At 42.7% G+C, this 121,896-nt stretch overlaps 4 protein-coding genes across 4 annotated transcripts in view; 2 read left to right on the top strand and 2 right to left on the bottom strand.

Moving 5' to 3' along the window:
* Nucleotides 1-17,594: 17,594 nt before the first annotated feature.
* On the bottom strand, nt 17,595-34,618 carry pccb (propionyl-CoA carboxylase subunit beta). Its single transcript, XM_076975863.1, has 15 exons — nt 34,179-34,618; nt 33,373-33,492; nt 32,299-32,367; nt 32,143-32,199; nt 31,773-31,886; nt 31,575-31,685; nt 31,103-31,211; nt 29,351-29,471; nt 26,427-26,508; nt 26,214-26,337; nt 25,952-26,059; nt 25,682-25,782; nt 25,415-25,513; nt 21,007-21,106; nt 17,595-17,904 (listed from the first exon to the last, which is right to left on the bottom strand). Exons 1-15 carry the CDS (start codon nt 34,416-34,418, stop codon nt 17,783-17,785), a joined length of 1,677 nt encoding a protein of 558 aa, XP_076831978.1. The 5' UTR covers nt 34,419-34,618; the 3' UTR covers nt 17,595-17,782.
* Nucleotides 34,619-34,844: 226 nt separating this feature from the next.
* On the top strand, nt 34,845-39,273 carry msl2a (MSL complex subunit 2a). The gene is made up of 2 exons (XM_076975864.1): nt 34,845-35,593; nt 35,717-39,273. The coding sequence occupies exons 1-2, from the start codon at nt 35,452-35,454 to the stop codon at nt 37,189-37,191; spliced, it is 1,617 nt and encodes a 538-aa protein (XP_076831979.1). The 5' UTR covers nt 34,845-35,451; the 3' UTR covers nt 37,192-39,273.
* A 715-nt stretch (nt 39,274-39,988) lies between these two features.
* Nucleotides 39,989-46,746, bottom strand: nceh1a (neutral cholesterol ester hydrolase 1a). Its single transcript, XM_076976937.1, has 5 exons — nt 46,513-46,746; nt 45,435-45,663; nt 45,211-45,280; nt 44,946-45,117; nt 39,989-44,612 (listed from the first exon to the last, which is right to left on the bottom strand). Exons 1-5 carry the CDS (start codon nt 46,687-46,689, stop codon nt 43,995-43,997), a joined length of 1,266 nt encoding a protein of 421 aa, XP_076833052.1. The 5' UTR covers nt 46,690-46,746; the 3' UTR covers nt 39,989-43,994.
* A 62,896-nt stretch (nt 46,747-109,642) lies between these two features.
* The window catches only part of ppp2r3a (protein phosphatase 2, regulatory subunit B'', alpha), a 128,131-nt gene continuing 115,877 nt past the window's right edge, over nt 109,643-121,896 (top strand). The window contains exon 1 of the mRNA XM_076977285.1: nt 109,643-109,885. The gene's annotated coding sequence lies outside the window, so the exon portion shown is untranslated. The remainder of the gene's footprint in view (nt 109,886-121,896) is intronic.

Raw genomic sequence — 121,896 nt, 5'->3', positions numbered from 1 at the left:
ATCGCTATCAGTTTGTAGAGCTCAATAATATTCCATCCAAACGTACAATAGTTAAAATAGTAAAATATGGGGTCCCGCAAGGCTCCATCTTAGGACCACTATTATTTACATTATATATGCTACCATTGGGCACAGTTATAAACAAACATGGTGTCAATTTTCACTGCTATGCAGATGACACTCAACTTTACATATCAGTCAAACCTGATGACAAACTCAGTTTAGGAAAAATTGAGGCCCCTGTAAGAGATATTAAATGCTGGATGTCTCTAAACTTCCTCCAACTAAATGAGGACAAAACAGAAGTTCTCCTTGTGGGCCCTAAAGCCGCAAGACAAAAAATGTTTAATCTTGCAGACTATCCCATTACACCTGGCACAGTAGCCAAAAACCTAGGCGTCATACTCGACTCCGACCTATCATTTGATAAATACATAGATAATACTAGGATAGTACTAGGATAGCTTTTCTACATCTCCGCAACATTGCCAAATTAAGAAATGCATTATCACAGGATGATGCAGAAAAATTGGTGCACGCCTTTGTTAGCTCTAGATTAGACTACTGCAATTCACTACTGTCAGGATGTTCAAATAGGAATCTAAATAAACTTCAAATTTCAGCATATTAGACCAGTCCTATCAGCCCTGCATTGGCTCCCAGTTAAATTTTGTATTGATTTTAAAATTCTATTATTAACATATAAAGCACTACACGGGCTTGCTCCTGAATACCTCCAGGAACTTATTTCCTACTATGAACCCCCACGTCAACTAAGATCACAGGGTGCTGGTCTTTTATTAGTTCCACAAATTAATAAGGTAACAGCAGGGGGAAGAGCCTTTTCTTATAAGGCCCCCCAGCTTTGGAACAACCTCCCAAAATGCGTACGGGACTCTGACACAGTCACAATCTTTAAGTCTAGGTTGAAAACCCACCTATTTGATTTAGCGTTTGATAATTAACATCCCCCCTTAGATAAAGGTACAGATCCAGGGGTTCATAGACGAAGGGTTTTATGGTTGACTGGGGTGCTGGTGCTGTCGTCCTGTCACTGCTCATGGTCACTCAAGTTTGTTGACAGTGCAGTGGATGGATGCCATTGTCTCAGATGCCTCCAAGCCTATGTTACCTTCTGGTTCAGCCTTTTTAGCTAGGCTGTAATAGTTTAACTTAATGCCGGAGTTGCTGCCACACTCCAGAAATGTGTTTAATTTCATCTGTCCTGTATATGTCCTCATAAAGAGCTAATTTTCCCTGTTTTATTTTCTCCACATGGCTGCCCGCCTGCTCGAGGAAAAATGAGATGAGGAGAGACAAGCGATTTATTTTCCAGCACGTTCAACTTAATTAAGTTAAATATTTATACATATACTCGAAATGATTCGAAATAGTTCGCATTTTATCACATTATTTAATGGTTGTTTATTTTCAAAACGCCCAATCTTAACGTCTTCATGAGAACTGTTCAGTCAGACAGCTATTTGTTGTGAAACAATTTCAAGCATTTTCAAGTACTTTAGCCTAAATTCCAGCACTTTTCAAACCTGGAACACAATGCAACTTTAAAATTCGTCAGGTAAATGTTTTCCTTTCTTTTCTGCGCTCCAGATTTCTGTATTTACTTTAACTATCCACCACTGTATTTCCCACTTTTGGGCAGGTACCAGCCGGGTACGGTCGGTGCTGGATCAAACCATTTTCTAGTGGGAGGCGGGGGTGTATGCACTTAATGGAAAATATGCAGATAGGTAAAAAACATATATATTTTAGCCATTGAGCTTATTTTGAGTACAGAATTTTATATTAATGAAAGATTTCAAGATTATTTTAAAATTATAGACTTTAAATAAAAAATAAATTGCTGGGCTTTTTGATGGGCCCCCCTGGCCCTGGGGCCCGGGACAACAGACCTGGTTGTCCCCCCCTGTCGACGGGGCTGTCCGGACCCAATCTCATTCCTGATTAACTGGATACGGACCAAAAAAAAAACCGGAGCATTTATTTTAAGGCTATTGAAAAAACACTCCGTCACAAGTGTTACGTTTGCCACCACCGCTCAACAACTTATGTTCGCCACCCCACCCAAGTGCCCAGAGTGGTGGGCAGCCCTATCCCGGCGCCCGGGGAGCAGTTGGGGTTAGGTGCCTTGCTCAAGGGCACCTCAGTCATGGCCTCAGGTCTGGGAATCAAACCCACGACCCTCCGGTCACAAGACCAATTCCCTACCACCAGGCCATGACTGCCCCACATATGATGTGGCAGTGGCAGCCATTAGATTAGTCACAATTCTCAAACAATACTACTGCTGACTGCAAAAGAGAGGAAGACTCAGATTGATGACAAGAACAAGCTCACTGAGCATTTCATCATAGCTCTTCCAATGCTACTATCAAAGGTATGTACTGTCTTAAGATCATATCCTATCTCTGGTCTCTGGTTCACACTAGCTACACTCTGGTGTTGTGAGATTTGACTGACACTTGTGTGTGTTGGGATAGTACCAGTGTGACTCTGAGAAGGTGGCCAACCTGCTGCTGATTCCCGAGTTCTTTGATCTGGCCGTTTATAGTGCTGGGAGGATAGAGAAGGTCAGAAAAGTGTTCATTCAGAAGACCTGACACAATTAGTGACAATAACACTAGACAAACGCTAACATGGGGCAATTGTCATCATATCACCAACAACTTGTGTGTGTGTGTGTGTGTGGGTTCATGCAGCACCTGGACTCTCTGCTATAGCAGGTTAGGCTTGTGGTGGAGAAGCACACAGAATCAGATGTGTTGGAGGCCTGTAGTAAGATCTACAGCATCCTGTGCAGTGAGGAGTTCACAATCATGAACCACGTGGACACGTAGCTCATCGACGACATGGCCGACCATTTCAGTCATGCAGTGGAGGACCTGTTGCAGGAGGTTACACACACACACGTGCACATGCGCGCGCGCACACACACACACATACACACAGGTACATATTCTTACACATACACACATATAACCACATAATTTGCTCTGGCAGCAAATATGCTTAAATAACTGAAATAAGAAGAGTCAAAGTCAAGTTTATTTATATAGTGCTTTTCACAACACATGTCACAAAGCAGCTTTACAATCATATGGGTCCCTAATGAGCAAGCCAAAGGTGACAGTGGCAAGAAAAAACTCCCTATGATGGTGGGGATTAGGAAGAAACCTCGGGAAGACCAAGACTCAAAAGGCAACCCATCCTCCATTGGGCGGCCCGTTAGCACAAGTCTGTATTTGTGGACAAAAGGTGGTTCTACGGTTATATAAGGTTCTTGTTCTCCGGCCAAGTAGTCAGTCCCTTCGGTGTCGATGGTAAGCCTCAGGTAGGAGCATTAGCATGTCCTCTTGTGGTAATGGCACATCCAACCCCGGCATCAGTACATCCACTGGCAAGCCAGACCATCTCCTAGGTGCTTCTAGGTGCTTGCATGCAATTGTCTTGGGTAGAAGCATGCAAAAAGATAGATAATACAGACTGAGTGTGTGGACATCAATTTAAACCACCATTGATTTAAACGTACATAGCTCATGTGCCAGTGATTAGCATGTGGCTCTGGCAGGCTAATCTATAGCAGCATAACTAAAGCGAGGGGTTCAGGGGTGACCACAGTCATGAGGGCTTTCCAGTCAAGTCATTGTCACAACTGAGTGATGACATGACACAGCTGGATGACAGCATCAACATCTCAGATCACCAGAAGTCTCAACGAATCACCAGTAGATTACTGTTTGAAGACCTGAAAGACCTGATTGGAACATATCTAACTATCTATCATATCAAATCAAATTTTATTTATATAGCGCTTTTTACAACAGTTGTTGTCACAAAGCAGCTTTACAAGTGTCCGAGTCCAAGCCCCCAGTGAGCAAGCCAAGGGCGACAGTGGCAAGGACTCCCTAGTTTTTTGCATGAGGAAGAAACCTTGAGAGGAACCAAGACTCGGGGGGGTCCATCCTCCTCTGGCCGACGCCGATCACCATATCTATTATCACCATATCTATCTTGGGCCCAAAGCTGCTAGAAGCAGTTGGGCTGATATCTACCATTTCACTGAGGTAAAGAGGAGCAAGACCATGAAGACATTTAAAAACCATCACTAGAACCTTAAAATCTATTCTAAAGCTGACAGGTAACCAGTGCAGTGAGTGGAGTGCAGGTGTAATATGATCTCTCTTTCTCCTGCGGGTCAGAACCCTTGCAGCAGTGTTCTGAACTCGCTGTAGGTGAGAAATAGAGCTCTTTGGAAGATCAGATACAACAATGTTACAATAATCTAGCCCTGATGTGATAAATGCATGGAAAAAATTTTCACTGTCAGCAAGAGAGAGCATACAGTGGGGAAAATTTAGTCAGTCACCAATTGTGCAAGTTCTCCCACTTAAAAAGATGAGAGAGGCCGGTAATTGACATCATAGGTAGACTTCAACTATGAGAGACAAAATGTGAAAAAAAATTGAGAAAATCATTTTGTCTGACTTTTAAAGAATTTATTTGCAAATAATGGTGGAAAATAAGTATTTGGTCAATAACAAAAGTTCATCTCAATACTTTGTTGTATATCCTCTGTTGGCAATGACAGAGGTCAAACGTTTTCTGTAAGTCTTCACAAGGTTGGCACACACTGTTGCTGGTATGTTGGCCCATTCCTCCATGCAGATCTCCTCTAGAGCAGTGATGTTTTGGGGCTGTCGGCGGGCAACACGGACTTTTAACTCCCTCCAAAGGTTTTCGATGAGGTTGAGATCGGGAGACTGGCTAGGCCACTCCAGGACTTTGAAATGTTTCTTACGAAGCCACTCCTTTGTTGCCCTGGCAGTGTGCTTGGGATCATTGTCATGCTAAAAGACCCAGCCACTTTTCATCTTCATTGCCCTTGCTGATGGAAGGAAGTTTGCACCCAAAATCTCACAATACATGGCCCCATTCATTCTTTCATGTACACGGACCAGTCGTCCTGGTCCCTTTGCAGAGAAACAGCCCCAAAGCATGATGTTGCCACCCCCATGCTTCACAGTTGGTATGGTGTTCTTTGGATGCAACTCAGCATTCACTGTCCTCCAAACACGACGAGTTGTGTTTTTACCAAATAGTTCTACTTTGGTTTCATCTGACCATATAACATTCTCCCAATACTCTTCTGGAACATCCAAATGCTCTCTAGCAAACTTCAGACGTGCCTGGATATGGACTGGCAGGGGGACACGTCTGGCACTGCAAGATCTGAGTCCCTGGCGTCGTAGTGTGTTGCTGATGGTAGCCTTTGTAACGAAAGTTGTTGAGCGGGGGGTGTCGAACGTAAAATGGACACAGATTCAGTGTTATATCGCCGGTGGATGGCGCCAGAGCTAGCGAACTAGTAACGTATTGAATCATATATGTGGATCTGAGGTAAATAAACTGGATATTTTTTTTCGGCGTGAGATATCGGAAGTGTGGCGTGAGAGCGTGTGAAAACGATCAAATGCGTGTGTCTCACGCTCAATGCGTGAGAGTTGGCAACCCTGGCATTGCAGATTCAGTCTTCCCAGCCTGGTGCAAGTCTACAATTCGGTTTCTGGTGTCCTCCGACAGCTCTTTCGTCTTCACCATAGTGGAGTTTGGAGTGTGACTGTTTGAGGTTGTGGGCAGGTGTCTTTTATACTGTTAACGACTTCAAACAGGTGCCATTAATACAGGTAATGAGTGGGGGAAAGAGGAGCCTCTTAAAAAAGAAGTTACAGGTCTGTGACAGCCAGAAATCTTGCTTGTTTGTAGGTGACTGTGACGCCGGGGGCGTCGGGACAGAGGCAGCCGGAGACGTGGGTTGGACAGAAGGTGGTTTATTATCCATGGCAACCAGTAACACTCGTAGCGCATACACAGCAAGTAATGCACGGTAAAGCTCGTAGCGCACACACTGTAGATGCAAGGTAAAGCTCGTAGCGCACACACTGTGGATGCAAGGTGAAGCTCGTTGCGTACACACACGGTAGGGAACGCAGTGACGGACTCGCTATCAACCAGAGACGCTCGTGTAGCGGCAATGTGCAGCACTGGACCAGACGACCTGCGGGCTTAAGAAGTGAAAAGTAAACAAGAAACAGGTGCTCAGTATGATGGTGATTGCGACTGTGGGAGTGGCTGCGTGCGCGGGGGTGTGTGCTGGGATCGGCTGCTGGCCGGGTTGCGCGCCCTCTGGTGGCGACCCGGCCCCCTCACCGTGACAGAGACCAAATACTTATTTTCCACCATTATTTGTAAATAAATTCTTTAAAAGTCAGACAAAATGATTTTTTCTCAATCTAAAAAACTAAATTCATTTGGTCATGAATTTAGTTTTTTGGTCAATGAAAAAAAATTTGTGTGATTGATTAATTCAGTTTTATTATATTGAGCCAATGCTTTATTTTTTTCAGTGTAAATTCCAGCACTTTCAAACCTGGAACACAATGCAACATTAAAATTCATCAGGTAAATGTTCATTCCCCCTGTTTTTGAGGGTTCTTTATACATATAGTTTCGGACAACACTGTAAAGATTGTGACGTGTCAAGTTTAAACGCCTCCGCCGTTGTGTGTGGAGTCGCGCTATGATCACTCGCGAAAGTATCCAGCCTTAACTGATACACGGCTGAACAGTTCATGTTTCAGTTTAGTTCACGGCCTCATGGACCAGGAGACGAGAGTGTTGTAGAACATTTAGGAATAAAAAAAATAACAACTAAATGTTGGGTTATAAATTATAAATTGTTATATATATATATAAATTACAATACAAATTATATATAAATTACAAATATAAATTACATTACAAATACAGTAATCCTGCCTTTATCGCATTCTGGAGATTCCAGACCTACCTGCAATAACCGAAAATAGAAATGGTATTTAAGTATTTATACACTATATTAGGGCTTTATAAACCCTCCCCACACCTTTACATAAACCTTTCCCATTCACTTAATAACCATCCCCACACTGTTCTGTGCATGTGTGCTTGTCCAGCGAGCAACCAGTCGTGTTGTTTACAATCTCTTGTAGGCGAGTAGCGTCTCAGGCAAGCAATGCTGGTTCTCGTTTCCGAGAGTAAATATGCACTATTTACTGTCATTTATTTATTATTTATAACACTCCTTGTTAATTGTTAGAATTAATACTTATAATATATTTTTATACATTTTGGGATTTTGTCATGTAAAAAAATCATAAAATATATAATTTTTCCGCCGATCGAATTCCGCAGACAACCGGCAAAAAAGTGATGACCCGCGAATTATTTTTCCCATTAATATCTTATAAAAACCCGTGAATTCACAAAAGCTGAAGCACGAACTGGCGCAGGATCACTGTAACATAATACAAAAAATAAGTATTAACTAACCTACATGAAGCCGGGTCAATGTAACACACAAGACTTCAAATACGAAAAGGGGTTCTTTATTCTCATCAAACACTTCAGTTCTCCGAGCTCATAAAATAAAGAATTAGCAAATAACAGGCAACTCGTGCTCTATCTACCTACGGTCTCGAAATGGCACGCTAGCGTGCAGCGGCACGTTTGCATTAAAAAAATTAAATGAAATGAACATCAGAAAACAAAACGGCAGTGGCCTCTCTACAAGAGGACAAAGGAAAAAATAACATTAACATCTTTATACCGCAGGGTAAATCATTGATTACACAAACATTTCTTACCGAGTTTCTGGGACATTGGTTAAGGTAGCCTAACTCTCTCACACCAACCGTCTCGGATTGAAATTACGTGCTCGTCACGTCTGTCCCAAAAGTGCGTAAAAGGATTTTGTACTTTCTGACACCGATTACCCCTGCACCTGGGGATGGCGCCACCCTCTGACCTACGCAGGTACTTCAACCAGCATGTGGATAATACAATGGATTTACAGTGAACACTTTACAGTTAACCACTTTTTTCCACCTGGTTACATTCTCCCCTGCTTAACAGTCAACGTCCTCTGTGACAAAGTAACTATTTTTAACTTCTTTTAGAGCTTCTCTGAAAAACACAGAACCTAAGCTTGCAGTGATCTGGGAGACCATTGATGGACTCAGTTCTGGCTCCAACACTGACCTAGGTTCATTGTAGGGGTTTGGATGTTTCCCTGCAGTTGCATGCTTAGTCCTGCGAGGAGCAGGTACAGGAGCTTTCCTAACACAAGGAGTAGATGCTTGCACCTCACATGGTTGGTCAGTAGTGCATGTTTCAATCTCAACATGTTCAGCCTCTGCCTGTTCTAATAGGGGTTCACTGTCTGAAATCAAATCAGAGTCCTCTAGCTGCTGAACACAATCATCAACTAAAACTGTTTAAAAATGCTGATCACAGGATCTTGACACTGAAAGGTCTGCAGTTGTTCCTTGGAATAGCCTGGAAGGGTTGGTGTTGCCTTTTTAGAATGGGACCCACACTGATCAGCTTCTGTAGCCCTAATCTGGTTTAGCTGACAACATTTGACTCCTGCTGTCACCAACTCAGGGTCAAGAGTGGTACATCTACAGATCGGGTTACAAATTGCGATGCAATCATCAAACTCCTCATCATCATGTGGCTCTGGCTCCCCTGCTAACGGGTGCCGTGACAGTGCATCAGCTGCAGGGTTGCACCGACCTGGGTGGTACTGCACATCAAAGTCAAAAGCAGCTAACTGCGCTACCCATCTTTGTTCAATAGCTCCAAGTTTTGCATTTTTGAGATGACATAAGGGGTTATTATCTGTAATAACCATGAATTTTGAGCCTAGCAAATAACCTCGAAACTTTTCCACTATTGCCCACTTAAGGGCAAGCAGCTCCAGTTTCATGCTGCTGTAGTTTTTGTCATTTCTCTCTGCATTTCTTAGCCGTCTACTTGCATATGCTATGACACGTTTCTTGTCACCTTGCTGCTGACATAGGATAGCTCCTAAGCCCTGATCACTTGCATCAGTCTCCAAGATGAATGGGCCAGTGAAATCTGCATATCCCAGAACAGGTGCAGTAACAAGCTTTTCTTTCAGTGTGTCAAATGCATCCTGGCTGTTAGCATCCCACAGTGCACTCAGTTTTTGACTAGACTTGGCTGTACTAACAGCACCATGACATTGATTTACAAGGTCATGCAGTGGGGCTGCTATCTTAGAAAACCCTTCAACATACCTTCTGTAGTAGCTCCATAAGCCTAGAAACGACTGAAGCTCTTTAACAGCGGTGGACCACTCCTTGACTGCAGCTATCTTAGAAGGATCAGTTGCAATGCCCTCTGCAGAAATTTGGTGCCTTCTGCAAAAAGTGACATTTTTCACACTTCACTTTTAGTCCTGTGTATCTCAAACGTTTAAGGACAATGTCTAGCTTTTCCAAGTGAGACTCAAATGATGGTGAATACACCAGTAAATAATCAAGATAGACCAACATGATGTCAAATATCAAATCGTTTATGGTTGCCTGCATCAGTCTTTGAAACGGCGCAGGGCCATTACACACTCCCATGGGCATGCAAACATACTCAAACAGCCCAAAAGGCGTGGTGAAGGCAGTCTTATGCCTATCTCTCTCATCCATGGCCACTTGATGATACCCACTTGCTAAATCTACTGTGGAGAAGTATTTTGCGCCTTATAAGGCATCAAAACTCTCATCGATGCGAGGCAACGGAAATCCATCTTTCTTAGTCTTAAGATTCAGTTTACGATAGTCTACGCATAAACGTATGCTACCATCACTCTTGCGGACTACCACAATGGGTGAGGCGTAAGCACTTTCACTTTGCTGTATGATCCCTTTCCTCAAAAGTTTAGAGATGTGTTCTTGTACTTCTTGGTACTGATTAGGAGGTATGCGACGATACGGTTGTGTGACAGGGACGTCATCAACCAACTTAATCTCGTGCTTCTCCTTTTCTGTGTGGCCAAGATTTTCCTCATCGTCTGTAAACACATCTATATAACAAGAAAGTAATGCACAGAGAGCGACTCGCTCTTCCTCAGTACCTCCTATGTCAAGTTTGTCCAACATGGTTTGCACCTTACTGACAGTTGGATCTGTGTTGGAATCCACTAAAACCTGTTCAACATCTGCAGAGATGCGCTTAAACTTTACTTGGCATGTCTGCTCACTTTCAACACAATCAACGTTGGAGATAATGCCTAGCCTTGTTCTAGGGCACAACCACACATCCTCTGAGGAAAAGTTAACAACCTGGAGGGGATGAAAGTGGCTGGCATTTGTAACAAGTGTTGGGAGAACTACCAGACCAGGGGGTCGAGGTGTGGTCACTGGTTCAATGATAATCTGAGAGGATGCACCTGAGGTTTTGGTGTGGCCTCTAACAAGTACCGTGGACACTGAGGCCGCCAGGATACGTACTTTCTCTCTGCCTGCAACCCTGGCTGTCACCTTCTTCTCAATGCTACAGACTTGTATCTTTTGGAAAGCTGTCCTCCACCTCCAGTTCCACATAACCCTGATAAGAAATGCCAAGTCCATTTGCAGCAACTATCTTGAGCCAGCCAGTTGTAGCAAGTATGTTCTCACTCTCACCAATGTGGTCTTTGAAAAACTTGTCTGTTATGGTACTAACTTGACTGCCAGTGTCAAGTAAACAATGGGCTGGTACACCACTAAGTTTTAGGTCAACTATTGGGCATTGGCCTATAGCACGCTCAATGATTTGCTCACGTGTTATCTCAGGTTGAGGTGAGTCTACGACGTTACCCTGCCTTGCCCGACTCACTGCAACCAGGGTCTCGCGTTTTCCAACTGACTGCAAACCAAGGGCTGGTCAGAGTTTTGGTGTTTTCTCTGTGGACATTGTTTAGCAACATGACCAGCGACTTGACATTTGAAGCATATAGGCTTGCCATCTGGGGTAAATCTGGGAACCATTTTGGTCTTACTTTGTGTAGGACTACTGGGGTTCTTGCTCTGGGTAGTCAGCTCTTTCACCGCTTTAGTGAGTTCAGTTATCGCCTTCCCTTGCTCAGCCAGTACTTGTAGAACATCATTAACTGAAACTGACTTCTCACTAGGCTTAACCACATTTGTGACTTTGCCTTGCTCTTTAAGAGTTTTCATTACATCCTCAAGACACACTGGATTTTCAATAGCTGTAGCTGCACAGCACTGTGCTTCTGCTGTAACATGACTGCAGGCATTAACTTTACTCCTAACTACCTTTGTGCTAGGGACTTCTGAGGACCACAGGTAAGCTTCCTCCCTCACCTCAATCAAAGTGGATGTAGGTTTTCCTCGTACATATTTTTTGAGTTCTCATCTTAGGGAGGGATCACTGACACCCTGAACAAACTGATCTCTTAACACAACTTTCTCATTAGCTACAGAGCTGGGATATTGTTTTACCACACAACTAAAGGCTTGTGCCAGAGCATGTGAAAAGTCACGAATGTCCTCCCCTTCTTTCTGTTTACAGTTATAAAAGTTTTGCAATAGCTGGGAAGCACTACGTTTATCTCCAAAAGCATCTCTTAGGTAGACAAACAGATCTTTTACAACGTCACCATCAGCTTTGCGTAAACATACCTCATCTAAGGCTGAGCCCCTCAAGAGTGACATCACAAAATCAAATTGCTCAGGTGCAGATTGGTTTCTAGCAGAAATAACTCTTTCTACTTCCTCAATAAACTCATCTACACTCCTCCCGTCATTTTCAATGTCTCCACTAAAAGGTGAGATGTGTCTTTCTCTGGGAACATACACATAAGACCTGGTAGGCTCAGTATTTAGTGATGATATGACTGTCATGACTTCTTGTTTTCTAGCTAACTCACTTATTTGTGACATCAGCTTGTTCGTTTCCATTGTCATGTTCATAGTCATGTTCATGGCGATCCTCATCCACTAGTAAATGTCCATCAAACATCTCAACATTTCCTGATTCAGACATTTTTTTTACCAGTTTACTTAAAAGTCAATACAAAATCAAATAAAGGATAAACTCGTCGAAGATCCAGAGCTCCCGCGAGGCTCCTGGACGATGCTCTCTCAACCTGGAATCCTTCCCAGTCTGATGGTCACCTCGCTGGAATCCCTCACAGCCACGCCAGTACAGCCACTCGAGCCCCGGTCGCCACTCGTCTGGTCTCCGGACAGCGACGCCACAAAAAGAAAAATCCTTGCCTCTGTCCGCACTGGTTAGGCCACTTCTTGTGTCCTCATACAGAGCTAATTTTCCCTGTTTCATTTCTCCACATGGCTGCCCGCCTGCTTGAGGAATAATGAGATGAGGAGCCAGCCACCTCCTGCCTAACCGGATGCATACATCATGATGGACATTATTACATATTTTTCCTTTTCTTTCTCTTCTTTCTGTCTAAAATGTTGTTGTTGTTGTCATGGTGACCGGTGTCGGCCAGAGGAGGATGGGTTCCCCCCCTGAGTCTTGGTTCCTCTCAAGGTTTCTTCCTCATGCAAAAAAACTAGGGAGTTTTTCCTTGCCACTGTCGCCCTTGGCTTGCTCACTGGGGGCTAGGACTCGGCACTTGTAAAGCTGCTTTGTGACAACAACTGTTGTAAAAAGCGCTATATAAATAAAATTTGATTGATTGATTGATTCTTCACCACTGCCGTTATCATACAAAGCTAGCGCTACGCCGTGATGTACGCACTTTACGCGCAGAAGAAAAAATGAGAAACCCCACTCCTGGTACCAAGATTTGAAGCCGGGTCAATGTAACACACAAGACTTCAAATACGAAAAGGGGTTCTTTATTCTCATCAAACACTTCAGTTTTCCGAGCTCGTAAAATAAAGAATTAGCAAAAAACAGGCAACTCGTGCTCTATCTACCTACGGTCTCGAAATGGCGCGCTAGCGTGCAGCGGCACGTTTGCATAAAAAAAATGAAATGAAACAGAAAACAAAACGGCAGTGGCCTCTCTACAAGAGGACAAAGGAAAAAATAACATTAACATCTTTATACCGCAGGGTAAATCATTGATTACACAAACATTTCTTACCGAGTTTCTGGAACATTGGTTAAGATAGCCTAACTCTCTCACACCAACCGTCTCTGATTGAAATTACGTGCTCGTCACGTCTGTCCCAAAAGTGCGTAAAAGGATTTTGTACTTTCTGACACCGATTACCCCTGCACCTGGGGATGGCGCCACCCTCTGACCTACGCAGGTACTTCAACCAGCATGTGGATAATACAATGGATTTACAGTGAACACTTTACAGTTAACCACTTTTTTCCACCTGGTTACATACAAAAGTGCAAAATAAATATTAAATTAAGAGCAACATTAAGATAAAAACTGTACATTCAGATGAAAATATCAACTTAAATGTGCAATCAAAAAGAAAATGTGAGTGAGTGGCAGCGCAAACGTGAATCACGTCCTTAACAACAGTTCTCTGGGTGACATTACGTTCAGTGAACAAATCAGAAATTGAACGAGAGCTTTCAGTTCATGAACGAATCAGTGAGTGAACGAGAGCTTTCAGTTCATGAACGAATCAGTGAGTGAACAAGAGCTTTCAGTTCATGAACGAATCAGTGAGTGAACGAGAGCTTTCAGTTCATGAACGAATCAGAGAATGAACGAGAACTTTCAGTTCATGAACGAATCACTGAACGAATCACGGAGCATGCGCAGTTCCCTCGGTGATTCGGTGACGGCCTGCACGGTCGCTGCTGAGCTCAATTACTGAACTGAAAAAGGAACGAATCATCTGAGGAAGTGATTCGATTCAGTTCGTTCACTCAAATGTTTCGTTCATTTGAACGAATCGTTCGCAAACGACACAACACAGACATCCCAAGTCTCCCGGAAGCTGCGGGAGTCTCCCGCATTTCGGTAGTGTCTCCCTGATACCCGCAAGTCACATATAATCTCCCGGAATTCAGAACAAGTGACCCACACAAACGCGCACACAGGCGAAACTTTTTTTTCTCTAATCGCGAGTGGGAAGGAGAGAGAGGGGGAGAGATATAACTTACTTATATTCCCCCCCCCCCCCCCCCCCCACTCAACAACTTTCACTCACCACCCCCCCCCCCCCCCCCCCCCTCCTTGAAATCAACTTTTGCAACTTGGGATGCCTGACAACACTACTCATGAAATTAAACTCAAAGTTAACTCGACAATGTCAGCAGGGAGAAAGATAAGACGCGATATATGGACACATTTCTCCTTTGACTTTGAGAAAAAGACGGTGTGTAAACCATGTGGGACGATGATGTCGGGAAAAATACGACAAATGAAACGACATCTGCGGTATGGCGTCAAATTACTATCTTTAATATGAGAGCGCAAAGATAATGTTAAATCGAGCAAGTCAGACACATTGAGCACGCAAAATCAAGGAAACCGAGCAAAAACTGACAACGAGAGCAGAGAATCAAGAATTGCGCGGTTCACTGTTTTCAGCGCGCGTTTGTTTTTTGCTCGCTTCTAAAATTTCTGCTCGCTTCGTAATTACAAGCTGAAATACGTCACAGATTGGCGATGATCCAGGCAGTGTTGCCAACTTAGCGACTTAGTCGCTATATTTAGCGACTTTTCAGACCCTCTAGCAACTTTTTGTAGTAAAAAGCGACTAGCGACAAATCTAGCGACTTTTTGTGGTGTTATTGGAGACTTTTGGCGACTCTGAACAAACACGCTCTTTAGTTGCTGTCCTCTGGGCCGTGAGCCCCAGCGGGTGCTGCCGTGAGCCCCACAACACTCAGTGCAGTCTCACACTCAGAGCAGACCGTCACCGCTCCACGTCCACACTGCACATGAACTGCGCATGCCCAAAGCTGCCGCCGACGGGGGATGTAAATATAAATGGTTTAGTCTTCAGTGAGACACGAAAAGAAATCACTGCATTTAACTCACACAGTTTCAGTCATTCTTCACCTCATTCACCACGTAGCCAGTCACTCGACTCATCCACAGTGCATCTCTGTGAAAGCTTAACATCTAGCTTAAACATTTAGCTAACTCTCCACAGTGTGTGCGTCTGTGAAAGCTTAACATCTAGCTAACTTGCTCATCATGTCTCACTCTAAACTCTATTCTCAAAAATACAGGAAAGAGTGGGAATCAAATCCTGAATTTAAAGGCTGGCTGAAGCTATGTATTGGAGATAATACACGGGCATACTGCCTGTATTGTAAGGTTGATTTCTATGCCAACTAGTTCCTGCAAACTACTACTCGTATACTAACATTTAACAACACAGCAAAAAAACTATTTATGTAATTTACATAAAAAATTTTTATACAAAGCATTAAAGTCATGTAGTTCTTTTGAGAAGTGACTGCCTATTTCAAAGACAACAGATGTTGTTCATTTGTAGTTCTAACATATTTAAGATGTTTTTACTCACTTTTTTCTCTCCCAACATTATTCCTTTACAGCTTCAAAAACATGTATTATGCAAATTAGGTGATGACATCATTTAGCGACTTCTAGCGACTTTTAGGACAACCAATAGCGACTTTCCTTACTGAGGAGTTGGCAACAGTGCGCGAGGGTCCGCGCGCCGAAAATGTTACGTCAGTGGGAAGTAAAAAGCATACAGACAGGTGGAGAAAAGGTTGTCAAATGAAACACAAAAGAACATTACAAATAAAAGATTGTTCACAAGTCTCAAATCACGAGTTCAAGTCGAGTTGCAAGTCTTTTTAATGCAAGTCTAAGTCGAGTCTGAAGTCACTGTATATGCGACCTAAGTGCGACTCGAGTCCGAGTCCCAAACTCGAGTCCGGGCTCTGTTCGAAATAGACTACTACATACTGGATACTGCATACTGGACTCAGTATATACTGGATACTGCATACTTGTCCTCGTAGTAGTATGCAGTACAGTTTCCAGTATGCGACAACAGCAAAGCATACTATGGGGTCACGTGAACGTAGCGTTGCATGATGGGATGCAGTACACCATGAAGATAGCTCTGTTCGCGTACTAGAATATTTTGCGGAAGTAGTAGGTCATCCGGGTATGTTTCGCGTACTGGAAAATTTAATTTTGGTCACATACTGCATACGGCATACTGATTTGGGGCTCGATCAGTACGCCAGTAGTATGTAGTAGGCTATTTCGTACACAGCCCCCATCTCTGCTCAATTGTGAGGATTTAATGATGTCATCTTGTGGACAGCTGGGGGACATGAACGAAGGATTTGAGGACAGGATCACTGACCTGCTCTGTTCTACTCTAGTTTTTTTTTTAGATAGTCTGTAAAATTTAGCAGGTGTACTAAGGGTTATTTATGATTGACTGGTTGATATTCTGTAAATCCTTGGAAAATTGATTGTCTGATTTTCTGTGACTGGCTGGTTTTTTATCTGTGAATCATGGTCCCCGTTACCAGCCTCCATCTCGGAACCGGCGTGAGAGGCCTGAACTGAGATCTGACTTCTTCAACGCTGCCACCATGATAGAGGACGAATCAGTGAGACATTATGGAAACTTTTAGGCATTTTAGACCCTCACAGGGTCCATTCGCATGGAGTTGTGCAATATACAGTCAATGTAATTAAAAGTATCTTAACACAAAACTTTGTCTTTGTTATGAAAAACAACATTTTGTAATTAATGTATTTTTTTTACCAGGGTTTTACGATGCGCATGTTCTGAAATGCATTTTAACCGTGCTCTCCTGAAAAGGTTCTGGGACACAAGGACATACACACGAACAAACTTCAGTCTTAGTCAAAGCCCTGGTCTTCAGTCTTAGTCAAAGCCCTGGTCTTCAGTCTTAGTCAAAGCCCTGGTCTTCAGTCTTAGTCAAAGCCCTGGTCTTCAGTCTTAGTCAAAGCCCTGGTCTTCAGTGCCTGCTCTTCCTGCCCTGTCCAGTCAGACCCAGTTTTACTAAAATGCTGTAGTTTTCATGAGGTCCATTTAATTCATCTTCTTGGACAGTGTTTATGCTCCACTGTGGCTGGATGATCCTGTGATGTTTTTGGGGATCCAATCAGTTTAAATGCTAAATTTCCAACTGTGTATCTGTCCAGTCACATTGGGGATTGTTTACATTGTGGTTGCTTTCTTCATGGTGGAGTATAGGACTCCATCACACGTCTTCAGCTCTCCTCTAAGATTCCTAGTGCAAGGATGCCTTATTGTAGTCTGTTGTTGTCTGTTGCATTGCCAAACCTTTCTTCCATACAAAAGATTTAAATCAGTAGCATGTCACTTTATGAAGGGACCATTCAACATGTTTTAGTTTCCCACTGTAACCTAATCTTCAGAACATCCTGAGAAACAGAGTTGTATAACTGGGTAAATGTATTAAAAATTACATGATCATGTAAATGTTCAATATCAAAATGTATTTCTCTGTTTCTAATAACAAGATGCATTACATTGTTTAAAATAAATAAATAACTCAGGTTGTTGATGTAAATGGAATTTTTTGTCACAAGTTTATATAGGTTTGTCTGAACATCTATTTTTGTCAAATGGAGGAAGCAGTTCTATACTCCGTGATGTCAGTCCTTTTGGGTAGATACTTGTAAATTGTATATTTCAGTACTTATGATGTTGTTTTGTACAACCTAGAGCCGATTACTTTTCCTTTGAATAATGTTTTTACTCTTGCACACTTAAGAAAACTCACTTTAAAAACGTGCATCATGACTTAGGGAGTGTTTACTGCAGTAAGGATCATACTGTACATTACATGTGCACCCAACAATCACCTTATAATCATTGTGGATCATTTTCAGGATATTATGATTTTTTTTCTCTATACACGCCTGAACATTTACAAACATGTGTAGAGGTCAGTACAGTACAGTAAAGTACAGTAGAGTTGGGATTTATAAGGGAATGTTGGCATGCTTTTTCCAGGGATTAGTTTGTTTTTTGCTTGCCAGCACCTCCAGGTCTCGACAGATCCTCTTACGGGTGGTAGATGGCTGGATGATGTCATCCACAAAACCTGAGGGGGGGGAAGAGCTCAGATAGGTCACCTGCTGAAATTGCCCACACCCGCAGACAGTGTCCACAGCACCTGTACACTCACTCTGATGTGTGCATGAATCTCCTTCCCACTATCGTTTTATTATCATTCACTCTTCTTCTCTCTGTCACACTCCCTCACTCTCACACTTCCACTTACCCCTGCAGCTCATCAGCAAGTCAGGAGACACCCTGTGTGTGTGTGTGTGTGTGTGTGTGTGTGTGTGTGTGTGTGTGTGTGTGTGTGTGTCAATAGCGTCTGGCTGCAGAACTCCAGTGTGAGGCTCGCAGTAATCTGGGCCTCACCTGTGGGGACGGAAATGACGTTCACACTACGTATGCGTGTATACGGAAGCACAGGTGTGCGCTGCTTATGGAAAGAGGTGGCTCGGATGGCTTCACATGAGTTTGTTTTCTTCTGTCGAGTCACGGTAAGTTATACAAGATCAAGAAAGTTAGCTAAATAACAGGTGTAACTGTGGAAAAATAAAGATAACATAGATTGCCTTAGTGCATGGTGGGAAAATCACAAAAATTTTGATAAGGTTAGCTTTATTGTTTACTACGTCGTGAAACTATGTAGCCAGCTAAGCTAACAGTGTTTATCAATGTAGCTCTGGACCAGAATAAGGTTATGTTTTTGTTTTTAAGTTTGATGGTTTAGCTGGTTTACAAGCATAATATATGGAGGACCAAAATGACATACGTATAAATAAATTAATGTATAAATAAGTACATCTTGTTAATAACTGAAACAAAGGTTGCAAACATGCACAAATAATTTTTTTGTGTCCAGCTGTCCTATGTCCTGGACTCTGAAAGACCAGCAAATGAGCTCATAGTCAGGATTGGAAAAACCTGTTTGACAAGGGGAGACTTTCTGACCTTAGGCTTGTCCTAAGAAAGACATGGAGTCCACTGTATATATATTGGTTGTTTGTTTGCATGTTTTTTGAATTTGCATTCAATTTTTTAGGACCTTCTTTGTTTGGTGTTTTTAGTGGACTTGCAAACCATTTAGTTCCAGGACACTGGACCGAAAAAACTGGCTTCAATTTAAAGGTAAAGCTTAAAGTAATTTTCTTCATTATGTATTTAGTTGCAGGAGGCCATTTCTTGGCTCAGGTGTAGGCATGAGCTCTTCCAAGATGTTGTGCAATCTCCTGATGTCCTGCTCTTGAGAGAAGATGAATCTCAAGAGGCCCTGACAAGATTGAGCTCAATGGACAGTGTGTTCATTGATGAAGATGAGCGGGACGACATCCTGTCCCCATTTACTTTCACATTTGGAAATGGAATGGACATGGAGCTATTTATAAAAGAAATGGTTGATGCCAGGAAGCTGTCTATATTTACCATTTTGTTGGGTTAATAGTAATTAAGATTTCATGTAACAGTTTGTTTTGTTTAAAAAAAGATTTCCTTTTTGGCTCCTTACAGTTGCTGACAATTACTCATATATAGATGCTTGTCTTTTTTTAATAAATGAAAGCATAATATGTATAGAATACCACAAACTCAACAGTACAATCATCTATATCATCTATACATCTATAGCTATTTAACTGTTAAATTCGACAAAGCAAGCAAAGTTATGACTTGCAATTACGGCTACGATATAATGAGAATATTATATATAATAACTATAATATACAATAACTGGTTCTTTAGAGAAAAAGCGCTTTTAAGCACAGCAGCTGCTAATCGTGCTAAAGCTAAGTACGTTATTTACATACTGCAGTAGTAGCAGTGTTACGTGTACTGTGGTTTTTGGGGAGGTTGTTCCTTTTTTTTGTCTGGTTAATTTCCAACAGGTGGATTGCCTCATCAGGAGTGGAGTCTGTCGGCCAATCAGAGACCGCGATTTGGATGAGGGGGCGGTTCTTCGGCTTCATAATCTGCCTGCTGTGTTTGCTGGAAGTCGCTGGGAGGCGACACGAGCTTTACTGCCTTTACGGTTGTTGTGATAATCTTTATCATAATGTTATGAACTGAGTTGTATAGCAAACACCACCATGGATTGAGGGCATAGCAGCATGTGCGCACTCATATATGCACTCACGCAGTCCTGCATTTGTTAGAAACACCAGTATAGAGGCGGGCACCGTTTGTGTATTTTTGTTTGAGATTAGTTAGAGCAGTAGGTATGTTTTCTTTTCTGTAAGGGGTAAGTTTTGCTTTGTTACCGTAGTGTAGTGTGTTTTTGTTTGTTTCTTTTCTTTGGTGCCGTCTACTGCTCCTTTCCTTGGTTGGTTGGTTTATGGTTAATCGTGTGTGGTTGTACGTATGTGTCTGTTCAGTGTTTGCTGCGTAAAGGCTCTTTTTCTCATTACCACTCGGCAGTAAAGTGTTCTTTTAACGCATCCGACTGGTTTCTGCGTTCTTCTTTTATTACATCTCGTCCACAACCGGCATGTTGCCCCACACCCCAAACCTAGACCCATGACATTGTGGGGTCGTAACATATGGCATGCTACTGCCCCACACCCCAAACCTAGACCCATGACATCGTGGGGTCGTAACATATGGCATGCTACTGCCCCACACCCCAAACCTAGACCCATGACATCGTGGGGTCGTAACATATGGCATGCTACTGCCCCACACCCCAAACCTAGACCCATGACATCGTGGGGTCGTAACATATGGCATGCTACTGCCCCACACCCCAAACCTAGACCCATGACATCGTGGGGTCGTAACATATGGCATGCTACTGCCCCACACCCCAAACCTAGACCCATGACATCGTGGGGTCGTAACATATGGCATGCTACTGCCCCACACCCCAAACCTAGACCCATGACATCGTGGGGTCGTAACAAGCAGATAGTTAACACACTCCTTTATTAAACATACACAAGATATGTCATTCGTTTTGAGTACAACATACATTATGCCGTATCCAAGAGACATCTTCTCACGAGGAGAAGCGCACACCTGTGCTTCCGTATACACGCATACGTAGTGTGAACGTCAGTTCCGTCCTCACACGAGGTGAGTCCCAGAATGCTGCGAGCCTCACACTGGAGGTCTGCAGCCAGACCCTCCTCGTGTGTGTGCGTGTGTGTGTGTGTGGTACCTCTGACAGCAGCAGGGAAGGGGTTGGCAAACTTCTCCACATACTCCGCCTCCGCCTCTGCCTGGTTTTCTTTACCCCTGAAAATGATCTGCACAGCACCCTGGAAACAGAACCAGACACACCTGCTCAAAATATTTACAGAGTGGCCACACCACATTTCACCCCCTTCATTGAAGTTTTGGAATAATATATAAATATTGTTAAAGTTTCAAAACACATCATTCACTACCTCAGATGACCAAGTAAACATTATCATTGGGGTACATTGAAAAATACATCTGTTTTCATATGTATTCCCCATTTATCCACACTAAAACATTGTGCTGCAGCTAGAGTCCTAAGGCTAGAAAATTTGATCATATTAATACCACTGCATTAGTCGCTGCATTACACTGGCTTCCGATTACATATCGACTTGAATTAAAAATTCTTCAGTTAACCTATAAGGCGTTAAATGGTCTTGCCCACAATATCTGCCCACAATAAGGCGTTAAATGGTCTTGCCCACAATATCACAGTCATCCAGCTGTGTCATGGCATCACTCTAGTTGTGATAATGACATGGGTGTAAAGCAATGTCTCAGTGAGCCCTCATGACTGTGGTCACCTCTGAACCCCTCCCTTTAGTTATGCTGCTATAGATTAGCCTTCCCTAGATGGGTTCCTTTTTGAGTCTTGGTCCTCCCAAGGTTTCTTCCTAATCCCCACCATCATAGGGAGTTTTTTCTTGCCACTTTCGCCTTTGGCTTGCTCATTAGAAATCTGGACCCATACAATTGTAAACCTGCTTTGTACATGTGTTGTAAATAACCGCTATATAAATAAATTTGACTTTTCCATCACTGAGCATTTTTTTGTCAATTCCACTCTTCTTGAGTGGAACGCTCTCAGGATTTGGCACTAAAGAGAGTTTCAACGTTAAGCAGCTCAACCCCAGCACGACCTGTAAGTATTCATGCTATGTACTTTTTGTGTCCATACTTTTTGTGTCACATTATTGAGAAACATATTTACATGGAGATTCGTTTTATTGTCAGTGTTGTTCCTGTCAGAATAAATACATTCTGGCACCTTTAAATTGTGGAGGGAACAATAATTTAGAGCAGTGGTTCCCAAAGTGGGGGGCGCGCCCCCTACGTGGGGCGTGGAGCTATTGCAGGGGGGGCGTGGAGCTTGGAAGTAAAACATGTGCACATGTGTCAGTTAGGGATAAACCAATTCCGATATTAATATCTGAAAAAAATTCTAGATCGGGTATCGGTGACAATGTGACCGATCCATAAAAACAGATCTATTCAGTCTAATTCTATGCTTGTAACGCTTTTCGGAGTTAGTTCAACCTTAAATATCCACTCTGTCCTGGATAGAAGTGAACTTGGACAGTTAACAGCCGAGTGAAACACGAAGCACACAGAGGAGAGGTGAATCACTAGCCGGGTTTCCATCCAAACCTTTCGAAAAAATAATGCGCAATTTCCAAGTTTCGGCAGAAATAAATGCGAATTAAGCCTTGTTTCCATTCATTACAGTTATGCGAATAAACTTTAGATCACGTGAGAGGACGCCAAACAATAGTGGTTTTACGTCCATCTGGCAGTTACGCATTTTTGCACGTTGAGGTTTTGAAACATTTTTTTCTTTTTCTTTTCTATACATGGAGAAGTTAAATTAAATTTTTACTCTCTCCAGAACTGTTTTTGTATGTATTTGCCATCTTTACATCGCGATCATGTACAGAGCCACATGACTTGAGGCATGATACGTCATCGTTTATGCGAAAAACCCTTTTCCATCCAGTTTTTCCGAATTTTGGCGACGCGATAGTCTAACTTTTCCACCTCCTCCTAGCGTAAAAATCTTTTTGCAATATTTGGAGCTTTTTTCGAAATTTGGTCTTTTTCCATCCAGCTTTTTTCATGCGCATTTTCAAAATGCGCAAAAACTCGGTGGATGGAAAACCCTCTACTGACTCGTACTCGCGCTGGTAGTATTCCACTTAGTCTGTTTATTTGCTGTTTGACCAAAATAAACCTGGGCTCCAGCACTACTGTTCATACATGAATTGGTGAGTTGTCCAAAGCTCATTGAATGCATTACTTACAGAAATAAAATAAAGATAAAATAAAGAGCAGTGGTCTGAGTCGGTCTACAGCAGAAGGCTAAAAAAACAACAATATTCCATACGTGCACTCAACTCGCTCCCTTAAAGAGACAGTACACATATGGCGCATTTCCACTAGGGCCTGCTTGGCGCGGTACGGTTCGATACGGATCGATTCACAACGGAACGGTACGGTCGCGTTGTGTTTCCATTACAATGGTGAACCACCCCAATGTGGGTGGAGTCGCTGTTGGCGCACGGGTTGTAGTGTCGTGACATCATTTGTATGCGACCACAACACCGGTCGATGCCCCTTAACACATACCATTATTGTATCTTATTTATCTTTATCTTCATTATTGTATGTGGTTGCTCTAATTATTGACAATAATTTGGTATTACTCAAACAGGCTGAACACACCCTGCATAAAAAGCATCAGTCATACAATCAAATAAAATCAAACTTTATTATGAAATATAGATATTTAAAGTACAAAATATGTAAATAATATAGTTATAGTTAAAAAAAAGTGCAAAAGGCAAATTACCTAAAAATAACGTATAGCTTTATATGAAATAAATATTTATAATACTACAAGCAACATTTTGTGTGCTTTTACTGGCGTCTGTCTCGCATGGTGTTCACAAGTTCGCCAAGCACCCCGAGGAAAGCCCGGTTGAAGGAAACATTTTCCGCCAACTCCGCTCACCTCGTCAGTGGAAGGGAAATCTTGAACGTAAAAAATAACAAATATTAAACACAAGCATTCCCGTGAAAGCAACAATATAGCGTAACTGCACAAAATGTGTAGCACGTCATCCCTGCTCATGCTTTGTTTATGGCTACAGCTAACTAGCAACTAGCAAGGCTAAGAGCTAGCTATTGTACAGTAGTGACTGTGGTGGTAACATTAACTACAAACACAGCTCTAAATTCCTGCGTTTACAATAGATGCGTTCATATTACGTTCATATTACATCTTTTACGAGCCTAGTAAAACTGAAATCACAATACACTCACCATTCTCCGTGGCCTCCAGCACCGACGTTGTCGTGTCCAGCACATTTTCTCTTCCGTTACTGGCTGGCCGGTGACCGTATATGGCATCCATTTGCTGGAACCATTTCCAGTCTTTGCGGTTTGCTCCGCTGCATCCGTTATAATCCTTCACCGCCCGGTAATCGCTTTTAAGCTTTTTAAGCTTGGACCGACCGGCACTGCTGAACGGACCGCTGGTAGCCATGAGTGGCCATTAGCGCGGAAACCTCGCTAAAAACCTTTACATTTCTAGTGGCCCCGTCTAGTTCGCCCTGGATTTTTTGATCGCTGATTATTAACAGAAAGGTTTGTACCTTGGCGTTTGACCAGGGAACAGACTTCGCTCCTTGGGTTTTAAAAATGGCTGAGGAGTCCATAGCGGAGGAGTCGCTCTCCTGACGCAACCTGTGACGACACTCCCTGGCCAATCAGTGTCATGCTGTTCCTCCACGTCACAGAACTGTACCGCTTCGGAACGGTTAGAACCTCGAGCGAGTAGGTACGAAAATACTACCCGAAGGGACCGGCAAACTGGGACCTGGTACTAATGGAAACACTCACAAACCGTCGCGAATCGAACCGTACCGCGCCAAGCAGGCCCTAGTGGAAATGGGCCAATATTTCTGGCCGTTACATGCTTTGTGCTCTGCGTGATGTCTGCGCTAGCAAACTAGCCACATAGGTATTGCTGTTTCTCTTATTTCATCTCCTTATTTATTTTAAATTATATTTAGAATTCTTGAACCATTTCAAAGGTTTCTTGCAGTTTATTTTTTTCATGTTTGACCAAAGTTGTGAACCTATTGTTTTTGTAAGTTTCAGGTTCTTTGGTATTATTTATTTTACATTCAATGTTCTATTCATAATTGCACTGACTGAACAAATGCAAGTTGTCTTGTTTTTACATGTTTTTATGTGTGTTTAAGTGTGCTATACTGGTGCAGAGTTTTCAATAAACTTGTAATTCAGTATGTCTGTGTTTAAAAAAAATGTTTTATGTCGATTCAGCATTGTTTTACTCTGTCAGACCAGTATCGGATCAGTATCAGCCGATACTAAGCCTCAGATATCTGAATGGGTATCGGAAGTGAAAAACGTGAATCGGTGCATCCCTAGTCAATGGGGGGGGGGGGGGGGGGGGGGCGCAAAAATATTCTCATCTACTAAAGGGGGGCACGGCAGAAAAAGTTTGGGAACCACTGATTTAGAGGAAGCATTACTTTACAGGTGGAGGGAGCATTAATTCAGAGAGTATTAAACAGTGTTACCTTGGCCCCCATCACAGCCACTTCAGCTGACGTCCAGGCATAGTTCACATCTCCTCGCAAGTGTTTGGAGCTCATCACATCATACGCTCCACCATAAGCCTGCGGGGTAAACAGGATTCAGCCAACAACCTCATATATAAAGTGTGCATGCACACACATGCCCCGCCCCTGCCCCATCATGCTCACACGTGCCCCGCCCCTGCCCCATCATGCTCACACGTGCCCCGCACCTGCCCCATCTGCCCCTCCCACAGTAATGCCTCTTACCTTTCTTGTGATTACAGTAATTTTAGGAACTGTTGCCTCTGCAAAAGCAAAAAGCAGTTTTGCTCCATGCCTGATAATGCCTCCGTACTCTTGAGCAGTGCCTGCAGGGTCACAGACGTTTAATGAAAATGTGTAAACCAGCAATGTGATTTAGACCATTAGAAATGTGTCATTTAAAGAACCTCATGTAGAAGATCAACATGAAATATATTTTAAAATATTTTAATTGTTTACATTTTTTTTTCTTCAAGATTTTAAAATTTTCCTTACCTGGGAGGAATCCAGGAACATCCACAAATGTGATGATGGGAATGTTAAAAGCATCACAGAACCTAACGAAGCGTGCCCCTTTTATTGAAGAGTTGATGTCCAAGCAGCCTACAATAAGTGAAGACGTAGAGGCACAGGACAAAAACGGGGGAATTACCCCTGTATTACATAATGACCCCCGTATTACATAATGACCCCTGTATTACATTTTACATTATTAGTGATGCTGGAGTGAGTTGGATCAGCATAGAGGCATCTGTACCTGACGCTACTTTTGGTTGGTTTCCCACAATGCCAATAGTGCGACCATTCATCCGTGCAAAGCCCACCACAATATTCTTGGCATAGTTCGGCATTATTTCAAAGAAATCCCTCTCATCCACTATCTGTGGGACGGGTAGAGAGGGAGGAATGCAGCTCTACACTCAAATGTAAATCGTTTAAACACCATACCTGCACATTAAGGCAAACTTACAGCCTGAATGATGTCCAGCATGTCGTAGGCCTTGGTGCTCTCAAAGGGGACCAGGGTGTCAAGCCCAGGAACCAGACGATCGCTAAGGGCACAAAAGCAGACAACATGTCCTTCCTTAGCAGAGTAACAACCCCGCTCACACAGGAGTAACAGTACAAAGCCAGGTAACTCCCACCCCATGGGGAGATAGATACATGGGTCCACTGTCCCATGTGCCCACCCTCTGTGGGACAGGAAGTAGTGGCTGAAGGCGGGGGCCTTGGCGTTCTGATCCTCAGTTACTGAAGACATGAAATGTGACCTCTCTGGTTGGGAAGGAGCCTGAGCTGGTGTGTGAGGCTGAGAGATACCAACTAGATAAAGTTGGACTCACCTCAACATACAGTGTGAATTCTGAAACCAATCCTCTCAAGGGAGGCTGGACTTTATTCCATTCTGGAGTTTGGGTGGGGTGGGGTGGGGTGGGGTGGGTGGGTAGGTAGGTAGGTAGGTAGGTAGATCTTTATTGATCCCTTTGGGAGGTTTCCCTCAGGGAAATTACGATTTAACCAGCATCATAACAGTAATAGAAAATAGTGGATACAGATTAAAGAGATTAAACTAGTAATAATAATTATAAATATAAAAACTATAGAATATACGAGCCAAAGAGATATTACACATAGTTATTAGGGGTGTGTTTGAAAAATCGATTTTTCGATTCAAATTGATCTTCATTTGAATGATTCGATATCGATTATTAAACCTGAGATCGATCTTTAGAATTGGCCAATTTTCCACGCTTATGCGTACCGTTTTAACGTCTCGCGTTTTATCTCGCGTGACGTGCTTTAATTCCACATTGTTTAGGTGTATGAACCCTGCAAACATAACTTTGTTCATTGCGCTGAAGCGCGGCGCGCACAAAGTTACAAAATTCGAGAGGTGCATGACCTCGCGAAGCGTCGTTGATTACGTCGTTTTCGGTGCGCGGACCCTCACGCCGGTCGCGACGCGTAAAATATCAAATCAAATCAAATATATTTGTATAACGCTTTTCACAACATATATATAAAGCTGTGAAGTTTTCTCAACAGCGGGCAATATTGTTGCTGCACAAAGGAGCTGTCTCCTCAACATGTTGATCAGCTCATTTTCTTGCAGAAAAATTTGACAATCTCCAAGATGTCAGAAAGCAGTCATGAAGTTTTTGGACCTTAAATGGTTACAATATTCAGAACTATGTTCATAAATGTTTTTGTTACATGTAAAAAAAACTTAATTTGCACTTTAAAAGGCTGTTCAAAACTACTTTCAATGCCTTTTCTGGTAAAGGAGCTATGTGTGTGCATTAACTGATATAAAAAAAAAGAATGTAACTATTGTTCACAGTATAAACACTAATAACTTAATGCATTTTAATAAAGTTTGAGTGTTCCTTGTATCATTACAACATTTCACATTCAAACTACACTTTTTATAGTAACTGAAATTTCCCTACAAGAATCGATATTGAATCGGATCGAATCGAAAATCGAATTGAATCGGGACCTTGTGAATCAGAAGCGAATCAAACTGGGAAATCAGTAGTGATACCCACCCCTAATAGTTATTGCACTCTGTTTAAAATATTATTGCACTGGTTATTTTTAATGAGCCATTAAGTTATTGTATGTAGTCCGGTTAGTGTTTGATCAGTCTGTTTTCCTGTGAGTCCAATGGCATAAAGGACAAAGGAGTTTTTAAACCTGTTAGTCCTGCACTTGGGAAGGAGCAGTCGGTCACTGAACACACTCCTCTGGTTACTGATGACAGTGTTCAGAGGATGACTGACATCGTCCATAATGCCCAGCAGTTTGTCCAGGGTCTTCTTCTCTGCCACAGTCACCAGAGAGTCCAGCTTCATGCCGACCACTGAGTCAGCCCGTCTGATGAGTTTGTTCAGCCTGGATGTGTCCTTCTTGGATATGCTGCTCCCCCAGCACACCACAGTGTAGAACAGGACACTGGCAACCACAGACTGATAGAACATCCACAGTAGTTTCCGGTGATAAGATGGGGGTGGAGGAGGAGGAGGCTGCTGCAGTAAGTGATGGAAGGTGTGTTGAGGGAAGAGGGAGATATGGCTGCAGTGAGGGAGAGGGTGTGGGAGACATGGACTGATTGAAGAAGTTCTTCATCTCGTTGGCCTTCTAAACAGTCCGTCCTATGGCTCTGGTCTTTGTGTTGTGGCCAGTGATGGTCTTAACACCTTTCCAGACCTCCCTCATGTTGTTCTCTTCAAGCTTAAGCTCCACCTTTCTCCTGTAGCTGTCCTTAGCTTCCCTCACACAGCGATCACCTCCTGTGCTGCTTTCATCGCCCCCCTGTCCCTGCTCCAGAATGCGGCCTTCTTCCTGTTGAGGACAGCTTTGACTTCCCGCGTTACCCATGGCTTATTGTTAGGGTAACACCGTACAGTCTTCATGGGGGAAACCACGTCTACACAGAAGTTGAGATAATCCGTCAGACAGTGTGTCATCCCCTCTATGTCCTCACAGTGTGGGCTAAGCAGCACATCCCAGTCCGTGGTTCTTGTTCAGGAGTGGGGGAAGGAGCGGTGTGGCGTCTGCAGTGTTGCGGATGCTGTATTGTTGTGGTGGGGGAGCAAGGCAATGCTCTCAACTTACTGGTCAATCACTCACATATGGTCACGAGCTCTAGGTAGTGACCAAAAGAATGAGACAAGACCAAGGACATGCCGGAGAGATTATGTGTCTCGGCTGTTCTGGGAACGCCTCTGTATCCACCCAGAAGAGCTGAGAGAGGTGGCTAGGGAGAGAGAAACCTGTGGCTCCTTTACGCTACTGTCCCTGTGACCCGGAGCTGGATAAGCAGGATGTTAACACAAGGATGTTTACAGTTCTCCTAACAGTGTATGGTACACCAGTAGTCAGTTTCTTTACCTGGGATCATGACACTCAGTAACAGGTGCTGGGTCTTTGTTACTCAGTGGGAGGAAGTTGAAGAAGTTTCTCAGGTTCAGCAGGGCATCAACATCATTCTCAAAGGCCCTATGAGCCACACCTAACAGATACAGAGACAGGCATGTGTTCCTGTTGATAGTGATTACATGACATTTATTTGTATGGTTCCTTTTAAAAATCTTAAAAGGTAAAATCTAAATCTCATTGAGATTCATTTTAATAGTGCAAAGTTTGTCAGCAGGTCTCAAGCATGGGATCATTATAACTAAACTCTAAATAATCAGTGACTGGGCCTGTGCAAATGTACGGACACCCAGATATTTATTTATTTATTTAGGACCAGGCCTCAGATCTGGATGATCAAATCAGTGCTGAGGTCACAAACTGTACAGGATTAAGCAACTAAAAAACATCCAAGCTGTAGATATTCTGATATTCTCTATTCTTCTTCAATCTTTGTGTTCACACTCGGCAACCACAATGTCATCTAAGCAACTGTCTAAAGATCTACAGTAATCACTCCCCACATGGCAGAGGAACAGAGAAGAACGCAGTAATCACTCCCCACATGGCAGAGGAACAGAGAAGAATGCAGTAATCACTCCCCACATGGCAGAGGAACAGAGAAGAACGCAGTAATCACTCCCCACATGGCAGAGGAACCGTACGAGAAGAACGCTCAGGATTTTCAGGTTGCAGTTCCATTTTGCAGTTACAGTGCAAATGTTATTAAGAAATGTAATTTCAGGGGAACTGTGGAGATCAGAATACGATCTGGAAGACCAAGAAAACTCAAGAGAGACTTTCTTGTGTACTGGTAAGAAAGGCTAATAAAACCTGAAAACCTGGAGAAAGTGTTAGCAAAGTGATGGGCAATGGTGCACTCTGCAGCAGTGCTGCACAAACATCTGCACAAACATCACTCCTATGGAAGTGTCTTAAGAGGAAATCCTTACCATAACAAAACCAACCATTTGAAGTATTGCTACAGAACAACAAGAAAAGCATGATGTGTTTTGTAAGCATGTGCTGTATACTGAAGTCAAAATTAAACTAATGGCCAGAATTTGCTATGGTGGGATGAAAAAAGGATGGTGGGAGAAAAGCCTTAAATCATCCTGCCATCAGTGAAGCAGGGGGTGGATCTATCATGTTTGGGGTTCCATATCAGCAAATGTGGGTTCATGTCTAAAGAGGTTTTGGACGTGGCTGAATGACAATAGTTCTGACAATTCACACCTCACTGTTGAGACATTTCTATATTTTGAAAGACAAAGGAGCTGCATATTGTGCATGTTTAATTAGCTAGAATCACATACATTCACTCTATGATTTGCTTAAGGTAAAGAGAAACATGTCAAACAATACTTCTGTTTTTATTTAGAAAGTCTCTCAGTTGTAAATCATACTCTGGTATACATTATACAGGGCAGTCAAGGCCTGGTGGTAGGGAACTGGTCTTGTGACCGGAGGATCGTGGTTTTGATTCCCAGACCTGAGGCCATGACTGAGGTGCCCCTGAGCAAGGCCCTCAACCCTCAATTGCTCACTTGTATAAATTGAGAAAAATGTAAGTCGCTCTGGATAAGGGCATCTGCCAAATGCCATAAATGTAAATGTAAATGTATACAGATTTATTAAAAGATTCGTAAACAGCTGCCACTATGTTCATGAACTCACGCGGTCTCCTAGCAGGAGTCCTTCAATGAAGCTGGTGGCTAGAATACTTGCCAGAAACAGCAGTGTGTGTCTTTGCTCCACCCAGTTCCTCCTGGGTCACATCCTCATTAGTGACCGATTTCACCACATCTGGACCTGTGATGAAGAGGTATGATGTGTCCTGCCCAAAAATAAACAATAAATATATTATTTGTATATTTTGCCCAGTTGTCAAGCTGAAAAACCAAGACAGAAGAAAATATTCCCACTGATCCAAGGAATTTGTTGCTATTTAAAAAAATTCCTGACAAACATGAACTACAATTTGATCTGTATCTACCACCATTAATATTCTAAAAGCTTTGGTACGTGTTTATATGAAATTCTTTAAGGTTTAAGGCCAAATCCATTTACGCCTATAGAATGTCAGTGTATGGTTCTCCTTGTATTTCCAAAACAATTTTTTATCTTTGCCCTTGACAGGTTAATGAAGCCAGACTGCGCATGTGATGTCACCTAATGTCACCTTCTGTTTGACTCTTACCTTCACCATGAAGGTGAAATCTGTTAGAGCAGGTGAGTAGACAGCTCCACCTGCACATGGGCCCATGATGAGGGAGATCTGAGGGACCACGCCAGAAGACATCACGTTCCGCTGGGACACAAACAGGGAATTGAGAGGATAAAAAAAATCACCCCACACACATTTGTTAGGCTACACAGCCTCAGTCGTTCCACTTACTAAAAAGATGTCTGCATAACCTGCAAGAGACTCCACCCCTTCCTGAATACGGGCACCACCCGAGTCGTTGAGACCAATAACAGGCGCTCCCACCATCATCGCCTGGTCCATAATCTACCAATGAAAATGGAACTTTAGTGCAGCACATATAGAAACATGTGACTGATGAGGCTATACTAACTATGAACTAAAAGACTGACAGATTAAAAATAAATTAATTAAACACATTTAATCAGGACACAAACATGATTCATGAATCTTTTTTTGCCATATTAGTGACAGAATTGTGACACTGCAGATTGGCTGCAAAGTCACAAGTCAGAGAGGATTCAGTCTCTGAAATCAGGGCCTGCGATTGAGCAGAGGTCACCTTGCAAATCTTCTGAGCATGAGCTCCAGACAAACTGCCTCCAAACACAGTGAAGTCCTGATTGAAAGAGAGACATGTTTGCATATCAGTTCATGATGTTCTATCCTATAACATCAGTTCACTCAAAAGCAGAGTGATGTGTAAATGCATACACACCTGACTGAAAACGTACACGAGCCTGCCATTGATTCTGCCCTGTCCTGTTACCACGCTGTCACCTGGGAACTGGACCCATGTACAATGTAAAGAATATGCAAGTTTGACAGTCAGCATGTTAAAAGCTGTAAAATGTGTATCATGCCAATTATGGTCCTGCCCAGGGTATTTTTGGGTGTCACTTCATCCCCTTGCAATGTGTCTGAAATGAGGTGTGCATTTCTGAGCTCTTCTGAGTGCATAACACCCCTGTGCTAACACCTTTGAGTAAACAGATTTCTTTATTGTAAATACAGGATTTTTTCAATGTTTTGTGGACACTACATTTTTACATGCCATTATACATGTTTAGTAAACTTATCTTGATTCTATTATTTTGTAGTCAGTACTGAAGTTTAAAAGGCTAGTCTTACACTGACATTTTCTCATGTTATTGTGCCATAGTTGGTATGAGATGATAAACCACTGTTCATGGTTTCGTTATAATGGGTTGGATTACACAATTTCTTGACAGCAGTACTGTCTTTGCTCAAAATTTAAACCAATGAGTGCATGATCTCCTATCATGTGTTTTAATTTGTATATTCAAACAGGTATATGCCAATCATAGGTTTAGTATAAATAAAGTTTTATACCAAACCTATAGTTGGAATTTGATGCCAAAATATTATATCCCTGTCTAGGATGTTTACACTGACTGAACCTAATTTGACAGGAAAATAGGAATTTGATATTTTACAGCAAATGTCCTTCTGACCAATGCTGGATTGTTGGAAAGAAATGTGTTTATACGGACAACATTTACAGTTCTGAGTTGTTCATGAGTCTACACTGAAAAACTACAGGAACTTGTTCTAGCTTGTTCTGGGATCAGTGGTCTGAAACTTAGAAGTAATCAGACAATGCTACTTTAATACACCATCACTTTGATGATGTTACAGATACATTTTTTTAAGTTATCCTCCCATCTCTGTTGATACAACTGGAATACACAGCAACGCCAGTTAAACAATATACGTTAACACCTGAGCAAAAATATCCAGATGAAATGTTTGCGTCACACGTGATTTGTACCTTGTTGTGATCTGCCTCCATCCCAAAATCAGCACAGCGATGTTCGACAAACATGTCATATTCAACAAAGGAATCATTGTCCAATAACAGGTCAATTCTTTCTCGAGCAGTTAGTTTACCCTGCGAAGATTACATTATTAAAATGATTTCCGTGCTCAAATCTCATTGATATTGTGTAATGTTAAAAGTGTCAGTAGTGTGAGGGTGGTGTTGAGGTGGTGTGAGGGTGGTGTTGAGGTGGTGTGAGGGTGGTGTTGAGGTGGTGTGAGGGTGGTGTTGAGGTGTGAGGGTGGTGTTGAGGTGTGAGGGTGGTGTTGAGGTGGTGTGAGGGTGGTGTGAGGGTGGTGTTGAGGTGGTGTTGAGGTGGTGTGAGGGTGGTATTGAGGTGGTGTGAGGGTGGTGTTGAGGTGGTGTGAGGGTGGTGTTGAGGTGGTGTGAGGGTGGTGTTGAGGTGTGAAGGTGGTGTTGAGGTGGTGTGAGGGTGGTGTTGAGGTGTGAGGGTGGTGTTGAGGTGGTGTGAGGGTGGTGTTGAGGTGTGAGGGTGGTGTTGAGGTGGTGTGAGGGTGGTGTTGAGGTGTGAAGGTGGTGTTGAGGTGGTATTGAGGTGGTGTGAGGGTGGTGTTGAGGTGTGAGGGTGGTGTTGAGGTGGTGTGAGGGTGGTGTTGAGGTGGTGTGAGGGTGGTGTTGAGGTGTGAGGGTGGTTTGAGGGTGGTGTTGAGGTGGTGTGAGGGTGGTGTTGAGGAGGTGTGAGGGTGGTGTTGAGGTGGTGTTGAGGAGGTGTGAGGGTGGTGTTGAGGTGTAGTCACCCTGTGGTGTTGTGCCTCCACTCTCTTCTCTCCTCCACCCAGCAGCGCAGCGCTCCGCTTCAACTCTACTCTCTCCTGCACGGACAGCGGACTGATGTAACACCGCCGTGAGGTCCGCAGCGCTCCCGGTCCCGTCACCGCACCGGCCACACTTCCCTGCGTGACGCCGACTAACCAACTCAACGAGCGTCTTAGCCCAGTTAAAACCCCGCTGCTTCCTACACGAGTGTACGCCGCCATTACTGTGTACCGTAGAGGACACGCGGGCGGGACACAACTAAACCAATCAGTGGACTGGAATTTTACGACCAATCATTAATCGTTTTCTGTGTAGGCGTTACAGAGAGAACCAATCGGAGATGCGCTCGAGGCTGCGTTGTATGTATTTAACCTAAATACAACATACTGTGAGCTCGCTAGCTAGCTAATGTATGTGACTCCCAAGGCAGAATGAGCACAATTAGTTCGGCGTAAACGAATATAAGTTGTTATTAAATGGTGCGTTACCAACGTTTAAAGTGACTACGTGAACATTATCTACGCTAAATGTACATCTGGCTCTCCATTTGTAGATCTACGTGTTTGTGGTCGATGAGTCCTGGCGGCCACCAGGGGGCGGTAGCGGGCACGCGCCTCTCCTCACGCGCTCTTCTTCCTCTCGTCCGCGCGCGAGGTGGAAGTCAACAGTATGTGGAGTTAAGAGCGAAGCTGCCAGTTTAACCTCGCTGAACATCCGTAACACACGTTAACACAGAAGAGACGCCTGTCAGGTTCAAAACGTGAAACGTTTATCACTGTGGCTATATTAATAAGAAAAGATTGTTGCTAAGCTAAACCTTGTGCGACAGTACTGCTAGCTAACGAACGATAGTGCGCGCGGCGGCTCTGTTGATCCAGATCAGCGGATCCGTTAATGATCCGTAAATGATCATAAATGATCCGTAAATGATCATAAATGATCCGTTAATGATCATAAATGATCCGTTAATGATCATAAATGATCCGGTCGTGTTCAGGGTGGTGGTTGAGAGAAGAGCTCCCACTAGTTCACGGTATCACGTTACACGTCGGTATGTTGATCAAACGGTTCCGACTGTCTTTCCGACCCGTAAGTCATGTTGGGATTTCCTTGTGCACGTCGCTCGTGTGGAGTCCAGCCAGGTTGAATGCGTCTGTATCGCCGTACACTGGGAATCTCGCTGAACTCCAACATACACATCGGCGTTCGCTTTAACCACCAGACCTGCTCTTCCCATCTGTTTCACTGCGCAAAATGAACCCAGTAAACGCGACCGCGCTGTATGTGTCGGCGTGTCGTGCAATGCTCCAGTGTGACTCACAAGCCCCAGAGTCCTACGGAGAGCTCTTTAACGTCCTACCGTTCTTCAGAGACTCCCTCTCCTGTCTTGTCTGTGGTAGGTAACTTTAACAAAAATAACATTGCATGCTCTTGGAGTTATATAACCATTTTAATGTTTCCTAGATTTTACAATGGATTTATCTTAAAAGTGAATCTCTGGCATGCCTCTCAATAACAGGGAATCTGCTCCGGGATCCTGTATCACCACATACTTCTGCCTGCCAACACTTCGTCTGCAGAGGCTGTAAAGGCAAAATGGTAAAGCTGAAGCCACAATGCAGCTGCGGCAGAAACCAGCAACAGTTTGATGAGAACAAGCAGCTTCAGGTGCTGGTGGAGTGTTACAGGAGTCTGTGTGAATACATCGCAGCAGCTGAGAAGAGTGCAGCCCGGGTCCCGGGGTATGAAGAAGTGATGCGCATGGTGGAGGACGTGCTTGGAGTGAGAGATGAGCACATGGAGTCTGGTGTGTTGGAAGAGCCCAGGATGAATCTCCCACAGCAGACATATAATACTACTGACAGTCAGCCTAAAACAGTGGCAAACTGCTTAAGCCAGGCTGATTCCGGTGGTGTGTCTTCGGGTGAGCAGAGGAAATGTATGCCCTCCTCCAAGAACATAAAATCTGAACTAGACTCATGTAGTCCAGTGGCAGTCCCTGGCAATGGTGGTCTCACTGCACCACAGCAAACATCTACAAACATCTCAGACAGTGGTGGGAGACAGACTGCTTCCACCATACCTGTCCTCCTGAGTAAAATGGAGGTTCTTGGCAGCCTGGAGTCTGATTGTGCCAAGGCCGAGCCGCAAGTGTCAGCCTGTGTGAGCTGTAGCGAGGCTGAATTGTGTCAGCAGGTCTGCCAGAGTGCAACCAGTGGCGCTGTGTCCCCCGATCACCCCCAGCAGCCTCAGACGGGCATCACCTGCCTGGCCCCGGCCCACAGGAAGGTCCGGCTGTGCCGGAAGCGTTCGCGGTCGGAGAGTGACAGTGAGATGCTGCAGCCTCTGCCCCTCGCCTGCTTCATGCAGAAACCCCGTGTGGCTGCCACTGTGCCACCGCAAGCAGCATCTGTGCCAAGAGTGCACTGTGTGCCCATGTCAGTACCCAGGGGTGAAGCTCTGGATGCCAACAGAACCCTGCTGGACTCCACTAAGAATGTTCAGAAGAACAACGACTTTGGCCCTAAAAAGGTGCCTTCAAAGGCTAAAGTGGTAACCGCTAAGGCTAAGGCCAAGGACAGGGACAGGGTTCTGTCCGGAAACCCCACCAAAGTGGTGTACAAAAAGTCCCAGGAGAAGAAAGGCTGCAAGTGTGGCAGGGCCACTCAGAACCCAAGTGTCCTTACCTGCAGGGGGCAGCGTTGTCCGTGCTACTCCAACCGTAAAGCCTGCCTGGACTGCATCTGCCGCGGCTGCCAGAACTCCTACATGGCGAATGGCGAGAAGAAGCTGGAGGCGTTCGCCGTGCCGGAGAAGGCGCTGGAGCAGACACGGCTCACACTGGGTATCAACCTCACCAGCATCTCAGTGATGAGTGCAGGCAGTGGGGCAGGAGTGCTGGGCTTGTCTGCAGCCTCACCCATGGCCTCCTTCCTCTCCGGCAGCCCTGAGAAAGAGGCCACCTTTAAGGACCCCATTGAAATGCATTTTTAGTGATAAAGGCTGCCTCTGCTGAAAGAGTGTCTGTCTTATACAGGATGGTAGCAGTTAGGCAGCTATGGTCATGTCCTGATTCCGCTTAACTGAATATTCCTTTCACCTGTTGGGCTGTTGTAGCCCATAACTGTCATACTCACAGCTGTACTGTATTAAGTGTGTGAAGGTGGTTGTTAATTGCATTATTTTATTTGTTCTTTTTCATTTTGAAAGTGTGTAAAGCAATGAAAGTTTTTTTTTCTCAAGGTGGCAGTCTAAAAGTGAAGAAATCTGTGGTGGTTGTTGGGTCCATTATTAGACATTAATTCCCTTAATCTGTTTCAGTGATTTCTATTGATGATCAAACCAAGAGCCTCCCAACTATTTCCACAAATGCATACCTACTGCCTAGTATCTTTAGTCATAATGGCATTATAAGATTTAAATGAGTATTTTTATATGTATAATTTAATAATTCAATATTGCAAGACAGGTATTAAGGATATGTAGTTGGCAATTTTCTAAAAACAAACTTTTTGGAAAATATTTAATATGCACATCCTGAATACCTCAAGGTGTATTAGAATTTAAAGATAAAAAAAAAAAGTGGTTTTTTGTTTAATTAAAAGAAGAGATGACTGATTTTAATACAAACGGTCACTGGTTCTTCACTAATGTGTAAACTGTAAGATGAACTATTTGAATTCCAGCACTTGCACTCAGTTGTGTCAGGATGAGGATATTCACCATTCTGCTTTTGTAAAACTATTGGGTTAAAGTCAGAAAATGAAAACGATCAATACAATTTACATTAAAAACCAGTGGATTATTGGTGGATTATTGGTGAATTTTACAAGTTCTGAATTGTCCCTGTTCAGGTAAGCCTAGTCTGATTAGGGAGGGAATGAAGAGAAATTCATTCCTTCTGCAGAATGCAAGTTTGATCAGAAGGAGCATGGCCTAGTGTATCAGAGTTGTTGCATGAACGTAATCGAGAATGTGATCTTGTATAATCCTCCATTGTTAGCCTTATGTCTGTTCGTAGCAAATCAGACCATAAGCTGATACTGCAGGAATCCTTTCTGAGACATGGTAATTGAGCTGGTCTGAACTGATTCCCACCATGATGCCAACATAATGTCTCAGAAACTTTCCTAAAACACCTAAATGTAGGCAAAAGTAGGAGTGTGGACACACACTTTACGGTTGCAAGTACTGGAGTGTTTGCTATTTTGTTGCTGGTGAGAATTTCTAAGAAGCTTATTTGAAGCGATAGAATCATTTCAATGCTAGTGTGTTTTGTGCATATTGTTTTTGTTTTGTAATTCTGGTTTTGGACCTGCGCAGTGTGACCACCTACTGCACTGCAAACTGTTCATGTGTGCGCAGTTACAGTTCCTGTTCATGATTGTGTCTGCACAGTTACAGTTCCTGTTCATGATTGTGTCTGCGCAGTTACAGTTCCTGTTCATGATTGTGTCTGCGCAGTTACAGTTCCTGTTCATGATTGTGTCTGCGCAGGTCTTGCAGCTGCAGTTCCTGTTCAGTGAGCAGATGCTGAGCTATGAAGGAGGGCCAATGACATCTCACTGTTACACTGTGCTGTTCAGTATTGTATTTGAGCAGGGTGGTTAATTCTCAACTTTATATATGGAACACTATCAGTAGTGCTTTGACCAAATATTCAAATAATCTTAGGCCACCTTAAACGTGTTGTGTAGGAAACTATTATTGTTTCATTCTTCATTCTTTTATGGTTGGTCATTACTTGAACATTTTTTTAAATTACTGGGAACCTGATGTTGCTGGTTTATTCACTGCCACCTTTAATGAAAATTATGGAATGCTACAGAAATAAATTATAGTTTTTTATTTCTTGTTTTTCAAGTGTGTGTCTGATTCCTCTTTCTTACATTTAAGAGTAGTTTTTCTTAGGTATGTGCCAACACTTAATTTTACACAGCTGTAATCGCAATTATGACTGTACGGCATTGATGCTTAAATGTCTGGCCAATAATTGGTGCAATGTGACAATACAAATGAATATTTCAGCATTGTGGGGTTTATTTTTGTAATAAAATGTTTTATTTGGAGTGGTGATGGAGGTGATGTTCTTTGCTGTGTTTGAGAGAGTAAAAGATGAACTGAGTTAATTCTGGCCTAACCGTGTGTGTGAAATGGAAAGAGTGGTGTATGTCTAGGTTTTGATGCTTGGACACCTGAATCCTTTTGAATAGATTTTTAGACACATTAGGAGAAGGAAGGGATCAGAATAGCTGTACCCAACAGTAGCTGTCAGGAATAAGGAAGAGCTGTTGGAGATCCATCAGGGACACCAGTGTTCCTGGATAATGGGCCAGAGCGCTTTGTTTTCATCCAGATGTGCCTTTACCTCTCAGATAATCTACATTTAGGCTCTGAGTTCTTAGCACACCTGAACCAACCATCAAGAACACTGATTTATGTGCCCAGACATTGTTTACTGTGTAATAAGCACACTAATTTGAACAGATTTTTTTCAAGAACTAAATGAACATTTTGTTACCATCTGGCTCTTGAATAGAATGCCTTGGCATTTTGGCATTGTGTAAAAACTTCTACAGCATGAATATCTGGATTTTTGGATAATTATTTTGTCTCAGCAGTGAATCCCAAATGTTTTACACATTTCATACTATACACAAAAATGATGAGGGTAATGAAGCAACTAAAAGTCAAAATTTAAAAACATTTTATTAATAAGAAATTTAATTATTACTATTTATGGATACCTACAGGAATCATAAAAACACACCACTGCTGAGATAATGAGGTAATAATAATATGTTTATTACAAAGAAGGATACAGAGGTTTTGTAAATTTGCTCATAACTTGCCCAAGTTAATTACATAATGACTAATTACATTCATGAATATCATGTAAGACATGACTACTGCTTCGGGGTCTCATGTAAAACTGCGTGGACATGCAATGTTTCTACAGACTGATAAGTTATAAAACCAACATTATTCTCATTCGTTTTATTTTGTGTCATCATGACTTGGAAAGGATCCTGGAGCATTCTGGTCTCTTCTCTTGAACTCCTAACCACACTCATCAGTTTTCTGTTTATTTAAAAGTACTTGTTTTAGTCAAAGTCAAATTTATTTATATAGCGCTTTTCACAACACATGTCACAAAGCAGCTTTACAGGATTTACAAAGTTAGTAAATAACCTTGTAAAATATTTAGTAAATAAAAATGTTAATGCTGTCATGTTTCTTACATGTTCTTATAACATTTATTGTTTATTGGTATTGTTTATCATCACGTTATTGTGATTATTGTTTATCCTTTAAAAGTTCTTGGAATTGTCATGCTACAGCCGCTGACCCCTCCCCTTTGGGCGTGTGTTTATGTCGTCTACGTCTGGACGTCTTCGTGGGTGTGGTTGTGTCTGAACATCAGTCTCACCTGTGGCTCATCTCGTCATCACTCTGGGCTTATGTGGTTTGTCTATTTAATGTGCGTTCGCACAGTGTCCCATGCTTGTTTATAGTTATATATTATAAAATTAAGTATTATATCACGAACGATCGCCAAGTATAAACGCCTCCGCCGTTCACGGAGGTTCACGCGAGGTGTGCAGAGTCGCGTGCTACGGTCACTCGCGAAAGTATAATCCATTAATATAATAATTTATATTAATTTTAGTGGTGGGACTTTATCGCGTTAATTTCGATTAATTAATTACAGGAAAATTAACGCACTAAAAATATTAACGCATTTTAACGCATGAGACACTCTTGCACCGTGGAATGTTTCTCAGTGCACGAGTTCTAGACATACAGATTATATGGACGCACAATAAGATGAGCATGATAGAGATGACTGAAGAGGCTACGCTGGTGGATGGGAAATTTAAATATAAGAAACTTCCAGATGGAAGTACAAACAAAAATAGTGTTATTTGCACTTTATGTAGGAAAGAGTTCGCTTATCACAGGAGCACTTCCACCTTTCGTTACCACCTTAACGCAAAACATGTTGGGGCTAACGCGCAGGTCAGTAATGATAACTTATCTGATAAATGTATTCCTAGTGCGATAGGGTGAACAAACTTCCGTATTTCTGAAATAAATACTATTTCAGAAATTTCTGAAATAGTATTTCTGAAAATACTATTTCACATCCTGTCCCGGGCGTCGCGGGTTTTTTTAAGTGAGAAAATGTCCTGGGGTCAGTTTCCCAAAACGTTCTTAGCGTAACGTTCAAAGCGTTCTTACGTACGAGGTTAAGAAGTAGGCTACTTAGCGCTAAGAATGTTTTGGGAAACTCACCCCTGGATTTTAAATGAACTTCATTGGACCATTAAGACTGGATTAAACTTTCGCGAGTGACCGTAGCGCGCGACTCCGCACACGTTTATACATGACGCGTCACAATATTTGCAGTGTTGTTCGCTCTCTGTGGTCGAAGATAATGGCTTACAAGAAGCGCTGCACATTGCGTCAACTGATGCAAGTTACGAACTACCGTCCAGAAAGACAATGTCGAAGAAAATCCAGCAGCTGTATGATGAGGAAAGGGAAGTAAAACAGGTTATTGTGAAGAGCGCCACAAATGTGGCCCTGACTGGGGATCACTGGACCTCTGTTAGCAACAAGAATTATCTTGGTGTGACAGCTCATATTATAGATGATGAATCTATAGATGATGAAGATCCAGTCATTTGCTTTGAGCATGCAGAAGACCACTTCTAGGCACTATGGAGATCCCTGTGGCAGAGGCCTGGGAAATTAAAGAAAAATATACCATCTAAAATGGTATTAAAAAACATCTTCTGATTTACTTCAATTCATTCTTCCAATATCCTGAGCAAAACTCCCAAAATTAAACAACATTTTTGGTCAGAATTTCAAGTGTTCTGAACTGTTTTCTGCACTCATCTATTGGTCTATGTAGTAGACTGGTGGAAAAATAAACAAGATGTTGAAGTTTATGATTATGTTCATTGATTCATTCATCATTCAACCTTAAATTAATATTTCTCATGTTAAATACTGAAATGCGATTAAAATGCGATTAATTTCGATTAATTAATTACAAAGCTTCCGATTAATTCGATTAATATTTTTGATCGTGTTCCACCCCTAATTAATTTATAATTTTTTTAGCTGATGCTGGTCCAGCGTGGCACGTGCCTCGGCGTGCCAATGGTGGCACACGTGCCATAGGTTGCCGACCCCTGGTTTACCCTCTCACTCTACCCTCACACTCTACTATATTACTCTAACCTCAAACTCTACTATATTACTCTACCCTCACACTCTACTATATTACTCTACCCTCACACTCTATCCTCACACTCTACTATATTACTCTACCCTCACACTCTATCCTCACTCTACCCTCACACTCTACTATATTACTCTACCCTCACACTCTACTATATTACTCTACCCTCACACTCTATCCTCTCACTCTACCCTCACACTCTACTATATTACTCTACCCTCACACTCTACTATATTACTCTACCCTCTCACTACCCTCACACTCTACTCTCACACACACTAAGATGGCAGTCGCAGCGGCCTCTCCGGGAACAGAACACAGTTCTTTTTCGTTTGTTCGTTGCCATAAACCCGAACCGAACTCTCGACCATATGTTAGTTCGCTACAAGAAACGACCAGTACTCACTCCTACGACCGACAGAACCTACTAAACCAGGAAACCATCATGTCTTAATTGTCTCTGGCCTGTTGTATTTATTGTAATGTCTTGTTGTGAGATTGCCCCATGCTGCACATTTTGCACATTCTTGAACTGCTACCCTGCCACACTTTATGTTGTCTGTTGTACTATTGATTTGTGTTGCACCATGGTTCCGGAGGAACGAAATTTCGTTACACTGTGTACCTGTACTCAGATGTAATGACAATAAAAAGCCACATGACTTGACTATAATACTATAGTAGAACTATAATATGTGGATACACGAATTCTCTATACTCTATGCTCTATATCTCATCTGCACTACAACAGCACTTACAGCAGTGCTATAAATTCAATAGAAAATAAATGTAATTTTTATGACACATTTGAAACATTTTACTGATGCCACAGCAGCTTGACATCATCTGCGCAAACCTCAAAATCAGACTCAACAACAGTGTTAGATCAGACTCCTCAACAACAGTGTTAGATCAGATTCCTTAACAACAAGTGTTAGATCAGACTCCTCAACAAGTATTAGTACGACAACAGTGTTAGTACAACAATAGAGTTAGTACAACAACAGAGTTAGTGCAACAATAGAGGTTGTACGACAACAGTGTTAGTGCAACAACAGTGTTAGTGCAACAATAGAGGTTGTACGACAACAGTGTTAGTGCAACAACAGTGTTAGTGCAATAATAGAGGTTGTACGACAACAGTGTTAGTGCAACAACAGAGTTAGTGCAACAATAGAGGTTGTACGACAACAGTGTTAGTGCAACAACAGTGTTAGTGCAATAATAGAGGTTGTACGACAACAGTGTTAGTGCAACAACAGTGTTAGTGCAATAATAGAGGTTGTACGACAACAGTGTTAGTGCAACAACAGAGTTAGTGCAACAATAGAGGTTGTACGACAACAGTGTTAGTGCAACAACAGTGTTAGTGCAACAACAGAGTTAGTGCAACAACAGTGTTAGTGCTAGCATGGGGGGATGCCCCTAAACAACTGAGTGTTTGCATGTTTCTGAGTGTTTCTCTCTCCACGCCACAGAAACATCTTGTGACTCAGAACTACTTAGAATCCCACAACACAGACTGCAGAGGAAGATCACAAGCCTACAGATGTTCCTGCAGCCAGGCGATGTAGTCCCCCACCGCCCGCATTCCCACAGAGAAGTGCAAGGGCCAGAAAGCAAAGCTCACACAGCCATGGAAACCGTCTTCATAGTGCTGCAGGGTGACGGAGACGCCCGCCTGCTGCAGCCGCCGCCCGTACATGGTGCCGTCGTCTCTCAGGACATCGTGCTCACATGTCATGATGTAGGCAGGAGGGGCCGTGCGTAGCACCGCTTCCTCCGCCAGCAGTGGAGCGGCTCGGACGTCCAGCAGTGCTGGTACCTCCTGCAGGATAGACGGGGAGCCGACTACTGGAAGGACAGGTTTGTAATTCTTCTGCATATGTTTTGGGAGCAATGTCATCCAGTCAAGCTTGGTGCGGTGCGGATCTGCGTGGATCTGGTCCTGGGCTGTGTGATTGTTCAGCAGAAGGCTGTGGATGAGATTAGGGTCAGCACCCAGGTACTCCAGCCAGTAATGAGCCATCAGATGCGGGTACAAGATGGGAATGTTGAGGTTCTGTTGATAGGATGCTGTGTTGAAATCCATTGCCTGAAGCACAGGGTACATTAACACTTGGAGCTTAACATTCCCAGCAGTGCTGTTGTCCTTTCCAATCTGAAAAAAACAATCAAACAGAGAACATCACTGCACAGACCAGCACTGCAATCATACACTGAACACATGTACACACAGCACTGTGTTATAATACTAATCAATGGTGAGTGAGGTGTGACAGAAAAGTGGGGTGAGAGTGGGGTGAGAGTGGGGTGGAGGGTGGGGAGAGAGTGGGGTGAGAGTGGGGTGGAGGGTGGGGTGAGAGTGGGGTGTAAGTGGGGTGAGAGTGGGGTGAGAGTGGGGTGAGAGTGGGGTGGAGGGTGGGGTGAGAGTGGGGTGAGAGTGGGGTGGAGGGTGGGGTGAGAGTGGGGTGAGAGTGGGGTGGAGGGTGACCTGCTGGGCCACTGCGGCTGCCAGGTTGCCCCCGGCACTGTCTCCACACACAGCTACACGCCACGGATCCACAGAGTAGTGCGTCAGCACCGCAGGGCTCAGGAAGTGGAGTACAGCCTGTAGGCAATCCTCATACTGCACGGGGAAGCGCACGTCAGGGGCCATGCGGTAGCTGCAGCCGCAACACACAGTTTCACACTGACTGGCCAACACCAAACACAAGAATAAAAGTCCTGCTGAAATGGCTTCTGGAAAAGGGACTTACTCCACTGTCACCACAACCGCACTAAGTTCAGCAGCCATTTTCCTACAGAGCAAGTCATAAGATCCAAGTTCTCATGGTAAAAAAAGAGAACACATGTTTTACTAGACATTCAAAGCTTAACAAATCAAAATGTGTATGTGTAGTATATGTAAATCACACACACACACAAACCCACATCCATACAAACACATATGTGCACTTTCACACAGAATACTGGTACTTACTAGGAGCACCAATTGACCACCCTCCTCCATGGAAGAATACGACTGCTGTCCTCAGGGTATCCTGCTTCACCTCCGTGGGTTCATACACGCGTACCGGGACCCTGTTGAACTCAGTGTCATGGCTCTGGATACCCTCGAAGTCCACTGGAATCAGGCTCTCAAAGTTGGTCACAGCATAATTGATGATCCGGATGTGATGTCCCAGCCCGATGGACTGCATGATGTCTGCCTGAGGGATTGTCAGAGAGAACTGTCTTTTCAACGAACTTTCCCCTAACAGTAACAAACAATTTTGCAATAAAGTTCCAGCTCCTTTACGACATGGTTCATACTCTGGCACTGAACATTAGGCTTCACCCAGTCAGGATGAAGAGTGCAGGCAACACAGCATGAGTATGGAGCACCCAACAGGCATCTGTGTGTTTACTGACGCCAGGTTGGTCAAGGGTCACCAGTGCAGTCTGAACAAGAATTAATTACTTTTTATATATTCTAGAATATATAAGTTTCACAAACAAACTCATGAGGCATGGACGCTTTATATATATATATATATATATATATATATATATATATATATATATATATATATATATATATATATATATATGGAATTGTGAAATATTAGTATAACACTAACATAATTATAAATAATATAAGATTTGACCATTGACTTTTTGTTTTAATAAGCATGTGTTTATGATGATTAATATGCTCGCACAGGGAAAAGTTTAATGAATTAATAAAATGAATAATAAGGAATACATTTTTAACAGTGTAATCAAACAAGTATAAGTACAAATGGATGAAATTTAATGGATGAAATACTACAATTTACAGCATACTCTGTGACGAATGACGCTAATTGAACGTACTGACGTAAGACAGGTAAGAATCTATCATCGTTTATCTTACAGGTGCGTATACGTCATTGTCCTGTCTATTATTGATTTGTCTGTAAACACTACCATCTATTCCCTGTTTACCTTCACAGATCAATCGTGTCTTTACTTATATCACTGGGAGGTGAGCTTTAAGTGTAGCAATTAACCACCTCAAACAAAAAAAAACAACTTACCACCTGTGTGACGCTGCGAAAAGTTGCACCAACCAACATTAGTTTCCATGGTTCCGAGATCGTGCTGGGTAATGGAATATACACGTAATAGGCAACGGCAATGGTTAATAACAAGGTAAAACCACAGAACAGTTTCATGCTGAAATGGCTTCGCGGTGCGTGGTGCGTTTTAGCCATCTGAGAATAATACGCTGTCACACGGAGCAATTCTTTAAACTCGTTTTACTTGCTGGTATTGTGGTAAGCCAGCCAGTCAGATTGTAGAACTGTAGACCTCTGGGAAATATAGTCCTTTGACACGTTTACTAATAATTCTTCCAATTTGCAAGTATCTAATAGCCTACCACGATGCTTTTAATAATCAGTATATAAGCCATAGGTTATTTCACGCGTATTATATTATCTATCTCTAATATTCTCTATCATCATACGCCTATTTTATCAAATCACACGAAAAGTTTAATGTTGGATTAAATACGTATGAAATGTATGTCAGTAAATAAATCATCACTCGTTTGAATAATCCTAAACTGAATAGCTAGGCCTAAAATTTTTGATGTTTCACCTAAAAATGTCATTTATATTATTTTCCCTCATTCTGCAATGCTACAAACTACAAATGTTAAAACAGCATATAAAATTATAAATATGTCCTTTAAACATTATTATATTATTACTTGTACAATTGTAATTATGTCCGAGATATTCATAATTCCTAGGACAGGTACAGGTGGGATGTGGCATGTATTTATTTTATTTTGTTTATTGGTTTCATATTATGAACATTTTGGTTAGGTGGGTGTGATTCTTTTTTTTACTCTTTAGCTTGTTTACAGTTCATCATTTGTTTCTAATTAGTTTATCGATATTTTAATGATAAGACAACTTTACGTCCCCTTATGGAGACTTGCTCTTGGTCGTCATCACACTGTCAGTTTAACTGTAGGGTAAATAAATACACAAATGTATCCAGGTCATTCAGTCTAGCAAGGCAGATTTATTCAAACAATGTCAGGGACACTGTTAGCACACAGAGAAAATATATTTTACAAGCATGCCATGTCAGATAACAATAGATTCCAAAGCCCTGCGTCATGTCCTCAGAGTCACATAGCAAAGTCCTCCACGAGGAGGCAATATTGTTTCAGAAAAGACCTTCAAAGAGTGTTCATTCACTGAATATATTCAGAGTGTCATCTGTAAACTCCTAATAACAATATCAGCACATGTGGCTCTTCACATAAAAGAAACACAGCAATGTCGCCAGTAAACAAGTGACAGCATGTCAAATGTCAAATTTTAAATAGACACTTAAATATTCCCCTTCTAAGGTGTGAGGCTCGTGGACCCCCAGACGTTGAGATTTCTGGTAATCTGAGATGTTGATGCTGTCATCCAGCTGTGTCATGGCATCACTCTAGTTGTGACAATGACTTGGCTGGAAAGCAATGTCTCAGTGAGCCCTCATGCCTGTGGTCACCTCTGAACCCTTCCCTTTAGTTATGCTGTTATAGATTAGCCTGCCAGAGCCACATGCTAATCACTGGCATGTGAGCTATGTACGTTTAAATCAATGATGGTTTAAACTGATGTCCACACTCTCAGTCTGTATTATCTATCTTTTTGCATGCTTCTACCCAAGATGATTGCATGCAAGTGTGACGCTGGGCGGCGGTAGACGGACGAGACACAGAATCCGTACTTTAGTGGCAAACGTCACTTTAATGTCGCACTGAAGTTGCGCAATAGTGCACGAGAAACATACACAAGCACTCAACGGGTAGACTTTAGACAACGACGAGCACAGGACACTGCGCGAGCGCACATTAAATAGACAAACCACATTAACCCCAGGTGATTACGAGACGATTCACAGGTGAGATGGATTATGACATGACATAGCTATCACCACGAAATATCCACAGACGCAGACGATGCACGTAGACTACGTAAACACACGCCCAAAAGGGAGGGGCCGGGGTCCTCAACGTGACAGCAAGCACTTACAAGCACCTGAGAGATGGTCTGGCTTGCCAGTAGACATACTGATGCCAGGGTTGGATGTGCCGCAAGAGAACGTGCTGATGCTAGCTCCTACCTAAGGCTCACGATCTACACCAAAGGGACTGTGACTACATGTCCAGGGAACAAGGACCTTAACTTTATCTGTAGAACCATCCTGGCACCCCGGACTTGTGCTAACGGGCCGCCCAATGGAGGATGGATTCCCTTTTGAGTCTTGGACCTCCCGAGGTTTCTTCCTTGCCACTATCGCCTTTGGCTTGCTCATTAGGAATCTGGACCCATATGATTGTAAAGCTGCTTTGTGACAACATGTGTTGTGAAAAGCGCTACATAAATAAGTTTGACTTTGACATTTGACTTAGTCCAATCTTGATAAGACAAAAGCATGGACCAGCTTCTCTGCATCAGCTAATGAAAGTAAATGTCTTGGCGATATTACGTACATGGAAAAAGACAGCCTTAGTGACATTGCATATATGTGCGTCAAATGAAAGATCCGAATAGTGACACCTAAGCTTTTTGCGGTAGATTTAGGGGTTACTGAAAAACCATCTAGGATAAGGGGAATATCAGTTTAATTGCTTCTAGCAGCTTTGGGCCCAAGAATCAGCACCTCAGTCTTATCGGAATTTAGTTGAAGAAAATTAGATGGCATCCAGTTTTTAATATCCTGGAGGTAGTTCTCAATCTTGAGAGTAGTAGTGATATCATCCGGATTGGAAGATATATACAACTGAGTATCATCTGCGTAGCAATGGAAGATAATACCTAGTGGTAGCATATATAATGAGAATAATATGGGGCCCAGTACAGATCCTTGTGGGACACCATATTTTACCTTAGTACGCTCTGAGCATTCATTGTTTACTAGTACAAATTGGGTAATCTGTCAAGTAGGACCTGAAACAGGAAAGTGCTTGACCTGTCTCCAGTCTATTAAGTAGAATATTATGATCAATGGTGTCAAAAACAGCATGTGAAGGGCTTAGTAGATTCCACCAATGAAATAAGCTCCTCACGACCAATTGGGGAGAAGGACTCTAACAGGGCATCAGAGCTGATCAGACAGCTGTCAAGGTGCATTGGCATGTTGACAGGCTCTGAGATAGTATGACAATTTTTTTCCCTAATTTTATCAATCTTATCATTAAAGAATTTCATAAAATTGTTACTGCTACACTCTAATGGGATTAGTGAATTAATTTGTTCATGGCTCCACGTTAGGCTGGAAATAGTTTTAAATAGGAGTCCTGAATTGTTTTTTATGTTTTTCTATTAAGGCCGATAAGTATGAGGATTTTGCCATATGCAGGGCATGCTTATATTCAATAAGGCTGCTTTTTCACACTTCTATACAGTGTATACACTTTCGCCATTTACGTTCCAGGATCCGCGCGGCTCGTTTGAGGCTACGCGTGTGCTCATTGTACCATGGTGCTATTCTTCTCTCTGTGGCTCTCTTATATCGTAGTGGTGCAACTTTGTCTAAAGCTGTACGAAGAGAAGTCTCGACGTGCTCAGTAAAACGCTCTAGTCCTTCCAGAGCTACAGGTGGATCAATGTTTGTCAGACCTGGTATAATATCAGTGAGTGCAGCTATGGTACTAGATGTTATAATTTGTTTCATTTGGTAGTGGGGCAGATGAATACCGTAGTTCAAATGCAACTTGTACATTATAAGGCTATGGTCAGAAATGGCCTCACTCTGAGGAAGTACTGCTAAACTGGATATGTTAATACCAAATGACAATTATGAGTAGGACCCACTACATTTCTGAGTGATTCCCATTGAATAAAGAATTGCTTGAAAATTTATGCTAAAAGAGTCACATAGATTTTTTTAAATGGATGTTAAAATCACCAACTATAATCACCTTATAACATTACCAACCATCAAGACGTTTGGGACTATACAGGACTTACATAAAGAACTCATGTTTATAAATCTACACTAAGATGGACTTTATCCCTCACATCTTTTCCTTTTCCTTTTTTTCTGTCTCGCTCTCTAAATTGTTGTTGTTGTCATGGTGACTGGTGTCGGCCAGAGGAGGATGGGTTCCCCCCTTGAATCTTGGTTCCTCTCAAGGTTTCTTCCTCATGCCCTTAGGGAGTTTTTCTTTGCCACTGTTGCCCTTGGCTTGCTCACTGGGGGCTAGGACTCGGACACTTGTAAAGCTGCTTTGTGACAACAACTGTTGTAAAAAGCGCTATATAAATAAAATTTGATTGATTGACCTTATCGGCTGATAGCACTACATGAGACAGGAAGTCTCAAAACTCCTGCAAGAACTCAGAATATGAATCAGGTGGGCAGTAAATAGTAATTAACATAAACGACTGCAATGCTTTGTTGGTTGTTAAATTTGAAACATTAGATACAGTGAGGATGAGATGTTCAAAAGAATTAAACTTGAAGCCAAATTTTTGAGAAATGCCTATATCGAAGTCATATATTGTGGCGACCCCACCTCCTCAACCATTTGGACGGGGATTATGAATAGGTTGACCATATTTTTATTTGGGAAAACCAGGACACTTTGTGCTTTAAAATGTATTCTCCCGACTTTCCCGGATCCGGACCGTGGACGGCCAGTTGAGTACGATGAAGGTAATTTAAAAACCAGGACATTTCCTCATAAAAAAAAAAAACCCGGGACGCCGGACGTGAAATACGGACGTTTGGTCACCCTAATTATGAACATATCTATAGCCAGTGAAGCAAAGCATGCATAGATTATGATCTGTAATCATTTAACAAGCCATATATGACAGGGATCTATTATTTAGCAATCCTAGTTTCAGATTTAAATTATTCTCAGAGGGAGCGTAATTGAATAAGTAAACAAAAAACACTCCGCAGCAGCGTCAACAGGAAGCAGCGTCAGCCTAGTTTGGAGAGGCTGAAGTCTGAAGTCTTGTGCAGATTCCATGCAAAGCTTCGGTGTTGTCCCTATTGGGACCTCTGTTTGTTGTATTTTTTGTTTATTAAAGATATGCTGTTTATCAGATCTGCATATGGGTCCTTCTCAACCTTCTGGTGCACAACCGTTACAGAATACTTTGCCGCAACTGGATCCAGCAGAATTGTCGGCGCTCCAAGCTGCAGTAATGAATGAAGGACGCATGCTGGGAGGCCATGAACATTTACTCACCCAACTAGTGTCAGCCATTGATGGCCTGTCCTGCAAACTGCAGGAACCCTCCCTTTCCCCATCCCAGCCAGCAGCACCTCAGCTGCCATCTCCGCCTGCTCCCTTGCCGCCCATCCCGGACCCGAGTCTAGGTCACTCCGCCCCTGTGTGCCTGGCGATCCCTGATAAGTATGACGCTCCGGGTCTCTGTCAGGGGTTTTTACTGCAATGTTTGTTATATTTCAGCATGCTGCCTACAGCTTTTCCCTCCAAAGCAGCAAAGATTGCTGTCGTCATGTCGTTGCTTATGGGCAAAGCCCTCAAATGGGCTACGGCAGTTGGAGGCATTGCCACCGCAGGCCAGACGTTTGCGGAATTTGAGCTGAGATTTAAAGAGGTCGATCACTCGGAGACAGGTAGAGACCCAGGTGAGGAACTCCTTCGACTCGAGCAGGATAGGTTTTCCGCCACCGATCACTCCCTGCAGTTCCACACCCTCGCTGCAGTGTGTGGGACGAGAAGGGTTTGCTCACAGTATATCGTCAGAGCCTAAACTACACACTCCGGGCTGAACTGGGCTGTAAGGGTTTGTTTGCTCATCCTACGTATCCCGGATGAACCGCATTTAAACCTGAACCTGAATTTCGACCCGAACCTGAATTTCGACCCGAACCTGAATTACGACCCGAACCTGAATTACGACCCGAACCTGAATTACGACCCGAACCTGAATTGCGACCCGAACCTGAATTTCGACCTGAACCTGAATTTTAACTCGAATTTTTGCATACCTGCGAGGATTTTACAGACTGTTTTTTCAAGTAATAATGATTTCAGGTTCAGCTTCTGGTGACACTATAATAGCTCCATAGTTTCCATGCAGCATACCAAGCGTTTCCATTGCCTGTTCGATCTCCTGTGCTTTGACCCTTGCTTTCTCCTCAGACCTCGCCTCCTGTCTAGCCCTCCTGTACCTCCCGGATTCTGCCCTCTCGTTATGACCCTGGTCCGTCCTGACCATCCCAAGAAAACGCTATCGTTATTACTACTTCTAGCGCTAGTGATACTCGTGCCGTTTTCTGTAAACGTGACTCATTTGAATAAAAGCGGTACACTTCCGCAGTTGGATCCCTCTCTGTCTGGTCAATACGTTACAGAATACTTCGCCAACAACATGGATCCAGCAGAAGTTACCGTTACGACACTCACCAAGACGATCCACCAACTCGTGAAGATCATACAGGATCAAGGGGTAAACATCACTGCGCTCCAGGAAACTGTCCGTCTGGTCACCGCTGCTGCTTCTTCAACCATGAACGTCCCCGTAGCAGAACCTGAACATTACGATAGGTCTCCTGACCGCTTCCGTAATTTCCTCATGCAGTGTTCTATATACTTCACATATCACCCTGCTCGATTCCAAACCGATGGACTGACAAACAGCTCCTCCATATTCCAAGCATTCATGGATGAGATCTTCCGCGACATGATTGATAAATTTGTGTTTGTTTATATTGACGACATCCTGATTTACTCCCCTGCTGTCTTGGAACACGTCCGACACGTCTCTGCGGTACTACAACGCCTACGAGAACATAATCTCTATGTAAAGGCAGAGAAGTGCAAGTTTCATCGCTCCTCGATGACGTTCCTGGTGTTACGCCTCGCCGCCGATCTCGGCGGTGACGCGTTGGTTTAAACGTGGTGAGGACTCAAACGCGACCCGTAAAAACAAACGGCAAAAAACAGCCAAATGAATCCTCCGCGAATGCGGGGAAAAATGAAAACAAAAAACCCAGAGGGAAACAATAGAAGAACAACACGGAGAAGCTCGACGTGTGAAAAGACCAGGTAAGTAAAACAAACAAAAAACACGCGGAAAGAGATACAACGCGTCCACAAAAGAAAAATGGGAAAAAACGAAAAGTACACGGAGATAAACTCGACGTGTCAGAGAGGAAGGGAAAAAAATAAGAAACAAAAGATGAAGCTATGGTAACAAGACCTATAGCTTCTACCTGGTACCTGTCAGTCTGTTAACCAGAACACTGGAGAACAAACCAACTAAGAACAAAGAGGGAAAAGACGGAAGGAAACAAAAAACAACCTGAGAACGCTCAGGGTAGAAACAGGAGAACTAGAGAAATGAGGAGAAGTCCGGAGACGAGAGAAAACTGGCTTGGGCTGTGTGTGTACGGAACAACAAACAACTTCAGCAATGAGTTGCTGAAGTCGCTTGTCTTAAATAGGCTGCTTAACAGGTGTAACCTATCGGGCTTGATTGCCCCTGGTTCCAGCTCGCGGGCTCCGCCTAGTGGCAGCAGGAGGCACGTGCCTGGGTCGAACCCTGACACCTGGGGTGTATTCTTTCCCCTGGTCGGATCTCCATGGATTCAGCAAAGGTGGAGGCTGTCACAGAGTGGCCGACGCCCCGCTCCACGAAAGAACTACAGAGATTCCTAGGGTTTGCAAACTTCTGTCGCCGTTTCATCCGTGGTTTTGGTGAGTTAGCAGCCCCTCTAACTAATCTCTTGAAGGGTGGGGGAAATCGGCGCTTCACCTGGACAGCCGAAGAGGACCGAGCGTTCTCACTCCTCAAAAAAGCTTTCACGTCCGCTCCCATTCTGCATCTTCCCGACCCACAGCTCCAGTTCATCGTGGAGGTAGATGCCTCTGAAGTAGGAGTAGGCACTGCTCTCTCTCAACGGCAGGGGAACCCACCTAAGTTATACCCCTGCGCCTACTTTTCCAGGAAATTATCACCCGCTGAGATGAATTATGATGTTGGTAACCGAGAACTCCTGGTGATCAAACTCGCCCTCGAACAATGGCGTCACTGGTTAGAAGGAGAGGAACATCCCTTTATAGTTTATACTGACCACAAGAATCTTGAGTACTTGAAGTCGGCCAGACGCCTGAATCGACGACAGTTGGATCCCTCTCTGTCTGGTCAATACGTTACATGTATAAAGTATTAGAGACCCATTCTTGAGTAAAAGTACAAGTACTCTATCAAAAAATTGACTTGAGTAGAAGTTGAAGTGTTCTTTAAAAACGTTACTTAAGTAGAAATACAGAAGTATTCAGCATTTTTTGTACTTAAGTATTGCAATTAGTTTATTCTAAAATTTATTACTCAAGTACTGAAAGTAAAAAGTACAAGTATTGTGTTTTGAATTAATTAAAGAAAGCCATCAAAGAATTTATTAGAAATAGTTTTTATATATCACTTACAAATCAAAGTGTCACGGTGAGGGGGCCGGGTCGCCACCAGAGGGCGCGCATCCTGGCCAGCAGCCGATCCCAGCACACACCTCCGCGCACGCAACCACTCCCACAGTCACAATCACCAGTATACTGAACACCTGTTTCTCGTTACTTTGCTCTTTCTTAAGCCCGCAGGTCGTCTGGTCCAGTGCTGCACATTGCCGCTACATGAGCGTCTCTGGTTTCAGCGTGTCCGTCACTGCGTTCCCTACCTAACACTGCGCGTTAAGAGCTTTACTGGTGTGCGCTACGAGCTTTACCTTGCATCACTTGCAGTGTTCATTAAGAGCTTTACTGGTTTGGTTGCCATGGATAATAAACATCCTTCTGTTCAACCCCCGTCTCCGGCTGCCTCTGTCCCGACGTCCCCGGCGTCACACAAATATGTCAAAGACAACAAATACAAGTGTTCTGTATATACAAACAAGTAGCAACTTAAAAAACTGGGCTTAACACTTCGTACACAAAAAAACAGATAACCTATGTCCCACTACATCATAGGTTTGACGCAGAAGTACAAGTTCACCTTAATTTAGCTGAGAAAACGAAGTGTATTTTGGATGTAAAATCCGTCCATCGGATTCTAAGGGTGAGCCTACTGCCCTGCGTTTACCCTCAATAAATGCCCCCTATAAAAACACTACACCAGGGGTCGGGAACCTATGGCTCGCGAGCCAGATGTGGCTCTTTTGATGGCTGCATATGGCTCGGAGACTATTTTTTACTAAAACTAATAATGCTAAAATATAAACATATTTCAATCCATTAATTTCTTGCCGCTCACGTTTGCGGGTGGCAATCACTTCTGCATTCATTTAAAGCGCGCCTTGGAGATTTTCGTGTGTGTACCTGTCTTTTTAAATTTAATCACGTTTAACGGATGGAAGTCTCAACGCCTGCATGAAGCTTAATCTCACCACGTATCAACCAGACTACCAACCATCAGCAAAACCATTAGTCACATTAGTCGTTGTTAACAGCTTAACGTTATTTAAAAAAGAATTCCGAGACCTATTATACCTTAAAAGGGTTGGTCTTTTATTTTTTTTAAACATATTGCAGGGTTGCATTGAGCGTGCGACACACGCATTTGACCGTCTTCACACGCTCACACGCCACACATCCGATTTCTCACACCGAAACAAAATCTAGTTGATTTACCTCTGATCCACATCTATGATTCAATGAGTTACTAGTTCGCTCTGGCGCCACCCACTGGCGATCGATCGATCGCGATACGCGATATAATACTTAATTCGTGTGTGCCCCCGGTCAACAACTTATGTTCGCAAGTTGGCAACCCTGATATTTTATGGCTCTCATGGAATTACATTTTTAAATATGTGGCACAAATACACATATACTTGAAATTATTCCATATAATTCGCTTTTTATCTCATTAAAAGAGATGGTACCGTGTTTGGTGACAGCAGAAGAGCAGCATAAGTGCTGCATAATAAGCTTGTTGGCATTTTAAATGTACATATATTGGCACCTTCCACACCTTCAACATCGAGTGATCGTGGTGGTGAGGGTGAGTAGAGGTCTGCACTCCCACGGTAATCCCGCGGGACCCGACAGAATATCTTGCGGCGCGGGACAGAATTTAATTGTTATTGGTGGGAGCGAGAGTTGAATTAGTCCAGGCGATGCGGGAGCGGGACCACATACATGTAGAAAAATCCCGCAAATTAAGTCTAGAAAATTATAATAATAACGCAATGATTTCCATGCATAAGGAACAGGACGAAAACAACGAATCATTCAGTAAGTAAGCAATAAACTAATTCAAAATATTGGCTAAGCAACTGATCACGTGAACATGAAGTGTGCGTCATTTTGTCATTTTGATACAGAAATGGCAGAGACTGTAGACCAGGGGTCGGCAACCTTTGAGACATGGAGTGCCAACTTTAACATGTCCAGTCAATGAGTGTGCCACTATGGTGGAGAGTTTAAATTGTTGACCGAAGAGAGAGGGGGGGGGGGGGTGTAAATGGACACAAATTAAGTATTATATCGCGATCGATCGCTAAGTATAAATGCCTCCACCGTTCGCGCGAGGTGTGCGTGCGGAGTCGTGCGCTACGGTCACTCGCGAAAGTATAATCCATTAATATAATAATTTATATTAAATTATATATATTTTTGCTGATGCTGGTCCAGTGTGTCGTGTGCCAGTGACTATGCCTCGGTGTGCCAATGGTGGCACGCGTGCCATAGGTTGCCGACCCCTGCTGTAGATGGTCAACCAGTTTCAGCTGTGGAAAATTCTATTAAAACAGGCAAATACACCACAATTAAGCAAACTACAGGAAAGTCTGATGTATAGAAGTCATATTCCATTGTAATTAATGGAGATGGAAATCGGCTTGTTGTGATAAATGTCAGAAAGTGTTGGTGTACGTCACCTGACGGCATGTGTTTGGGAGCGGGACTAAAACAAGCAGGTGCGGGCGGGAGCGGGATTAAAACAAGCGATTTTTTGGCGGGAGTGGGTCTAAAACAAGCGGGAGCGGAATTAAAAAAGCAGTCCCGCGCAGACCTCTAAGGGTGAGGAAGGAGACACCACTGGCCCTACCTACAGACCAGAGGTGGGTAGGAACGCATTACATTTACTCCGTTACATTTACTCAAGTAGCTTTTTGGACAAAAATGTACTTGTAGGAGTAGTTTTAATATGAAAGGCTTCTACTTTTACTTGAGTAGATATGTGGTGAGAAAAACGCGACTTTTACTCCGTTACAATCGGATTTGCGCCGCGCGCTACCGTTACTTTCGTTTTGTAAATCATTCGTCTTTTCAGTGAGAAGACTGACCAACGTCTCGTCACCCGAGTATGAGTGACCAATCAAATGAAGCCGGTCAGTCACGTGATCACATACGCAAACTTTCTCCACCATAGCAAGAAAGTATGGTGACAGAAAAACCTACCGAGCATCCCTGGCCTCACAGCCAATGTTCACATTACAAACGTGTAAAAGGACAGCTATATAATGCGCTAGTCTTGTCACGATACTAAGAATTACAACTTCGATACGATACTTAAAAAAATATTAACCGCCAACGCCACCGCCAACGTCACAGAAGGACGAGCCGCAAAAGACAGCATGCCAGGTTATGCCACCCGGCCAAAGAAAGGCAAGCGCCCCAGCAAGCGGCACCACCGTGCCTCTTCCTCCCCCCCGCACCGCACGAGTCCAACGAGAGACTTTATGACTCTGACTCTGACAACGACGAGCACAGGACACTGCGCGAACGCACATTAAATAACAAACCACATTAACCCCACGTGATGACGATACGAGCAGGTGAGACGAATCAGCACAAGACACAACTGCACCCACGGAGATCCACAGATGCAGACTAGGAGACGCAGACAATGTAAACACACGCCCAAAAGGGAGTGGCCGGGGTCCTCAACGTGACATTATCTTTGCTTCCTTTTAATGTTTCTTTTTATTTATTCTGTGAAGCACTGTGAGTTGCATGTATGTATGAAATGTGCTATACAAATAAAGATTATTATTATTATTATTAGGGATCTGGAGCCATATGATTGTAAACTGCTTTGCGACGTGTGTTGTGAAAAGCGCTATATAAATAAATTTGACTGATTTTGACTGGTCCTAACATGGAGCCTTGCGGGACTCCATATTTCACTTTTGTGCATTTGGAGGGAATATTATTAAGCTCTATAAACTGATATCGATTCGTTAAAATTAAACCATAAAAGGGCTGTACCTGAGATTCCAACCCAGTTTTCTAACCATTATAGCAAGATCCTGTGGTCTATTGTGTCGAGGGCTGCACTAAGATCGAGAAGCACTAATAAAGATACATAGCCTTGATCTGAGGCAAGGAGGAGATCATTTGTTACTTTGACTAATGCTGTTTCAGTACTGTGATGGGGCCTAAATCCAGATTGGAATTTTTCAAATATGTGATTCCTGTGCAGATATAAGCACAATTGTTGGGCTACAGGGTTTTCTATGGTCTTGGAACTGAGTCTAATGTGTAAGTAGTAAAATTTAATGATGAAATTATTTTCTCAAATTCTGGTTGTGGGAGTGGATGAAAAGCTTCAAGCGTTTCTCCTAATGCAAAATTTAGTTCAGTATCAACCAAACCAGATGACAGACCAGTTGGATTACCTATAAAAAGGTTTTATATTTTGTCTAATATTCTCTATTTTATTATCAAAGAAATCCATAAAGACATTACTAGTTAGGTTTCCTGGAATCTGAGATTCAGTGCCTGCTTGATTTTTTGTAAGTTTAGAAACAGTACTAAAAAGAAATCTAGGATTGGTTTTATTCTCAATCAATGAGGCTAAGTATCCTGAGCGTGCTTTAATGAGTGCCCTTTTGTATTGAATAAGGCTATCCTTCCAGTTTCCAGTTAAAAACTAAGTTTTAATTTGTTTTTTAAGTTTTGAGTTTTCTCACATCATGGTTTACATTTCTCAAAACACACACTTCACTCAGAATTCTTTGTTAAAGCAAATATTTAGGTCAATCAATTTGTTAGTACCATCAGAGTATCTAGTCGGTGTGCCATTGCCTATGAACAAGGCAGTCAAAATACTTCTCATGTTGTGCAGACTGAGTATATTCTGATGGAAACTAGCTTTTGATTTCAATAATGTTTTTTTTTATTTATTCTGTGAAGCACTGTGAGTTGCATGTATGTATGAAAGGTGCTATACATATATGGCACATTTCATTTCATTTCATTTCAATGCTGCGGTATATGAAATGAAACAATACGTTACACAAAATACAAACTTACACAGAACACAAAGTTACACATGACTGTATGTGGGAGACTGATAGCAAGAAATTGGACTGGAATCAAATTCCAAAAAAGTTGGGACACTAAACAAATTGTGAATAAAAACTGAATGCAATGATGTGGAGATGGCAAATGTCAATATTTTATTCGCAATAGAACATAGATTTTAAAGGAAAAATATGTTGTTTAAAAATTTCACAGTGTCAACAAATGCCAAAAAAGTTGGGACAAGTAGCAATAAGTGGCTGGAAAAAGGAAAATGAGCATATAACGAACAGCTGGAAGAACAATTAATCTTATCCAGGCCCTTAAATGTCACTTCACCTCAAACAGGAATGCCACTGTCAAGGATCTGGGTACTGAAATGGCCAGCCAGGGGCCTCATGTAGGCCTACTAACGGTGCATACGTACAAGACTTAGACATTTGATACACCTGGTGGTGCAACCTGGACACATCTTCAGTGACTCTCCCGAGATCATTGGGTGTTTCGGGTCTTAGTCATACACCCTCACTCGGGCGACCCAGCCGGGGGTGATCAGTCCCCCAACTTGTGTCCAGGTAGCGCACTATGCCACGCCTACCCCCTCTTCAACCAGAGCCACCGTGAAGCCTTCTCAGCTGCTTCCAAGATGTTCTTGGTGGCTCTTCGCCTATGCAGTCCGCGAATCCCTAGGAGTCCAAGGACACAGTGTAGGGATCTGCCTGCAAAGCCTCGATTGGCTGGCAGCGGGCTTTCCACCCATTCCTCCGGCACTCGGCCACAAGGCCACATTTTCCTCTCTTCCTCTCCTGGGCTTCCTCCATTCTATCCTCCCAGGGAACTGAGAGGTGAGTGTGTTAGGCCCCAGGTAAACAGGTTAGCAGGGCTTGGGAGGATATCATATAGCGATTGGACAAGATACTTGAAATTATGTGGTTCTGCCTTCCACAGATCAGTCCATGTAATTTTCCGGCTTGTGACATTCTCCCACTTGGTCAAGGCCCCTGCTTGCTCATGCCCACCATTCTGCTGAAACGGGCCTCTTCCACCTCTGCCCAAACCTCCTCCTGTATGAGCTTCCGCCTTTCCTTTCCTTTAGCTCTGCTGAAGCAAAGCTTCTGGATGCTGCCCAGCCCTGCCCAAACAGTGCGATACTGCTCAGACTCCGTGGCAGGCCCAGCCACCTGCGCAGGTACTGGCTGACCTTTCTTTCAAAGCCCTCCACAGTTGTGACTGGGATTTCATACATCAGCAGTGGCCAAAGGAGACGGAGACGAGGCAGGATGTTGTGCTGATAGATCCAAACCTTAAACTTCCCAGGAAGTCCAGACTTGTCCACAGCTAAGAGCCACTGGTTGAGGTTGTCGCTGGTTGCTTGGCGAGCACTTGTGTCTTTCAGATCGCCAGTGAAGAGCTTTCCAAGCCTCTTCACTGGTTTTTCGGACACAGATGGAATGGTGATTTTTCCCAGACTGAATCGGAAGCGGTTTGTCACTTTCCCTTTCCTCAGGACCAAGGACCTGGACTTCCCCGGCTTGAAGCTCATTCTTGCCCACGTGATGAGTCGATCCAGACCTTGCAGGAGCCATCTGCATCCAGGCACTGATGTTGTGGTTACCGTGAGATCGTCCATGAAAGCTCTTATCGGTGGCTGACGGGTACCAGATCTGGACAATGGACCTCGGCACTCCACTTCTGCTGACTTAACCAGCATATTCATTGCAAGGGCAAACAGGGACACAGAGATTGTGCAGCCGGTGATGATGCCTTTTTCCAGACGATGCCAGTCTGATGTTAATGCCTCAGAGGACACCCTCAAGGTAAAATGGTTATAATAGTTGAGGATGAGATGGCGCACCTTCTCTGGAACATGGTATTTACTCAGGGACAATTCCACCAACTTATGTGAACCGTAAGCATTGGCAAGGTCCAGCCAAAGTACTGCCAGATCTCCCCTGCCCTCCCTAGCTTCATGGATCAGCTGGGTCACTACGCCAGTGTGCTCAATACAACCTGGGACTCCTTGGACTCCGCCTTTTTGCACAGAGGTGTCGATGTAGGAGTTCTTCAACAGAAATCTTGCGAGGCGGTTGGAGATGATCTTGAAGAAGGCCTTGCACTCTGCGCTGAGAAGGGAGATTGTTCTGAACTGCTCAATGCCCTTGGCGTTCTCCTCCTTGGTGATCCATACTCCCTCTGCATGCTTCCACTGCTGGGGTACTTTCCCTCTTTTCCAGACAACTGAAGATCTTCCATAGGCGTTCCAGCAGACGGGGGCACTGTTTGAAGACCTTGTATGGAACCCCACTTGGGCCTGGTGCAGATGCTGCTCTGGAAGCTTTGATGACGTCTTTCCCTTCCTTCAGGGTGGGTGCGCTAATGTAAAATGGGGTGCTAGGTTCAGGAGGGCATACAAGGCCTTCACAGTGGCCGAGATCTTGGTCTCTCATGCTGTCGCTATAGGTGTTGCTTAAGTAGCGGTTGATGTCTTCCTTCGGACATGAGAGCTGACCACTGTGTTTCTCCCCCAGCAGCTTCTTTGTAAAGCCAAATGGGTTTGCGATGAAGGCATTGCGTTTTCGAGCCCTCTTCTTGCCCCTCTTCCTGTGCCACTCGGCCCGACGGAGGGTGACCAGGGTACCCGCGGGTCCTTAAAAAGTCTTAAAATGTCTTAAATTTAGTTTTACATATTCAAGGTCTTAAAATGTCTGGAATTTTAGGAGGGGAGGCATTAAATAAGTGTGTTGCTCAGTTTTTCTGTTTTATTTTACCGATCTATATCCCACCATAATTATAATTTCCGCAACGGCCGTATACTCCGCCTAATGGCAGTAGTACGTCACCTAACAGGTGGAAACAGCAGACGATGCTTTAGCTGCCTAACAAGCTGCTTTTCTTATTTGAGGCCTGCGGCGGGAACAACAATTCAAGGCTCCGATGCAGACATGGGTAAATGTCCATTCAGTGAAGTGACTGGAGGATGAAAAATATTGTGGCTGGCTGAAACCTTCCAGTGATTATTATGAGGCGCAATGTGAACTTGCCGAAAAACATTCAAACTTGGTACAATGGGCTGTAAAGCGCTGGATTCTCATATGAAATCTGAAAAACACAAGCGATATGATGGCACCCGTAATAGTAATATGCATATCGAGTCATTCGCTGCTAACTGCAGTTTAACTGTAAGTGCCTAAAATGGTTTGTCTACTGTGTAGGGCGACCAAACGTCCGTATTTCCCGGGACGTATTTCACGTCCTGTCCCGGGTGTTTTTTTTTTAAGTGACCATTCCTCCAAATGGTCGAGGAGGTGGGGTCGCCACAATATATGACTCTGATATAGGCATTTCTCAAAAATTTGGCTTCAAGGTTAATTCTTTTGAACACCTCATCCTCACTGTATCAAATGTTTCAAATTTAACAAGCAACAAAGTGTCACAGTCGTTTATGTTAATTACTATTTACCGCCCCCCTGGTTCATACTCTGAGTTCTTGCAGGAGTTTTCAGACTTCCTGTCTCATGTAGTGCTATCAGCCGATAAGGTGATTATAGTGGGTGATTTTAATATCCATTTTGAAAATCGGTGTGACTCTTTTAGCATTCATTTTCAAGCCATTCAATTCATTCAATGGGTATCACTCAGAATGTGGTGGGTCCTACGCATAACTGTAGTCATACTTTAGACTTGGTCTTGTCATTTGGTATTGACATATCCAGTTTAGCAATTCTTCCTCAGAGTGAGGCTGTTTCTGACCACAGCCTCATAACATACGAGTTGTGTTTAACTGACTGTGTTCATCGGCCACCCCGCTATCAAATTAAACGAGCTATAACACCCAGCACCATAGCCGCGCTCACTGATATTTTACCGGGTCTGTCAAACACTGATCCACTTGTAGCTCCAGAAGGACTAGAGCGTTTCACCGAGCACGTCGAGACTTCCCTTCGTACAGCTTTAGACAAAGTTGCACCACTACGATATAAGAGAGCCACGGAGAGAAGAATAGCGCCATGGTACAATGAGCACACGCGTAGCCTCAAACGAGCCGCGCGGATCCTGGAACGTAAATGGCGAAATATGAAGTTAGAAGTGTATAGACTATCATGGAAAAGCAGCCTTATTGAATATAAGCATGCCCTCCATATGGCAAAGTCCTTATACTTATCGGCCTTAATAGAAAAACATAAAAACAATTCAGGACTCCTTTTTAAAACTGTTTCCAGCCTTACGAGGAGTCATGAACAAAACAATTCTCTTATTCCACTAGAGTGTAGCAGTAACAATTTTATGAAATTCTTTAATGATAAGATTGATAAAATTAGGGAAAACATTACTGGTGCTATCTCAGAGCCTGTCAACATGCCAATGCACCTTGACAGCTGTCTGGTCAGCTCTGATGCCCTGTTAGAGTCCTTCTCCCCAATTGGTTGTGAGGAGCTTATTTCACTGGTGAAATCTGCTAAACCCTCCACATGCATACTAGATGCTGTACCAACCCAACTACTTAAAGAATTACTGCACAGCAATGTAGAACCATTGCTTACTATAATAAATTATTCTCTGAGCCTGGGCTACGTTCCCAGTTCATTTAAACTTGCAGTCATCAAGCCGCTAATTAAAAAACCTGGACTTAACCCCCAAGAACTGTCCAACTATAGGCCAATTTCTAATCTGTCATTCATATCCAAAATTTTAGAGAAAGTAGTTTCTTCACAACTCTCTTCCTTCTTACAGACAGAACATGTCTTAGAGTTATTTCAGTCTGGATTTAGAGCTCATCACAGCACTGAAACAGCACTAACTAAAGTACTGAATGATCTCTTAATATCCTCTGATAAAGGACACATTTCGTTTCTCATACTGCTAGACCTCAGTGCTGCTTTTGACACCATTGATCATAATATTCTACTTAATAGACTGGAGACACTCATTGGCATAAGAGGTCAAGCTCTCTCCTGGTTCAGGTCCTACCTGACAGATCGTTACCAATTTGTGCTAGTAAATAACGAATGCTCTGAGCATTCTAAAGTAAAGTATGGTGTCCCACAAGGATCTGTACTGGGCCCCATATTATTCTCATTATATATGCTACCACTGGGCACTATCATTCGTAGGCATGGTATTAGCTTCCATTGCTACGCAGATGATACTCAGTTGTATATATCTTCTAATCCAGATGATACCACCACAACTCTCAAGATTGAGAACTGCGTCCAGGATATTACTGGATAACTGGATGGCGTCTAATTTTCTTAAACTAAATTCTGACAAGACTGAGGTACTGATTCTTGGGCCTAAAGCTGTTAGAAGCAATTGGGCTGATATTCCCCTTACCCTAGATGGTTTTACAGTAACACCAAAATCTACTGCAAAAAGTTTAGGTGTCACTATTGATTCTGATCTTTCATTTGACACACATGTATGCAATGTCACTAAGGCTGCCTTTTTCCATTTATGTAATATTGCCAAGCTGAGACACTTACTTTCATTAGCTGATGCAGAGAAGCTAGTTCATGCTTTTGTCTCGTCGAGATTGGACTACTGTAATAGTCTTCTAATTGGATGCTCTAAACAGTCCATAAAGAAGCTACAACTTGTACAAAATGCCGCAGCTAGAGTCCTAACCAAGGCTAGGAAATTCGATCATATTAGTCCCACTCTCGCCGCACTACACTGGCTGCCGATTAAATATCGCATTGAATTTAAAGTTCTCCTGTTAACCTATAAGGCGTTAAATGGTCTTGCCCCACAATATCTGAGTGAACTCATTGATTACTACAACCCATCTCGCCCTTTGCGCTCCCAAAATGCTGGATTTCTCGTAGTTCCAAAAATTAGTAAAACTACAGCCGGAGGCAGAGCTTTCTCTTTTAAAGCCCCTCAATTATGGAATAGCCTTCCAGCTCCAATCTGAGACTCTGACACAGTTCCAATTTTTTAATCTAGACTTAAGACTCACCTGTTTAGTCAAGCCTTCAGCTAAAATTCCCCTTGTAAGGTGTAGGGGCTTGGGGGCTCCCAGACGTTGAGATTTCTGGTGATCTGAGATGTTGATGCTGTCATCCAGCTGTGTCTTGGCATCACTCTATTTGTGACTATGACATGACTGGAAAGCAATGTCTCAGTGAGCCCTCATGCCTGTGGTCACCTCTGAACCCCTCCCTTTAGTTATGCTGCTATAGATTAGTCTGCCGGAGCCACATGCTGATCACTGGCACGTGAGCTACGTACATTTAAATCAACGGTGGTTTAAATTCATGTCCACTCAGTCTGTATTATCTATCTTCTTGCATGGCTCTACCCAAGACGATTGGATACAGGCACCTGCAGGCACCTGGGGGATGGTCTGGCTGCTGGTGGATGTGATGATACCGGGGTTCACCTGGGGAGTAACACTGCAGTCGGAGCCTACAATACCAGCATCACTGCTCCGACACGGAATGAAAGCCTGGCATTCATCAACAGACATTTACAGTGACCATATCAAAACCCAGAACTTTCAATTCTACCTTTTACCTAGTCTGATTGTGTGAATTATGTGTGACTTGTGTATTTGTGTGTTAACGGGCCGGCCAATGGAGGATGGGTTCCCTTTTGAGTCTTGGTTCTCCCGAGGTTTCTTCCTATTCCCCACCATCATAGGGAGTTTTTCCTCGCCACTGTCGCCTTTGGCTTGCTCATTAGGGTTCTGGACCCATAGTATTGTTAACCTTGTAAACCCTGTAAAGCTGCTTTGCGACAACTTGAGTTGTTAAAAGCGCTATACAAATAAACTTTGATTTGATTTGATTTGAAGTGAGGAAATGTCCTGGTTTTGAAATGACCTTCATTGGACCATTACAATGTAAATGTACAGGCACTAGGGCACTGCGCACGGCGCTGCATGTGCCGTAATCCCTGAGCCGCGTCAAGCTTGGTTTATACTTGAGGTACAATGACGTAATCGCGGTGGCGATTACTGTGCGGCCCTGCGCGAGGTCCCCGCGTGCTGTCGCTTCACCCCCCCCCCCCCCCCCCCCCCCCCCCAACAATTTACACTCGCCACCACCTCCAGGTTCAAATCTCACTCCAAGCGATCTTGAAAAGTTGGCAACCCTGGTATTATTTTTTCTTGTGAGAGGTATTAAAAAGGTCTTAAAAGTTATTGAATTTGAGATTAAAAAATGTGCAGATACCCTGTGTGAGTAGCCTCTCCCTCACCACACCCCTCAAGCCTTCCTTCTCCTCATCATTAGCCTTCTTATACTGGCTCCTTAATATCCTCAGTTCCTTGCTGAGTTGAGAAATCTTCTCACACCGGTTTGGAATTGGTGCTGTTGTAGACTTGGTGGGACGATGTTCCTTGATGCCAAACCTGTCTGATGCAATGCGTATTATGAATGTGCTCATAGTTCTGAGCCTCTGCTCTACATCACCCTTCGCTGCTGCTTCAAGGGCTGAATCAACATCTATATCAAACTCCTGCCACTCTGACTCCTTATTGGCAGTGGGCCACAAAATCCGACGATGTTCTGATGATCTGCTTTGGGGTGTTGCAGATAGTGCGTGGAGGCTCTGGGCACTGTGGGGTGTCTCCAGGCCTGGATCCTCCTCCGTTTCACCAGATGCCGTTGGGATTTGTTGATGCCATGAAATTTTGAAACAACATATTTTTCCCTTAAAATGATATTCTCTCAGTGTAAACTTTTGATCTGTGATTTGTTTTCTATTCTGAATAAAATATTAGACGTTAGCACCTCCACATCATTACATTCAGTTTTTATTCATAATTTGTCTCAACTGTTTTGGAATCCGGTTTGTACACCAATATTGTTTGACTGTATTGTTCACACTGCAAAAAACAAATCTGATTGAAATTCAGACAGACAACTGTTTGACTGGAAAACCTGAGCACATACAGCCTCCTCTTGTTGAGGTGTGAAAATGGGACCTGTCACCCCTATGAGCTGGTCTTGATATCCTGTATGGTATAAGAACGAAAAAATGCAAAACATCAAATTGAATAACATTTCAGAATTTATATCAGTGTGCAGTATTACTGCAGAGAGCACATTTCTGAATTACACACATTTTCTCTATGAAATGTTTGAACACAGTTGTTCTTCCAATCTGTACCCAGCGACCAGCTTCAGCCATTGTAAGACCATGACTTACATGTAAAACATGGTCCACAATTGTTGCCCTTATTTCACTTGGGATAAACCTCTTCCTGTTTTGTCCCCTCAGCCTTACACCACACAGTCTTACTCCTCTTCTTGGCTGTTCACCCTGTACATGGCCTTGTCTTTCCATTATGAGACTTTGTGATACTGCCGTGTTTAGCCAATTACATAAATGCCAATGAAATAAATGTTTGCCAATTACAGTAAAGGTTCATGAGATGCACCTCTGAACTACGGTTGAAACCATTGATTGATCTAAACCAGGGGTACTCAACTGGCGGACCGCGGTCCGGATCCGGACCCGAACGCAGTCCTGTCCGGACCCAATCTCATTCCTGATTAACTGGATACGGACCAAAACAAAACCGTAGCATTTATTTCAGGGCTATTGAAAAAACACTCCGTCACAAGTGTTACGTTCGCCACCCCCGCTCAATAACTTGCGTTCGCCCCCCCCCCCCCCCCCCCCCCCCCGCTCAACAACTTACTTTCAACAACAACTTAATGTACAAAAGCTTTGCAAAATGTGAAATACAATGAGAAATGCAATTATGCTTTGCACAAGTGACAAAGAAATGTGGAGACTGAATGAACAGCTTTGAGAATTTGAATTCTGATCTAAGAGATGAAACAAATTGACTGAGAAAACTGTAAATATTAGATGCTATTTGAGTATTGTTACTTAACATGTGCATCCGTTCATGGCCACAATTCACCCATTCTGGTGTTTTTACTTTCAGCATGATCATACGTCATGTTACAAAGCACAAATGATCTCAAACTATGACCATCCTGACCTCATTGTGCCTCAGTGTCTGCAGCCACCAGATCTGAACCCAGTAGAGATGTTGAATGTGGTGAAATGAGAGATTTACAGAATGAATGTGCAGTTCACAAATTGCAGCAATTATATGATGCAGTCATGTCAGTATGGACAAAATAAATATTTTCAACACTGTGAAATCATGCCTTGATGAGGCTATAAATGAGACTCTTACCCAGTACTAATATGGTGTTACTAATATGGTGTTTCTAATAATGTGAGTGGTGTGTGTGTGTGTGTGTGTGTGTGTGTGTGTGTGTGCGCGCGCACATGTTTTTGCACGCACATGTGTGGATATACATAATTCTAGAGTATCAGTGTGAAAAGTCTTTTGGTATTTAGTACAAGTCTGAGCTCTTAAAATGTAAGGAACACAGATCAGGGCCCATATTTATCAAACTTCTTAGAGTGGAATTTTGGACTTAAGTGCTGAAAAATTCTTAGATTTGCTCCTACTCACAGAGTTAAGTGTAAGTGCCAGTTATCAAAACTCTCAAGTATAAGAATCACTCTTACTCTCCCGAAAAGTTAAGACTGCTCCAGAGGACTCATAAGTCGTTAAGAGTTGCCACTAGGGGGCTGAGATGGCACTGAGAAGACAGAGACGCGTGTGAACCTTCATTTTAGGTACACATTTCAATTTTATAGATATATAAATATGCACACAAATATGCACAATGCACAAATATGCACAATAATTAGGCATTAAGATAAGCATGGGTTAATTTGTTTTTCTTTTTTTCGTGCAAGAGTGTAATATTCATGCTGCGATTTTCATACTTTAATTTTAAGCTTTGACTTCTGCCTTGTCAGTTATTGTATGTCATTTGGGAGTGAGTCCTCTGCCAGACTTCCTTCAGACGCTCACTTTTCCTCCGGCCATTCATGACTGGAGGTGTTTGGAAGCGCTGTCAGAGAGGGAGGGGCAGATGGAGAATCTGCGCTCAAGCCAGCAGGGTCGGGAGCTCGAGCTTTAATACTGACAGATGCAATTATTTTATTAGCATCACAGTGTTTGTGTGCAAATCTAAATAAATTTTAAAAACATTGTCTTTGAGATATACTTTAGAATTTCATTAATGCAGGATCCATTCCACATATCACCACAGTGTCTTCCCCCATGATACGCTGCACCACCTCACAAACTGCGCTAAGAGGCTTGCCCGGTGGTCCTCCGCCTGAATGTGATTCAGTTAGAATGTATGCAGTATCCAAAATAAATCAGAGAAAACATATGTATAACAAAAGAAAGAAGGAAACACATTTTTTATAAAGATTATTTATTAACTACGTAAATACGCTGTGTTATTTTACAAAAATCATGACTGCAACATTATTAAGTTAAATGTGAAGGTATTTCAACATTTTCTGAATTTTATCTTGACATTTCTCAGGAAATATTCTTGAACATGAAATCCGATCCAGTGATTGGTTCTTGCAGGGAGTTTTGAAACGACGTCATCCAGGATCAGCTTTGCGGTACAGCCAGGTGTCGTAAATCAGCTCTGAGACTGACACTTACGAATTGCTCCTACACTTCGCTTAAAGTGAGACTGAGAGGCTGGATAACTAACTTTTAGTCTCAGCTTTTAACTAAGAATTATTTTAGACATAAGTCAATTCTTAGCAGCATTCTTAGGAGTAATTCTAAGAAGTTTGATAAATACGGGCCCAGATTCATAATGAACTTTGACAGAGTGTGTTTCCTCTAAAAGAATCCCAGGGTCAGTGAGATCATAATGCCTTGGGAGACAGCAGTTCCAGAAACAGCACCATGACATACCTGCTGAAATTCTCTTTCATGTGCTGAATAGTTGCCTGAGATTTTTAGTTTGCTTTCACATTCTAGTTGACTAAATTGATTTGTATGTGGCCCCAAAAAAGCTAGCCAAATGCAAAAGTAACAGTAACATTAAATCATTAGATTATTATTATATAATTGTTGGGTTACATTGTTTCCATTTGATTAATATTGGAACAACCATCTAGTATAGTAGTATGATTCTTTACTTTTAAAGTGCTGCAGTGAGTTTTAGCACAAGTCTGTTTAGAAAGTTTTTAAATCACGCTGAACAGTGACCGCTTAGATCAGCTGCTCATGTTGATAGATCTGATAGATCATCTGATAATGACTTCAGAATTTTTTTCTGATCATTTTGTTTTATTAATCACATATATACTAGCAAACCCTCATGTAGCTTCATATGTTTTCTAATATTTTATGATGTGCTTTGGAAAAGGACATACAAAACAAGTCCAGGGAAACACCCTCGTAGTTGAGGGATAAAGTGAGTGGGTTAGATAATCCACTTCATATGGTCTTACACGGAGCAGCTGTAAGCAGCTTGAGGAGCGGATAGGAGAAAGTTAGCCTACATGGAAAATCTGGAGTTCCCCTTGCTCCTTGCTTCACTAAAATGACATCATCCTTTGTCATGTTCCTCAGTTCTGTTGGCCTTGATCGCCAAGGAAACCTCTCATCACCTAGCAAGTCTCTGATTAGCGTAGCTTCATCTTCAAATTTCAAAGTGCTTTTGACCTGCTTCACCGAGGCTGATCTAGTGTAGTCATTTTCATGAGTGATGAAGTCAGACTGCTGTGGTCCCATAATACATCAACTCCATACTGAGCCTTTTTTGTCCTTTGAAATATTCTAGATTATAGCTAGATTATACACCTGTGTTTGCTCTTCTGGATTCTTCAGGATTTAATTGTTTGGAAAGTGGTATTACTAGATGGCCATACGGTGCATATAATCCAATATGTATTAATTCCACAATGACATTGTGAAAGTGGTTGAAAGTTAACTGGATTACATATACTTTAATTAATTTACATATTTAAGTACTTTTCCAACTTTTTCTTTTTCCATGCTATGAAATTTTAACTGAAGGGGAAAATAATCTGAAGGATGTAAAGAAGAAAAAAAAAACATTGTGACGTTGTCAAGAAAGTATAAGTCACGGAGGGCTCCGAAACCTCTACTAGCTGTCACTCCTTGTCATCCTGTTGCCTTGTCAGTGTTAGTCCCACCTTGTTTTCTGTTGCCGTGGTTTCCTTCTGTCTGTCACACCCCTGTTGTCAGTGATCCCACCTGTGTCTAGTTAGTCTCTGTTAATTTAGTTAGTCTCTGTATTTAAACCCTGTTGTATTTCACCTCCGTGTCGGTCGTTTTTCTCTGTTCATGTTTCCTGCTCGGTCTTGCTCTCGGGTATTTTGTTCAAATCCCTCACCCCTATTCTGGTTTGTTTTGGTTATTCTTTGTTCCCTCCGCTAATTCTGCATCCTCATTCTAGGTTAAGTTATTAGGGTTCACACACATAGTGTGGGAACCCTATTGTAATTGCTCGAGTTTTTTTCTTCTTCTTATTATTATTTTTCAGGCTGTAAAACACATACTGCAGCCTAGACCGTAAGGCCCAGAAACACCAAACTTGGCAGACAGGTGCACCAGAGGTGCAATGAGGGAAACCCAGACAATGACCCACATTGGCCTGATGGTGGCGCTATAGCGCAGCATTTTGCCTTTTGATCCATATCTCCTACAACGTAGGTCCTAGAAACGAAATTCCACTTCTGATGGATTCCTTGGCTCAAACCAAACAAAAAAGCCTCAAGGACCCTTTGGCTCCGCCCACTTAGATTTCGAGTTAATTTGCATAATGTGCAAAATCGTGCACAAACTAGTCCCTGGATCTTTTACACACATGCACATATGTGGTATCAAAACGTTCAGAAGAGTCTGAACTTTAAAATCTATCCAGCAAAAATGCTAATTTCACCACTACCTAGTCAGTATAAGCCAATCAAATGAGAGAGTGTAAACTCAATAGTAAATTTTGCGCATATGAAGCTCTAACTGCAGAAAACTCGCATGCAATGAGATGACACTTCACAGACAGCTTCCCTCTGAGGGTCTGGGGCAGCTCGCCTAGGTTGCCATACCTCACCTGCTAGGGGGCGCTATAACATGCAAAGATTTGCCCGATGCACTCAGATTGGCCGATCCACATGAAACTTGGCAGACATCATCTATGGGCCTATGGGAACCAGGTCCTAAAGCAGACACGCCATACTTCCAAAATGGCTGACGTAATCGGCCAGTCAGTGATCAGCACAGGTTTGACAGGCTTACCATTGGTCGATCTGCATGAAACCTCTTGGGTGTGGGCAAGTGCACGCCCCCTATGACATACTCCAGCCGGGTGTCGATTGGCCACTGGGGGGCACTATTGCAAAAAAAGCAAGTATATCCCCTACATAATTCCACTTGGGAACATGCAATTGGACTCTTTTGATTCCTTGCAACTTTCCCATTACATGTACTATTAAAAAATGCAGTTTATTTACAGTTAATAATAGTTTGAAATAATCACTTTTCATACTCCTCCTAGGATTTTCATACTATAATGTCAAGCAAAGTCTTATAATACTCTACAGAGTGTGAAATAAAAAAAAACCAAAGATTTTGGATCTTAGGCCACTTATACTTGCTAAATATTTTTTAAATGGACAGCATCGATACATATAATATTCATATTCTTGAAGCTCTTTCATATTTTATCCAATTCTGACCAAAATGCACAAGTCATTTACACTGTCATCCTGAACAAATTTGCCAAGTTTCATCCAAATCGGTTATCGTATGGCTCTACAGTGCAGTATTATATACAATGCATAAAAATGCATGTAAAGTCCCTCTGTCACCTTCTCCTTCTCACACGCATGCAGGCTGAAACTCACACACTCAGTCTCTCTCACACTCTCACCCACATTCCCCCTCCCATCTCTGTGCCCTAAGTAAACATTGCTCTGGCTACCTAGATCTATCTGTGTCTATTAACCAGGCACACACACATACAGGCGCAAGCAGGCCTTCCTATAGCATTCACAATGACACTTCCCTAGCCATACCCACCCATATCTCAGTGACTAACACATGCTCATACAAACTGATATTTGGCTTCTTTTTTGTCTCTCTCTCACACAAACACACAGACACACAAACCTTTATACCTACATGTATGTATAGTTTCTATATATGCTTATGTATGTATGTATTAGTATGTTGTCATAGTTTGAGTACATACACTACCACACACACACACTTCTACCTATATGTATGTATAGTTTCTATGTATGCTTATGTATGTATATATATTAGTATATCTTGTCATAGTTTGAGTACATACACTACCACACACACATACACACACACACACACACACACACACACACACACTTCTACCTAAATGTATGTATAGTTTGTATGCATATCTATAGTATATGTATAGTATATGCAGTCATGCCAGTAATGTCAGTCGTATTGCCAGTCATGTCTGTCCAGTCATAACAGTCATGTCAGTCATATCAGTCATGTCATTACAGTCATGCCAGTCATGTCACTCATTCCAGTCATGCCAGTTATGTCAGTCATATCAGTCATGTTACTTTTGTTCATCATGCCAGTGATGTCATTCCAGTCATGCCAGTCATATCAGTTATGTCAGTCATGCCAGTCATGTCAGTCATGTAATGCCAGGCTTTGCAGACTACATTCATACTTTGAATACACAGACAGTCATGTTAGGCGTGCAAGGTGTGCAAGGAGTGAATTAACAAAGCATAGTCTCTGGCTCCCTGAATCTCTCTCTGTCGGTAATATACAGGCCCAATCATGTATGGACACATGCAGGCCTTCCTATACTGTTCACATAGATGCAGCCCTAGCCAGATGTGCTATTTCTGTGTCTCCCTTTCTGACACATGCAGATGTCATCACACACTATCTGTAGAGCACACACTAGCCAAACCCAAACAGCTTCTTTTCACTTTTAGGTCTAAATGACCTTTTGGGCTTCCTTTTGCTTATTGAGGCCAAAATGCCTATTTGTGTGTGAACCTGCCAATCGCCGCTTGCGGCTATATTTTTGTTAGTCTCTCGTTGTGTATGTACTTCATTACTCAGTTTTGTGTTAGTATTCAATAGTTTCAATAAACCTGCTTCTCCCGCATTTGCGTCTCACCTGCTTAATTTAAACGTTACAAATATAATGAAAATAAATGCAAAAAATAATAAAATTTAAAAATGCACAAAATAAGTAAACATAACATTAATGACAGATAGCCAGCCACACAAACACAAAGGAACAACATAGACAACAAAACTCAACACGCACCCATGTGTCACCACCACAACATACATGTGCAACCAGATGGTGACTGCTGGCAGGCATGATAAACACCACACCACCACAGGGCATGATAAACACCACACCACCCAGAACCTGGGGCTCAATAAGCCCTGTGCAAAGAGTCTGTTGTTGACTGACTTTCATTGACTGGACTACACCCCCAACATAGTCTGTTGTTGACTGACTTTCATTGACTGGACTACACCCCCAACACAACATAAACATGTAGTCATGTGGATGACACTGCAGACAGGATGGGGGGTGGGGATGGGCAGGTACTGTCACAACTACAAACTGACTGATTGCTATTTTATTAAATCTATTGGACAATTCCAATATGTTTCCTTATGTCACAATGTTTAAAAAAATTATTTGCTGTCTTGTTGTATTAATTGTAAATGATTATTGAACATATTTTTTGCTGGATCTTGTATTCCCATGTTTAAAGACAGCATGTTAAAGTGTGGAGTAATTGTAGTCAGGTCCCTCAGGCCAAAAAAAAAGCCACGCTAAAGTGCACCTGCCTATGGGTGTGCACACCACCAACGACCTGCTGGTACAAGTCACACAGTGTTTGCATACAGATGAGGGAAATTTATAGCTGAGATATTCAAGCCCGACATGCTGAAACCACCAAGGCCAAAAAATGAATGAAGTGGGAATCTGAATCATGAATGCATCACATATTATCAGCTAAAACTATAATCACATTAGACTGAGACTTACACTTTATTGTCATTCTAATTTACACCTCTCAGTGTGCATTGGCAAAATTATGTCGCATTGGCTTTGATTTGATTGGAATATACAGCAGCATTAAAACAAGTAGGGCAACAAGGCTAAAAAAGAACATTATGACATAGTGGGTATGTATCAGATATATGTCACGGAACAGCTCCGGACCCCTCCCTGTGGGCGTGTGTCTACGTCGTCTGCGTCTTGCCGTCTGCGTCTGTGGCTCCTCGTGGGTGTGGTTGTGTCTGCGTGTGTTCATTCTTCCCACCTGTGGCCCGTCTCGTAATCACTCGGGGCTCATGTAGTTTGTCTATTTAATGTGCGTTCGCGCAGTGTCGTGTGCTTGTCGTTGTCTTTAGTGTGCACGTCGTGTGAGTGTTTACTGTCGTATGTTGAATAAAGCAGTGACGTTGGCTGCAAAGCAGGATTCGTGTCTCGTCCTTGCTCCTACCCGCCACCGTTACAGAACGACAAGCCTACTCGAGACACCATGCCCGGCCACAAGTCCAAGACCAAAAAGGGCAAGAAGAAGACCAGCAAGCGGCGCCACCGCTCATCGCCCTCGTCTTCGCGGGGAAGCTCGCCCGTCCGGATCGGCGTCCTTGCATGGTGTGAGACCGGTCCGCCACCAGAGGGCGGCAGTGGAGTGGAGGTGAACCAGCCCACGCCGGACAGCCCCACGCCTACTCAGGCGCAGCTGGAGGGGGACCCTGTATGCGCGTCCTTGCTGCGTCATGCTCGGGAGCACCACAACCCCGAGGTGGCGGAGGGGCTCCGCCAGGAGGCGGTGAGGATATGGAGGGCGTACCACTCCCCGTCCTCCAGGGAGACCTCACCCCAGCGGGGAAACACCGTGGAGCTCTGCGGGTTGATGAGGGACCCCGAGAGCGAGCTGGGAGAGGAGGACTCCCCAGACGAGGAGGCGGAGCCGGACTACGGTGGAGGGGATCTCTATCCGTCATTGGACGACGCCTCCACCGTGGACTACGGTGGGGAGGACTACCCCCCATCGGTGGACGACACCTCCACCGTGGGCTACGGTGGGGAGGACTACCCATCGTCCGAGGTCTCCTGGAGCGGAGACAACGAGGAGAGCCCTCCTCCCTCGGAACTGTCCGTCGAGATCACTAAGGGGAAGTGGACCCCCTCTTCCGATCGCTCCAGTGACAGCGACATGGACTGCACCCGGGGTGGCAGCCCGGAGCGACCCATGGACTGGAGCCAAGGAGAAGAGGGGGAGGACATGGAGACCGAGGTCGACCGTCCACACAGCCCTTTCGGCACGACTGCCAGTGGCTCTGCGTCCGAAGCGTCCTTCAGCCGCACAGTACACGGCACGTCAGCCGGCCGCGCAGCACACGGCACGTCAGCCGACCGCGCAGCTCATGGCACGTCAGCCGGCCGCGCAGCTCCCAACGGAGGGGCTGCAGCCACAGCTGGAGGTGGAATGGTGCCCGCAGCTCCCGATCTCTCGCTCCTCTGGGCTCTCGTCTTGGCGCGTAGCTGGGCGCCTGTTTCATGTTTGTGTGTGCCTGTGTTCGTAAGTCTTCCCGTATGTGTGCCCAATCCGTTATTCCCTTTCGTGCCTCTGTGTGTTAGTGTGCCAGTCTGTGTGTTTGTGAATGTCCCGTTGAATGTGTCTAACGTGTTTTCCCCCGTCTTCCCAGGGAGGGTGTTTTAGGGGGTTCGTGGCGGTCCTGCCGTCGGGGGTGACGGCTCTCGGAGGCTCGTAGACCAGCGGCTCCGGACCTGCCCGTCGGTGTAGGTTTGGGGCATTCCAGCTGCGCCAGACGCTCCGGGAGTAGCGAGCCCCTGGTGGCGGGTTCTGTCACGGAACAGCTCCGGACCCCTCCCTGTGGGTGTGTGTCTACGTCGTCTGCATCTTGCCGTCTGCGTCTGTGGCTCCTCGTGGGTGTGGTTGTGTCTGCGTGTGTTCATTCGTCCCACCTGTGGCCCGTCTCGTAATCACTCGGGGCTCATGTAGTTTGTCTATTTAATGTGCGTTCGCGCAGTGTCGTGTGCTTGTCGTTGTCTTTAGTGTGCACGTCGTGTGAGTGTTACTGTCGTCATATGTTGAATAAAGCAGTGACGTTGGCTGCAAAGCAGGATTCGTGTCTCGTCCTTGCTCCTACCCGCCACCGTTACAATATAGCTTACCATTAATACTATTTTGTAAGCATACAGGTCTTACAAATTAATAATAAAAATAGTCTGTAATTCAAGATTTAAAATTTAATCAAATTTCTACTATAGGAGCCTGGGGTGGGTGGAGTAGTTCACTCGGCATGGAACATCCCCACAAGGGTAGGTCTTCCCAGGAGGGTAGGGTGACCTGAGGGTCATTTGTCCATCTATATATGTCTTACCTTTCAGGGCTGGACTGGGACAAAAAATCGGCCCTGGCATTTTTGGTTTAGACTGGCCTCATAATTAGCGGAGCACAACTGACTTGTAATTTATGCAGCCTATGTGGGGTACAACACGGAAAAAAAAATTTTAATTACTGTTTAAAGTCATTGGATTGAATCGTAGCATTATTATATCACAACCACTTTTATGATTTTATTGAAATCATCTCCAATATGTATTTTTTTAAATAGCTATAACATGTAGGATTTGTATCCGGCTACTGTGACGTCCGGAGCGTGGCGAAGGCACGGCAAATATGTCTTAAAAGCATTTGACACCGTTTTACTCTTATTCAGTGTGGGCATATATTTTACTAATATTACTATTATATTTTTTACACTTACTGTAGTCATGCTTAATTTGCAAAGCTTTCATTTATCATTTATAAGTTTTAAAATCTGTTTTAAAAACTTTGCTTTTTCCATTATTCATGTCTCTATTTTTTAACTTGTTAAATGTATAGAATTTTAGAAACTTGTAGGTATTTGCCTGCATTTAATTTTCCCTAGGACATTTAATTAAACATTTAATTTTGCCTAGGACATTTAATTAAACATTTAATTTTCCCTAGGACGTTCTACATAAATGTGCCTTATTACTACTTTTTCATTTAGCATGGAACTTCATACTTCCATAATTAGTCAGTGGTTAATAGTTGTTTACATACACACTGGATGAAGCAGCATGTGGTCTCCTGGTCCTGCTGATGTGGTAGCTGCCTCAGATGCAGAGATTTATGTATTTGTCTCCTGGGTCCAGGCTGAATCCAGGCTGGGTTACACTGAGTTGTGTGATCTTCAAACTAATGAGGTCATTTCAGGACACATGAAAACTGAATCTGAAAAATCATACAGTTTATTCATTTGAGTTTAACAGTGTCTGAGTGCTAAGCAGCATATGTAGTACTGATCAGAGTGACAGGGAGTTATGATTGTTTTCCGTGTTAAGGTCCTACCCTGCAAAACAGATCATAGGAACTACATTTGTGTGAAGGAAAACCCTTTATCACAGGATCTGAAAAAAAGGTTCAAAGGATCATGGCCGTCTTCTATGAAGTGTGGCCAGTGAAACCCATTTAAACTAGAAAACATCATATATTGGCTGAATTCCATGATTCCTTATCAGTATTGCGAATAACGCCGTTAAAAATAACGGCGTTAGGTAATGGCGTCATTTTGTCAGTAACGGGATAATATAATTAATTACTTTTCCTGTCGTTACAACGCCATTGACGTTACTGGTCATTAAAAGCGGTGCGTTACTATATATTGATATACTAACAGTAATCCGAGCGGACCACTGCCCAGGCTAGTGAGGAGTAACAGATCTCGATAGGTCACAGTTCTCGTGTAACACCTGTTTAACTTAAAGCGTTATGGTAGCCAATCAGAGCCAGTGTTTTTACACGCACGCTGAACCACACCAGAGACAGACACAAACGGAGAAGAGGCAGAAATGGCGAGTCAGGAGCAAGCCAAAGTAAAATTAGCATTTTCAAGGTGGCGATATAAACGTTATTTAAGAAAATACTTGAGGTTCCTGAATGTCTACCAGACTGGGTATTTGATTTATTTAATTAGGAATAGAGGTTTTATTGTTAAATTTACTTCTGTTGTGAACAAACCAGTTGTCTCAGGTTGAGAGAATTTAATTTTATTTGATAGATGTAAATGCACTTTATATAGTGTAACTGCTTACATTTGCTTTTTTTTTTGTTTTATACAAAGATTTGGGATTTTATGCTGCACTGTCAGCATAAAATCTGTTAAATATCAAAAGTTAAACATCTTTCTGATCTACTCATTTCAACTGACTGTGAAAACTGCTTTTTCAAAAAATCCTTATTTATTGGCGTATAACTTTTTAAAAAATGTAATGCAAATAGTTACTTTCTCTGGTAACGAGTTTTATTATAGAGTAATTCAGTTACTAACTCAGTTACTTTTTTGACCAAGTAGTGAGTAACTATAACTAATTACTTTTTTAAAGTAACGTTCCCAACACTGTTCCTTATACATGATTATACATTAACGAGTTGCAGGTTGTGTGCAGGAACTTAGTTCACCATGAGTCTTACTGGCTTGGTCTTCAGTCATCAGACTGATGTCACTGCAAGTGAAATGATCCAGCTGCCCCACAAACATTCACTACATTCACTTTTCACTGTGAAAAATAAGTACAGGCAGAGAGAACATCACACTCACTAAAAACATGTGGACTGTCAGTTTGGGGTATTTCTTGGTCAACCACCAAGAATTAGTTTCTCGATTGCTGTCACACTGAAATGGAAAATCAATTAAAAGTGTTTTGGTGTAATTGTATCAGGATTTAGTTGCAAGTAAGCAGAGAATGTACTGTACATTACAACCCACAATGTACATTACAACCCACAATGTACATTACAACCCACAATGCTGGGTGAGCAAAATGAACCCAAAGTGGCTCTTCTACATTCTGCTTGACACATGTCAACCCTGACAGGCCAATTCATCAAACAAACTTAAACTGACAGAGTTACACGATGCCCATGATCCCAGTAATAGACATTTCATTAGCACATAACTATGTGCCATTATGGGATGCCTGTCTGAACACATAACCCAGTGCTCAGCCTCCAAGCAGAGGCACATTCTATTTCAGTCACATGTTAACACCTAGGGTCACCGAACCTCAGACAGTACGTCACGTAAGTCGTCTACTGACATACCTGGTGCCATCACAGGAGCTCGTCGTCTCCATTTTATGAACATGCTTCTTAAGGAGTAGGTGACTTTGTATGCATAGTGGAGCTTTTGGAAGCATGAAGGCAGGTTTATTAATTCAGTTAAGACATGTCTGTGATTGTCCAGCAGGCTATATTTTGTGATGTCGACTTTTTTTTTTCTTTAACTCCTCTGTAAACGTACTTTCGTTTCGGCATTGGCGTAGAACTGGCGGACAAACGTGCTTTCGCTTGTAAACACTTTTGCACTGTAAATGTATTATGTTTGAGGCAGTCGAACAAAATCCCGGACGATTTTGAAATTCCACCTGGACATTTTTTTAGGTCTCAAAAGTAGGACATGTCCGGGAAAAAGAGGACATCTGGACACCCTAGTCTGACATGAGCATGTAGCTTGATGAGCTAAGGCACCAAGTTTAATTTCTCCAACAGAGCTGAGTCACTATTGCTTTGGTGACTCACTATTGCTTTGATCTCTGGTACTGTCCAGATAGGAGTAACACTTTATTAGGGAGATATTACTGGACTTGATCTGTTTTAAACTTTAAGCATTAATAATAGAGGAATTGTTATTTATAAGAAACATTTAACTCTGTTCTTGGACTGACTGGAAAGTTTAGTACAGTTCTGTCTATTAAAGTCCAATTTGGGCAGGAGTTAATGGGAATATGCTCTTCTTTAATTTCCCTGTGCTTTTTTGGGCAAAATTTGCCCTTCCATATCATCAGTATCAGTAGAGTTGCCAAAGAGAGCAGCTCAGAGGTGCACACAGATAGTAAAAACAGCAGCAATACCAGCTCTGCCCTCCTCCCTGGTCCCGCCTAGTTTCCCCGTTTCCTTGGTTTCCCTTCTGTCTGTCACGCCCCTGTCTTCAGTGCCCGCACCTGTGTCTCGTTCACTCCCCTGTCTCAGTGTATATATTCCCCTCTGTTTCAGTCCCCTATGTCGCTCATTGTGTTTGCTATACTTCCAATTCTCCCTTGTGCCTTTTCCTCTCCATGTCCAGTAGCCTGTGCCCTCCCTTCACTTCTCCCTCATGTTGGTCGGGTTACTTCTGGTTTGTCTTCCCTGTTTTAGTTCTTGTTTCTCACTGTTTAATTATTTAGTTGTTCCGTTCGTGCTCTACTCCCCGTCAGTTTGTTCCCCGGTAGTTTTGGATTGTTGTAGCGTGTCTCTAGATTCGCGTGTATGCCTGCGTGTATGTATCCGTATTCGCTTGTCTGTTCCGTTCTGTTTCAACCTGCGTGAGATTAATGTTTCTAACGATTGTGTTTATACTTCTATGTATTGGTCTGTATTTTTGTGCGATGTTCCTGTCCTGTTTAAATTATGTTTGCGCTTGGTGTGTCTGTATTATAGGTATCTGTCGTGGTATGCAGGGGTGATAGTGGGAAAAATTCCTGAGCCTGAACTTTTTCTGAGTGGGGGGGGGGGGGGGGGTTGGGTGGGTGTGTGTGTGTGTATATATATGGAATACTATATTATAATATATATATTATAAGTCAGGTAATCATTATGGTGGAATATAAAAAAAATTCTATTAATATTCTGAGAAAATGCTGTAACCTAAAGATTCTGTTAACACAATTAGACACAATATGTTAAAAAACAGGCATGATCAATTATTTATTCATTACTATTAGTAAATTATAGGATACCAGACAACAAGAAATTATGCAAATAAAGTTTAAAAGAATTACAAATATTATGATTAGTTAGTTTTAATATATAAAATATTTAATAAATATTTTGTGTTGGTTTATTCGGACATACATTTTGTGCTTTTGTTCATGTATTACACCTTACGCCGTAAGTTACAGACGGCCATGATGAACCAGATCATCTGACCACCTGTATCAGCTCAAAAAAACCACTTTCTTATATTTCTGATAAAAATTCAACTTCATCAGAATAAAGATAAAATACCTAAAGGCCTATCCTGACGCCGTCCTCCACGGTAAACACCAAGTTCCGTTTACGAAGCAGAACCACTTAGGTCCAAACAAGGATTTATACAGTAAATGGGAGAAAAATCGTAACTCGGGAAACTCGTAACCCTGGGACCGCCTGTATGATGTTTATGTCGATTGAATCGGAGCATTAATGACCAAAACAAACTGGACTTAAGGCTGGACGGAGGTAACTTCTCTACGTAATGTCCGAAAATCAGCCGCAAGTCAATTAAGCGACACCGCCGTCATCCATCCAGCGCTGATGAGCGCCAGTGACAGGATCATATTTCGGCCTCAAAACAGATAACGCGCGCGTGTGGTTTATTATTATGATTTGACGGATTTTCCCCCAAAAAATTAAAATGACGGAAATTCGTCGTGGTGACGGAGAACTTTAACTCATGCACTAGCGAACCTTTTTTTCTCGAAGACACGTCGGTACGCCGGAATTCCGGCGTGGCGCCTGAAAACTATCAGGCCTGGGTATGTCTGTACGCTGTCTATTCTTGTAGGTTCTCCGTATGGTCAGTCGCATGTTATCCTTAGTTTACTTGCCTGTTTACCTATTTATTTTCCTTGGTTAAGTCCGTTGCCTGCTGTCTGTAATAAATTATTCAAATACTTGCGTTTGCGTTACACCCGCCCCCTTGATCCGTTACAACCATGGGCAGCGCAGAGATGTCTGGGCCTCATAGATTATTGTTTTGTCACAGATACAAAATAATGCAACTTAAAAATCCCAAAAAGGTTTGCTATTTTTATAAAGATCTGATTATGTAGCATGTTATGAGCGTGGTAAACAGTTTGTGTCAGAGCTGGCTCGGATGCCACGCCTTCTACCTCCACAAGAGGCACCCAAGTCAGTCCTAGACTCGCTGGGCGCAATCAGCGGTGATCAGCCGTTTCTAGGGCTTCTTAAGGAAGCTTGGTGAAACGGATCACTGCTGATTCTTTTTGTTCATGCCGGTGCGTTGTCAGCCCTTCTCCGCTTTCTCTGGTGTTGCTTTTCATTGTAAGGTGTCTCGCCACCTTAATCTCTCTCACTTACCTATTACTTATTCGAGTGTCTACCTCCTGCGCCTCTTACTGGCCCTTCTCAAGTTTTCCTCCAGCTATCTCTCTTCCTATCCGTTACTCTTTTATTTTGGGAAGGGTTTTTTTTTTTTGCGGCGTTCACCTGCTGCCAGTCTTCCCCTGGCGTCCTTAGTTCCATTTTCACATGTTGAAGTTATTCCGCATTCTTTCCGTTGTCTTTGTTATTTTCTCTCCCGTGTGTTCACGGTTTGGTTTATTTTGCGCGTCGAGTTTTCCGCGTCATTTTTGAGTTTCGTTTTGCTATGGTATGTGTATGCAGAGTGACTTTCGTTTTGTTTGTGTGTGCTTATTTCATACACACAGTCCTAATTATAAGCATTTATCCCAATTGGTTCCTAACGGCATTTGGGTTCAATACTCCCTTCATTTTCTTACGCAGTGTGTACCGATCTGTACACCCCGCGTTACAGTTTGCATTACCAAGCTCATCTACCTCTCCTGCCTGAACGGTAATTTATGCTGGACCTCATATCCTGTAACATCACAGTGTGAATACCATAATGGTAATGAGAAAACACAGTACAACTCCACATCAACAAAGAAAACTACATTCGTACCACAATAACTCAACTTCAACAAGACACCCATTACTGTAATGGGATTAATGGGATTACAGTTCTTTAATGGGATTACATCAGTTGGCTGTAAAACTCTCCCTGCCACATTTTGTTTAATTTGGATAAATGCCAGTATGACTGTCTTTGGGAATTTGCTTTGAAAGTGATCAATTACTGTATCATTTGTGACTGGTGAATTCACATGTATCATGAACCTAGTCTGTCTGAACAGAGTGCAGCTCATTCAGTACCTGAAGCTCAGTCCTGATTGCTGAGGCAGGCAGAGTTTCTATGAGTCATCCGTCATCCCTTTATCTGTGTAGTTCTTATTACTGCCTCACGTTTGCTAAATTCCAGTAAAAGGCGGCATTTAAATAAAGTGTATGATTAATCAACAAACCTTAGTGCTCAGTATAATCACAATGACTACAGAGTATCTAAAAGTACAAAACGCTGTGTAACGCTTTGCACGTTGCAGACCTTGGAGATGGACACAAACGCTGAGGAGAGCGACATTTATTGAAGGGGATTCCATAACCGTAGTCATTAGTATAGGCGCGGGTCGTAACGGGAGGGCAATCAGAACACGACAGATAGATGGGCATAACACGAAGAACAAAACAAGGCAGGGAAACACAAAACAGGCAGGTACATGGACTAAGGGAAATAATACTCACGACGAGCCAAAACAATGGAGATTGCAAAAGCACAAGGAACAGACTGAGCAAAAGAACGAAGAGTATGAATCACAAATGATCAAAGAAACAAAACAACCGATAACCGACTGGGAAGCACAGGGACTATAAATACACAGAACAAAACTAGACACAGGTGGAGACACTCATGACACTGGCGTGGCAGATGGAGGGAAACCATGGAGACAGACAAGCAGAGCACAACACACACGAGGAGCAGGAAACCTGGAGTGACAGGTAGAGAGTGTATTCTAAAGTATAATAATCTATTTATGTGCTAATCTTTTACTTTTTGCCTTCCTAGATAAATTTTACAGGTTTTATTCCGGCCGCTGACCAACTTTCTGCCTCCACAAATCAGCTAGCGTAAGTTTATATATCGGCTAGACACGGTAAGTGTTTTGATTCATTCATGGCTGGTGTCGGTTTGTTTCCTTGTTCGGAGTGTGGCATGTTTAGTTTAGACCCTTTCGCCACCGACAGTAATAGCGATAGTATCTGTGAGAGGTGCAACTTAGTTATTTCTCTCGTGGCGAAAGTGGAAAGCTTAGAGCGCCGCGTCCACTCATTATTGAGGGATAGAGAGACAGGGTCTGTAGTAGGTGTGGACGCGCCAGGGAGCGCCTCCGCGACTCCGGCGATAGAGCCCTCACAGCGGGGCGAATGCGTGACGCTCGGCGGCGTAGTCGGAGAGCGAGGGCTGCAGCTACCGCTAATGCCAGCGCTAGCCCACCAGAGCACCACTCCCCGGTTCATGTGTCCAACAGGGTTGCCCCGCTCAGTGCTACACCCGCTGAGGAGCCTGTCTCACAGACTCTGGTCATAGGAGACTCTATAGTCCGGCACGTGAAAGTCGCTATTCCTGTAGGGGCTCCAGCGGTTACAGTCAGCTGTTTACCGGGAGCCAGAGCGCCGGACATTAGTGGCAACCTTAGATTGTTAGCTCATAGGAGATTCTCTAGGATAGTTATACATGTAGGGGCCAACGATATACGTCTGCGGCAGTCAGAGGTGACTAAGGCTAATGTTAAAGAGGTGATTAAATTAGCCCAGACGATGTCCGATGCCGTAATCTGCTCTGGCCCCATCCCAATGCGGCGCGGCGATGAGCAATACAGGAGGCTCATGTCGCTAATCCGCTGGATGTCCAAGTGGTGCTCCGAAAATCAAATGGGCTTTATTAATAATTGGAAAGAGTTCGAGGGCAAGCCTGGTCTTTTAGGCAGGGACGGTGTCCACCCCACCCGGGATGGCGCTGCCCTGTTATCCTGCAGCATAGCCCATAGCCCGTTAGTTAGTGGGCAGGGTAGTACTAGGAGCTGCTGACTAACCAGAGTCGCGACCACGCCGCAGACTAACGAGCTAAACCTGTCTGCGAGCTGCTTAGAGGCGCCACCAAGTTCCCATAGGATTGAGACTGTGTCTGTGCCCCTGGTTAAATCATAAGAAAATAGTCCGTCCTAAGTTTTTAACTAATATTCAGACTTCACATCCAATTATTACCTATGTGACCGATCTGAAAATCGGATTAATCAATATTTCGATCACTCAACTCAAAAGCAGTTTTTGTAAATGAACTTATAACTCACCAGAAAATTTATATTCTATGTCTAACTGAAACGTGGATTCAATCTGGTGATTATTTAACTTTAAACGAAGCCACTCCTGTGGGATATAGTTATATACATAGACCTAGATTGTCAGGCAAAGGAGGTGGAATATGTATAATTTATCGTGATTGTTTAGAAATTCATCAGAAATACCTAGATATCTCAAACTCATTTGAGATGCAGTCTATTAATGTAATTAGTCCATCTGAAAATAAAAGTACATTTTCCCTAACCAATGTATACAGACCACCAGGGCCTTACTCAGATTTCTTAAACGATTTCACTGATTTTGCAGCAAATTTAGCAGTATGTAGTGACAAAATAATAATGGTAGGAGACTTTAACATACATTTTGATAATGCGGAGGATCCACTGACAAGGGCTTTTACTTCTATATTGAACTCTGTTGGCATTATACAAAACGTAGTAGGACCTACACATTATCGAAATCATACCCTAGATCTAATCTTATTGCTGGGTATCGACGTAGATAATATAAATAAACTTCCGCAAACCATAGCAATCTCTGATCACTATTTAGTCCAATTCGATCTTCACCTTAACATAAATACCCACCCGTCTCATCGGCAGTGTATAAAGCACTCGATAAATTCATCAACAGCAACACAGTTTATTGAAACCCTCCCTGATTTAACTGCTTTAGCCCACTCGCCATCCGATCCAGGAGAGTTAGTCTAACCGACTGCTTAGAGAATACCTGCAGATCAGCTCTAGATATAGTAGCTCCACTAAAATATAAAAAGGCTAGATCCAAAAAGCTCGCCCCGTGGTACACTGACCAAACTAGAAACTTAAAACAAATAGCACGTAAATTAGAGCGGAAATGACGATCTACTAAGTTGGAAGTATTGTGCCTGGAAGGATAGCATTATTGAATACAAACGGGCACTCACTAAAGCACGCTCAGCATACTTAGCCTCACTGATTGAGAAAAATAAAAACAACCCTAATTTCTTTTTAATACTATTTCTAAACTTACAAAAAATCAAGCAGACACAGAACCTCAGATTCCAGTAAACCTCACTAGTAATGTATTTATAGATTTCTTTGATAATAAAATAGAAAATATTAGACAAAATATAAAACCCTTTATTAGCAATACAACTGGTATGTCATCTGGTTTGGCTGATATTGATTTAAATTACATACCGGGAGAATAACTTGATGCTTTTCATCCACTCCCACAATCAGAATTAGAGAAAATAATTTCTTCCTTAAATTGTACTACCTGCACACTAGACTCAGTTCCCTCAAAGTTATTAAAAGAGGTATTACCAGCTGTAACTGAACCTCTTCTAACTATAGTTAACTCATCTATTACAATAGGTCACATGCCCAAATCATGTAAATTAGCAATTATCAAACCTCTGATCAAGAAACCAAATCTTGATCCGACTGTGCTATCTAATTATAGACCCATTTCAAACACATCATTTATATCTAAGATCATAGAAAAAGCCGTTGCCCAGCAATTATGCCTATATCTGCATAGGAATAACATATTTGAAAAGTTCCAATCTGGCTTTAGGCCCCATCACAGTACTGAAACAGCATTAGTCAAAGTAACAAATGATCTCCTCCTTGCTTCTGATCAAGGCTTAGTGCAGCTTTTGACTAGGGGTGGGCATAGATTAATTTTTTTAATCTAGATTAATCTCACTGAAATCTTGAAATTAATCTATATTAATCTAGATTAATCTATATTAAAATGGCTCATATGCGTGCTACCCAAGTAATGACTAAAAGTCAGTTTTTGAGATAGGGTTTCTTAATACAGAGGGAGCATTAGACCAGGGGCTCATCTCCTGTTTCCAAAATGCATCAATGACTGCTTGAGAAAGCTGTTCCACTTTGATACTTGAAGAAAAAAAACATGCTCAATAAAATGTAGGCTACTCGTGTTCAACGGTTTATTCAGTTAAACATGAATTTGTAAGCCTACATACTGTACATTAAATAACATATTTATTCAGCTAAATGTAATGTAAGCCAACATTTAGTACATTTAACCTCACGGACGTAATTTTCAAAAGTCAGTTTTGGTCCTCTGTAGTTTTAACGGTTAAAAAGAAATATTTAACACTAGGAACCCGACGGCCGCGAAAATTTTCGCAAGGCTTAGTAAGGTCCATGTAGCCCACTCCCCTGCTGTGAAGAGATTAACGCCCATTGTCTTGGTAATGCGGTGGAAGCGTCTCATCCCCAGCTCATACGCCTGCCAAAGCACAAGCGGCTCACCTCCAAGCTCATACAAAGCACCAAACGTGATACTTCACGAAAAACTTGGTTACAAACAAGCAGACTGTATATGTTACCGATCCTACAACAAACAGCGGAAATTTTGTAGACTCGTGTTTCAAAAGGTACAATTCAAGCGCACGTAGAGACGACAGTTTCTCAAATGAGTCCCGTCAAACAATAAAAATAAATAAAATTGTTTGAACCTCTTTGTATATTGTTTGAAGCTCTTTGTATATTTACTACACTATATAATATTTGTTAGCGACGAATCTAGCGCTAGGACCATGCAGAAAACGACCGCTCCGAGCTCCGCTCCGGTAACACTTTACGTTCCTAAAAATGAATTTTCCATGAAGCAAACCTGGCGACTTTGTGGCTGCATCCATGTAAAAACACGTACGATTTGTAATTCACAGGTTTAAAAACTCGTTCTCGCCCCTACTGTGCAATTTGGTTAGGAATACAGCCGAGCTAAACTATCAAGTTGAAAGTCATCATAGTTTGCTTAGCCATTTTAACCCAGTTCCCAACCCAACTTTAAGAATAGATTAACGGTGATAATTTTTATATCGCCCGATAAGAGTATCAAATTAACGACCGCCGTTAATGCATGGGTTAAAGTTCTCCGTCACTACGACGGATTTCCGTCATTTGATTTTTTTGGGGAAAAAATCCGTCAAATCATAATAAACCACACGCGCGCGCGTGCGTGCTATCTTTTGTGGCCGAAATATGATTCTCACTGGCGCTCATCAGCGCTGGGTGGATGACGGCGGTGTCATTTGATTGACTTGCGGGTCATTCCGCCTTCAGATTTACGGACATTATGTAGAAAAGTGACCTCCCTCCTGCCTGACGTGACCGTAGCGCGCGACTCTGTACACCTCGTGCAAACTTGCGCGAACGGCGGAGGCTAGTTGACGCGTCACATTCTTTTTGCAGTCTTGTCCGAAACGATATGTGGTAGTATAAAGAAACACCGCTCAAAAACAGGAGAATTTTAATGTTGCTATGTGTTCCAGGTTTGAAAAGTGCTGGAATTTAGGCTAAAGTACTTTAAAATGTTGAAATTGTAACTACTTCGTTTCACAACAAATATCTGTCTGACTGAACAGTTTTCTTGCATTACGTTAACAAATACGAGCCTCTTGTAATTCCAGGAAACATGAGAGAACGTGAAGACATTAAGATTGTCAACCATTAAACAGCACATGGATAAACAACATTTAATGGATAAACAACCATTAAAAAATGTGATAAAAAGCGAATTATTTCGAATCATTTCGAGTATATGTATAAATATTTAACTTAATTAAATGTAACATTGAAAACGTGTTGAAATGGACCTTGAAAGTGACGTGCAAGTGCTTTATAATAATAATAATAATAATACATTTTATTTAATAGCGCCTTTCTAACACTCAAGGACACTTTACAATTACAACAGCAAAAAATAAATAAACTCATACATAAAATACAAGTAAGAGAAACAATAAAATATGACACAGTAAAACATGGATCAGTTAAACATTAAAAGCAATCTTGTACAGGTGAGTCTTTAATGAGGATCTGAACTGTAGAAGTGAGTTTATGTTCCTTATGTCAGGTGGCAGCGAATTCCAAAGCCGGGGAGCAGAGCGACTAAAAGCTCTACTCCCCATGGTGGTGAGACGGGCAGAGGGGACAGTCAGGTGAACAGAGGAGGAAGATCTGAGAGTGCGAGATGGAATAGCGACAGTGAGAAGATTAGAGAGATAGGGTGGGGCAAGGTTATGGATGGCTTTGAAAGTGAGTAGAAGAATTTTATAGTCTACACGGAACTTGATTGGGAGCCAGTGGAGCTGAGACAGTACAGGTGTGATATGGTGGAATGAAGGGGTTTTTGTGATGATACGGGCAGCTGAGTTTTGAACCAATTGAAGCTTATGGAGAGATTTGTGTGGAAGACCAAAAAGCAGGGAATTGCAATAGTCAAGGCGGGAAGTGACGAGGCTGTGCACAAGGATGGCAGAGGTATGTGGTGTAAGGGCAGGACGAAGGCGACTGATATTACGTAGATGAAAGTAAGCGGACTGGGTAATTTTATTGATATGTGATTTAAACGATAAAGAGTTGTCGAGGATGACACCCAGGCTTTTTATCTGAGAGGAAGGGAAAACAGATGTATTATCAATGTCAATGGAGGGACTGTTAATTTTAGAGAGTGTTGATTTAGTGCCAACAAGTAGAACCTCGGTTTTATCACTGTTTAATTTTAGCAGATTTGCAGTGAACCAGGATTTTATTTCCATCAAACAATCAGTAAGGGTGGAGAGTGGGAGAGTGGGAGTGGGTTTACAGGAAAAATAGAGCTGGGTGTCATCAGCATAACAATGGAAACTAATGTTGTGCTTACGAAAGATATGGCCAAGAGGAAGGAGGTAGATAATGAAAAGAAGGGGCCCCAAAACAGAACCCTGGGGCACACCTGAAGTAACAGGGAAAGGTTGAGAAGTAAATGTATTGATATGAACGAACTGAGTGCGGCAAGAGAGATATGATTTAAACCAGTTTAGGGGAGTTTGAGTGATACCAATGGAAGATAGTCTGTTTAGGAGGGTGGTGTGGCAGATGGTATCGAATGCTGCACTTAAGTCAAGGAGGATAAGGATGGAGAGTAATCCTGAATCTGCCGCCATAAGGAGGTCATTGGTGACTTTTATAAGGGCAGTTTCCGTGCTGTGTAGTGGACGAAATCCAGATTGGAACAGTTCATAGAGGTTATTATTTTTTAAGTGATTATGAAGTTGCGAAGCTACTACCTTTTCGAGAATTTTTTATATGAAGGGTAGATTAGAGATGGGCCGTAGGTTATTAAAATCAGTGGGGTCTGCGCCAAGTTTTTTCAGAATCGGAGTTATTACAGCAGTCTTAAGATGAGCAGGAACAGTCCCAGTGGTAAGGGAAGAGTGTGTGATGTTGGTGATGATAGGGACTAGTGAAGACTGACAGGCTTTCACTAGAACTGAAGGGAGAGGGTCTAGTTTGCAGGTGGATGGCTTCAGCTTCTGGATTATATCAGAGATTTCTGAGGCAGAAGGAAGATGAAAGGCAGACCAAGGATGAGCAGGAGGAGAAAAGTCAGGGAGAAAACTGGGAATGGATTGTAAACTAAGAGAGTGGTGGATTGTACGGATTTTATCAGTGAAGAATGACATGAGTGAGTTACAGAAATCAGTAGAGTACAGGTGAGATGGGATAGAGTCCGGGGCTTGGGTTATATTTTTATATAATGAGAAAAGTGACTTGGCATTTCCTTCATTAGAGCAGATTATATCAGTATAATGATTTGTTTTGGTATGAATAATGTTTTCCTTATATTGTAACATATGATTTTTATACATTTCCTTATGAGCAGAAAGTCCGGTTTTCTTGTAGAGCCGCTCTAGTTTCCGTCCTTTGGCCTTCATAAGCCGAAGTTCGGGTGTAAACCAAGGGGCTGAATTTGTGAAAGTTACAGACTTAGTTTTTAGTGGGGCTAGTGAGTCAAGTACAGAGTGAAGTCCAGTATTATAGTGAGCAACAAGATCGTCGGGGGTGGTTAGGTGATGAGTGTCAGATATGGAGTTAATACTGGAGGAGAGAGAATCCAAATTAATGTCCTTAATATTACGGAAAGAAATGAGACGGGGAAGTTTGGTGACATTTATCGAAAGACTGACATTGAATGAGAGGAGGAAATGGTCGGTTATTGGGAGTTCATCAGTTGTAAGGTCGAGAGGAGAGACACCTGAGCAGCAAATTAAGTCCAGAATGTGACCCTTAGAGTGAGTGGGAGCATCGGTGTACTGCTGAAACCCAAAACCCTCAAGACAGCACATAAAATCTTTGGTGAGAGGGTTATTTATGTTGTCCATATGAATATTAAAGTCACCCAACACAATGTTATTTGGTGACAGGGTTGACAGGTGTGTGAGTAGAGTGGCGAAGTCATTTAAAAATGTACTGTTGGGTTTTGGTGGGCGATAGATGACTGTAAATATGGTCGGGGTAGATCCAGACAGTTTACATACTGTCAATTCAAACGAAGAGAAGGTCGGGACAGATACTGGCGAGACTTTCCACTTCTCGCTGTGAATTATCGCGATACCACCTCCTCGACTGGTGTCACGTGGTTTGCAGGTGTAAACAAACCCCGATGGAGTCGATTCATTGAGTTGTGTATAGTTGTTGGTTACTTGCCAGGTTTCTGTTAAACAGAGAAAGTCAAACTTACGGTCCGTGATGAGATCTCGGATGAGATGTCCTTTGTTCGTGAGTGAGCGGATGTTAAGCAGACCGAAGTTGACAGTGGAGTTGGGAAATGATGTAGCTGGGGTGTTCGCCGACCGGGCTAGGCAGGCTAGCACCCTGTGGTCAGCAGTCCGACCTGTGTTGCGTCGGGGTCGGCGAGAGATGGACCAGATAGATTTTATTGCCTTTGATGAGTCTTCAAGAACATTCCGACGAGACCCGCGGTGGATGTATCTCCGCCGAGGAGTGAAGATTATGTCCGGGTGTAGCAGTAGATCCGATGGAGCAGCAAACCGACTGAATCGGTAACGGAGAAGCTCAGCAACAGAATACTGAAGCGAGACCATTACAGGTTTGTGAATAAGTTTGTGAGTAAGTACCAGCAGAATCCAGACAAACGCTGACCAGGTGTGGATCTTACTAGTTTGCATTGCAGTTAAAAGACCACGGGGTCGCGTTTGACATAGGTGTAAAACTTCTTCTAGAATAGCAATAGCAATAATCCAGCAATAGTCCAGGCAGACAATGTAGGCTTGCTTTAAAATATTTAAAAGATAAGGAGAAAAAACTTTGGACACAACTTAGTTAAGCGTTAATAAAACTAGCAATTTTCGTGTGAGCAGCGGCAGCAAGTCGCGCCAGCGTTCACTCAGCACACTCAAAATGTACTACGGGCCAGCAGCTCAAACGCATCAGCGTAGCCGATGCTTACCTTTAATTCCACCTTATAAAGGTGTATGAACCCTGCAAACATGACTTTGTTCATTGTGCTGAGGCGCGGCGCGTGCGAAGTTACAAAATTCGAGAGGTGCACGACCTTGCGAATCACCAGCACGCGAGGCTCTCGCGCACGGGTGGAGCCAGCGCGATTACGTCATTTTCGGCGCCCGCGCCGCCCGCACGCGCCGCGTCAAATATAATGGCTTAAACCAGGCTTAACATGGATGGTTTTGTTCTGTTTGTATTTAAAAGCTCTATCCAGTGTAATTTTTTTGTAACATACCTACTTAAAGCAGGTAATCTTACGGCTTATGTTTTTGTGAATAGTGAATTTGATAAAAACAAGAGAGCTTCATACCTTTTAAAACTCACCAGGATTCACTAAATTTGACTTGATCTTTAAATAGTTTTCTGAAGAGGACCCCCAGATTTATGTACATTTATTGCTCAGGTGTTGCATTTTGTCACTTCATAGATTCTCTCTTCTCTCCTTACACAGGCTGTTTAGATCAATATACTTTATAAATGTGTTTATTGTGTAGAATTAGGCAAAAGAGGTCGTGTCCCAACTACACCACATTTTCAGTAATTGCTAGCATTGTCTTTTGCCAGGAAAAAATTTCAGTCAAATGAAAATTTCTTGCTTTAACCCATGCGTTAATGGCCCACCACTACAAATTGCCATCAGTTTGTAGAGCTCAATAATATTCCATCCAAACGTACAATAGTTAAATATGGGGTCCCGCAAGGCTCCATCTTAGGACCACTATTATTTACATTATATATGCTACCACTGGGCACAGTTATAAACAAACACGGTGTCAATTTTCACTGCTATGCAGATGACACTCAACTTTACATATCAGCCAAGCCTGATGACAAACTCAGTTTAGGAAAAATTGAGGCCTGTGTAAGAGATATAAAATGCTGGATGTCTCTAAACTTCCTCCAACTAAATGAGGACAAAACAGAAGTTCTCCTTGTGGGCCCTAAGGCCGCAAGACAAAAAATTCCAGATCTAATGCTTAATCTTGCAGACTATCCCATTACACCTGGCACAGTAGCCAAAAACCTAGGTGTCATACTCGACTCCGACCTATCATTTGATAAATTAGGATAGCTTTTCTACATCTCCGCAACATTGCCAAATTAAGAAATGCATTATCACAGGATGATGCAGAAAAATTGGTGCACACCTTTGTTAGCTCTAGATTAGACTACTGCAATGCACTACTGTCAGGATGTTCAAATAGGAATCTAAATAAACTTCAAATAGTTTAAAATGCCACAGCCAGAGTTCTGACCAGAACTAGAAAATTTCAACATATTACACCAGTCCTATCAGCTCTGCATTGGCTCCCAGTTAAATTCCGTATTGATTTTAAAATTCTATTATTAACATATAAAGCACTGCAGGGGGTAGCTCTTTAATACCCCCAGGAACTTATTTCCTACTAAGTCTAGGTTGAAAACCCACCTATTTAGTTTAGCGTTTGATAATTAATATCCCCCCTTAGATAAAAGTACAGATCCAGGGGTTCATAGACGAAGGGTTTTATGGTAGACTGGGGGGCTGGTGCTGTCGTCCTGTCACTGCTCGTGGTCACTCAAATTTGTTGACAGTGCAGTGGATGGATGCCATTGTCTCAGAATGCCCCCAAGCCTATGTTACCTTCTGGTTCTGACTTTTTAGCTAGGCTGTAATAGTTTAACTTAATGCCAGAGTTGCTGCCACACTCCAGAAATGTGTTTAATTTATCTGTCCTGTATATGTCCTCATACAGAGCTAATTTTCCCTGTTTTATTTTGTCCACATGGCTGCCCGCCTGCTCGAGGAAAAATGAGATGAGGAGAGAGAAGCGATTTATCCAGTGCCAGCCACCTACTGCCTGACCAGATGAGCCTACACCATGATGGACATTACTATATCTTTTCCTTTTCTTTATTTCTTTCTGTTTAAATTGTTGTTGTTGCCATGGTGACCGGTGTCGGCCAGAGGAGGATGGGTTCCCCCCTTGGCTTGCTCACTGGGGGCTAGGACTCGGCACTTGTAAATCTGCTTTGTGACAACAACTGTTGTAAAAAGCGCTATATAAATAAAATTTGATTGATTGATTGATTGATTGAAAGTGGGGCGTAGCCCTACGTGACATTGTGTGAGAAAAGTCTGAATGCTGCACATAAAAGAGCTGTTTGTGAATATCTTCCTTTATAACCTCACTGAATCAGTGAAGTGTGGCAAAGCTGATGACATTCCTTATAGTCAAAAAGTGTCAGTGTCACCTGAGAAATCTCACCTGGAGCCAGAGGATACAACACTAATCCCCACTGATTTAGTGTTGACTAAAAAACACACAAATCTGTGGAACTGTTACATCATAACCTGTAATCTGAAATCTGACCTGACTACTTTGACCTACTCATACTGATCATGTTTTTGAAGGATTCTAGACTTTCGCATGACTTTACAATCTGCTTTTGGATTTTCCAGAGACTATTATTTCTACCAAACATTTTTAGTTTGTTGTTGGTCTGCATGTATTATTTTTGTTCTGTATTTACACTTGGCTGGGCAGAACAGCTGTGAAAACTGGATTGTTAATTGTAATATAATTTCCAAGGCATCTTCTTGGGTCCCCCCCAGCTAGTGGAGGAGTGAGGCTAGTATCTCCTGGTGTTCCCCCAGCAGACTAATCACTACGGAGAGGAAGAATCTGTCTGCAGGTTGAGTTAAACTCATTAAAACACTCTGGAAAGAAATCCAAAATTCAAACAGATACACTTGGTGCATAATTCCCTCACAGTACATTCATGTTTTGAGGTAGAGTGGTCATTTTTCTGCAGCTAATGTTCTTCTCTGTAGCCTGGAGGGCGTTACCCCTGATCTGGACACACAAAGACTGCTGTGTTTCATTGCCAGCTGCCCCATTTCTGGACTCTGACCATGTTCATAATGGAACAGTAATAGAGAGGCAATGCAGCGTCCACGATTCTTGACATTTATTCCTCTCCCTAGGAGAAAGATCCCTCACTCCGTCCCTCCCTCTCTTCCTTTGGGCTTTAATGGGATCCTGATGTTGGAATACTCATGTCCACATCCCTGCAGGCCCTTCCTTCCAGTTCCTGGTTTAAATGTAACTTTAGCAAAGGGGGTTGAACCCCACCCAACACAGCTGCTGGGCTGCAGGGTGGAAGCAGGCTGATGGTGAAAGAGTCAAGGGTTGGAGGCTCTTCAGAACTTGGACAGCAAAGAACTTGGACAGGCTCTTGAACACAAACACACGATACATAGATGTATCAGTCCTCACTGCATGTTATAATCACTGTATGTTATCAGGATTTGTAATGTTTTTTCAGGGTCCACACACCAATCTAATTATATAATGCCACTTTTCTCACATCTGCCAGGATAGTAATCATGTGTTTTTAATCTGCCTGAAATCAGCAGTGAGGGGAAGTAATCACTGCAGACCTCAGCACCTTCCAGCAGTCACTGCAGACCTCAGCACCTTCCAGCAGCTGTAACAACAATTGGATTTTCAACCACAAACCCACAAGTGGTAGAAATGAAGCCATTTTCCAGATGAGCTGCGAAGCCTCCCACCAGTCACGAGTAATTTCATTTGATTTGGAAGAAATGTTGCATCTGAGGCCAGAGGAGCCAATCACATTAATTGTATTAAGATAAAAAAAAACCCTAATAGTAATGCATGTGACTTAAGTTCCACAGAAAACTGGGACACCCTGCGCTTTCCTAGTGCTGATGCTTTTAGACTCGCAAACTTCACTGGGTCAGTTGGTTTACAACTGGGTTTCAACAGAAACAAACTGACACAATGTCTCTTCCCATGTTATCAGAATCCTTGCAGAGATTAATGCTTTCAAAGGTAAATAACCTTTGGATAGTTAATAGTTTTCCAATAGCTTTATATTAGTTTTTAATATCCAAATAGTTTTTGGATAGTTAATAGTTTTCCGTCTTACTTAATTTATTACATTATTTTACATTTTATGTCTGTTCTAATTATTTTATCAGTTTTGCCATCTTATTTACTTTATTACAGTATTTTGTCTAGTTTGTCATTTTATTACTTTATTATGTTTGTTTCATTTTTTAGTTGCTAGTATGTATGAAAGGTGCTATACAAATAAAGATTATTATTATTATAATTATAAAATGTAGTCTAGGACTGATGTAAGGAACCCCTTGAAGAACTAAAGCTAGAGATATACTTGCTGTTAACTATGCGTTCGCGTACGCATCATGGCTGATGCGTATCCTGCGTCGGTTTGGCGCGTAGGTCTTGCACATCCTCCAAAAGTTAACGCGACGCATGCGCGAGGTGCAATACACACAAAACCGCTAGGGGCAGTGTAGCCACTAACCAGCATCAAAATGGCGGAAAGTTTTGAGGAGCAGTTGTGCGACCACGTCCGGAGCTATCCACATCTGTATGATGTGTCCTCGCCGCTGCACAGTGACAAATTTTTGAAAGTCGATGTGGGAACGTGTATAAATACCGAAGCCCTTTCTACGTTCTGCCCTCTAGTGGAAGCCTCCAGTTTCACGCGTTGCACATAGGCTAGTATGTTCTCAGTAACATTCACAACGCAGCCGGTTGTCTACGTGAACGCATGGGCAAACAGTATGTTTCTAGCCTAAGAAGCATATCCAAATGTAGAAACACTTGAGGTTTATTGACACGTTCAAGGCAGTCAGTAGTGCACACATATATCAGTAGTGCACACAGTTTGTTTAGTTTAGCTCATAGGACTAGGTAGTACAATGGCTTAAATAATCAGCACTTGGTGAGGGGTTAGGGCTTGAGGGGTAATCGCTTCACAGGGGCCTTCAGGTGGGCACCCTCCTTCTTTGGTGTTTCAATGAAAGGCCCACTGTACATACGTGTGTAGCCAGCACGTCAATATTGGAGATACAATTCTTACCTGAATAGCAGTCTAAATATGCAATACTTACCTGAATTGGTTCATAGGACTAGACCAGGAGTGGCCAACCTCTTTGCCTGGTTTCATGCAGCTCCCCAGCCGGTCCGCGCACTCACCTGCACTAACGGTCTGTGCTGTGGACCGGTTACCTCATCAGCTCTGAGGGCGACACACTGCTACACCTTCGTGGTGCGCGGTTTGTTTACAAGCCTAGCGAGGCGCTAATATTTTTAAAACCGGCATAGTGGAAAACACGCATTTGACTGTCTTCACACGCTCACACGAGTTACTAATTCGCCAACTACTGTTGACCCCCGTCAACAATCTACGCTCGCCCCCCCCTGGTCAACAATCCCTTAAATAATCAGCACTTGGTGAGGGGTTAGGGTTTGAGGGGTAATCGCTTCACAGGGGTCTTCAGGTGGGCACCCTCCTTCCTTGGTGTTTCGTTGAAAGGCCCACGACACCTCCAGAGGGCTCAATGGCAACATCTGGCATCCCAGATTTGCCCCCCTCTGCTTTTACCCCTCGGTGGTCATCTTGCAGCCCAGTTGCAGTCCTTTCTTTTCATCCAGATCCAGTTGCTGCTCCGTACAGCCACTCCTGATAGTGACTTGACAGCTTGTTGGAAGGCTTGTCCTCTCACTCCCATTTCCTTAAGCAGCTTGGTTGTAGATGTGGCAATAAACCCTCTATAGCCAACCTCGACCGGAAGCACCCGGGCACACCACCCACGTTGTTCGGCGTCTGCTGTTAAGTCAGAGTACTTCGGTCTTTTCCGCTCATATGCTTCACCAACTGCACCTTCCCAGGGTACAGTTAACTCCACAATGAAAACAGACTACTGCCAGGTTGACCATAGGACCAGATCTGGCCTGAGATTAGTTGTAACAATCTCAGGTGGGAATATAAGCCTCTGGTCCAAGTCAACCTGCATTAGGGGCAGTCATGGCCTGGTGGTAGGGAATTGGTCTTGTGACCGAGGGTCGAATTAGCACTCTTCCTGCTCTTCGCCATGCCTTTGGGATGATCTGCTTTGTCCACATCACCTTCATTTTTTTCTAGAGGTGTCTTCAACTAGTCAAAGTCAACTTTATTGTCATTCAGACTTTACACAAGTGCACAGCTGAACGAAATTGCGTTTCTCCAAACTCCAGTGTTAAAGCACCAGAGCCCAGAGTGGCCGCTGCAACTAGTGCGCCGCCGATTACGCAGAATGGGGGGATAAACATAGAGATAACATTAGGAGGAGACAAAAAAAATATGACCACAGATTATTCTCACGAACAGGACAACAGTCTGTGTGCATGCAAAAAATCCCCATAGCACATACAGCATTGATAACACAGACAGTAAGCAGTGAGAGGCGTGATCCATTCAGAGAGGGAGGGGGGGGGAGCCAGAGGCCTGGCACAGAGTTTTTGTGTCAAAGTTCGCGGTGGAAGGCGAGAGCCATCTCTGACAGTCTCTGTGTGGGGGTAGGAGCAGGTAACCAAGACGACGACCTTCTGGGAGAAATTTGTTTGGGCGCCAATGCAGATAAGAAGAATGAAGAATGTAGCAAGGAGCCCGTCCTTGGGAATTTGAGAACGAACTCCTCTTAAAGTCGGCTGTCTCCCAACTGATCCAACTTCGCACGTAGAGCATTGATTCCATCCACGATCGTCTCCAAGCTTTTTCCAACAGTCACAGTCTGTGTTCCAACAGCTCTACCCACCGCATCAATCATGTGGGGCACTTGACGTGGACGCTCAATAGCTGACTCCACTCTTTCAGTTTTCCGATACACCAGGGCAACGCCTAATCCAATCAGCAGAGCCACTGCGATCAAAGTTCCAAATAGGTACACGTCCTCAACATCTTCCAGGGAGAGAGGCGCAAGACACAAACTACGCCAGGTCCCCCATGAGTCATGCACATATCCAGCTGAGGACGTTCCGTCCGGGCATGTGGGTTCTCCCGCACCATGACTCCTCGTGGAAAAAATAGTGTCAATTGCGTTGAGAGACCACCTGATCAAATCCATTTTCTTGTTAATATTCGAAGAGCAGCGTCTGGTTACTTAGACAAGACAGAGAATCTAAGCTGAGCAGGGCAGGAGGGAGGGAGTGCAGGAGCAGAGATAAAGTGCGACCGCCTCTCTTGAAAGCCGGAAGAAAAGAGATTTTCATAGTTTTTTCATAATTTTTCATGATTTTCATAATTTTTATTTTTATCTAGAGCACCTTAAAAGGGATCCCGTTCTAATTCAGGACTTTTTTCTACTTCTAAGTAAAAACCTATAACACTCAGATAAATGAATAAACATGGTAGGTTGGCTTTATTTATTTACTTATTTATTTTTTAATGAAACGTTGGAGACCATTAACAAAAAAAAAGTCATCGTCAGTGCGCATATCGAACTAGTAAGTAAGTAAGTAAGTAAATTTTATTTATAGAGCACAATTTAAAACCAAAGTGCTTTACAATGTCAAAGAAACACCATACCCTCTGCTCTCAAAACATATAACTTACATAAAATAGAATAACATAGAAACATATGCTCACATAAAACATATAACTTACATAAAACAGAATAAGACATCCCTCCAAATGCAGTTAAAACAGTTTAACAATTGCAGAAAGCTAGCTTGTAAAAATATGTTTTTAGTTTTGATTTAAAAACAGTCACAGATTTGGTGAGTCTAATGTCATGTGGAAGACTATTCCAGAGTTTAGGTGCAGCAACAGAAAAAGCACGATCCCCACTCTGCTTGAGGCGAGCTCGTGGAACCACCAAAAGTGACTTTGATACAGACCTTAATGATCTCGAGGGTGTATACATACAAAGCATGTTCTCTATATAAACAGGGGCATATCCATTCAAAGCTTTAAAAACCATCAGCGCTACTTTATACTGGACTCTGTAATGCACTGGGAGCCAGTGCAAGGATGCCAAGATAGGAGTAATGTGATCCCTTTTCTTGGCTCCAGTTAATAATCTGGCTGCGGCATTTTGAACCAACTGTAAGCGTTTAAGGGACGCTTCATGCATTCCAATATACAGTGCATTACAATAGTCCAGTCTAGAAGTAATAAAAGCATGGATGACTTTTTCCATATCTAAAACATTAAGAAATGATTTCAATTTGGCAATTGTTCTAAGCTGGAAGAAACTAGCCTTGACCGTTGCATTTATTTGTTTGTCAAATTTTAATTCTGAGTCGAAAATTACTCCAAGGTTTTTAACGTTTGTTCTTAAAAATGGGACTAAAGAACCCAAATTTGTTTTTAAATTTTTGGTTACCATAGAGGAACCAATTAATATGACCTCTGTTTTAGCGACATTCAGTTGGAGAAAGCTATTTGTCATCCAATTTGTAATGTCAGTGATACACTCGTGAAGTCTATCCAGGGAGGAACAATTTCCTAAACTTAAAGGTAGGTATAGTTGTAGATCATCTGCATAACAGTGAAATGAGATGTTATGTTCCCGAATTATTTGACCAAGGGGGAGCATATATAATGAAAAGAGGACTGGGCCTAAAACAGACCCTTGCGGAACCCCGGAGGCCAGAGTAGTGGCGGCAGAGGAGAAATTACCAATATTAACAGAAAAAGTTCTTTGTTTAATATAAGAAGTGAACCAATTAAGAACTAAACCTTTAAGTCCAACACAATGTTCCAGACGTTCGATGAGTAAATCATGATCCACAGTATCGAATGCTGCACTCAGGTCCAGTAAGACCAGGATTGAACAATCACCAGAATCGGCATTAATAAAAAGATCATTAGTGACTTTTAAAAGAGTAGACTCAGTACTATGTAGTGCCCTAAAACCAGATTGAAAGATCTCATAAATGTTGTTGCTGTCTAGAAAAGACGCTAACTGACCAAAAACAACTTTTTCCAGAACTTTTGCTATGAAGGGCAGTTTTGATATGGGCCGATAATTATTCAGAATTCCAGTATCTAGATTATGCTTTTTTAAAAGTGGCTGAACTACTGCATGCTTAAAATATGCAGGAACTATGCCAGAGGCCAAGCTTGTATTTATGATTGATAAAACATCAGGGCCAGTGGTATCAAATGATTCCTTAAATAACCAAGATGGAAGAATATCAGCCGAAGAGGTAGAGCACTTCATGTGGGAAACAATGCCAGATAGCTGGGATAGAGAAACTAATTCAAATTTCTCAAATATTGGGATATCCAGCTCATAGACAGGACTAGTTGTGGAAATCGATATATTACCTCTAATATTTTCAATCTTCGTCAGAAAGAAATCCTGAAAAACTTCACAGTTTTCCTGGGATGGCTCAGGACCATGATATGAAACTGGACTTAATAAAGAATTGATCGTGCTAAACAGAAATTTTGGCTTATGCTGATTTTTTGAGATGATTTCTGAAAAATAATTTGCTTTTACAGATCTAACAGTTTCCTGGAATCTAAGCAAGCATGATTTAAGAATCTCAAAAGACACTACAAGCCTGTCCTTTTTCCACTTGCGCTCAGCTTTCCTGCATTCCCTTCTAACAGCTCTAATGGACTCATTCAGCCATGGTTGAGATTTAAATTTAGTCTTTCTCACTCTGAGAGGGGCAACCACATCGAGTGCATTTGTACAAGAAGATTTAAAAGAAGCAGTTAGGTCTTCAATGTTCAGGTGAGGAACAGTGGAAGACAAACAGTTTCTGTATACAGCTAAGAACTGAACCGCTGCAGTGGGGCTAAACTTCCTAGAACGCAGCTCTGAGGCTCTGACTGGCTTAGCTTGCGCAGCTAGCAGTGAGTTGAACATAACAGGCATATGATCAGAAAATGCTGATTCTGCAATTTTCATATCACTGACATTAAAACCATGAGATAAAACAAGATCAAGAGTATGACCGTGCTCATGAGTAGGGCCATTTACACATTGCATAAAATCAAAAGAATCCAATAAGTGGATAAATTCACTAACCATAGGCTTATTAGGGCAGCAGATGTGGATATTAAAATCCCCCATAATCAAGATATTGTCGGATATCATGACTACTAAGGATAACAAGTCAGAGAACTCTTTTATAAAGTCTTTATTTGCTTTAGGTGGCCTGTAGATGAGGATGCAGAGCACTGAGATCTCAGAATCAATTTTAAACATAAGTGATTCGAAACTGGTATAAGCCTCACTAGTAAGGGCAGTGCATTTAAATCCATTTCTAAATATGACTGCAAGTCCTCCACCTCGCCCGGTGATCCGCGGAGAGTTTAGAAAGCTGCAGTCTGTGGGACAGAGATCTGAAAATTGACTTAGGTCATCCACCCGCAGCCACGTTTCAACCAAGTATAGGAAGTCCAATTCTTGAGATATAAAAAAGTCATTTAAAATAAAAGCTTTGTTCGAAACTGACCTTACATTGGCCAGTGCCATTTTCACTATAGAGACACGATCGCATGCAGGCTGTGGTGTAAACTCGAGACGCCGCAGGTTTTGGAAAACAACGCCTCCTTTCCTGCGAGCAGGGACTCTCTGATTCAGAGGGTCGATCATGAAACATCGGCGATTCCCATTGCACAGCATCGATGGTAGATTAGGGTAAACGGGCACCAGATGAGTGTTGATTTGAGCGCGAGGAAAACTTCTCATTCTTGCTCTCACACCAGCTCGCTTACCCCGCTTTCTCTGGCGCTTCCTCTTTTGCGTAGTGCAGGACAAGCAACGGATATAATTTAAAGCCCCCACGGGTAACCGCGGATGAAAGAAACGATTTCCGCCGGTCCTTTTAGCATATATATCCATGTTAGATCGTATGCTGAGTAGAGTTTCACGATCGTATTGAAACTGGATCGCGGATACTGTAGAGAGTTGATGGAGGAGGACAGACACTAGCATGAACACACATAAGACAGGTAGCGACAGAGTTGGTAGAAACCGACGGCACGCCGACAGACATACTGGCGCCATCTTGCGCCATCTTGAACTGTCAGACAGGCACTGTGCAAAATGTCCTACCTGAAAATATAAAAAATTGCCACACAACAGCAAAAAAATTATAAGGAAAGGTTCTGGTAACAGGGTTTAAAAAGCAAACAACAACAAAAAATGTTTATAGGCCTACTTGCCGAGACGCACCGCGACGAGACGACAACACGACCAAAATGCCAATCGTCTGAGCTGTTTTTTTTTCCGCGTTTTAAATGGTATACCATTTTGGTTGTTGTCATGCGAAATGAAAGACTTTCATCTTTATCAAAGTTTTTTTTACAGGGTTCGTACGGTCATGAAAAACCTGGAAAAGTTATGGAATTTGAAAATAGCAATTTCCAGGCCTGGATAAGTTTTGGAAAAATAAAAAATACTCAAATGTTTTGGAAAAGTCATGGAAATTTGCTTGACACAATAAATGTATGTTGTTCTGATAACCGGAAGAAAAAATTAATAAATATAATATAGCCATTTTTTTCATTGTGCGGACCGCTAACGTAACTTCACACATTAGTTCACTGCGTTAGCGTCGGACTCCAAGCGGAGCTGTAGATTGTACTTTGATGTAAATCAGCGTAATGCTGGTAAATGCCGATTAAACAATGACTGCTTCAGTTGGACAAATACAAGCTATGGCTTGTGAAAGACAAGGACACGGGGCGTGCAAAATGTGCACGGTTAACGATGGGGTTAGAGACTGAAAAGTCCATCATAAAGCAGTTTTCGTCGTTAAGCGCGACCCTAGATTTAGATACGTTTTGATCGTAAACACAGTATAGAAAAAAAACTAACGATGTCCTCGTGCGTACAACGCGAGAAAGAGCGATCGTGTTGCCGAGATGGGCTGCAGTGGAGCCTGTGCTGCCTCAGCTTATCGTACACAACACTCCACAACACTCCACAGTGCTGCCACTGCTCCTCCGTGCACGCGCGAAAAAAAAAAAAAAGTAGGTCGTAACTCCGGTTTATATTGATATTGAAAATACGGTAAATGTTTATTTTTTCAATTAAACCATGTGGCTTGTCATTAATTTATGATATACTGTGGAATTTTGGTCTGGATTTTTTCTTATTTTTCATGTCTACACATATGTTTAGAGAATGTATAGTCATTAAAATTTGCCTCAAAGTCATGGAAAAGTCATGGAAAAGTCATGGAAATTGATTGTCAAAAAAGTGTATGAACCCTGTTTTTAGTAGCCATTATAATCTCAGATGTTGACTATCCTGTAGCGTGTTCAGCTCCGCTCATTTGGATTGAGCAACTGCAGGGTGTGATTTATTAATGTGTAGTAAGGAAGATGCCTATTGTTAATGTGCACACATCATTTATTTATTAACAGAAGTTAGGATAATTTTATTTGACAAAAGGCTATATAATGAAAACAAAGACATTTCATGTAACAACTAATGCATAGCTGCATCCTTGGGCACCCCCATGCAGTTAGAATGGTACATTCGACTATGGCGTTCATAGTCGACTAGGGGTATAGTTGACTATAGTCGAACAAGCGACTATTGCAGGTCACCCCTATTTGTTTCCATAGCACCCAAAAGACGTTTGGGGAGTTTTTATACAGCCAGTATGGAACTCCATTTGGTCCTGGAGCTGAAGCTGCTCTTGCCTTCTTCACTGCTTCCACAACCTCACCCCACCTAGGGGGACTATCGTCAAGTTGGTATTTCAGTTGAGGAATGGGTGGCATGTGGATATCTTTGGCCTTCTGGACATTGGAGGGGTTATTGATGTCCTCTCCTTCTTTCCCGTCACTTTTGTTCCAAACCTTTCGGCTCCGAAGAAGTAGATCAGATCGCCCATTTTCTGAGCTTCACTCGCCTGACGTGACCTGTCTCTCAAAAGATACTGGTCAATGCGAGATCCTGGCCTCACATATATCAGTAGTGCATACATATTTCCCAGGGGACTGGATATATCAGCCTCCAGGGTGATTACGCACAGAGCAGAAGCAACAATCTCTACCAGGACTCTGAGGGCAAAACAGGATTCCAGGTCTGGAAGGGAAGCAAAAGTCAAAATATGGGAAAGCAGAACCAGGGAAGTTAAGGTAAGGTACCAGGTAAGGTACCAGGTAAGGTACCAGGTAAGGTACCAGGTAAGGTAACGCTCAGCAGTAATAGGTAATGGTTCTTAAATAGCATGACATTGCTACATAGTTAACTGAGAGACAGGTGCTGCTGATCTAGTCCTGTGACTAGGAATGCATTACAAATTAGCTCATTTTTTAATGTTTTTTATTATGCTTTTTGAGAACGCCCTCTACTGATAATGACTAATCAAATTGAAATCGTGAAATTCCCGACAAATAACCAAATAAAACGGGAACACAATCAGTGTCTGTCCGATGACCGTCCTGAAACTTAAACAGATCAAAGTTCCAGTTGCATTGGTGAAGACCACATGACACCATTTCAAACTCAACCTGCTGTACTTTGAATTTCAGTGGTTTTTTATTTACTGCACTGCATTCTGCAACCATAATAAAATATCCCAGGCTGGCATTTCCTTATGGATCATGTTTTTATAAAAGTATTCTAAAAACAGCATCGATTCCAACTAATTCCTCCTGGGTAAACTCACCTGGCTGCTTATCTTTTGCATCTCATACACACATGAACATCTTTCTTATTATGTTATGAAAACTTTCAAATGTCCAAATATTTTTGTGTCTTTGTACCAAATAACCTTAGCTAAAATCAACTATCATGGGACACTACTAGTAATAAACTCGTACTGTAAAATATATTGGATCAAACTGGTGGTTTGGTCCTGAGACTTTTCCCCATTAATGCATTAGATTTTTGGATGAGGTCAATCTCATCAGGAATGAGGAAGAAGGACAATGTTGGACATGTTATTTGAGCAGGATGGAGCAAGACCAGCTCACAGACTGCTTCGCCACTCCAGGAAAAACAACTGTGCACTCACCGCAGTTAAACCTTTAGCCACAGAGTGGCAGGGTAATTATGTGTGTACGCAACCACACACACACACACACACACACACACACACACACACGCTTACGCACGCACACACACACACACACATGCACACTCATGCACCCACACACACGCACGCACGCTTACGCACGCACACACACACGCACATAGCCAGACATACACAGACATGGACACAGAGCCAACAGTTCAATCTAATCAATCAGATGAATCAAAGAGAGGTCACACCAGGACATGGCCATACATGGTCATAAAATTCACTGAACTTTCCTCTACTGATTAATGCTTTAAGAAAGGAGTATGATGAATTTTCTGCAGAATTTATAAAGGCCTATGGTCTTGCATAAACCTACCTCAGATCAGCTTAATAATGGCCACTTAAACTCACTCAAACTCAATCAAACCATTATTATAGATGTAGTATAAAACAACCTACAGGGTGCTTTTGTGCCAAAAGACATTATTACAGTCATTAAGCTTATTGTTTGTCAAAGACTTTTTCTCAAGGTTTCTAAATGCGTCCCTAAACTCATGAGTACTACTGTGCTACACTGTACTACACGTTATGAGAAAATGATAACTTGGAGACTAGTTGAGAAAAGGACTTTTTCTACATGATTTCTCAAGGTTAATTTTATTATTCTTCATGTATTCTCAATGTATATATTGTTTACATTTTGCTAATGCCTTTTTTGTGTTCACTGCCACTGGGACACTTAGATGTTCAAGAATCTAGACCAACATCTTTGGTGTTCTATACAGTAGACTTTTGGATTTTAACATTTATAATGTACATGTGAGACCAGAGACAATTCTAAACTTTTGCTTTGAAATCTGAACAAAGATTTGTGCAACAATGTCCATATTGCACATGAAGGGCTCAGATGAATTAAGATCTATGTGGTTGCAGAAACCTTTTCAGAAATGGTGGTGTGTGTCAGCTGTGCGGTGTCCCAGTTGCTCTATGCTGCTGCAGAAATCACAGCCTAATCACGTAGAGGTAAAACCAGCCTGTGTTACTGAGCAAGCTTTCATTTTGGCCTCTCTGAAGACTAATAAATTAGCTAGAGTGCCAAAAAGACAAATGCTTCCAGTGTCAGGTGATGAAACTGGTGTGACCCCTTTTGTTAGTAGAGCTACACAACACCATCCAAACTGTCCATCAGACAGAGACAGAGATGAAGCCGATAGGGCTCATATGAAGGAGAAGGAGTCTTGTGAAACTTACATCATGCTGGTGGGGATGAAATCACAAGAGGGGCAGGTAAAGGTTTATGGGACACAGAGGTCCCAATGTAAACCTTACTCTTCTTGAGATTAACTGCACTTTCTTCAGATGACTGTCTAATGTACTACCATTAGTAATCACCGTAATGAATATGCTATACATTTTTTCTAGAACAGACATTTAGATAGCATTTTCAGTTTATTATTAATGTGGCAGTATGACTTCAAACTGCTTTTGGTAAACCTAAGAAGTGGGCATGGTGCCTTGACTTACATCCTGGCACTGGGTCAGCCTGAGTGTTAGTTTCATCACACTTTAGAGAAGTGACGTTAGGAATGCTGTTATCAAATACTGCTGAAGGACGCGTGGGTACCAAACGTCTTCCTGTAATTGATGCAATATAAAAATAAACAAGTAATGCAGACAAATACTGTAAATAAATCATTATTTCCTTCGAACGCCAAATAATGAAACGTGCTGATTCAAATAAAAAAATAGAACGATGTTTTTTACATAGTGCTATACGTCTTGCGTATGTAGATTATATCGAATTTAGTGAATACTTCTCAGTGTTACTATTTAGGAATTGGCGCCCCAGTCAGGCTGCTATACTCCCCCCAGGGTGGGTGTGCTCCGGCTGCACTCCCCAGCACCCTGTCACTCCGCGGTGCAGCTCACTCCGCGGTGCGTCTCACTCCTCACAGCAGCTCACTCCTCACGGGCGGTGCGGTGTCGCGTTATCACCGTGATCGCGGACTGGCCTGATGTTGACGGATCAGAAATGAAAGTATTGTTCAGGATATTCGTCTGCTTCAAACGAGCAACGGCGACTCGGATATCGAACTGAACCTGGAACACGAAGGTACCTGTTAATGTGTCGAACGACAGTGTTAGTCTGACCTCGGTGTTAGTCTCGTCTTTAATCTGAGTGAAAGTTGCGTCTGCTTGTCAAATGTTAATGCAGGTACCATTGGCTACTGTGGAAGGCAAAAGTTTTGATCCACTTGTTCGTCGGATTAAATCGTTGATATAATGTTGATATAAGGGCATTCTCTGTTCGGTAGTCTACATGTTTCTGATTCGCACTGACGGGTTTCCACTCCCAGACCTGCATTATAAAAACGTGAACCGTTTGGATGTTTCATCTACTCATTGTAACAACAGCTGTGTGAGGTGAATGTGAAGGAAGCTCGTGTGTGAGGAACAGCTCTGCGTTCAGATCAGCCTTGCATCATCTTAATGATGAATCTTCTGCTAACCTTCTATCAACAGGGAAAAGTTTTTTGGCTTAACCGTTTCGGCTCAGTATACACATATAGAAAGCACATTTTATTACCCTTGTTTGATTTTTGTCTTCTCCTGGATTTTTCTGTAAACAGTAAATAAGTGATTGTACAACTGACTAAACTTTAGATTGTCAACGAGGATCTGATTTTCTGAAACGTTTGGTAGATCGCGTCCTTTCCATACTGATGCGTTTAAATGCGCTTAATGCTCGGAAGATCAGATGAGTGTGATGTGGTCTTCATAAATATATGAGTGTGATGTCTTTATAAATACTCGAGTGTCTCTTCTCTGCGGGTGTGGTTGGAACGCTCGCCTGCACGCGCGTGTCAACCTCGGTGCGCGCGGCGTTTGTCACGCGCTCTGCTCACTAGCGCTGGACCCAGAACACTGGAGTCGTTTCCTGTGAAATTAGCCCAAAATAGGGCCGGATGTGAGCGGTAAGGTTTGTTTAGTTAATCGTCTCTAAAGAACCAGAATATATCATTTTAGGGGTCAGGTGAGTCCCGTTGTGTTTTCCTGTTTAGTAGAGAAATAGTAATGTTGTCGCTCTGGTTAGCTGCCACCTTCTAGTGACCTGAGCTCACTACAGTGCGTGGGAGTTCTGCGTCCCTGCCTTGAGCTCCTTTGTACTGGAGGTGGGGGCAGGGGTGGGGGGAGGTGGGCGAGGTTAAGAGGTCATGCCTCCCACAGTACAAGGCGGTGGACTGCGATGTGGTATATTCTAGAAACTGGATGTGTGATTTTTTTTGACCTAATGAAAATCACAGATTGCAGAAATTGATAAGGTGCAGAAGTATTGAGTTGAATTGAACCAATAGTGTAATGTTTGTAATCTGTTATCAAGATTGATTCTGACATTATGGTATTCATATACTGTTTCAGATATTGACATTAATCTTTGCATATGTTGGTATCTTATCATATTGTTAATTTACTGGTGTACTGTAACATAGTAACATTAAACAACCTAGTACTTTGTTCTATTAAAAGCCTAGTTATTAATCCAGTCTTATATGAAAGATGTGTGAGGTTTTTACTTGGCACATATTAAATTGGAATGTCTAGGACTTGCTGTCTTTATCTGCAAAATGGTGAGGACTTCTGAAGGGTGTCATAAAAAGAACCAAATCTTTATCTTTTTGTGCGGATGACAATACACAGGGCAGGAAAAGACAGCAGTAATGAGGCCTTCTGTAGATGCTTGCCATCAGCCTGCTGCCGATAACCCTTTACTCCATGTGACTCAGGAACTCGTATCTCAGTTCTGGAGATATGCTATAGCTCTCCTTCGTTTTTTTCTGTGCTTTATTTAGTCAAAGCAAACCTTGTAATTTTGGAGATGCTTTGTTTGCTCCTTACAGTCTATTTTGGGCTCATTACTCACATCTCTTTGCTTATGAGATCTTGGACGTTTGAGGAACGAGGGGCTGCTTGGTGCACTCCTCCCCCAATATACGAGTCTGAAATATGGCAGATTCGTTAGCTTTGTAACTAATTCCAAACTGCCTGCTTAAGCTTGTCAGGAATCTGTAACGGAAGTGCTCAGTCATTCACACAGAGGCTGTTGTTCACGTACTATGGTGGTTATTTTGATTTGAATGGTTGTCCCCGCACATGCAGGACAAGCAAAGACAGCTGCAATTAAGTGTCTCTCATGAAGTCCACACCTGGACAAGATCCTCAGGAACAGCAGACAGCTCTGACTAATAAACACACACACACACACACACACACACACACACACACACACACACACACACACACACACACACACACACACACACACACACACACACACACACACACACACACACACAGCCCTGTCCAGCTGGGTCTCAGGCTCCTCCTTGTCCTCTCTTCATAAAGAATATATTTCCACACAATAATTATAGTGTTTGCACCAACCTTAGGGCTTGTTTGTACCTTAATTATCTGTTTCCTTTCTGATTGGCTTGGTCATGTATTTCTGTTTGTTGTTTTAGGTTCTGGTGAGCTTGAGTACTTGTTTGGCTTTATTAGTTCTCCTTACTGTGCATGTCTTAGTTATGCCAACCAAATTATGTTTGTGAGCTGATTGGGTATTGACCATTCGTATCACAGACCATCTTTAGTTCTAAACTAAAAAGGGGTTTTAGTAGAAATTTTCCATAAATGTTGAACTTTCATCTAGTATTGTGTTTGTTAGACGTCTAACTCCACTTAGGTCGTAATTGAATCATTCTTCCAGAAATAGAGCCAGGAATTCTAGCAGTTGGTATACAACCAGAACTGGGGTTCACAATGCCCAGGTCTAAGAATACTGCATCAATGAATTTTCAGCAAGGTGTATATGAAAAAGATAAGATTGGATTAGATAATACTTTATTGTCAGATCAAATATCAAAACGGTAGCTCCATTAGAATTTTGCATGAAACATGATGGCATTGAAGATATTATTGCAAAGAATACTTTTCTTGAGAATTGTCCACTCCTGTGTTTGTAGGCCTTTTAAGTAAGTGATCATTATCACCATGTTAACATTAACAGCTGCACACTCACACCTCCTATCAGTCATCCAGATATGCTCTGTGAGGATGGGATGCTCTGTGTTTGTTGTTGGAGGAAGACGATGTTCTGGGTTTGTTGTTTATCTGTGTGGCTTCTGATTTGTCCTCTTGACATTCAGCTCAATTTTTGCAACAAAGTCTCTGTGGGTCAAAGGGTGAGTACCAATCTTGAATGTACCTGTTGCCCACATTGACAAAATGTATTGCTTCAAAAAAAGAGAGGCACTCTGAATGTAAATCAAGCTTGGTTCAGAAATGTTTGCTAGCCTTGTGTAGCCTTGTTGGCTTTTTACAACATACAGAAAAATTGTCTAAAGCTAATGGTTTAAGGTCTGCGCGTCTTTGTGTCTAGGTCTGCATGTGTCTGCATTAGGGGTGTGACGAGATCTCACAAGATGTAACTTCGCGAGATTTCTTGTCTCGTTAAAAATCTATCTCGTGAGATGTGATCCAGCAAGCAGCCAGAATGAGGTGTGAAAATACAGGTATTACTATTGAAGATGCCCCCACCACTTTCACATCGTTAGTTTGGCAGCATTTTGGGTACCCAGCGGAAATGATAAATGGCAAGAGAGTGACTGATAAGACACTGACCATATACAAACATTGTATGAAAATAATGCCGTACACCGCGGCCAATACGAGCAGGATACAGAGACATTTACAGCACCACCACAGCTCAGTACTCAGATCAACATATCTCACTTGAACAGAGGTAGCAGGGACAGAAAGGCGCTTTGGCAAGTTGAGACAGTAAAGGATATCGGGAGCAGTGTGGCAAGGCTAATATTCTTAAAAATGAACATGGCAGTGTAGTTGCAGCAAATTCAGTGACATACTTGGTCAGGCTCTTTTTGCACCATTTGCACTCTGTATTGACAGAGAAGAACTTTTTGTTTTGCACATAATACTGTGGCGTGGTGTGCGAGAAGGAGGCCACAGAAACTCGAGGCCTCAAATAGCTTGGCCTTGCACATGGGGGAGGTCACGGAGACGGCAACGTTACACATACATGGAGGGGGAACTCAGATAATGCACATGTACATAAAAGGATGGACGGGGTGACTTAACTAACAATACACAATTAATAATCATTAATAACACTATACAAACATAAATATCACATAACATGCATAACAGGGCCGGAGCCGTAAGGGCTCATGGGTAATGACCTCACTGTCTGGCACCGCCCATTGGCCCGACTCTACAATACAGTGAGTACCCTCTTAACGACGGGTCTGGTTACCGACGAACTGGAGTTACGACCGACTTTTTATTTTATTTCGCGCGTTGCACGGAGGAGCAGTGGCAGCACAGTGAAGTGTAGTGGAGTGTTGTGTACGATAAGCCCATCTCAGCAACGCAATCGCTCTTTCTCATGCTGTACGCACGAGAACATTGATAGTTTTTTTCTATACTGTATTTATGATCAAAGCGTATCTAAATCTAGGGTTACGACGGACTTTACAGTCTCTAACAACGTCATTAATCGGGGACTCACTGTAATATTGTTTGCACTTGAAAAAAGGAGAAATATTTAATCTTATTTATTTTATTTTAACTTTTATGAAATTTTATTTTAATTTCAATTTGTAGAGGAAGAAGTTTATTCAAAGTTCATGCTTACATCATGCATGTTAAGAGTTAATATAAAACATTTCAAAATGCATGTGTAACTCAGTTAAATAAAAGTCTGTTGTCCAGTCATATAATTTGTAATTTGTGTTCTTAAATCTCATCTCGTCTCGTTCTCGTGAACCCAATATCGTGTCTCGTCTCATCTCGTGAGCTGAGTGTCTCGTCACACCCCTAGTCTGCATGCATGTGTGTGTGTGTGTGTGTGCGCGCAGACGAGACATTAGTGGATGATGGGGTACCATGATGCACAGGATGGAGACATCATCATACTTTGTCTCTAGTGTGATATGTGCAGGTGCTTCCTTGTGCTGAGGTGTTATGATACACTCATGATCTTTCAGCAGTGGCTACATACATCTTCTCATTTCTTTCATAGCATGTCCTCATTTCCTTTCCTTTCATCTCTTCCTCACCACCATGCAACCTTACAAAGTGAGGACAGAGGGACTGAGAGCAAAATTATTTTGCCACATGAGAAGTTCTTGCTCCCTGAAGCATTACTTTAACGCTGTCATTTATTCCTGGCTTGTTGAACTGCTGAATCACCTGATACTGGGCCTAACAGAGCTGCTCACACTAAGGCCTAATTACAAACTAAATGATCAAATCAAAACATTATTCCATGTGTGCATCACATACTTAAAAACTCATGCTCTAGCCTTCAGTAATGTGGTATGTTTATGGAAACTGTAAATTCAGTTGACTTTGATAAGATTTTCTCATAAAAAGTTTCATTTGATCACCATGTTTTTGATCATTTTTATATTATTATAAACTTTTAGTTCCAGGTTTATGGCAGGTGCCCTGGTAAAGACAAGGTTTCTATGTGCTGTGAGTCTGTGTGTGTACGTAGACTCAGTCATCAATCCTCCTTACATCCTACTTTCTCGGATCACCTTTAAATGCTTGAGATGGACTTCATTATGTTGGTCCATTGATCCATTTCCAATTCCCATGCTGAAGTATGTTGGATAGAGGAGTTAAGGAGGAATGTATTTGAGATTTTAGATTAAATAAATCCCAGTAAATGCGGAGGGCCCAGTGACACTAGCTGAGATGGTCTTTAATGCTTCTGAGAATGCCAGGAACAGGAACAGAGCTTGTGCTGTTGATAATGTGGTACTCTATTATTCTGTTATGAAATAGAAGCTTGTTGTGTGTGTAAAACACAGATTTATTACTAAGATAATGCAGTAGCTCATAGCTCCTCCAGTGCAGACTGTTGGTTTGTCTACCACACACCACAGGAACTGCAGCATAATGGCAGCACACCAGGACTGCCACTCTGAGCTGTCAGCATTCTCTACGCTGATGGAGAAGGAGGGCTTCTTACAGGCTTCTTACAGGGCACAGTAGGGTTACAGCAGTTTTACTTTCTGACTTTTTTGTTATGGGTGGGTGAGGCACTTTGTTTTAAATGAGCAGCTCTGGCAACTGAAAAAGATGTGACTCACCTAATGAGTGGCTCTATGTACAAATGGTAGTAAAATACTCTCCAGTGTCTTTATTCACCTTTAAGATGGTAAATTTGAGATTGTGTGTCTTTGAGAGGAAAGAACTGATTTACAGTCTCTACTGCAGAATCAAATATTTTTGCAAGATTAACACTGGTGGGAAGCAGTATATCCTGTTTAGACCAAATTCCATTGCATTAAATTCAGGCTGTTTTGTCTGTTGGGTAATAGTTGTTTGATGCTGTAAACATAAAGTGGCTCTTCTTTGATTAGGACATATAAACCTATGATATTTAGTTTTGGCATCTGTTCTTCTATTCACTGTAGACAGGAATTTCATATGTAATCACACACACACACACACACACACACACACACACACACACACACACACACACACACACACACACACACACATCTCAGCTGTATTGATAGGCATTAAGAATGCATTGTGGGTGAAGAATCAATCTGTGTCTGGCACTAAGGCTGTGGAACCTATTTAAAAATGAGCATTGCCATAGTAACTGCCATCTGTTATACCATGATAAGCATATGGAATATGACTGGATATAACTATAGTCTTACCTGTATGTGAATTCATATGATGTTTAACCCTTGAAGATAAACCTTGAAGATAAGGCACTCAAGGCTGTAGACTGACTGCTGTGGTTCAGTGAGACCTTAAAGAGGTGTGTAGCACGGCCTGGTAGGCCTGCAGACAGCCGAGGGAGGGATGACTCCTTCAGCAGTGTAGGGTTAGGAGGTTGATGACAGAGGGCAGCAGTATGATTATACAGTTTGTCAAACCATTGCTTGATTACTGTTTTGCACAAAATCGATAAACACAAAATGTGTGCGTGTGTGTATATAAATACTGGTAGAGAACCTGAGCTTGAAGGACAAAGAAAAAAAGATTTAGAGGGGAATTATTTATACAGTTTCATTATTTATTATATATTTATTATTATTTATTGGATTTTTATTTATTATGTTATTGTCTTATATATTTTAATTATTATATTATTTATTATTTATAATATTTTATGCACAACTTATGAAGGACCTCTGTCTGAAATATCCTGTTTCTATGGAAATTTTGTGTATTTAACTATTTAACATTTTTTTGTGTTTTTTACAACAGCCATTGTCACAAAGCTTGACACATGCACATGACACATGCATACATACAAAAAGGACCAGTTAATTAACAATCCGTTAATTAACGACAGATGATTAACAGATGATTGGTTCGCTAAAATCATTTAAACCATGCATCATATCTGTATGTGGCTGTTGTGACTGAAGATTTTAGTTCCCGCCAAGGAACAATAATGTATAATAATAATAATGCAGCCCAGAGTTTATACTTCACTTTCTTGCTTCATGAGCTAATGGGAAATGGAGGCTTCAAGATACTTGGAGGGTCTTTTGAATTTGCTGGTGGTTTTTTATAGATTGCTTATGGTTGCAGGTGGACAAACTGGTCAGAAGAGCAAAATCCAGCCTGAGGTGAAACTGAAGATGGCAGAACATCTACCTAACCTTAAATGTCAGTTTAGAGTTACCTGACCAGGTAGTCAGTTTAGAGTTACCTGACCAGGTAGTCAGTTTAGAGTTACCTGACCAGGTAGTCAGTTTAGAGTTACCTGACCAGGTAGTCAGTTTAGAGTTACCTGACCAGTTAGTCAGTTTAGAGTTACCTGACCAGGTAGTCAGTTTAGAGTTACCTGACCAGGTAGTCAGTTTAGAGTTACCTGACCAGGTAGTTGTTTGCTAGCATCATCGGCTCTAGTTGTGCTCACATATGCTCTGGCACACACTGATTTGAAATGAAAATGTGCCATATTTGTCAATTGTGAATTTTACACCTCAATCGAAATTTGTCCTCCGCATTTGACCCATCTGTGCAGTTAGAACACATACACACACATACACACACTAGTGATTAGTAGGGGGCTGTGGTGCACATACACACACACACTAGTGATTACTAGGGGGCTGTGGATCACACGTGCCCAGAGCGGTGGGCAGCCCTAGCCCGGCACCCGGGGAGCAGTTGGGGTTAGGTACCTTGATCAAGGGCACCTCAGTCATGGCCTCAGGTCTGGGAATCGAACCCATGACCCTCCAGTCACAAGACCAGTTCCCTACCACCAGGCAATGACTGCCCCATTTGTGCTGTTGGGATGGGGAATCTTCTCCTGTAGCTTTGATAAGCACTCTGGCTTTGGGACAGCTTGCTTCTCCCGAGCCCTCTGCTCCAGGATCTGTTATAAGTCCTTATATAGGAATAAAGGCAGAGTGCACAGATCTGGTCTTTTCTGAGTGCTGTTTTCACACGTCAGGCTGATAAGGTCAGCAGAGCTCCGCTGAGTTCTCAAAGCTGACCTGAACAAAGCCAGTCGTCTCTTGCACCTCTCATCAGGTTCTCTGCACTGTGTACAGTTCAGAACAAGGGAAACCTTTACTTTACTTTTAGGCATACTGGAGTTTATACTTTGGACAAAGTTTCTTCAAGAAGGAAGACTTGCACAGAATAGCAAGTATAGAGGTTTTGTTTGATGTCTCTGGGATGATGTAAGCTTAACTTCCATTTCAATATGTGACATTGATTTGTTTACTCATCATTTACACCATGGACAGCATTCGAGTAAAACCCTAACTTAAGTAAAACACTAGCTTAAGGCCCATGTACGCATAAGTTCACATTAACCACATTAATGCATAAGTGTCCAGCAGTCACACATCTGTGCAGAGGTGATATTTCATTTGACTCTATGATTCCGATCTGTGATTTAATGTAGCTTATGTTTATGATAAACACTTTTTTGAAATTCAGAAGCAATAAACACCTGGTTTGACTTGGAAAAAGAATGCATGGTTTGTTCTGAGCTAGTTTTTCTGAGCCTTTTTCATTGCTATAAGGCCCTGTCCTGGGGGCGGAGTAAGGAGTTATGCCCCACCCCCAGGGGCGTATGGAATGCAGCAGGCCTGCGAGGCGGCTGTGCATGGAGTTCTTGATTGTTGTGTCCTCGCTCCAACACTGCCTCTCTTTGTGAAATTCCCTCAGGCACAGAAGAACATTCTTCCTGTGCCAAGTTCTCCAGAGGAAGAAATACAAAGGAAGGAGAGAAAAAAATGTAGAGAAAAGGAGAACAAGTCTATTGTGTTGCTTCAGTGATACGCCGTCCACACTAGTCCTGTTGCGAATGTAAATGTGGAAACTAGCTTTTGTGCATTTGTTTTTAAGTTGATGTGAAATGAATTGTATTTATGCACTGGGAATGAATGGAGTGTGACATGGCTTTGTTGCAGACGTGTGCCAAACAACCACGTAATGATCCAGTTTGAACTGCTGAGGATGCATGCATCTTGCATTGGCCTGTGTTTACCGCTTGGTCTGGGCATTACAACAGTGTCGGGCGGTGGAAACCCACCCTGCTTCCTGCTCCATCCTTGCCATTGCCATCCCAGCCACGAACATTGCGCAGTGGATGCTAAACTATTTAGCACATGCGGGAGAAAAAGGCTTCTCTTCCAAAACACGACCTTTTCCATCAGCACCCTGCTGTATTCCCCTCCCCCGCCCTGCTGCCTCTCCCATGACTCACTGCTGCCGAGTCCTGACCCTTCATACTCTCTGCCTTTCCTTTTTTTCCACGACCCCACCCCCCTAACAGACTTGCCCCCCCTCTTGTGTACAACAGCAGCTTCCTGCACTCACTTGTCTCTTTCTGCTCATGAATGTCTTGGTAATTAGCTGCTGTGTTCAGGTGTGTCAGAGCAGGAAAACACTGCACAATATGGTGGGCACAAGAACGATCCAGGACTCTTAGTCCAGGCAGTGGGGTTTACCCTAGTGGGGTTTACCCTAGTGCTCACCCTAACCCCACCCATACATACCTAATCCTAACATATTCCTTAGTGCTCACCCTAACCCTATGTATGGGGTTAACCCTAACCCTAACTCTAGAGCAGTGTTTCTCAACCTTTTTTCAGTTGTGGCACCCTTTATATGCATGCAAAATTTTAAGGCACCCCAGTTTACAATGCGTTAAAAACACAGGCTTTGGGGGGTGGGGGGGTGGAGACGTAAGTTGATGACCGGGGGGGGGGGGGGGGGGGGGGGTCAACAACTTATATCTCACGATATCACGATATATTCCGATATCTCACATTTTTTTCGGATGTGAGATATCGGAAGTGTGCCGTGAGAGCGTGTGAAAACGGTCAAATGCGTGTGTCTCATGCTCAATTCGTGAGCGTTGGCAACCCTGAAAACATACTCTCTGCAACCATCTCCCGGCCAACATAACACAAAAAAAGTGATTATTAAGACAGAGAGCAGATAAATGTGACTTACAGTAAGTGGGAAACCTGCGTAATCACGTGCTGACCTTGGTCATATGCAGGTCATATGCACGCTTTGAACGTGAGACTCACGCATATTTAGCGATTTCACACGCTCTCACGCCACACATGGAATTTCTCACGCTTGAATATTATTATTATTAATTTATTTTTTAAATAATCTAATCGCCGCACACCGCAGCATATTCAGCCAATCCATCGGTTGTATATTATAACAGGTTGAACCAATCAGAATATAGATCGCGCTGTTTCTTGGTAGACTTTAGCCAGCCCGCTCCCCACACACACACACACACACACACACACACACACACACAGCCGCTACACTAACCATCGCGACAGATTCCAATCCCCCCCGCCTGAAAAAAAGCTCACGCCCACCAAACTTGAGAGATCTGGTCATATGAAATACATTTTAATGATTTTTTAAGCGTATAATAACTTCAATTTTTAAAACTATAGTTTTTTATTTCACATCAGAATATTTTGACGGCACCCCCGATGAAGACAGACGGCACCCCAGGGTGCCGCGGCACCCCGGTTGAGAAACGCTGCTCTAGAGTATGGGGTTAACCCTAACCCAGGCCTTAGACAAACCCCAACGCTCAGCCCAGCCAATATGACCGTCCAGCCCATACGGCTCAAGACTAACATCCCAGTTCATGGAGGTCTGTGGTCTGTATGAAGCAGGAGTTTCAGACATGTTTAAACTCACTCTCACCTGTGAACCTGTGATCAGTGCAGCAGTAGACAGTGATCTTAGCCTGGGCTCTACTACACTAAATACCTTCTTCATAAACGGTTAAATGTAAACTGCAGGAATACATTAATGTGCTGGGTTTTGGTGGTGGTGGTGATGGTGGTGTGGTGTGGTGTGGTGATGGTGGTGGTGGTGATGGTGGTGGTGATGGTGAAGATGGTGGTGATGGTGGTGGTGATGATGGTGATGGTGGTGGTGATGGTGGTGATGGTGATGGTGGTGGTGGTAGTGAGGGTGATGGTGGTGGTGGTGATGGTGTTGGTGGTAGTGAGGGTGGTGGTGATGGTGGTGGTGATGGTAGTAGTGATGGTGGTGGTGATGGTAGTAGTGGTGGTGGTGATGGTGATGGTGGTGATGGTGACGGTGATGGTGGTGGTGGTGGTGAAGGTGGTGGTGATGGTGAAGATGGTGGTGATGGTGGTGGTGATGATGGTGATGATGGTGGTAGTGATGGTGATGGTGGTGGTGATGGTGGTGATGGTGATGGTGGTGGTGGTAGTGAGGGTGATGGTGGTGGTGGTGGTGGTGATGGTGGTGGTGATGGTGGTGGTGGTGGTGGTGATGGTGGTGGTGATGGTAGTAGTGGTGGTGGTGATGGTGGTGGTGGTAGTGGGGGGGGGGGGGGGGTATGGCTGCAGCCCTGTCCCCCCCTCCCCTCCCACCCTCCCACTGGGAAAGTTTTCTCTTTTCTCTTATGCTATTCCCTTCAGCTTTGCTGGTCATTCTGGGGAAGCAGAGATTCACAAACAGGGTGGATCCCAGTGGAAGACTAGGAGAAAAATGGGGAGTGAATAAAACAACCCTTGTCACGACAAA

Source organism: Brachyhypopomus gauderio, chromosome 16, assembly GCF_052324685.1.
Source record: "Brachyhypopomus gauderio isolate BG-103 chromosome 16, BGAUD_0.2, whole genome shotgun sequence".
In the NCBI taxonomy this organism is placed as follows: Eukaryota; Metazoa; Chordata; class Actinopteri; order Gymnotiformes; family Hypopomidae; genus Brachyhypopomus; species Brachyhypopomus gauderio.
The sequence above is the reverse complement of the archived record's forward strand: the minus strand, read 5'-3'. Positions and strand labels throughout refer to the sequence as shown.

Excerpts from the sequence above, each read along its gene's own strand:
- msl2a (XM_076975864.1), top strand. The coding sequence starts at position 35,452 with ATGAACCCAGTAAACGCGACCGCGCTGTATGTGTCGGCGTGTCGTGCA. Across the intron at positions 35,594-35,716 it reads CCTCTCCTGTCTTGTCTGTG|GGAATCTGCTCCGGGATCCT; the intron begins GTAGGTAACTTT and ends TCTCAATAACAG.
- nceh1a (XM_076976937.1), bottom strand. The coding sequence starts at position 46,689 with ATGGCTAAAACGCACCACGCACCGCGAAGCCATTTCAGCATGAAACTG. Across the intron at positions 45,664-46,512 it reads TTCGCAGCGTCACACAGGTG|GCAGACATCATGCAGTCCAT; the intron begins GTAAGTTGTTTT and ends ACAATCCCTCAG. Across the intron at positions 45,281-45,434 it reads GTGGTCAATTGGTGCTCCTA|AACTTGGATCTTATGACTTG; the intron begins GTAAGTACCAGT and ends TTTTACCATGAG.
- pccb (XM_076975863.1), bottom strand. The coding sequence starts at position 34,418 with ATGGCGGCGTACACTCGTGTAGGAAGCAGCGGGGTTTTAACTGGGCTA. Across the intron at positions 31,887-32,142 it reads ATGCTCAGAAGATTTGCAAG|ATTATGGACCAGGCGATGAT; the intron begins GTGACCTCTGCT and ends TTTCATTGGTAG. Across the intron at positions 26,060-26,213 it reads CCAACCAAAAGTAGCGTCAG|GCTGCTTGGACATCAACTCT; the intron begins GTACAGATGCCT and ends CACTTATTGTAG.